This window comes from Manis javanica, chromosome X (genome assembly GCF_040802235.1).
Source record: "Manis javanica isolate MJ-LG chromosome X, MJ_LKY, whole genome shotgun sequence".
Classification (NCBI taxonomy): domain Eukaryota; kingdom Metazoa; phylum Chordata; class Mammalia; order Pholidota; family Manidae; genus Manis; species Manis javanica.
The window spans coordinates 107,235,257-107,379,435 of record NC_133174.1 but is presented as its reverse complement, the minus strand read 5'-3'; the positions used below and the strand labels follow the sequence as shown (position 1 = coordinate 107,379,435).

Genomic DNA, 144,179 nt, shown 5'->3' with positions numbered 1-144,179 from the left:
ACTGTATTACCTGGTAAATTCAGTTCTAGATAATTTACGTTAAAAGAATTATCACAGATGGACAAGAAGATATATGTGCAAGGATGTCCCTTGCAGCAGTTTTATAATAGTTAAACCTTGGAGACAACATGAATGTTTAGCACTAGAGAAATAGTACCAGCACCAGGTGAAATATTGTGCAGCCACCAATATAGATGGTTTTGAATATAGACACATAGAATAGGGGTAATGACGATGATGGCCAACATTTATTGATCACTTACTATTTGCCAGGGACTGTTAAACCTCTTTACATGAATTCTCTCATCTGCAACAACACTTTAAGTTGAATACTGTGATTATTCTCATTCTGCAGATTAGAAAATTGAGTTTCAGAGAGGTTATATAGCTTGCCTAAGATCACAGTGTAAGTCAGCAATAGATCCAGGGCTTAGGCCTGAATACTCTAAATTTACATAAAGGATGTATAGTGTAATTTTTAGGTGACAGGATTCCAGTGATTTTTAATTTCTACTTTATATTTTCCCTTATGCTCTTAAGTTTATATAATAACCACTTACTAATTTTATAATCAGAAAAATATAGTAGCTCCTCCCAGATATTCCTGCAACTCAGAGATACACTGAGTTCTGGTGGAGGTGTCCAGGATGAGGATAAGGCCAAGGGTCTTGAGGTGGGAACTAAATAAATAGTTTCCCTGGGCTTGGCTTCCCCTGCTCCATAACTAGTCCAGGTTTTTCCTAAGAACACTGCCACCTAACTATTGACTGGAAAAGCAGGTGCCTTGGTTTGGGTCCCTTGCTTTTTTTGTAAAAGTAGAATCTTGCTGAGGGAGGGAATGGCATCTGGGCAGTGACAAAGGGCAGGGATGGCCTGCTTTCTGAATTCCCTATGAAAATTGACTCCTTAAATTCCCGTGTCTCACATGCACTGTGCAGCAAGAGTTCGGATTTGGCACCTCTTGTATGCTTCTCTGCTGCATCTGCCTTCATACCAGGGGTCAGGTAGCCGCCTTCTGCCTCTGACTGGGCAGCAACCTTGGCTAGTCCAGGAGGACTTGTGGCTCCCAGTGGGTCATCATCATAGCTTTGCACTGTTTCCATAAGTATGTCAGCTACTCCACCTTCCACCTGATTACAAGCACTCTTTTCCCCAAATTTGGATCTTTTGAGAGAAGATAAAGCAAGACAATGCAGCAGACTCAGTGTGAACCCTTCTCTAGGTTTGGGAAACTTAATACTCCTGCCTTACTAAGAACAAATCAATATATGAAAGAAGACACTCAGGGAGTTTGCTTCAAGGTTAACTGAGAGACCTGGAAGTGAAACCTAGCTCTCCTGCTTCCTAGGTCCCCCTGTGCTGTCTATATTTAGCCAAGCTGCCCCAAGCCTTGTCCACCCTGTCTGAAAGCCAAAGTAGGCACACAGTTTGCTCATAAACATTCCTGTGCTTGCCAGCTCTTGCCTGCCAACCATTTAGATGCTGGTTTTAAACTGCGAGCCTCTCCTTGCACCCAACTCCTCAGGGCCTGCAGGGAATTCGCAGTAAAGGATCAACAGCCTGAGTTTTTTCCAAAGCCGAGTGCCCTCAGCCAAATGCCCTAAAATGAAAGGCGTGTCTCTTTCTTCTTCATCTTGGCAGGGTTCAGCGAGTGACTCCCTCTCAGACCCACTGTTCCTGGTCACAGTTCTTTGAGTGTGTTGACCTACTTTCTCCCCTTCATAGGCAAGACAGAAACGAATAAATGTGTCCAGCGAGTACTCTTGCTTTCAGGAATGTTGATTCTGTCTTCTGGCCCCTGGTCCTTTTCATGCTCCATTATCACTCTGATATAATCACGTCAAGCATGACTGAATCAGAAACCGGGAGTGTTGCTTACTGTCCCCATTTTACAGCTGTGTTTTCAGAGGTAGTATGGCCCACACATCCCAGGCCTGGGGGCAGAACCTTCCCAGCCTTCCTTTCCCTAGTGCAGTTCACTGCTAAGTGTCATGAGCTAGACTGCAGTTGCTTCTGCATGAGAATCTTTGGGGAATCAGCAGGGTGTCTCTGATTTGGGCCATCCTATACTATGTGGTCAGCAGCATTATAGACTGAGAGACATCAGCTTCAGTCCCTGGTCTTGACTATTTAATACACCTTTGAAGTAGTACTCCCAGAAGAGTCTTAGGCGGCTCAGCTCGCTAGTAGCCTTGACAGTTAGAATCCCACTTTGGACAGTGTGCACAGGTGACTCTGAAATACATGCATTAAGGTTTTCTGTAGCAAATCAATCATTTTAAGGTCACCAGTCTGTACCCTTCCCAGTGTGAATGCTGTTGCCCACGTCTTCTAGTCATTAGCTAGAATCAGCTTGGAAAATATATACTCATTTTGATGTCAGTTTGAAAAAAGTTAATTAGGGGGATGAATCTTCTGGGGCTCAGAGGTCAGGTGTGGATGGGTCATATAGTGGATTCCAGAGTGCCTTTTGGATTGTTGGCTGGCTTTAACAACCTGCCATGTCTGTTCGCCATGAGCATGGGTAATTGAGTCTATCTTATTTAGCTCTCTTCTTGCTGGGTGCTTTGTCTCCCTTCTACCCCACTCATCTCTCTGTGCCAACCAGTCTGCTTTCTAGCATCTTACCAAATTTCATTTACATTGTATAATGTGGGATTTAAAAAGGTTCCAGCTCCAAAATCATACTGGAGTTATAGTGGCCACAAGAGGCTGCACCGCAGCAGCCAGCTGCTCTCAGGTCAGCTGGGCCAGGGTTAGGGCGAGCCTACTGGAGAGCTGGGTGGGTAGCACGTGGCGAGACAGGACAGGGCTGCGGACCATAGTCAGGGTGCTCTGCTTCTGGGGGACCTTTCATACTGTGGACCTAAAGTGTCTGTCCCCCACCCAGTCATCTGGTTTGGAGGCAGAATGAGAATGAATAACAACAGGGCCTCTGCATTCCCAGAACTGGAGAGGGGAGGGGGCAACTGGCATGGGCATGAGGATGAATTGCTGGAGCAGACAGAAAGGATGATATTGCTGAGGAAGTGAATGACGGAGGGGACAGGAAGGAAAGTTATTACCTTAATGTATGCCTCAAAGTTTCCCCAAGATTCTGAGTGGAGTGGAGGACACAGCACTTGGAAGATGTTTGTGGAGCCTGCTCTGTCAGAGAGAGTGTACCCGGGGGCAGCAATGTCCTACAAAACTTTCTGTGATGAGGGAAATATTTTTTTAATTGAAATACAGTTGATATATGATATTATGTGGTGTCCAGGTGTGCAGCATAGTGATTTGACAATTAAATACATTGCTAACTGCTCACCACGGTAAGTGTAGTTACCATCTGTCACCATACAAAGATACTAAAATATTATTGACTATACTCCCTGTGCTGTACTTACATCCCCGAGACTAACTTATTTTATAATAGGAAGTTTGTACCTCTTCATCCCCTTCACCTACTTCACTGATACCCTGCCCCTCCCCCACCCATGGCAGTCACCAGTTTGTTCTCTATATTTATAAATCTATTTTCAGTACTGTGCTGCTTGTTTATTTGTTTTGTTTTTTAGATTCCACATATAAGTAAAATCAAATGGTACTTGTCTTTCTCAGTCTAGCTTATTTCACTTAACATAATACCCTCTAGGTCCATCCCTGTTGTCGCAAATGGCAAGATGTCATTCTTTTTCATGGCTGAGTTATATTGAGGGGGATGTTCTTTGCGCTCTCTGATGTGGTAATCATTAGTCACATGTGGCTTTTGAGCACTTGAAATGAGACTAGTGTTACTGAGGACCTGAATTTTAAATTTTATTTGATTTAAATGTACCTAGCCACATGTGGGTGGTGGTTACCCAATGGGGGCAGTACAGCTCTAGAGCCTAGTTGACACAGATGGGTGGAGGCGACCCTGCATAGTGGTTTAAAGCACAGACTGCGGTCAGGCAGTCGTGGCATAAAACCTGCCTTGCCATTTACTAATGCTGCAAACTTGGACAAGTTACCTAACCTCTTTGAGCCTATTTTCGCACCTATAAGGTGGAGACCATAACACTACTGATATCACAGAGGGTTGTTGGAAAGATTAAATGAAATAAGCCATGTAAAACTCCTACCAAAGTACATGGCATCTGTGGAGCTCTCAGTAAATGGCTGCTGTGACAATGTTTTGATGTTAAGGTATTATGATGTTTAGTCCTATCTTATCTTCCTGTGCTTTGGCCTTCCTCACTGAACACCAGTAGATCAACCTACCTTGCTAGTGCCTCGAGGTATAAGGATAAAGACATTTGACTGTATTGACTCCCTTGAGCTTTATAGCAAAGGATCTGTTATTTATTTATTTATTTTGGTATTATTAATGTACAATTACATGAGCAATATTATGGTTACTAGACTCTCCCTATTATCGAGTCCCCACCACATACCCCATTACAGTCACTATCCATCAATGTAGTAAGATGCTACAGAATCATTACTTGTCTTCTCCGTGTTACTCTGCCTTCCCTGTGTCCCCCTCCCTGCTAGATGATGTGCGCTAATCATAATATCCCTTTTTCTCCCTTATCCCTTCCATCCCACTCATCTTCCCCAGTCACTTTCCCCTTGGTAACTGCTAGTCTATTCTTGGGTTCCATGAGTCTGCTGCTGTTTTGTTCCTTCAAGTTTTTACTTTGTGCCTCTACTCCACATATGAGTGAAATCATTTGGAACTTGTCTTTCTCCTCCTGGCTTATTTCACTGAGCATAATACCCTCTAGCTCCATCCATGTTGTTGCAAATGGTAGGGTTTGTTTTCTTCTTACGGCTGAATACTATTCCATTGTGTATATGTACCACATCTTCTTTATCCATTCATCTACTGATAGACACTTAGGTTGCTTCCATTTCTTGGCTATTGTAAGTAGTGCTGCGATAAACATAGGGGTGCATCTTGTCTTTCTCAGACTCAGCTGCTGCATTCTTAGGGTAACTTCCTAGAAGTGGAATTCCTGTGTCAAATGGTATTTCTATTTTGAGTTTTTTGAGGAACCTCCATACTGCCTTCCACAATGGTTAAACTAGTTTACATTCCCACCAGCAGTGTAGGAGGGTTCCCCTTTCTCCGCATCCTCACCAGCGTTTGTTGTTCCTAGTCTTTTCTATGTTGTCCATCCTCACGGTGTGAGGTGATATCTCACTGTGGATTTAATTTGCGTTTCTCTGATGATTAGCGATGTGGAGCATCTTTTCATGTGCCTGTTGGCCATCTGAATTTCTTCTTTGGAGAAGTGTCTGTTCAGATCCTCTGCCCATTTTTTAATTGGCTTATTTTCTTTTTGTTTGTTGACGTGTGTGAGCTCTTTATATAATTTAGATGTCAGCCCTTTATCGGATATATCATTTATGAATATATTCTCCCATAATGTAGGTTGTCTTTTTGTTCTACTGATGGTGTCCTTTGCTGTACAGAAGTTTTTAGTTTGATACAGTCCCACTTGTTCATTTTTGCTTTTGTTTCTCTTGCCCAGGGAGATATGTTCATGAAGAAGTTGCTCATGTTTATGTCCAAGAGATTTTTGCATATGTTTTTTTCTAAGAGTTTTATGGTTTCATGATTTATATTCAGGTCTTTCATCCATTTTGAGTTTACTTTTGTGTATGGGGTTAGACAATGATCCAGTTTCATTCTCTTACATGTAGCTGTTTAGTTTTGCCAACACCAGCTGTTGAAGAGGCTGTCATTTCCCCATTGTATATCCATGGCTCCTTTATTGTATATTAATTGACTGTATATTCTTGGGTTTATATCTGGACTCTCTGTTCTGTTCCATTGGTCTATGGGTCTGTTCTTGTGCCAGTACCAAATTGTCTTGATTACTGTGGCTTTGTAGTAGAGCTTGAAGTCAGGGAGCGTAATTCCCCCCACTTTATTCTTCCTTCTCAGGATTGCTTTGTCTATTTGGGGTCTTTTGTAGTTCCATATGAATTTTAGAGCTATATGCTCTACTTCATTGAAGAATGCTGTTGGTATTTTGATAGGGATTGCGTTGAATCTGTAGTTTGCTTTAGGCAGGATGGCCATTTTGACAATATTAATTCTTCCTATCCATGAGCATTGGATGTGTTTCCATTTATTGGTTTCTTTAATTTCTCTCTTGAGTGTCTTGTAGTTTTCAGAGTATGAGTCTTTCACTTCCTTGGTTAGGTTTATTCCTAGATATTTTATTCTTTTTGATGCAATTGTGAATGGAATTGTTTTCCTGATTTCTCTTTCTGCTAGTTCGTTGTTAGTATATAGGAAAACAACAGATCTCTGTGTATGAATTTTGTATCCTGCCACTTTACTGAATTCAGATATTAGATCTAGTAGTTTTGGAGTAGATTCTTTAGGGTTTTTTATGTACAGTATCATGTCATCTGCAAACAGGGACAGTTTGACTTCCTTGCCAATCTGAATGCCTTTTATTTCTTTGTGTTGTCTGATTGCTGTGGCTAGGACCTCTAGAACTATGTTGAATAAAAGTGGGGAGAGTGGGCATCCTTGTCTTGTTCCCGATCTTAAAGGAAAGCTTTCAACTTCTCACTGTTAAGTATAGGATATTGGCTGTGGGTTTGTGATATATGGCCTTTATTATGTTGAGGTACTTGCCCTGTATACCCATTTTGTTGGGAGTTTTTATCATGAATGGATGTTGAATTTTGTCAAATGCTTTTTCAGCATCTATGGAGATGATCATGTGGTTTTTGTCCTTTTTGTTGATGTAGTGGCTCATGTTGATGGATTTTGGAATATTGTACCATCCTTGTATCCCTGGGATGAATTCCACTTGATTATGATGAATGATCTTTTTCATGTATTTTTGAATTTGGTTTGCTAATATTTTGTTGAGTATTTTTGCATCTGTGTTACTCAGGGATATTGGTCTGTAATTTTCTTTTTTTTGTGGTGTGTTTGCCTGGTTTTGGTATTAGAGTGATGCTGGCCTCGTAGAATGAGTTTGGGAGTATTCTCTCCTCTTCTACTTTTTGGAAAACTTTATGGAGGATGGGTATTAGGTCTTCACTAAATGTTTGATGAAATTCAGCAGTGAACCATCTTGTCCAGGAGTTTTGTTCTCAGGTAGTTTTTTGATTACCAATTCAATTTCTTTGCTGGTAATTGGTCTATTCAGATTCTCTGTTTCTTCCTGGGTCAGCCTTGGAAGGTTGTATTTTTCTAGAAAGTTGTTCATTTCTTCTAGGTTATCCAGTTTGTTACCATATAATTTTTCATAGTATTACCTCATAATTCTTTGTATTTCTGTGGTGTCTGTAGTGATTTTTCCTTTCTCATTTCTAATTCTGTTTATGTGTGTAGACTCACTTTTTTTCTTGATAAGCCTGGCTAGGGGTTTATCTATTTTGTTATTCTCTCAAAGAACCAGCTCCTGCTTTCATTGATTCTTTCTGTTGTTCTATTCTTCTCAATTTTATTTATTTCTGGTTTAATCTTTATTATGTCCCTCCTTCTACTGAGTTTGGGCCTCATTTGTTCTTCTTTTTCTAGTTTCATTAATTTTGAGTTTGGAGTGTTCATTTGGGATTGTTCTTCTTTCCTGAGGTAGGCCTGTATTGCAATATATTTCCCTCTTAGCACGGCATTCGCTGCGTCCCACAGATTTTGCAGTGTTGAGTTATTGTTGTCATTTGTCTCCATATATTGCTTGATCTCTGTTTTTATTTGGTCATTGATCCATTGATTATTTAGGAGCATGTTTTAAGCCTCCATGCGTTTGTGGGCTTTTTCATTTTCTTTGTGTAATTTACTTCTAGTTTAGTACGTTTGTGATCTGAGAAGCTGGTTGGTAGAATTTCAATCTTCTTGAATTTACTGAGGTTTTTTTGTGGCCTAGTATATGATCTATTCTTGAAAATGTTCCCTGTTCACTTGAGAAGAATGTGTATCCTGTTGCTTTTGTATGGAGTGCTCTGTAGATGTCCATTAGGTCCATCTGTTCTAATACGTTGTTCAGTGCCTCTGTCTCTTTACTTATTTTCTGTCTGGTTGATCTGTCCTTTGGAGTGAGTGGTGTGTTGAAGTCTCCTCAGATGAATGCATTGCATACTATTTCCCCCTTTAATTCTGTTAGTATTTGTTTCATATATGTAGGTGATCCTGTGTTGGATTATATCCTCTTGTTGGACTGAACCCTTCGTCATTATGTAATGTCCTTCTTTGTCTCTTATTACTTTCTTTGTTTTGAAGACTATTTTGTCTGATACAAGTATTGCAACTCCTGTTTTTTTATCCCTATTAGTTGCATGAAATATCATTTTCTATCCTTTTACTTTCAGTCTGTGTATATCTTTGGGTTTGAGGTGAGTCCCTTGTAGGCAACATATAGATGGGTCTTGTTTTTTTATCCATTCAGTGACTCTACGTCTTTTGATTGGTGCATTCAGACCATTTACGTTTAGGGTGATTATCGAAAGGTATGTACTTACTGCCATTGCAAGCTTTATATTCGTGGTTATCAAATGTTCATGTGTAATTCCCTTACTATCTAACAGTCTAATTTAACTCACTTTGTAAGCTATTACAAACACAACCTAAAGGTTCTTTTTTTTTTTTCCTCTTTTTTTTTCCTCCTCCGTTCTTTATATATTAGGTGTCATATTCTGTACTCTGTCTATCCCATGATTGACTTTGGGGATAGTTAATTTAATTTTGCATTTGCTTAGTGATTAGCTGTCCTTTCTTTACTGTGGTTTTATTACCTCTGGTGACAGCTGTTAAACCTTAGGAACACTTCCATCTATAGCAGTCCCTCCAAAGTAGACTGTAGAGGTGGTTTGTGGGAGGTAAATTCTCTCAGCTTTTGCTTATCTGGAAATTGTTTAATCCTTCCTTCAAATTTAAATGATAACCTCGCCGGATAGAGTATTCTTGGTTCAAGGCCCTTCTGCTTCATTGTATTAAATATATCATGCCACTCCCTTCTGGCGTGTAAGGTTTCTGTTGAGAAATCTGATGATAGCCTGATGGGTTTTCCTTTGTATGTGATCTTTTTTCTCTCTCTAGCTGCTTTTAAAAGTCTGTCTTTATCCTTGATCTTTGCCATTTTAATTATTATATATCTTGATGCTGTCTTCCTTGGGTCCCTTGTTTTGGGAGATCTGTGCACCTCCATGGCCTGAGAGACTATCTCCTTCCCCAGGTTGGGGAAGTTTTCAGTAATTACTTCCTCAATGACACTTTCTATCCCTTTTTCTCTCTCTTCTTCTGGTACCCCTATAATGCAAATATTGTTTCGTTTGGATTGGTCACACAGTTCTCTTAATATTCTTTTATTCTTAGAGATTCTTTTTTCTCTCTGTGCCTCAGCTTCTTTGTATTCCTCTTCTCTAATTTCTATTCCATTTACCGTCTCTTCTACTACAGCTAATCTGCTTTTAAATCCCTCCATTGTATGTTCCATTTCAGATATGGAATTTCTTAGTGATTGAATCTCCATCTTAAATTCGTTCCTGAGTTCTTGAATATATTTCTGTACCTCCATAAGCATGTTTATGACTTTTATTTTGAACTCTCAAGAAGATTGGTGATTTCAGATTCATTTGGCCCTTTTTCTGGGGTTTGTGAGATTTTGGTCTGAACCAGGTTCTTTTGACATTTCAGCTTCTGTGTGGTATCCTCTGGTGCCCAGAATCTCCAGTCTCTGGAACTGCTCAGCCCCTAGAGTGAGGTTGGGGGTCATAGGGGAGCAGAGCTGGTGCCTAGGAGGAGTAAAGATCTGTTTCCTGATTCCCGTCTGCCGTGCCTGTCTCCAGTATCAGAGCCAGTGGACTGGGCACAACAGGTGTAAGCCTCTGTGCTTTGTGTCTCTAGCTGTTGTAGGCATGGCCTCCCTCTGGGTGGTCTGCTGCCAGTCAGTGCTGCCAGTTTGTGAGCCAGTGCCGTCAGGCCAGGAGGAAGACTTGGCAAGCTGTGTATCACAGTGGGGAGCCTCAGAGCTGAGTAGGCAGCCAGGGGGATGGAGCGCCTGAAGCTCCTCAATGTTCCCAAACAGCTGGGCAGAGCACACCCAGACAACCTTTTCCAGCTCTCCCCTCCACCGTGCAGCAAGCTCCGTGCAAACCCCGCCCCTTCAGCAGCCCTCTCACTGCTGGGAAGCCTCTCAGACCGCCTGCCTTTCCTCTGATACATAGTGGCCGGATGTGGATCCCTTCCTCCACAAACAGCTGGAAACTCAGTTTCTCAAGCCCTCTGCCTGTCCAACCTCCCCAACGTCTAGAGCACCACACAGTGTAGGTTTCTGCTCGTAAGGCGGACCTCCAGGGCTGAGTGTTCAGCAGTCCCAGGCTTCCACCCCCTCCCTGCTCCGTTTCTTTTCCTCCCCGCTGTGAGCTGGGGTAGGGGTAGGGCTTGGATCCCGCCGGATCAAGGCTTTAGTTCGTTACCCTGTTTCATGAGATCTTTTCTGTTGGTAAGGTCTGTCTGCAGTCTGGTTCAGACTTCTTTCCTGTTGCTGTTTTACAGTTAGTTGTATTAACTATATTTTTGCACTATCTGTGGTATTGGGAGGAGTTCTCTGTGTCACTTCTCATGCCACCATCTTGAGACTCAAGGATCTGTTATTTGATTTTGCAACTCTATTGTGTCTGAGCTCTGAACAAAATGAGATTTTTAAATGAAAGAAAAGATGAAATAGTCAAGATCAGAGTAATAATATGAAAAAAAATCACATGCTTCATATTCCTAGTTCCCCAATCATTGAACAGGCTGTTACCAAATCTTTACTGAGAGACTAGTGATTACAAGTATACGCTCTGGAGCTGGATTCCCTGGGCTTATATCCACTACTTACTAGCTGTGTGACCTTACACAACTTACTTAACCTCTCTGCTTCTATTTCCTTATTTGTCAACTGGGCATAATAATACTATGTACTTTTAGGGTTGTAAAGATTGAATGAATCAGTATATGTAAAGCACTTTCAGAATAACCTGGCTCTGATAAGCCCTTGGTAAATATTGGCTGATGTGATAACTATATTTTAGGTATTCTTTTAGGTGCTGTTGAATGAATGAGTCAGGATATGGATGGAGGTTGTTGAAGCCATGAGAAATGTATGGTCTTAGGATAATTTCAGGGAGAGCCTGGAGAGTAAAGTGAGAGATGGGCAGAGAAAGGAATGCCTGCAGAAGCATTTGAAGGAACTAGAGTGGTAGGAGGAGAAATAGCAAAGTGTGATGTTACAGAAGGCAATCCCACTTCCCTCTCCAGAAGTAACCAGTACTGACAGATGGGTGGGTATCCTTCCAAATAGTCTTCTATATATTTACATACATTCACAAATGTTTATATTACATGCATATGTAGTTTTGGTTTTTATATAAATGAGCTCCTAGTACATGCAGTATTCTATCACTTGCTTTTTAAAAGACAGCTTTGTTGAGCTATAATTCACATACTGTACAATCCATACAGTGTAGAATTGAACAGTTTTTTAGTATTCACAGACATGCGCAACCATCCCCATAGTCAAAGTTTAGAATATTTTCATCTCCTCAAAAAGAAACCCTGTACCCTTTAACCATCACTCCATTTCCCCAACACCTCTACCCCCAGCCCTAAGCCACCACTCATCTCCTTTCTGTCTCTGTCAGTTTCCTGAAGAGACATTCATATAAATGGAAGCATATAATATGTTGTGTTCTGTGACTGGCTTAATTTTACTGAGCACAATGTTTTCCTTCTTCTTTTAAAAAAATTTTTAGTAAGGTATTATTGATATATACGCTCTTATTAAGGTTTCACATGAAAAAACAATGTAGTTACTACATTTACCCATATTATCAAGTCCCCACCCATACCCCAATGTAGTCACTGTCCATCAGTGTAGTAAGATGCCACAGATTCACTATTTGCCTTCTCTGTGCTACACTGTTTTCCCCATGATCCCCCACACCATGTGTACTAAACATAATACCCCTTAATCCCCTTCTCCCTCCCTCCCTACTCACCCTCCCACACCCCTCCCCTTTGGTAACCACTAGTTCCTTCTTGGGAGTCTCTAAGTCTGCTGCTATTTTGTTCCTTCAGTTTTGCCTTGTTTTTATCCTCCACAAACGAGGGAAATCATTTGGCACTTGTCTTTCTCCGCCTGGCTTATTTCACTGAGCATAATGTCCTTCAGCTTCATCCATGTTGTTACAAATGGTAGGATTTGTTTCTTTCTTATGGGTGAATAGTATTCCATTGTGTATATGTACCACATCTTCTTTACCCCTTCATCTACTGATGGACACTTAGGTTGCTTCCATTTCTTGGCTGTTGTAAGTAGTGCTGCGATAAACATAGGGGTGCATATGTCTTTGAATCTGAGAAGTTGTATTCTTTGGGTAAATTCCAAGGAGTGGGATTCCCAGGTCAAATGGTATTTCTATTTTGAGTTTTTTGAGGAACCTCCATATTGCTTTCCACAATGGTTGAACTAGCTTACATTCCCACCAGCAGTGTAGGAGGGTTCCCTTTTCTCCGCATCCTCACCAGCATTTGTTGTTCTTAGTCTTTTGGATGGTGGCTATCCTCACTGCAGTAAGGTGATATTTCATTGTGGTTTTAATTTGCATTTCCCTGATGATTAGTGATGTGGAGCATCTTTTCATGTGTCTGTTGGCCATCTGAATTTCTTCTTTGGAGAACTGTATCTTCATATCCTCTGCCCATTTGTTAATCAGGTTATTTGCTTTTTGGGTGTTGAGACGTGTGAGTTCTTTATATATTTTGGATGTTAACCCCTTGTCGGATATGTCATTTACAAATATATTCTCCCATACTGTAGGATGCCTTTTTGTTCTGTTTACGGTGTCCTTTGCTGTACAGAAACTTTTCAGTTTGATGTAGTCCCATGAGTTCCTTTTTGCTTTTGCTTCCCTTGCTCAAGGAGATGCCCTCAGGAAGAAGGTGCTGAGCACAATGTTTTCAAGGTTCATCCATGTTGTAGCATGGCTTGGAGCTTCGTTCTTTTTTTTTTTCCTGTATGTTGGTGATCACACTTATTGAAAGGGTTGGAGAAAAATAAAAATGCCATTTAGCTTAAGGATTTGTGAGTTATCTGCAAATCAACTCATTTCAGGAGTAGAGGAATGCTTGGTCATTTCTTAGTATTAAAATTTATGCAGCTTTCTCTTTTTGAGTATCTTCTACATTTAAAGAGGCAGTCCTATAAAGTCTCCTTATTCCACACAGGATAAATTCTTTGCTTCAGCCAATTCTCAGTGGAGGGGCAACTAGTCCAACACTGTCTCCCTGGAAAAGAGCATCAAAATATTCTGTTTTGTTGGTTTATGTATCTTTTCATCGGTTTCTGTAATAGTCACTGTGTCTTCCACATCTCCCAATATCATATTTAAGTATTGATCATAAGCATGTAATCTTCCTCAAAGCTCTCTGTCCTTTCTCATTTTCCCAAAACTTTGCTCATCCTGCTGAGCCTCATGAGATCCAGGGGCTCTTCTATGGTGCTGCAAGTTAGCTGCTGGTCTTATGTTCTCCACCATGTTTCAAACCGTCCACTCTTTCAGAGCTTCATTCTTTTTACTGCTGAATAATATCCCATTGTGTGTATGGACCACATTTTGTTCATTCATCAGTGGATGGACATTGGGTTGTTTCTGCTTTTTGGCTATTATTAATAATATTGTTATGAACTTCTAATTTCAAGTTATGTGTGGACATATAGTTCAGTGTTTCTTGAGTATATACCCAGAAGTGGAATTCTGAGTCATATGGTAACTCTGTATTTGACATTTTGAGCAACTGCCAGAAGGTTTTCTAAAGTGGTAGCACCATTATAGGTTTTCACCAGAAGCCTGTGAGGGTTCCAATTTCTGCACATTTCTCCCACACTTGTTAATATCTATCTTTCTTATTATAGTCACTTGATTTTTTATTTAATGTGCCTTGAATATTTTTCCATATTGACACATACGGATTTCTTGCACATTTAACTGCTATGTAATATTCCACAGAGACCATGCTTTTCAAGATGATCCTGTCTATACCATTGTGTTATTTCTTCTGCCAGGGCTCAGCAGCCTAGAAATAGAAACAGCAGTGGTAGATGACTTTACTGATTCAGATTTGGAAGTTGTGTGGCAGGTAATATAAATACAGTGGAGAACTGTGTTGTTGGTGATGGTGAGAGAGTACTTGAAGTGAGTTATCAACTCTGGTGCATATCAGTCCTGCCTACATGACAGTGACAAGCAGCTGGAGGGATGGTATAGCACAGTGACAGGAACCCTAAAAGGAGGGGTTTTGCATGACATTGGGAAGATAGTTACTGCTTTGTTTTGCATTTACCCATTTCCACTGTTGAGTTTTTCTTTCTTTTTTTATTGATTGCATCATTCACTGCTTTTGCCTTCTTAAACAGATGATTCAGAATGTAATATATCCTTGCTTTGTGAGTCAGAGTAGCCATTATGGCCATCTGCTATTGCCCTGGACCTCTGAGGCATGTAGGAATATGTCTTTATTAAATGGGTCCCAGATTTCTATGCTTTTGAAATTCTATCTCCTTCATCTGTCAGCTGTATGCCTTTTGGTGTCAGGGGCTGAGATCAGTGTATTCTAAATTCTTCTGGTGTACAGTTGTTTAAGCAAGGACTGACTTTATGCATCTCCTCTGAAGTTCATGGGTTTTATAATAGCAATTTTATATTCTGTTTAGATTTTTTTTCTGTTCTAGGTTTATGGTTATATTATTATATCACTTTCAGAGAAGTGTTGTTGCTACTTTAATTTTATATAACCTATTTTTGGCAAGCTAGTTTTCTAGCACTGAAGAATTTAATGAGTAAGTTTGTATTCACCTTATCCACATTGTTTATAATGGTAGAGACTTGTGTCCAATACAGCAGCCACTAGCTACATGTGGCTTTTAAACTTTGAATATAAATTGAGTAAATCAAATAAAAAGTGAAGTTCCTGAGTAGTACTAGCCGCATTTCAAGTTGTCAGTAGTCACATGACCAATGGCTACCATATTGGAGAGCACAGATATAGAACAGTTCCATCATCGCAGAAAGTTCTATTGGACAGCAGCAGTCCAGACTTTGAGCCAATCTCCCCTTGGGTTTTACCTTTCCAGACTAGAGTCTCATGTTCTTAGCATGTGCTTGTGCAGCAGCCCTACTCCTACTACTCTACAATACCGTCTGACCTCCCACCCTGACCATGTCACTTGTACTCTGTTAGTGTATTAGTTTCCTATTGCTGCTGTAACAAATTACCGTAAACTTCATGGCTTAAAATAGCACAAATTTATTGTTACTGTTCTGGAGATTAGAAGTCGATTTTCAGGCTTCTAGAGGCTGCCTGTAGTCCTTGACTCATGGACTCTTGCTCCATCTTCAAAGCCAGCAGATGGCACCTTCAAATCTCTCTCTTAGTCTCTGAGCTCAGCTTCCATAGTCACATTGCCTTCTCTGACTCTGACCCTCCTGGCCTCTCTCTTTCAGGGACTCTGTAATTAGATTAGACCCATCTGGGTAATCTAGGATAATTCCTCTATCTCAAATCCTTAATTTAATCACACCTGTAAAGTCCCTTTTACTATATAAGGTAATATTTTTGCAAATGCCAGGGATTAGGACATGGATACCTTTGGGGGATCATGATGCAGCCTACCATGGCAAACGTGTCTTCTCAGTGGCATTTTATTTCTGCTTGAGAAACAGTGCTGCTCAGAGTATGCCATGTACTGATGTCCCAAGGTTTTATACACAGGAAGGAAAATGTTTTACAATCTTATTTTTTGTCTCTCTCCTATATGGAAATAGCATATTTTGGTTGTTCTAAGTCCTCAAATACGATCCTGTGAGTATAGTGGCATAGGAGTATCCTTTTTAAAATTATTATTAAACAATGGATTATGTTTTTGCCTAAAGATGTAGTCTCCTTTGATACATTAATGGATGAGCTTAACTTATGTATGTGTATTTATTTTTTTATTGAGATAAAATTCATGTAATATAAAATTCACTACTTTAGCCATTTAAAAATCTATAATTCAGAGGCATTTAGTACTTTCACATTGTTGTGCACACATCATATATATCTAGTTATTTTTAACACACCAAAAGGAAAAGTGGCGTAGGAGTATCTTACAGGCAAGACAAATCCACAGCTAACTCAGGGTCCTGTCAGAATATTTGCCCCACTGTAACATAGTTTGTATTTCAAGGCTGATCTCTGCCAGCCTTTCTTATCAAAGACAAACAAAAGATACACAAATACAAATATACACCAAAAAACCAGGGGCATGATATGTTAGTGAAAACAAAGCCTCCTGAGCTTCTTTTCACCCAGGAAAGGTTGGCGGAGGAAATCCCGAGTCATTCCTCACAGAAGCAGCAGCAGAAACCAATGCAAAATTGGTCTCCTACTTCCAGTCTGGACAAGATGGCAACCTCACTTCTCCCTGCTCCTTCCAGCCAAGTATAACTATAAATCCTAGAAATAATTCAAGAGGCAATCAAAGGAGAACTCTGTAAGGTATGAAGAGGAAGGCAGTAGTTAGGAACATAGGACTGGAGGGCCACCTTAGTAGCAGGGTGGCTTAGACTCCCTACCTAGTAGAAGACAAGCCAAGCCCAGCCTAGCAACAGAAGGTGCCTCAGGTAGGCTCCTTCTTCCTCTGGACTGGTTGGGAATCCTGCTAACACTGGGTGGGCCTTGCAGCTAGCAGGGAGTCCTACTGGAAATAAGCAGCCAGAGGAAGGGCTCTCCTTTTCCACCAAGCCAGAGACTCCCTTACCCCACCACAAGATACTGTGTAACCAGGGCACCATCACGGACAAATCCCAGCACAACAAGTATTCTAGTGCAGGAAGCCTCTTTATCCCCATGGTCTTGAGGGTCACTTCCCCTATGAGAGATACCAGGAGGGCATACAGCACTGGCATGGGGTTCCACCAGAACAAACAAAGCCAGATTCTTTGTTTCCCCAGACTAGAGACTCACTTCCACCTAGAGGCATTAAGCAACCCAGCCTGGTAAAGTACCTTCTTCTCCCCCATACAGCACCAGCAGGGACCAGTGAGGGCCCCAGCGGCACCACATTAAGCAAGCAGACCAAAATAGCACCACAGAGGCTCTGAAAATTAAATTGTCATTGGAACTGCAGCCCACAAAAGTAGGACAGGACCTATGTGCTAAACTTAAACAGAGAGACTGCCTGCTAAAATACAAGATTTAAACAGTCTCCTGATATAATAGCCAAAATGTCCAGAATACAGTGAAAAATCACTCATCATACCAAGAACTAGAAAATCACAACTCAAATGAGAAAAGACAATCAACTGACATCAATACTGAGATGAATTATATCTTAGAATTATCTGACAACTGCAGCCATCACAAAAATCCTTCAATTGGCAGATTCTCCTGAAACAAACAAACAAAATAAAAAATCTCAGCAAAGAAGTACAAGTTATAAAAGAGAACCAGATGGAAATTGTATAGAACTTGAAAATACAATAACAGAAATTTAAAAATAAAACTTGCTGGGTAGGCTCAGTAGTATAGTGGAGATGATAGAGGATAGAATCAGTGAACTTGAGGATACAGCAATAGAATTTACTCGTCTGAACAACAGAGAGAAAATAGACTGGAAAAAAATAGAGCCTCAAAGGCTTATGGGAAATAACAAAAGATCCAACACTCAAAAGAGTCCAAGAAGGATACCAAAACCAGACAAAGACAGAACCAAAAAAAGAAAACTACAGCAGGCTACTACTTCTCCTGGACTTAGACACAAAAATCCTCAACAAAACATTAGCAAAATTAATCCAAAAATGGATAAAAGAACTATACACCATGGTCAAATGGAATTTATTCCATGTATATGCAAAGCTGGTTCAATATTTTAAAATCAATCAGTGTAGTGCACCATATCAACAGACTAAAGAAAAACCTTATGACCTTATTAGTGGACACAGAAAAACATTTAACAAAATTCAACATTTATTCATAACAGAAACTCTCAGTATACTAGGAATAGAGGGGAACTCTATTCCTTAACCTCATAAAGAACATCTACAAAAAACTACAAATAACTAACGTTGTATTTAATAGTGAAAGACTGAATGTTTTCCTTCTTAAGATTGGAACAAGGTAAGTACATCCTTCTTACCATTTCTATATAACATTATACTAGAAGTTCTAGTGAGCACAACAAGGCAGGAAAAAGAGATAAAAGACAAGCAGGTTGGAAAGAATCAAGTAGCACTGTTTCTATTTGCAGAAGACTCAGGATCTCCATTAAAAAATAACGGAAAATCAAAAACAAACCTTCTAGAACTAATAATTGAATTCAGTAAGGTCATAGGATACAAGATCAACACACAAAAATCAATCACATTTCTATGTACTAACAATGTGGAAATCTAACTAAGGAACACAAAGCATTTATAATTGCTCCAAAGAAAATTAAATTTTTAGGTATTAACTTTACAAACCTGTATAGGATCTGTATGGTAAAAATTACAAAACACTGAAGAAAGAACTCAAAGAAGACATTAATAATTTGAGAGGCTTGCTGTGTTCATGGATTGGAAGACTCAACTTAGTAAAGATGTCAGTTTTCCCCAAATTGATCTATAGGTCAATGAAATCTCAATCAAGAACCCAGCAAGGATTTTTGTACATGTTGATAGGCTTATTATAAAGTATTTATGGAAGGACAAAGGACCTGGAGTAGCTCAAATTATTTTTTGTAAAGAATAAACTGCAAAACAAAGAAAGTAACAAGAGACAAGGACATTATATAATGATAAAGGAGTCAGTCCAACATGAGGATATAACCATTATAAATATCTATGCACCCAACATAGGAGCACCCAAATATGTACAACAAATACTAACAGAAGTAAGGGGGTAAATAGTGCAGTGCATTCATTTTAGGAGATTTGAACACATCACTCAGTCCAAAGGACAGATCAACCAGACAGAAAATAAGTAAGGACACAGAGGCATTGAATAACACATAAGAACACATGAACCTAACAGATGTCTATAGAACACTCTACCCAAAAGCAACAAGATACATTCTTCTCAAGTGCACATGGAACATTTTCAGAATAGATCACATATTAGGCCACAAAAAGAACCTCAGCAAATTCAAAAAGATTGAAACTGTACCAACCAACTTCTCAGATCATGTAGGTATGAAAGTAGAAATAAACTGTACAAAAAAAACCAAAAAGGCTCACAAACACATGGAGCCTTAACAATATGCTTCTAAATAATCAATATATCAATGACCAAATTAAAACAGAGATCAAGCAAATATATTGGGACACATGAAAACAACAGCTCCCTAACTTCTCTGGGATGCAGCGAAGGCAGTTCTAAGAGGAAAGTATATAGCAATCCAGGCCTATTTAAAGAAGGAAGAACAACCCCAAATGAATTAGTCTAAATTCACAATTCTTGAAACTGGAGAAAGACAAACAAATGAGGCCCAGAGTCAGTAGATGGAGGGTCATAAAGATCACAGAAGAAAGAAATAAAATGGAGAATAATAAAGCAGTAGAAAGAATTGATGAAACCAAGAGCGGATTCTTTGAGAAAATAAGCAAAATAGATAAACCCCTAGCCAGACTTACCAAGGAAAAAAAAGAATCTACACACATAAACAGAATCAGAAGTGAGAAAGGAAAAATCAATACGGACACCACCAAAATACAAAGAATTATTAGAGAATACTATGAAAAATTATATGCTAACAAATTGGGTAACCTAGAAGAAATGGGAAACTTTCTAGAAAAATACAACCTTCCAAGACTGACACAGGAAGAAGCAGAAAATCTGAATAGACCAATTACCAGCAAAGAAATTGAATCGGTAATCAAAAAACTACCCAAGAACAAAACCTCCAGACCAGATGGATTCACCGCTGAATTTTGTCAGACGTTTAGAGAAGACATAACACCCATTCTTCTTAAAGTTTTCCAAAAAATAGAAGAGGAGGGAATACTTCTAAACTGATTCTATGAAGCCAGCATCACTCTTAATACCAAAAACAGGCAAAGACCCCACGAAAAAAGAAAATTACAGACCAGTATCCCTGATGAACATGAATGCAAAAATACTCAACAGAGTATTAGCAAACCTAATTCAAAAATACATCAAGAGGATGATACATCATGATGAGGTGGGATTTATTCCAGAGATGCAAGGATGGTACAACATTCGAAAATCCATCAACATAGTCCACTACATCAATAAAAAGAAGGACAAAAATCACATGATCATTTCCATAGATGCTGAAAAAGCATTTGACAAAATGCAACACCCATTCATGATAAAAACTCTCAACAAAATGGATATAGAGATAAAGTACCTCAACGTAATGAAGGCCATATATGACAAACCCATAGCCAACATCATATGTAGCAGCAAGAAGCTGAAAGCTTTTCCTCTAAGGTCAGGAACAAGACAAGGATGCCCACTTCCCCAACTTTTATTCAACATAGTACTGGAGGTCTTAGCCATGGCAATCAGAGAACACGAAGAAATAAAAGGCATCCAGATTGAAAAAGAAGAAGTCAAACTGTCACTGAGTGCAGATGACATGATATTGTACATAAAAAACCCTTAATAACTCCAAAACTACTAGATCTAATATCTGAATTCAGCAAAGTTGCAGAATATAAAATTAATATACAGAAATCTGTTGCATTCCTATACACTAATGATGAACTAGCAGAAAGAGAAATCAGGAAAACAATTCCATTCACAATTGCATCAAAAACAACAAAATACCTAGGAATAAACCTAACCAAGGAAGTGAAAGACCTATACCCTGAAAACTACAAGACACTCATGAGAGAAATTAAAGAGGACACTAGTAAATGGAAATTCATCCCATGCTCTTGGGTTGGAAGAATTAATATTGTCAAAATGGCCATTCTGCCTAAAGCAATCTACAGATTCAATGCAATCCCTATCAAAACACTGACAGCATTCTTCAACGATCTGGAACAAATAGTTCTAAAATTCATATGGAACCACAAAAGACCCTGAATAGCCAAAGCATTCCTGAGAAGGAAGAATAAAGTGAGGAGTGGGGATAAAAATTCCCAACTACAAGCTCTACTACAAAGCCACAGTACTCAAGAAAATTTGGTACTGGCACAAGAACAGACCCATAGATCAATGGAACAAAATAGAGAGCCCAGATATAAACCCAGATGTATATGGCCAATTAGTATATGTTACAGGAGCCATGGATATACAGTGGGGAAAGGACAGCCTCTTCATCAGCTGGTGTTGGCAAAACTGGACAGCTACATGTAAGAGAATGAAGCCGGATTACTGTCTAACTCCATACACAAAAGTAAAACTCGAAATGAATCAAAGACCTGAATGTAAGTCATGAAACCATAAAACTCTTAGAAGAAAACATAGGCAAAAATCTTTTCAATATGGAGATGAGGAACTTCTTCATGAACATATCTCCTCGGGCAAGGGGAACAAAAGCAAAGATGAACAAATGAGACTACATCAAACTAAAAAGCTTCTGCACAGCAAAGGACACCATCAGTAGAACAGAAAGGCATTTTACAGTATGGGAGAATATATTTATAAATGATATATCCGATAAGGGGTTGATATCCAAAATATATAAAGAACTCACATGCCTCAACACCCAAAAAGCAAATAGCCCTATTAAAAAATGGGTAGAGAATATGAACAGACATTTCTCCAAAGAAGAAATTCAGATGGTCAACAGGCACATGAAAAGATGTTCCGTATTGCTAATCATCAGAGAAATGCAAGTAAAACCACAGTGAGATATCACCTCACACCAGTTAGGATGGCCAACATCCAAAAGACAAGCAACAACAAATGCTGGCAGGGATGCGGAGAAAGGGGGAGAAAGGGGAACCTTCCTACACTGCCGGTGGGAATGTAAACTAGTTCAACCATTGTGGAAAGCACTATGGAGGTTCCTCAAAAAACTAAAAATAGAAATCCTATTTGACCTAGGAATTCCACTCCTAGGAAGTTGCCCTAAGAAAACAGGATCCTAGATTCAAAAAGACATATGCACCCCTATGTTTATCGCAGCACTATTTGCAATAGCCAAGAAATGGAAGCAACCTAAGTGTCCATCAGTAGATGAATGGATAAAGAAGAGGTGGTCCATATACACAGTGGAATATTATTCAGCCATAAGAGGAAAGCAGATCCTACCATTTGCAACAACATGGATGGAGCTAGAGGGTATTATGCACAGTGAAATAAGCCAGGTGGAGAAAGACGAGTATCAAATGATTTCACTCATTTGTGGAGTGTAACAACAAAGCAAAGACTGACGGAACAAAACAGCAGCAGACTAAGAACTCAAGAATGGACTAATGGTTAACAAAGGGAAAGAGGCTGCGGAGGGTGGGTGTGAAGGGAGGGAGAAGGACATTAAGGGGTATTATTATTAGTGCACATAATATGGGGAATCATGAGGAAGACAGGGTAGCACAGAGAAGACAAGTAGTGACTCTGTAGCATCTTACTATGCTGATGGATAGTGACTATAATGGGGTATGTGGTGGAGACTTCATAATAGGGGGAAATCTAGTAACCACAATGTTGCTCATGTGAAACCTGAGCATAAGATTGTATATCAGTAGTACCTTATTTTAAAAAAATATAAATAAATAAATATATATATATATATATATAATAATAATAAAGAATAAACTCAGAGTAATCACTCTACCCAATGTAAAGCCTTATTATATAGCTACAGTAAGCAAGACAGTGTGGTGACCGTGGAGGGTAGACATATAGATCAATGGAACAGAACAAAGAACCCAGAGACAGAACCCCACAAAATTTGTTTAACTGATTTTTGACAAAGGTGTGAAAGTAGTTCAGTGGAAGAAACACTGCTTTTCCAACAAATAGTGCAGGAACAGTTGACATCCACAGGTAAAAAAGAAAAAAAGCAAATTTTGACCTACACATCACACTTTATACAAAAATTAACTCTAAATGGATCAGAGACTTAAAGTATAAAACTATAAAACTTGTAGGAAAAAAACAGAAAGGCTGCATGATCTAGGGCTTAGCAAAGAGTTCTTAGGCTTAAAACCATAAGCATGATCCATAAAGGGAAAATCTATTAATTGATCTTCATCAAAATTAAAAAAGTTTTACTCTATGAGAGATCCAATTAAGTCAAGCTATATATAGACTGTAAAAAATATTTGCAAACCACATATCTGATAAAGAATTTGTATCTTTCAGAATACATAAAGAACTCCCAAACTCAAACAATCCAATTAGAAAATGGGCAAAAGATATGAAGACATTTCATTAAAGATGTATGATGGCAAGTAACACATGACAAGATGTTCAGCATCATTAGCCATTAGGAAAATGCAAATTAAAACCACAATGAGATATCACTACACACCTATCAGAATAGTACCAAATGCTGCTAGTGAGGATGTGGAGAAACTGGATGTCTCATACATGTGTTCTTCAACAGATTAGTGGTTCAGTTAATGGTAGTACATTCATGCCATGGAATACTATTCAGCAATAAAAAGAAATGGGGTATCGATCGATTCACACAATTACTTGAGTGAATCCCCTGGGAATTTCACTGAGAAAAATCCAATCTTAAACAGTTACATACTGTATGATTATATAATACCCTTGAAATGACAAAAAAAAATAGGGATGGGGAACAGGATAGTGAGTGTCAGGGGTTAGGGAATAAGGCAGTTTAGAAAGTGGGTGTGGCTGCAAAGGGTAGCAGGAAGTATCCTTGTGGTGATAGTACAATTCTGTATTGTGCTGGTGGATACGTAAATCGATATGTGATAAAATTGCATAGAACTAAATACATGGACGACACACAAACAATTGATTATAAGTAAAATGGGAAATCTGCACAAGATCAGTAGGTTATAGCAATGTCAGTATCTTGATTTAAAAACTAGTTTTACAAGATGTTACCACTAAGGGAAACACAGTATCTGACTATATTGTTTCTTACAATTGCACATGAATCTACAGTTAACTCAAAATAAGTTTAATTAACTCACAGAACCCAAGAATGGACTAGCGGTTACCAAGGGAAAGGGGTTGGGGAGGGTGGCTGGGAAGGGAGGGAGAAGGGGATTAAGGAGTATTATGATTGACACACATAATATAGGGGGAGCACGGGGAAGGCAGTATAGCACAGAGAAGACAAGTAGTGACTCTGAGGCATCTTACTATGCTTATGGACAGTGACTGTAATGGGGTATGTGGTAGGGACTTGATAATGGGGGAATGTAGTGACCACAATGTTGCTCATGTGAAACCTTCATAAGGTTGTATATCAATGATACCTTAATAAAAAAAAAGATAGGAAAACCAGATGAATAAGCTGTCAGGTAAGGATAGCCTTTTAAAATAGTATCTAAGTAGAAATTTCAAGGTCAAGCAGAAGTGAGCCCCATATGTTCTCCAGACCCCATGACTGTGACCTCATGCCATCCTGTATGACGTCATCTGTGTAAGTATCTTCTCCAGGAGGACAAGGTTTGTGTTGGAGTCAGTTTTACAGCCCCAGAGCACCAACTACAATGTGTTGCTCTTAGACAGCTTTTGTTGCAATGAATTGGTAACTTTTATGTTAAGTTTTATTTCTTATCCAAGCATGTATGCAGGTACTTTATACAAAAAGCAGAAATATATTTTGATATGTAAAATATAAGATTTTCCAAAAGGTTCATAAAAAAATTGTTTTTACATTTGTCAGTCTTTTAAAATTTGTATTTTTGTGTAATTTCTCCTATTACTCTAAATAAGTACTTTTGTATTAAAAAAAATAAGTTTAGTTAAAAAAAAAGATAAAGACAAAAAATTGCGGGTCTTGAGCATTTTGCCAGAAGCTGCACTAAGGAATCTGACTCATTGTGCAGCCATGAAACTAATTGTCTATCTGGCTACCAGACTGGATAGCCTCGAGAACAATGACTCCCCAAATGTGGGTATGTAGCACCTTAGGGGGCCTCTAATAACTCAAAGAGGTATTGTCCACCTTCTGAAAATTCTCACTAACCAAATTTAATTGAAAATAACTTTCATGAAAAAGCAGGCATTTGCTATATAAATCTTCATATTAGAGGGCAGCACTAGGAGATCAAAAGAGGGCTTCTCAACCTGTCCCCACTCAAGCCCTTCTGAAACAGGAATCACTGGCCTGATCACTACTCATGGAGCCAACATATGAGGCCTAAAAGGGCCTTTTAACTCTGTACAGTCAAAAATTCACCGCTAACCGTAGTCAACCAGTCAGCTGACTCTGATCACAAGAGAAACTGTGAGGGGGAGTGAAGAGCTGTGGATGATTGGCTACAAACCCCATTCCATTGCTAGGCCAGGTCCTCCGGACATTTGTTCCAACTGCTTAGATTCAGTACCTTCCTTAGGAGGAGCTCAGAGGGTTTTCATAATCTTTTCCCAAAAGGCCTTTTCATGCCTATTCTTCAGACCTTGAGCAGCTTGAAGTTACCATGTGAATTTTTAGAGGGTAAACTTGATTTTGCACTTTTAAGGGAAAAGTACATTTCTTCTCAACTTTAGTGTTAAAATTAATATGTCGGAAAGTTGACTTCTTCGTATATGGTTCTATGGATTTTAAAAACATGTATAGAGTTTTGTAATCACCACGACAATCAGGATATAGAACAGTTTCAGTTCTTTCACCCCCAAGAGCTCCCTCATGCTATCACTTTGAAGTTACATATCCTCTATCCCCAAACCCTGGCAACCACTGATGCATTCTCTATTGCTATTGTTTTGTCTTTTTGAGAATGTCATATAAATGGAATCATACAGTAGGTAACTTTGAAACTGGACTCTTTCACTCAGCAGAGTATGTTTGAGATTCATCACACTGCATCTTTATTAAGCAAATTTTTTTACTTAATAATTGCTGCCCAATGTTACTCAGATTAGGTGTCTAAACATACTATTAGTACAGCAACAGTGTAATTTTTTTTTTGCTTTTTAAGTTTTTTATTATGAAAATCTTTCTTTGTATTAAAAAACAGATGTTCATTTTAGAAATTCTAGGAAAATCAAGATTAGCAGTAAGAAAAATACAAGATCTAGTGTTTGGACAGGTGGACAGATAGAAGGACACAAGTGAAGTTTTTTGCTTTTTAACAGAAGTAGAATCAAACCCCATATATATTGTTTTGTAATCTATTGTGCACACTTAGTAATAAATATATTCTGACATGTTCACCTATAACATGAATTTTTTATTATTTTTTATTTTCATTAAGAGAAACTTTCACTCTTATGAAGGTTTCACAAGAAAAACAATGTGGTTACTACATTCACCCTTATTGTCGTGTACCCCCATACCTCATTGCAGTCACTGTCCATCAGTGTAGTAAGATGCCACAGAGTCCCTACTTGTCTTTGTGCTACACTCTCTTCCCCATGACCCCCCCCACACCATGTGCACTAATCATGATACCCCACAATCCCCTTCTCCCTCCCTCCCCACCTGCCCTCCCACACCCCTCCCCTTTGGTAACCGCTAGTCCCTTCTTGGAGTCTGTGAGTCTGCTGCTGTTTTGTTCCTTCAGTTTTGCTCTGTTGTTATACTCCACAAATGAGTGAAATTATTTTCTCTTATCCAGCTTTTAATCTTTTTCTTCTGGTAAAAAAAAAAAGTAGAAAGGCAAGAAGTAGATTTCTAAATAAGCATTTTAATACGAGTTCTAAAACCAGAAAGCATCTCTTGACTGCCTGAACTATTCTCAAATCACTTTTCTAGTCACTTAGGGACTCTACCAGGACAGCAGTGTCCAATGGCTTTCTAGACATACATACAGTTCTTGGCCAGGAGCCTGTGTGTGATTCTAGAGCCAATCCCACACATAGGAATGAGTATAACTGTCTCAGGAGCTTGTAAACTGTCCTCCCGAGTACTCCAAAATGTTTTTTACTAAGGTCTAATCATGCCTGAAATTTGCACTATTAGACTCACTCTTGGCCTAAGGAATTCCAGAAGACCTCTCTAAAAAAATGCAGATGTATAAAGTTGGGCCCTGAGTAATTACACAAAACCTTTTTTAAAAAATTATTGTATCATTGATATACAATCTTATCTTGGTTTCAATGTACAACATAGTTGTTCAACAGTTACCCATATTATTAAATCCTTACCCTCTCTTGTGTGGTTACTATCAATCAATGCAGAAAGCTATTACACAAAACCTTTTGACTTGAGGTGTGGGAAAGATCTGGAGTAGTGCTCAGTGCTAACAAATGGGAACCCCAGCTAAAATTAGAGGTGGGACAGGGAACAATCTTGCTTGGCCAAGTGGCAACAGGAGCTATTAGAACTCAGTGAGGTGGGCTGGCAAGGGGGTAATGTGCCAAAGGAGAAGTTGGAGCATGCTGAGAACAAACGTTGCCTATTTCATACATATACCTTGATCATGCCCTGGTGGGTCCTGCTATTGATTTGGATAGCTAAATACCTGGTTTGTTTCTGTCTTATCTACCAAGTAAACACTAAGTAAAAGCTTTGAAAGCCAAGTCAATAAAAAAAGGTATTTATGAATCCAGTGTACTTAGCCAAAGCTAAGGAGAAGGGCACCTTTGATCTCAGGAGAGCTTTATTCATTATTTAGTTTTCCCTTCTCCCTGAAGGCAGACCACTTTTTAAGTCCTACTCATAAAAGGAACTCAACTGCCAAGTATTGAAGACTTCAGGTGGAGGGTGCATTGAGCCAGTCTGTAAGAGAAGGGATTCAGACTCAGGTGGCCAGATTTATCCTGGAATTGAGGGCAGTAGGACAGTCCTTGCCCTCCATATCCAGGCAGTGAGCTCCCCTTCTGTCACAGGTTAACCAGAGCCTTGGGCTTTTTCGCCAACGTAATGTAACAATCTTCCCCCAATACAGACACATACAACTAATGAAGTAAGAGCTGTATGTTCAGTAATGCAGCTAATTTTTGCCAATTAGCCAATGCCCAACAATTAGTAAAGTGGTAGATTGTGCTTGAGTTACCACAGTTTCAGTCTAATGATTCATAAAACAACTGGTGGCTTTATTTTATTCATATGTAATTGGCTCTTGCATCAAAAGGATGTTTAAAACAAAAGAGTCACCAAAAGCACAATTTATCACCATGGTTCTTAACAGATTCAAACCATATAATGACAGCAGCCCTTAGTTAAATAAGTGATCCAACAGATAAACAGAAGAAGTGCTGAGGCAGGCACAGTTGTTATTGCTGAGGGGTTCTGGCTGTGGCACCTGTACTCCAAGCAGGTGTGCTGAGGTGTGGCCAGGAAGTGGGAGAACTGAGCATTAAGATATTCTGAACCTTTGCAAATAGTCTCAAAGGAGGTGCTTTTTGAGAAAGAGCAGAAACAAAATACACCTAGGAAGCCAGTAAGGCATTTGAGGTCTAAATGGGAATGGGAAAGAAATGCATCTTTAGAACCAGTGCAGTTTGGGGGCCTGTCATGTTGAGGCATGAACACTTTCAACTGGGGCAGCAGCCTCCCTTACACTTTTGTTCATCTAATTTTCCATTTCAGTTGCTCATTCTCTGTTCCCAGCCCCCCTGTGGGACTGAACGCTAATTATCTCATGGTGGTGATACCATCTGCTGAAAAAGCTGGCAGCTGAGCAATCCCTGTCTTCTAAACTTGGGGCCTGTCTCTACCTGCCCAGGCATAAGAAACAGAAAGGCAGTGTGTTGTCCTCCCTGCCCTTCTCAGGGGGCTGACTTCACAGATTGAAGCAGAAACCGAGAACTTGACCAATTCTATGAGCTGGAGCTTTTGCCTGTGGTGTTCAGTACTGAAGTTTTGGGACTGAGCCTATGTCTACACATGGCTTGGTGGTAGACCAGATGACACAGTAAATTTAGTGAAAGTTGACTAAACCACTTTTTTGTTAGGTTCCAGGCATGTGAGTTTTATGGTCCCAGGTCCAATATAAATGGACAAGTTAATTACTTGGCCACTGGTTTTACCTCTGTCCTGGCCTCCTGGGCACAAATGAAAGATGTTGGGTCTCAAGAGGATGAGTGGGTATAGAAGGTACAGAATAATTCCATCTTCGACCCTGTAAAATAACTGAAAAAATGGGGTTTACTCATAGATCAGATGTACCATCTTTTTGCAGAAAGGACAGCATGATTTTTATTCACAATCCCACTCTTAAAGTATTTTTAAACTTCAGAATAGGAGTGAGGAACCTAGGTGTTAACACTGGTAAATTGTTCCTAGCTTGCAGTATGGGAGAAAGTGGGCAAGGCATGCTGTCCTTAAAATTTCCCCTCAATGAAACTCTGAAGGTTTGGTAAGAATAGTTGATGAGTTGAGAACAATTGTTAAACACCCTTTCTTTTACGTATATTAAAATATTCTGAATACTTATGACAACTGTGAGGGATGTTGTGAAGGGAGGAAAATGGTCACTGTCTCCTCAAAAGTTAGCAGGGTTGGGGAAGGAAATCCTGACTTGACCAGAAAAAAATGGCAGTTTGAGTTTTCCACTTTTGAGCCATAGACTTGGTCTCGAAGGAATACAGCCTTACTGTTGTCCAACTGAGCACTGACAGTAGTATTGAGATAATCACTTTTCCCCCTTTGACTCTCACTTTCTTTCACGTACTGTTCTGTTATTTGGTGATTGTCCTAGTTCTTTGGATTTTTTTCCACTTATCATGAGCTTGAAAAAGTTAGCTTCCAGCCATATGTATTCATGTAGGGGATCACTGATACAGCTAGAGAAAAGCATAGATAAATCAGAAGTCAGAGATTTGGAGTGTTCTAACCTGGGGAGCCAAGAAACAACTGAGACCAGCCCCTTCACGTTTACATGTGGGGAAATGGAGCCCAGAGAAGGAAGGTGGCAGAGCTCATGATTCCCATCTCTGTCCTCTGTCCAGGGTATGATATATGACTTTATTGCTACATATTTTCCTTTCGTATTATGATTTATAAAGGTTATTAGTTGGCATTCATGGGGCATGTAGCCAATTAAGTCTTAAGGGGAATAGATCCAGAGCCATTCAATGGTCGGGAAAGCTAGACCCAAAGTAAACATTCACCTCACATGATCAGATCTGGAGTCTACATTCACTTGCATTGGTAGGTGTTGGCATCCTCCTAGGTTCTGTCCTCCCTCTTTTCTTCTATTAAGAGTAGCTCTATGGTCAGGGTTGGTCTCTATCACAAATATAAGACTAACTCTGAATTGAAAAGCTACAATTGCAGTTCTTAGAATTTTCTGCCTTTCTCAGGATAATGTGTCCCTCTCCAGTTCAGTACCAACCTTTTCACCTGCCAAGCTCTTAACAATTCTTTGCCCTGACCAACAATTCTTTGCTCTGCGCCTTTTGTAACCACAACAGAACCTCTTTTCTGTTTTAATGAAAACAAAAGCCTTTTTACCCAGTGTCCTCCTCAGCTATTCCCTCATCAGCCAAGCCTCTTGGAATAATGGTCTATACTTGATGTGCCACTTCCTTTTTTTTCACTCGCTCAACTGCCAAATGCAATGGACACCTTCTAGTCTTTAAGTAATCTTGCTCTACAGCATTTAACACTATTCAGCCTGCCTGAATCTTTGTCTTCCCTAGCTTTTCTTCTCCTGATTCTCCTACTCCTCAAGGATCTTATTTGATAGCAATTATATTTTGGGATAATGCCCAGCTTAAGTCTCCTTTATTGTAATACTGCCCAACCTGTAGTCTCTCAGGAAGGGATGGTAAAGCTTTGGCACACAGCTGATAGGACTAGGGATGGATATCTAGGATATCTAGCCAGGGACTGACACCTGCCTAGGGGCGCAGTTCTCTCTCCCAGGAATGTAGCGATATGGAGGAAGTTGACTGTAGGGTATCATGCTGAGAGGCCAAATAGCCACAGAGGCTGAAGCTGCAGTTTGGGCTACTTGAGAGTGGAGAGGTGACTGGAAGACACTGCCTGGCAGGGAGGGGGTGGGCAGAATAAAGCCAGCACTCCCAGAGGAGCAAGGAAGAGATCTTGAGCCAGAGAGGATGTGGAATAGCAGCAGGAGGAGGGAGAGGAAGTATTGTGAGAAGACCAAGGGGAGAGGGGCGTGGTGGGAGAGGTCACAGCATCAGGCCCAGCAGAGGGCACCCAGACAGTTTTCTAGTTCCTGTGAGATGCTGCAGTGCTCACTGCAGAACACATTTTTTTTTCAAAAGAAAAAGTAGATATTTTATTAAGCACTTCCCACATGTATTTGTTTTATTTTTATTTTTTTATTGAAGGATGGTTGATATACAATATTATATTGGCCTCAAGTACACAACATAGTGATTCGACAGTAATCTCCATGATTAAATGCTCATCCCAACTAGTGTAGTTACTATCTGTCTATGGCGAATGATGTTCCAGAATTATTGACTGTATTGTCTATGCTCTTTTTTCTGTGTGAGTTCCCTGGATCCTTGCAATAACCCTCTCTTTATTACCTTATTTTAGTGGGTTATTGTTTCTTGCAACCTTTACCTTAAGGGAGCTCTTCTTCCACCAACTCCTCAAGCTCCCTAAGTGATCTCATCCACTTTTTTTCCCAGTTTGAGATGTTTTTATTTCTGTCAATGTAATACATGCGTATAGTGAAAAAAATAAGAGTATCAAAGGCTCATAATGATAAGCAGAAGTCCCTATCCTACTCATTTTTCCTTTCCAGAAGCAATTACTCTTTGAAGTGATTTGTTCCTTATGGTGTTTGCCTCAGTCATTTAAAAAAATATGATTATCCTACTATTTCTTTTTATTATTATTATGGTAAAATATACATAGCATAACATTTACCATTTTAACCATTTTTAAGTATACAGTTCAGTGGCATTAAATACATTCACATTGTACAGTCGTCACCACTACCATCTCCAGAATTTTTTCATCATTTCAAACTGAAATTCTGTACCTATTAAGCAATAACTTCCCATTCCCTTCCCCTGCAGCCCCTGGTAAACACTCTTCTAGTTCCTGTTGCTATGAATTTGATTATTCTAGGTAAGTCATAGAAATAGAATCATACAATATTTGTCCTTTGATATCTGGCATATTTCACTTAGCAGTGTCTTCAAGGGTCATCCGTGTCATAACATATCAGACTTTCATTCCTTTTTAAGACTGAGTAATATTCTGTTCTATACACACACACACACACACACACACACACACCATATTTGTTTATCCATTCATTTGTTGATGGACATTTGAGTTGTTTCTACATTTTGGCTATTATGAACGTGCTGCTGTGAATACAAGTATATAAATATCTGTTTGAATCCCTTCTTTCACTTCTTTTGGATATATACCCAGAAATGGAATTGCTGGATCATATGGTAATTCTACCACCAGGCTGTTTTCCACATTCTACTATTTCTTGACAAACACTTTTTAAACATCGTCTATTGACTTTGTTTTATGGTAGCTGAGAATTCATCCCTTCTTAAAGTATTCTCTAGCCCCTGTGTGCTGATGACCTCCCGTCTTTATTTCCAGCCCTGACTTTCCCCTGAGCTTCAAGTGTGTATTATCCAAATTACTGCAGTAAATGCTATAGATATCCATGTAGATGTTAAGCTCAGCATATCAAAAATGCTTGCATCTCCTCCAACCCCCAAGCTTTCTCTTCTTTTGGTTATTATACTGTCCCCTACCTCAGTGAGTGTCACCAGTATCTGCCCAGTCACTCAAACAAAAAGCCCATAAGTAATCACAAACTGCCTCTGGACCTTACCATCTAATGGATCACCCAAGACTTCCTGATTTGGCTACATTCTCTTCTTACTCACTGTCACTGCCCTAGTTTAGGTCTTCATCATCTGTTGACTGAACCACTTGCAGCAGCCTCCTCCTAAATTGTCTCCCTACCTCCATATTTTCCCTCTTTTAATCCTATTGCAAATTGATCAAGTCAGTTTAGCTTCTCACATCATTAGGTACTTTTCAGTGATTATCAGTAGCTCCCAATGACTGGAGATAGCTGTGTCTAACAATCATCCCTCACAATCTCCCTACCAGGTGTTATGTTCCATGAAAATAGAACTTCAACCCAGTTCTGCCAAGCATACATTTATTAGCAGTTAGACATTTTCCTGCAACCTGCCCTCATAAGAGCCATTAAGCACTATGCAGGAAAGGTTCACTGAAGCACATTTAGCATTTCTCCAGTAGTAGCATTTTAGCTAAACTTGTGGTCGAATCAGGCAACGTAATCATCTGTGAAGTGTCAGGGTGCATGACGCAATGGGTTCCTAGACCTAGAGTGCCACTCTGGAATCACTGGCTTCTTAGGTCCCATTCATGCAAAGGCAGAGAAAATTGTTGCACCCTAAATCAAGAATACCAGTTATTTCACCAATATTTCTAACATCTGTTATACTAATGAGCTAAACCCTCTGGTGTAGATTTGGGTAGATTGGTTGAAGCTTTCCAGTGGCTGTCTCTGGAGTGTGGACTCATAAATAGTTTTTCAGATGCTAGCTAAGCACCACTGGAGTGTGTTCCTCACTGGGGTACTTCAGATAGTTACTGTCCCTGTTAATATCTGTATATACATGTATATGTGTACATGTGTGTATATTTCACACTGTCCAGGCTGAGTGTTTTTAAAGTACATTTCAGATCATATAACAAATCTACCCTCCCATGTACATCTGTCCATATTGTTCCCCTGCATAAAATCCTTCTCTTCCATGGTTCACTGTCCCATATAAAATAAAGTCCAGACTGCTTTAAATGACTTATAAGGCCTTTTTAGACCTGCCCCTACCTCTTCCTTTTTTGCACTTTACATTCTAGCCTAGAATGACTAAGCTGCTAATAGTTAGCCACCACCAACAATGGTGGCGTTGGTTCATGTTCTCTCCCTGCCTGGCCCACCTTTCCCACCTTCCTTCACCTGGCTAACTCTTACTCATTCTCTATGACTCAGCTCTGGCATCAGCACTTTCAAGAAGCCTTTCCTGTAACCCCATTTAGAGTTCAGGTTACTTATTTTATTTAACATGTGTATAGCACTTATTATGTGCCAGGAACTATTCTAAGCACTTTTAATCTTCGTAACAACTCTATGAATTAGGTTCTTTTATTATCCTTTTTTTCAGATGAGGAAACTGAGGCACATAGAGGTTTAACTTGTCCAAGTTCACATAATTGGTAAGTGGCAAAGCCAGACTTACTCGGCCTGGCTGGCTGGCTCCAGAGTCTGTGCTCTTACAAATCCATGTGCTGTGCTGCTACTCAGGGGCCCTTTCTATATATTCTCCTGGCATCCTAGGCCTCCCTCTCTGTCTTAGCATTTAGCAGTAGTTTGAAACTATCACTTTGTGTATGTGTCTACTGCTTCACCATGAGGGTCTTAAAGTTTAGCTGTCAGTAAGGCAATATGTATAGTGGTTAGATCGTGAAGTTTGGAATTACATATATCTGGGGTTAAGTCCTACCTCTGCTGTGTACTACCTGTATAACCTTAGGCAAATTAGTTAACCTTTCTACACATCCTTTTTCTCATTTGTAAAGTGGGGAAGAATACGCCATAGGGTAATGGAAGAAATGAAGTGAGATAATATGTCTAAAGCACCTACAGAGGGTCTCACATTAAAACAATTCTTGATAATGCTTGACTATTACAGCTAGTTACTATCTCTGCATCTGGCAGCTAGCAGAGTGCCTGGAAAAGAGACCTTTGAGAACTGTTTGTTGAACTGAACTATTATGGAAATCTTTAGACTGACGTAGGTCATCTGTATATATGACTTCATCTCTGGTCCCCTGTAGTTACCCAGGATGAGCTACCTCACTTTGTTAGGGCTCCCATAAGAGTTCTACCTCCAAAGGGTAGATATCCCTGTAACTGTTTAGACATATAACTGATAAGCATATCATTCTGATCCTTGCAACCATCCATTTTAATGTAGCTGAAACTCAAATGGGATAGCTCATCACTTCGAAGTGAGCGTTGTTATCCTAAGCCATCTCATCATCCTTCAAATGAAAGAGAACCCCATGTCATTTCCTTTTCTTAGAACAAGGGCTTCAGAACTCCCCAGGGCTATCCATTCTCATTGGATCACTAACCTTTTCAGCTCTGAAATTTCTATGCAAATTTCCTTTCCAGCATCCCACTGCTTTGATCCCTTCTGCTATAAATTTCACTTGTCAAATAGATGAAAAATACAGTTCTCAGACATGCCCAGGTCACCTTTGGATTGTGTTGTTGTGATAGAAAATGTTCTAGGTATCAAATAAGTGCCCACCTTCTTGCACCCCAGAGCAGCAAAAAATGCTACTTCAAAAGCTGAAATAGACATATTATATATATATATATATATATATATATATATATATATATATATATATATATATATATATTATATATGTGATTATATATATATATATATCACATCCAGAGAGTAATACAACCTGCTAAGAAAGCAGGGGGATGGAAACTCCAAAGACAGAATTTGTCCGGTTAACTTGGGGCTGAGGAGAAACTTAATTTGAGTTAAGCTGGCCAGTCTTTTTACAATATCTGAACCCACTTTACTTCATAAATAAAGGAGGACAGCCTCGTGACTACTGATTCTTCCATGAGGATCTTGCAGAGCCTGTAGGCCAACCTGGTTACCATCAGTGATCACTTTTCAGAATTTTAGGTGGAGAGACCAAGCAGAAGAAACTGAAGTGAATTTGTATTAATCCTGATAACAGCCTAAAATCTGCAGTTTGATTAAATCTCTGATTGTCATTTTTCTCTTTTTCTCCTACCACCACTGCGCATGCACGCACACACACACCCCAACTAGTTGAGGGTTCTGGGTTCTCAGGTGCTGAGGGAATTTGATGTAAGGAAATAATGACTGTAGCATGGACTTGGTCAGGAGAGGCTGCCTGGAGAAGGACCTTAGCCAGACCATGAAGGGCTGGTAGACTCAGTGGGAAGGGCATTCAGAGTTGTGGAAGAGGGTTGGACATGAGTCAGAGCACACAGAGTGAATAATAAAACGAGAGGTGAGACTTAAGGTTTTATGCTCAGGGCAAAGCCTGGGGTTCTCCTCCCTTTTATTGTCTAGATGGTCAGAAACAAACCACGGAGGGTCCAGAAACACAGAGGTTGGAAATGTTCATCTCTAGGCAATTGCACTGGGCCTGAAGTGATGAGATATGATTTCTGACCTTGGTTTTACCACCAATTTTTTCCATAATGTTGGGCAGATCATGCAAACCTTTGTCAGACCATTTCCTTGTCAAGTAAGATATAGATAGATACATGATCAGACTACCACACAGAACTGGTGGGAAGATTAGATGAAAGCTTACAAATATCCATCAGAGATACGTTATTGAGCTAAAGTTAATAAAATGTGGATACCATGGGAAGAGAGACCATCTTCAGCCTTGTCAGCTTGCATCTTACTGTATAATAAATACTAGCTGCTCAGGGGCTCTCAAGAAATGGGTGTTGGGTACAGAGAAGAGAAAGGATTTTTTGTTTTAACAAATGAAGAAACTAAAGCTCAGAGAGCTTCAGTCACCTTCCAGTTATTGAGCAGGGAGTGTGCCAAAACTAAATGTGAACTACTACTCTGCTTTGCTACAAGAACCTGGAAACCTATTTGTGTCTCTTTGGAAAGCTCTTTAAGAGTGAATTCTATTAGTGAGAATTTCAGGGGATAGTTGAAAGCTGCTGAGGGCAATATTTTTGGAAGTTGGCAACTGATCTCAGAAACAAGTAGTTTAATCTCCTTATGTGCCTTAATCCACTGATCTCTTAGTGGCTTCACAGCCCCTTAAGCTACCAGTAGGTAGACTTGTAATCCTTTTTACTTCTACTGATATACAATTCTAATAAAAACAAATTTATTTTATGTACTTTTGCACAACTTTATAAGTTTTGATTCTAGTATATGTGACCTATATGTCATTCCTTTTGAGCCTAACTTGGAAGAGGGAGCTGGGGGTTGATGATACTGAAAAGGGAGGTAATGACCCTTTAAAATAGTAAATATTTTTGTACAGAGTCTCAGGAGAAAGAAAGCAAGTGACAGGAAAGTGAGCATAGCAAAGATCTGCACTCTGGCAGGACCAGTGAGGAGAGAGGAAATTGGGGTATATTTGAGAGGACATGCCAGCAGATGCGGAGAGAGAGAGAGAGAGAGAGACACTGAGAGAGAGAGCGGGAACTCAGGAGCCCAGTAACTGTATCAGAGCCGTCCCAGTGCTTGGACTTGGTCATCAAAGCTGTTCCAACTCTCTTCCTAGTCCCTTTGTCAGTCACCACCTCTTTCAGCTACCAGAGACACTTGAACAAGAGGAGAAAGACAAAGAGCCATCCAAATTGCTGTTCAAGACATCTTCATTCCTCTCCCAGAGCTTGTCCCCCTTGGAAGCAGAAGTGTGATGAAGCCCCAGAAAACCATCCTGCTACTCCCACTAAGACACTAGCACAGCTAGCTCTTCCTTTCATTCTCTGGCAGACTCTTGCCAACACTCCACATGATCTTCATGAGAGGTTGCTGGATACCTTTCTAAAGACATATTTGACCAGTTTCTTTGTAAGACCGGAGGGAGCGGAGGAAGGGATGCGTCTCATTGGAGGAACCCGACTCGAGCCAAATAAGGAAGAGAATGGCGAATGTCACTCAAATGATTCAACAGAAGGTCCCTAGCCACAGGTCCCCCCTAGAACACGTGTCGCAGTACTCTCTCCCCAGCAACCCAGCATGACCAATCATCAGTGATCACAACACCCATACCGGCCAATTAGTTCTGTCCATGATACCCTCAGAGCTCTCCCAGCCCCCTTGATGAGCCTGTTGCCCCCTCCTGCTGGGCGCGACTTCCCTGGCCCGTGGATACGCGGTGGTGAACCTTGCTCTGGGATTGCACTGATAAATTTTTTTTGGCTCCTTTGTTGCCGCTTGCCTGGTCTGGTTTCGTTTACCTTACATTCTTCATATTTCAAAATTTAAAGGTAGAAATGTAAAACTTTTTAACAGTCTAAAAGGAATTTAAGTAAATCTTACGACTTTGTTGGCAAGCTTCCAGACTTCCTCATGTAATGGGTGGAAAGTTCTAAAGCAACTGTTTTCTTTGACCCAGGAAAAATCTTCCTTCATCTCCTCAAATCTAGCCCCCATATCTGAGAATTCTGAGTATAGTTTGTGTGACATTGGTGCCTAAGGACCATTCCCTTTTATACCTTTGTTGAATGAAGGAGTTGGTGGAAGTTCAAATTTGTGTGTTAACATGTGACTTTAATCAAAGTCTGAAGACCCCTTGTTAATAATTTTGCATGTGAAAAAACAAAGCACTTTGTTCTGGTGAAGAGGGAGGTACTAGAATTCAACCTCATTCTCTGTCCCCTACCCCTGCCCAGTGAATGTATATTTTGCATAAAATCACCAGATTTTCTTAACAACTTTATTAGTATGCTATTATACCAAAAGCATTATCAATACTAAGTACTATCCAATTTAGAATGTGTGAATAAATTCTCAAAAACTTGTAAGACTATCCATTTTTTCTCAGCTAAACAATCTATAAGTTCAAAGGTAAAAGGGATAGTTCTTATACAAAATGTGTTATGTAAGTGGGAGCAGAGTTTTGGTAAGCATTTGTGAGCTCCCCGCTGGTGGATTTGAAAACCTTTGGCAATCTCATGGCAGTTACGGAATCTATACCCCCTTCCATTGAGGGGCCAAGGCACAGTGTCTGCAGCATTATGTGTCCATTAAAGTAACACTAGCACTGTCATTTTTAGCATATGGCATCCAAGGTCACCCTGGGTACTGACAACCAGCCAACAGATGGGGAAAAAGACAGTGGAAAAGGCATGTGAGCTTCTTAGAGTGGCCTGAATGTCGCACACACCCCTTCCACCAGCATTCCATTGGTGAGGACTTGTCATAAAGCCCCACCTAGATGCAAAGGGAACTGAAATTGGTAGTTCCTGTCCATAGAGCCACTTCCCAGCCACAACTTAGCATAATGAAAGGGCTGTAGAGATAGTTGGGAATTAACCGAGTATCTTTCTCACAAGCAGGTGTGTATTGTGCCAGTTATTAAGTTCTTGTCTGAGGCCCAGTCACCCTCTTGTACACCCTGCTTTGTGGTACTGGCGATAGGACACTACAAACCACATTTCTGCTTTGTGGGCTGACTCTACGTTAGGTTCTGCCAATGGGGGACAGTAGAGGAAGACCACAAAGCTGGAGGAGGAAGAGATTTGCTCCCACCTGTTGGCTTACTGTGGGTTTCCTGTCTGGTTGTGGTTCCTGTGAATATCACTCTAGCCTTGCTTCTTCACCCTAAAACACACAGCCTTCCTAAAACAGCCCCTGAATTCAGTTTTTTAGATTTCCATCACTTGGAAGAACTGCTCAGGGACAGCACCGACGTTCTGTTGCCCCTTCCTCAAGAGTCTGGGTCCCAGCACCACAGGGACCCTCTGCCAAGTGCAGAGATTCCAGGCTCAGCTGGTAACTGCTCCCTTTTTGGAAGTCTGAGTTTTAGCTCCACAGAGGCCCTCTCCAAGTTTTAATAATTACCACCTCTTCTCTCCCTGCCCAACCCCCAGCCTGGGGGTGATAGCTGCTTCCTGCAGCTTTTGCCTTTGTGATACCATTACAGCAGCACCGTCCAATGGAAATATAATGTGAATCACACACTAATTTCTAATTTTCTAGTGGCCACATTAAAAAAGTAAAAGTAACACAATTAATTTTAATAATATATTGTGTTTAACCCGATATATCTGATCTGCTTCATTTCAACATATAGTCACTATGAAAACTATCAATGAGATATTTTTATATGAAGTCTTTGAAGTCAGGTGTGTATTTTATGCTTATAGCATATTTCAGTTTGGATGATAAATTTTCACCAGAAATTCTTGATCTTCATTTAGATTTCATAAAATTTACAGTTGAAATGTAGATCCACATACTCAAGTTGTTCCAAACATACATAAAATTTTCCAGTAATGGAATTGAGTATCAATTTATAAATTTTTATTTTGAAGAAAATTATGCACGCATAAGAAGTTGCAAAAAATACTACAAAGGTTTTCCACATACCCACCACCCAGCTTCCTACATTATCAAAGCAGGAAATTAATTGATATGTTATAATTAACTAGACTACAGATCTTAATGAGATTCCACCAGTTTACATGCACTTATTTTTTGTATTGTGTGGCATTTTATCACTTGGATAGATTTGTATAATTACTACTACCACAATCAAGAGACAGAATTGTCCCATCACTACAAAGGAAGTTCCCCATGATGCCCCATTGTTGTTACTTCCTCCCTCCCCTACACCTAAACCCTGGCAACCACTTATATGTTCTTCATCTCTGTAATTTTATCATTTTGAGAATGTTATATAAACACAAACATACAGTATGTAACATTTTGAAATTAGCTTTTTTCATTTAGCATAATGCCTTTAAGATCCATCCAGGTTGTTGGGCGTATCGATGGTTTATTCTTTTTTATTGCTGAATGGTGGTCCATGGTATGGATGTACTACAATGTGTTTAATTATTCACCTGTTGAAGGACATTTGGTGTGTTTTCAGTTTTTGGCTATACAGATAAAAGCTACTGTGAACATTTGAGTACAGGTTTTTCTGTGGGCATGTTTTGTTTTCTCTGGGATAAGTGCCCAGAGGTGTGATTGCTGGGTCATATGATAACTCCATGTTTACTTTCCAAAATGATTTCCAGAGTGGCTGTACCATTTTACATTCCATCCAACAATGAATTAGAGATCCAGTTTGTTAGCATTTAGCTTTTATATTTAATTTTGTGATCCCTTTTGAATTAATTTTGTATATAGTGCAAGGTATAAATTTGTTTTTTTTTTCTACAGGTGAATATCCAATAGTTCCAGCACCATTTGTTGGAAAAGTTATTCATTTTCAAATGAATTGTCTTTGTTCCTTTGTAAAAAAAATCAGTTGCCTGTATTTGTTAGGGTATATTTCTGAGCTTTCATTTGTTCCATTAATGCATTTGTCTATTTTGATATCAAAACCACACTGTCTTGATTGTTCTATAGCTTTATAATAAGTCTTCAGATCAGGTAGTGTTAGCCTTCCAAATGTGTTCTTTTTCAAAGTTGCTTTGGCAATTCTAGGTCATTTCCATTTCCATATGAATTTCAGAATCAGCATGTCAATTTCTACAAAAAATTTTGCTGGGAATTTGAAAGTGATTATGTTAAATCTGTAAATCAATTTGGGAAGAGTTTTTATCTTAGCAATATGGAGTCTTCTGACCCATGAATAAGGTCTAAATCTCTATTTAGATTTTCTTTAATTTCTCCCAGTAGTGCTTCATAGTTTTCAGCATACAGATTTTGCACTGATTTGATCTTTTGTCTGATTTATCCCAAATTATTTAATATTTTTGATGCTATTGAAAATTATATTTTAAAATTTCAGTTCTTTCTTTCAATAGTTTATTACAGTTGTTTTGATTGTATAAAAAATTCATATATTAATGATGTAGCCTACAACTCTACTAAACTCATGCATTAGTTCCAGAAACCTTTTTTAGATTTCAGCTGATTTTCAAATAGGTTATTGGCAAGTAAAGAAAATTGTACTTCTTTCTTCACAGTTTGGGTGCCTTTTATTACACTTTCTTGCCTAATTGCTCTAGCCAGAACCTCTAGTACAGTGTTGAGTATAAGAGGTGAGAACAGATATCCTTGACTTGTTCCTGATCTTACAGGGAAAACACTCACTCTTTCACCATTAAGTATGATGTTAGGTGTAGGTTTTTTATAGATGCTGTTTATCAGGTTGATGAAGTTCCCTTCTATTCCTACTTTGCTCAAAAGTATTATCAGTAATGGATGTAGGATTTTGTAAAATGACTTTTCTGCATCTATTGAGATGATCCTGTGGGTCTTTCTTTCTTACTTTGCTAATATGGTGAATTGTTTCAATATATTTTCAAATGGAAGTCAATCTTTCATTCCTGACATAAGCCACACTTGCACATGATGTATTATTCTTTTTATGTATCACTGGATTCCGTTTGTTAAAATTTTATTTCAGGCTTTTGCATGTATGTTCATGAGGAGAGATATTAGTCTGTAGTTTTAGTTGTTTTACTTCGATATCAGGGTAATGCTGTCCTCATGGAATGAGTTAGGAAGTATTCCCTCCTTTCAATTTTTGGGAAGATTTGGGTAAAATTGGTACTATTTCTACTTTAAGTATTTGGTAGATATCATTGAAACATCTGGGCCTAGAGTTTACTTTGTGAGAAGTTTTCTAACTACAAACTCAATTTCTATAGTAGGTTTAGGGCTGTTCATGTTATATATATGTATATGTATAGCTTTTTGAATGTTCTTTGGTAGTTTGTGTCTCTCAAGTATTTAGTCCATTTCATCTAAGTCCTCCCATTTATTGACATAAATTCCTTTTAATATTTATAGAATCTATAGTGTTGTCTTCTTTCTCATTCTAGACATTGGTAGTTTGTGTCTTCTCTTTTCCCTGATCCCTACAGCCAGAGTTTTATTAGCTTTGCTGACTATATGAAAGAACCAGCTTTTGGGATCATTGAATCTGTCTGTTAATTTTCTGTTTTCTATTTCATTGATTTCTGCTTCCTCTTACTTTGGGTTTAAGTTAATCTACTTTTTCTAGTTTCTTAAGCTAGAAGCTGATATCACTGATCTAAAATCTTCTTTTCTTACATATGCATTTAGTGCTATAGTTTCCTCTAATACCACTTTAATGGCATCTCACACATTTTGATATGTTGTATTTTCATTTTGTATAGTCAAAAAATTTTTTTAATTTCCCTTTTGATTTTTCTTTGACATGTGTTATTTATAAATGTGTTACTTAGTTTCCAAATATCTGAGGATTTCCAGATCTTTCTGTAACTAGAGTCTAATTTAATTCCATTGATGTGAGAATATATATACTTTGTATAAATTTTTCATCATGTATTTTAAAACTTTATTATTAGGTGCATAAACATTTAAGATTGTAGTATCCTCTTGATTAATTGACCCCTTTATAATTGTCATCCCAGGTAATATTACTTGCTGTGAAATCTAGCTGTTATTTTTTTTCCTAGCTGTCTGTTATTAATATAACCATCCATCTCTCCTTTTATTTGGTGTTAGCATAGTTAACTAGGTTTATTAGTTCCTGCAGCTGCCAAAAAAAATGACCAAAATCTTGGTGGCTTAAAACAAAAGATACTTATTGTCACACAGTTCTGCAGGTGAGAAGTCCAAAACCAAGGTATAGACATTACTGCATTCCATCCTCAGGATCTAGGGGAGAAACCTTTTCTTGCCTCTTCCAGTTTCTGGTGGCTGTTAGCATTCTTTGGCTTGTGGTTGCATCTCTTTCTCTATTCTGTCTTCATAATGCTTTCTCATATGTCTGTGTCTAATCCCTCTTTGTATCTCCCTTATAAGGATATGTATGGTTGATGCCGGGGTTCTTGTTTGTGGTGCCGAAGAATGAACTTAACAAGCACTCAAGGTAGGAGAACCAGGCAGAGGCTTTTATTTAGAGATAAAGTGAGAGGACAGAACTCCTGGCTCACGCCAGGAGGGGACAAGAGAGTCCGTGATTGGCTCATTGTCTAGGGGTTTTATGCATGGTTGAGGATTTTCAGGAATGGGAGTAAAGGGTTAGGGGTGCAGACTTGTTGAGTGGTCCCAGAATGCTCATTTTTGATGAGTAACAGAAGAAATTTGCTGCTCTGATTCTTTCTTTCTCAGGATAGCAGTTTCCCTCTGGGAGCATGTCAATTAAGATGGCCTGCCCTGCCCCCAAGGTGGGCTGGGCTATTGCTTGTTTGCTAGAGTGTGTTAGGAATCTTCTTAACTTTTTGGGATGTTTATAGCTGGGCTTATTTATTAAATTAATCTTTTGCTCAGGTTGCAGATTACTTGATTAGGATCAGAGAAGGAAACACAGCATATAGGTACAGTTAAAAATAAGCTGGGCCTTTTTGCAAGCTACGGTAAATTTTACAGTGTCATGATAATTGATACAGTGAAGTCATGGGTTATGCTGAGACATTTCTCTTTATCTACAGAACACTCAAACATTCCAGGCCAAGTTGCTCCTGGCCTTTTGAGCTTTAACTGATCTCACTGAAGATGTCCATATTCCTAGTCTTGGTATCTTTACCCTAGAGAATTAGTGTGACCCTGACTTTGTATAATGCTTAACACAGAGTTTCAGTCGGGACTTCTTTGCACATTGTTACATTGTTCTGACTGTAATTATCTTGCTCTGCTTTTTCTCTGGAGGCCCTCACCCTACTCTGCCTAATCCTACTGTCCCTGTTTCATGATTGCATTTAGAGCTGCTGGATAAGCTCTTCCTCTCAAAATCCTTAGGTTAGTCACATCTTTTGCCATATAAGGTAATATTTACAGGTTCTGGGAATTAGGACATTCACATATATTTGGGGCCACCACTCAGCCTACACAGTATATGTTTTCCCATATTTGTACTTTTAACTTATTTGTGCATTTATATGTAAAGAGTGCTTATTGTAGACAGCATATACTTGGGTCTTTCTTTTTTATCTAGTGTAATAGTCTTTTCCTTTCAACTGAAATGTATAGTAGATAATAATGGACCCCCAAAGATGTCTACATCCTTATCCTGTGAACCTGTAAATATGTTACCTTACATGGCAGAAGAGACGTTGTAGGTGTGATAAGTTAAGGATTTTGATGTGGGAAGATTATCCTGGATTATTGGGGTGGGCCCGATAATCACAAAAGTCCATAATTGGAAGGTGAGAGGGTCAGAGTAGAAGGAGGGGTAATGACAGAGCAGAGGTTTGAGTGATCTGTTTTGAATATGGAGGAAGGGGCCATGAGCTAAGGAATGCAAGTGGCCCCTAGAAGCTGGAAAAGATAAGGAAACATTCTCCTCTGGAACTTCTGGGAGAAATGTAGCCCTGCTAACACCTTGGTTTTAGCTCAATGAGACCCATGTCAGATTTCTGACCTACAGAGCTGTAAGGCAATAAATTTGTGTTGTTTTAAGCCACTAAATTTGTAGTAATTTGTTACAGTAGCAAAGGAAACTAATACAAGGTGTTTAGACCATTTATATCTAATGTGATGATATAATTAGTTTTAAATCTTTTGCCTTGCTCTTTATTTTCTCTCTGTACCATCTGTAGTTATAATTCTTTGTTTTGTTATTTTAGTGATTTTTTTAGAGTGTATAGTATAGATCTTTAGCTTATCATAGTCTGTTTTCAAGTGATATTCTATCACTTCACAGATAATACAAAAACCCTACATTAGTACACCTCCATTTCCCTTCTGGCCTTTATACTGTCATTTTCATACAGTTGGCTTCTACATAAGTTATGAAGCCCACAGTACATTTTTATTATTTTTGTTTATAGTCAGTTATCTTTAAAAGAGATATAAGAAATAAGGAAAATATCTTACATATTTATTTATGAAGCTTCTGTTTCTAATATTCTTCATTACTTTGTATAGATCTATATTTCCATCTGGTGTCATTTTCCTTCTGCTTAAAGGATATCCTTCAATGTTTATTATAATTCAGGTCTGCTGGTGATGACTTCTTTAGGCTTTTGTATGTCTAAAATGTCTTTATTTCATCTTCTTTAGTTTTTAAAAATTATAAAATATGCATAAACAAATTTGCCATTTAAACCATTTTAACTGTACAGTTCAGTGGCATTAAGTACACTCACATTGTTATGCAACCATCACCACCATCTATCTTGAGAACTCTTCGTTTTGCAAAATCAAAATTCTATGCCTGTCAAACAACTCTCCATCCCCTCTCGCTCCAGCCTCTGGTAATGCTTTCTACTTTATATCTCTCTAAGTTTGTTCTCTCTCTCTAAGTCTGTTACCTGATATAAGTAGAATCATATAGTACTTGTATTTATATTAAATTCTCTCTGATCAAATAACTCATGCAATTTCTTTCTCTTGATCAGACCCTGCTTGATATATTTATTCAGGCAGTTTCATTATCAAGGCAGCGTGGTGATAGTACTTACAGTCCTAATGACCTGGGTTCAGCTGTCACTTATCCAGCTGTACAAGCAAACTACTTAATCTCACTAATCCTCAGAATATTACCAGGTAAAAATGTTCAGAGTAATACCTACTTCCCAGAGTTTTCTGTAAGGATATATAAGAACACTTGACACATAATAGGTGTTCAATAGATACCGTTTCCCTTTGTTCATTGCTTCATTGTCATTCTCTAAGCACTTAGCTCTATGCATGTCCACAATAGCCTCCCAGGGTGTTTCTTCCTCTGTATCCCTGTCAGTACCACACTGTGCTGTGGCCCTTTTTCTTGGGGTTCTTTTTCAGCAAATGTTTATCTTAAAAAGTAATCAAAGCTCATTGTTAATGAATCATGGAGGCTTAATGTGTTCCTGAACAGAAAAAGTAGTTGATAATTTTAGGTACCATGGTAGGGTCAACAGAGGAGCTGTTAGTGGGGGAAGACAATTTTTGGTTGCCCTAATTTAGTCCACAGAGTGACCTCTGCATGGAACCAAGTTCAAAGATATCTAAATTGACTCTCCTGGTAACAAGAAAACTGTTATCAGACCTAATAATATGGTCAACTTTTTAATTATCTGAGTATAAGTTATCCTCATCACCATTTAAATATCACCTGCATTGTTTATGCTAGTTATATTATTAGAAACTTTGGTGTACTAAGTCAGGTATATAGGTTTTTTTTTTTTTTTATCAGTGGTTCTCAAATAGGAGCAGTTACCTCCCAGAGGACATTTGGCAATGTCTGGAGATATTTTTGGTTGTCTCTTAGTATATTGTTTTGTTTGGTAGCATCCCTATAATCAGAGGCCAATACCCCCCACCCCACCCCTCCCTCTGCCTCCCAGCAAAGAAGTATCTGGCTTAAAATGTCAGTAGTGCTGAGATTAAGAAGACCTGGCTTCATCTGAGCTCAAAGAGAAATATAACTCTGTTGTGCTTCCCCAGAACATAATACCATGCTCTCCAGGACTCAATACTATTGATCTTTGGATTTCATGTGCTATTGTTACCTCTTTTTTGGGGTGGAAAATTAAAGGTTGACTATGTCATGTGAATATTCTTAAATGCTGCTCAGAGCATCAGGGTTTTTTTAGGTTCTTTGTTTTCTGCTAATCTGCTAAATCAATGATTTTATACAAAATATTTTTACATTGGTGGTTTTTAAACTGCATTCTGCATAATGAGGTATTTCATGGGTCTCCTTAGAGAATGGGTAAAAGAGAGCTGAGAAGTCAAAACTGGCCCTCACTGTACCTTAGTCAGAATTGCTCTTTTATATTTTATGTGTGGATATTGTTTGTGGAATTTGCTTAAAAAGAGAATTCAACTCCTAAAAAAAGTTTGAATATATAATAGTTAAGGTATATTAGGGTTCTCCAGAGAAACAGAACCAATAGCAGATAGATATACATACATCTCATATATATACGTGAAGAGGGATTGAGATTTATTATGAAGAATTGGCTTACATGATTATGGAGGCTGAGAAGCCCCAAGCTCTGCTGTCTGCACGCTGGAGACCCACGAAAATCCGTGCTGTAATTCCTGTCCAAGTCCAAAGGCCTGAGAACCAATGTAAATCGCAGACCAGTGTCCCAACTCAGCAGGGAGACCCAAAGCAAAAGGGGTGAATTTCTCTTTCCTCTGTCTTTGTGTTCTGTTCAGACCCTCAATGGATTGGGTGATGCCCGCACACTGGGGAGGGCAGCCTAACTCTATTCAAATGCTAATCTCATCTGGAAACACCCTCAGGGACATACTCAGAAATAACATTTCATCTGAGCACCCCTTGGCCCAGTTGAGTTGACACATAAAATTAACTATCACAGTAAATTATTGAAAATTTGAATATTAATTGAATTTTTTATTTTCCTATGTATTCAACACACATAGGAAAATCATTTGAAAGAATATTCTGCATTCTTTTGAAACTCCACATCTAGATTTTCATGAGTCTGGAATAGTTAAGGGTGGATGGGATAAATAGACAGCCTAATGACATCAGTATTTGGGGAAATGTTCATCAAATGTCCCCTTGGAGTTGACTCTAGAATCAGAGGATTCACAGACTTTGTGCTTGAAAACTATGATTGTGCATTCTCTCAAAAGACATAGTTATATGATTGAAAGGGAACTTTCCAGAGAAGAGTAATCTCACTGTTGGCCCCAAAGGATGGTAGTGGTGGGGAGGAGATGTGGTAGGTCTGTGGAAAGATGTTCTGCCATTTCTCTCACTATTGTATGTCTTAGCAGCAAGGCGTAACTTCTGTACAGCCTCAGAGTTAGTTGGGATTACACATTGCTTGAAGGCAGGAACTATATTACTTTTTTTCTGTAGCTCCTTCAGCAACCTATCAGTTCTTTAAACATTTCATGTGCTAAATAAGTAAATAAATGGGAGGCAGGGAGATACTTTTCTTTCCTACTGTTTCTTGCCCGTTCCCTTTTGAGCTCAGTGGATCTGGCTCTGGATACTTGTGAAGCAGATCAAATTTGTCTTTGGTGCCCTTTGCCTACCAGATATTTCTTTCTCTCACGTGCCCAGTGTGTCCTCCTACCCAGGATAATTTCACTCTCAAATCCCAGAAAGACCTCTTCTTCCCAGATAGCATCACATGCCTGAGACCTCTCCTAAGCCTCGTCTGGGCTACCTCATATGTGTTCTATTTCTTGCTCTTGATAACAATCCTAAGAGTTGGGATCAGGGGATGAGGGTTACAAAGGAGAGCCTTCAGACTCTTGCCTCAGCATGCAACTAGGGTATAGCACTTCCCACTGTCTTTCATTATATCTAAGCACTGAGCCTACCCGTGTTACTCACCTTTCAAGCCCTTCTCCCCACTCTAAGGACAGTTTTATGTGATCCTCAGGTTGTTTACTTTTTAAGGGCAAGTAAACCACAAAAAAAGAACAGCCTCTTCTAGGACCTCTTTATTTCCCACCACTTGTGGTCCAAAGTCTCTGTCCTCCAAACTGATATATTGAGAAAAGTGTAAGCATGTACCAGAGCAGCCATTCCTCTCCATATGTGGGTTATTCTGTCCTACCTTGGTTCATAGGAAGTGAAGGAAACACACTATTTTGTTTAAATTAAGGAGAATCAGTATTAAGAATTTACTCCTTCCTTTGTTTATTAAACAAGTGTCATCATGTGCCCACGACATACAAGTAGATTCTGGTAACAATGGCCTCCTTAGTATATTGGTTTGTTTTCTATTTACTCCATCAACAAAATCTTCAGGGAAACTTTGAAGATTTGTAAATGGTTCAGTAATCAAAGCAAACAACACTCAAACATACTTAAACTCAGGCAGCTTTTAGACTGCCATCAACAATTGTTTCCAGGTTTCTTCAAAGGCAAAAACACCTTGAGTACCAGACGTGAACATGAAATAACATGATAATTATCTTCTAAAAATAAACCTGAGAGGGTGTACTCATCCGAAGACCATCTCCCAATTAGTGTAGCCACCTTGAGAGTCTGTGTTCTTGTTCTGTTGGAAAATAAGATCTCACCTCCTCCTTCAGGAAGCTGGCCCTCATCTCCAAGTCTGGGTTTGGTGTCCTTGTCTGGGGTCCACGAGCATGCTGTGCTTGCATCTGTCAAGAACTTGTTACTTTGGATCGTCTATCTCACTTACCTGGCTGAGTGCTTCTTGAAGGTAGGGAAGTTGTCTTGTTTGATATTGTAGCCCTGGGGCCAAGCTATACAAGCCAAGTTGCTCGGTAAATGTGTGTCAGTTGACTGAAAAATATCTCTGTATCATATTTTTGGACTGTCTTTAATGATAGCCAGTCTTTCTTCTTTTTAATGGAGCATGTGATTTTGGAAAACATGTTGTTCAGAAGCCTGTCAGGCAAATAATTTCTCAAACAGTGTTATTCATCAAACTGAATAACACTGTCTTTATTTTAAAATGAGCTGTGTTCACAATGTATTGACTACTTTTCTTCTGAAAACAATTCCAAAGAATGGAATTATCAAAGGTTTTGAGCAACAGAAGCTTCCCAGGGCAATATCTTTGAAAGACTACATTCATTTATATGTTCAAGGTCCAATATGTGTTTGGAGAAAAATCAAACAAATGAGTATTTGTCTTGAAAATTACTGAACACCTACTCTAGGGAGCAAAGCATACCGTTTAGAGGTTAAGAGCATTACTTTGGAGCTGGACTGCTTGGGTTCAGATCCTGACTCTGCAACCAACTTAGCTGTATAGTCTTGGACAAGCTACTTAACCTGTTGGTACCTCAGTTTCCTGATTTGTAAAATGGAAAGAAATAGTACCTCCCACATAGGGTCATTTTGAGGTTTAACTAAGCTAAGCACATAAAGAGCTTTGAATATAGGGTCTAGTACAAAGTAAGTGCTCTCTAAGTGTCATTATTATCATCATTGTCTTTATCATCATATGATGTTTGAGGCACTGCTTTGGATCATACTGAAGATACAAAAAAGGCATGTCCCTAACCCTCAGTAAGTTCACAATCTAATGGGAAATGTCGACATGTAATTTATATAATACAACTTGATGGGTGTTCTCAGAAATGCCAACTTTCACTGTGGGAGGAAAACATGCTATGAGAAGTCTAGTTAGTGGTAGCATCGCAGTACAATTCTATAAGCACCCAGTGCCCTCCACTCAATTCAGAACATCATGTCCTGAGAATATGAGTGTCAATACAACAGATGCTTGATATTCATGGTGGTGGTGATGAGAACAGAAGGACCTGAGACTAGAGATAACATTCTTTTACTAAAATACTTCCTTTTTTTTCTAAACAAAGGAATCGTATGTGGTATTAATGCCTGTGAAAGAATTCAGTGTTCCTCCCTTCACTTTGAATAGAAACCAGTCTGTACAGAGAATTCATACATTCTATCATCTCTCTTAAAAAAAAAGTATGTCTAAAAAAAAAGTATGTCTCTCTCTTAAAAAAAATTGGTTCCATTTTGAAAAACTAAAATACAATATTGCTCTGATCCTGAGAGAGTTGAATAATCTAGAAGAATTTGCCATTTTACCAAGGTAATTTAGAGCTTTACTATGGATAAAAGTTGCATCAAAATTTAAAAATAGTTATATTAAATAATGATACAGTTTACCTTTGGGAGTATATTGTTTTATTACTGTATCATTTCTTATACTGTGCAGAAAATAGTTCTTTCAATTAAAATATTGGTTTCCTCTTTTAAACTAGAGTTTCCCTCTCTCAGAAATAGTCATGAAGATGGCAGTTTATGTTGCCATCAGTTATTTTATATGATTCATGAAGAAACACTTAAAAATAACTTTGTAATAAAGACAGAAAACTGTTTCTTCACGATTGTGATTCATCATAATTATTTTTGAACATTTGGCAAGTCCAATTTCTGTGAACTTTAAGGAGTACTTTAAAACCCTTTCAGAGCCTGTTTAAGGCCGTCCTTTATAAATTCTGCAAAAGCTTCACTTTGTGAAGGAAATGGGCTTGAGGTAATAAACGTAGTGTGAGACAGTGTTGTTAGATGCATGTTCCTGCCCCCCTCCTCATCTTTTCAGTTTCTCTTGTGAGAAGTTCAGAGAAGTCAAGGGGTTATTTTTGAGAATTAAAGTAATTGCAAAGAGAAACAGCATGGGCCTGCAACCCATCCAGCATTGCATTTTCTGTGTTTCTGTGTCTCGGGGGCAAGTAGTGGGGGTTTGAGGGCTGTGTATTGAAAGGCTTCACTTTGACAAGAGGAGAAGGTGAGGTTACCATGCCAATTCTTAAGACACCTGTGATAGGGCCACAGATGTGTCTTCTTAAGAAAGGGAGGGAGAATATGGCAGTAGTAACGAGCCACCTGCCATATTGGCATTTGCTCCAAGTTTGCTTAAAGTTGAACTGAATTTTCTGCTTGAAGTTTGTAATTGCTGCTTTGGGAATGGGCAAGATACCATTCTGAGTTGTACAGAGTAAGCACGTAACTGTCATCTTTCTCCAAGGGGAAGAATTTTGTTCTGCTACATGGATTATGAGTAGAGCCATCATAAAGCATATCAAAATTGAGAAGGAAATCTGCATTCTGAGCATGTGTATGATTAACACCCTTCTGGACACTATCAATAATGCCTAGAGTTTCGAACCTCACCTGGAACTTCCAAAGGGTTCTGAAAATGAAATTTTCATCAACTGCAGTTACTATTATCCCTGTTGCACTTTTAACATCAAGATTTTTTTAAACATCCAAGGTAGACTTCAGTGGCAGTTTTAATTATGTTCCCTCTCATAATTCGCAAGGCATCCTGACCCTCTACCCATGTGAGCCTCTTTCCTCTCTCCCTCCGTTCCCATGGGTCCCGTGGACCCAGGCACTTTCAGGCATGAGGCTACCTCAGGACTGCCCAGGTCCTTTCTGTGTTGAGATGCTCCACCTAATTCTCCCTTTTCCAGGCAGTGCTCCCAGTTCCCAATCACTATCCTTTATGGTCCCTCAACCTCAAAATATCCACAAGTGGTGATTTTTTCCCTCAGTAACCTAATTTGATCTTTGAAGGGTGTGGGGGAAGTTGGGGTTCCTATGGCCAGGATCCACACTGAACTTAAACCACCTGATGATGTAACTGGCCTGTTGCTGGGCTGCCGCTTCAACACCTGTAGGCAGTAAGCAATTATTGCGCTATATAGAGAGCTCCGCCCAGTGCTCTGGGTGGAGGTAGAGACGCTAGTGCTCTAGAAGAAGCTGGGTAATAAACCCTTTCACCTCAAGAACGTTTTGCCGTTGTCGATTTCATTGGTCACACTGAATGCATAAGCGAACTTGCCCGGGGCTGAAACCCATTAGCAAGACAATTGGCAAAAGTCAGCATGGGTCACTGTTGACCAAGGAAAAAGAAAGGCTGCCCTTATGGGCAGGGTACTTCAGCGGGCTGCCCCTGTGAATGGGGAGACAGTGGATTGTCCCCCAATGGGTATGTGGTCTGAGGTGGCTTGCTTCCCAGAGGCTTGGGCCCCACCCCAGGACTGGAGGCAAGTGGAGGTGACACCTGAGACAGTAGGGGTGGCCCTTGGTATAATAAGTAGATCCTTTGAGAAGCAGAGTGCCCGGGAGGCAGCGGGGACTGTGGGTTGGCTGCTTCTCACAGTCTTAAAAAGGTCTACAGAGGAGACCCAAGAAATGGCGGCGTGAGAACGAGAGCTGCAAACTTCAATAGATTCCCTGAGGAGGGAAATGGCATTGTTGGCAAGAGGCGGCACAAGAACGCGAGCTGCAGACTTACTTCTGTGGATGCCATGAGGAGGGAAATGGTATTGATGCTGGAGGAGGCTGCACGAGAACGCGGCTGTAAACTTTTGTGGATTCCCTGAGAAGGGGATGGCCTGGATGTGGGAGGAGGCAGCCCAAGAACGCCGGCAGCAAGGTGCGATAGGAGATGAGAAGGCAGTGCTGCCAGGTGTTCTGAAGGAGGAAGAGGCCATCAAGGAAAAGGACGAACTGCGAAGCACTGAGCTGAAGGTAAGAGACCTTCTGAAGACAGAGTTAGCATTGCTGCAAGGCACAGTAGAAAAGGTAAAGATTGTAGCAGAGGAGGCACTCAGGGGAGGGGAGAGAAAGGTGCCATCAGCCCCAGAAATGGAGGAGCTGGGGAAGGAGGAAGGAGTGGTGCCGGAGGCACTGGTGCCTCCTGTATTGAAAGCACACCCAGTGCTTGTAAAGAAAATAAAGACCCAGCAGCTGAAAGTTCCCCAAGGAGAGGAGCAGCCCCCTCCCCAGGTCGTGGAGCACTCTGGTTGTCTTGCCAATGGGTTTCAGCCCCGGGCAAGTTTGCTATAGATTCACTGTGACCAAAGAAATCGACAGCAAAACGTTCTTGGAGTGAAAGGGTTTATTACCCGGCTTGTTCTCCAGTGGTAGGTCAAGCACTAGTCTCTCTGCCTCCGCCCAGAGCAATGGGCCGAGCTCTCTATATAGCACAATAATAGCTTATTGCCTACAGGTGTTGAAGCGGCAGCCCAGCAACAGGCCAAGTACATCATCAGGTGGTTTAAGCTCAGTGTGGATCCTGGCCATGGGAACCCCAACTTCCCCACACACCACCCCTCCAGGATTCTCACATTACAATCTACACGCTTTCCATCTTCTGCAATGGTCCTTGTGTGAGAAAGCTGGAGCACTGTAACCAGATTCCACAATAGCAACCGAGGATAACAACAACTTAGAGATAATAAAAATTAAGATACAGCAAGATTTTGATACAAAAATGATAATAATCCTCAAGCCAGAGGAAGTTCCCAATCCACAAAGACTTCAGGGATGATAAGACACATGTTTTAATGCCACCAACATAGGCAAATCTTGTCCATCAGGTAGGATGCATGCAAGAGAGTGGTCCTGTGATAGGACTAGCAGGAAGGGGCTCCTCTCCAGGTCTAGTATACCATACTTTTACTCCTTTCCCCATGGGGGTTACTGAAGGGTCTATATATAGTGCTATTGGAGGTGTACGCACTGGCCATAATGATCAAACAAAACTCCCCAGTAAGATGCTCCTACCTTCTGGCTGTTCAGGATATACTACTGTGACCTTTGGTGGCCACTCTGCTGTTATGGGATGCATATGAGACTTGTCCCCAAGGTGCCAGGAGAGCCAGCCATCGTTGGTCCATGTGTCAAAAGGTCCAAGGCCATGTCCACTCAATGGAGTCTCTGGAGTTCAGTGCAGTTGGTGCTGGCAGCAAGATGTTATTCTGGTGGCCAAACTTTGACTTCAGTGATTCTTCCTTGGTTTGTACTTGAAGTTGTATGGGGGAGGCAGCCATATGTGTTAACATGACTACGGGGCTCAAAGCTCCCTTTCGGGGTCTCTCATTCAAACACTGTAGTATGGTTCATAAGCAGACTGACCATCCCCGCAGACTATTGGTATCTGACTTTAGTCTGGATTTTAACAAGCCATTGTGCCTCTCTTATCATGCCTGCTGCAGTAAGATTGTATGGCATATGAAACTTCTACTTGATTCCCAGCTGTCGTACCCATTCTTGCAGTGTATGCCCAGTAAAATGGGTTCCCTGATCACTCAATCACCTGTGGTCAGCCATAGGCAGCAAAAAGATGCTCTAGGCCTCTTTTGGTTGCCTGCTGGTCTGTACAATGGGTAGGAAAAGCAACCAGAAGTCCAGTAGCTGTGTCCACATAAGCCATCACATACCGATATCCTTCTGACACAGGTAGAGGCCCAATATAGTCTATCTGCCACCTGATGAGGGGTATAGGCCCCTTAGCTACTGTTCCATGTTGCTGTGGAACTCGGTGTAAGTCCCTTTTGGAGCACACGAGACACTTCTGCTGGGCTCTACTAACTTCTTCGAAGGTCAAAGGCAAGCCCCACCGACGGGCTACAGCCCACATTGTCTTTTGCCCTGCATGCAACAAATGCTGATGTAGCCATTGGGCTACATCAGAGGCAGGCTTTCCTTTTAACCAATGTATCTGCGTCAATTTATCTGCCTCATCATTTCCTGGGGATGCCAGTGGCAAGTGACCTGTCACATGGTATACTGTAATTATTTTGGTCTGACCACAGGCCCATAAGTCTTGCCATAATTCTTGCCCCGAAAAGGGGTCGGTGACCAACCAGCCAGTTAACATGGTATCAGGTTGGTAGCCACAGGGTCAAGCCCTGATAGACAGCACAGCTGTCAGTGCAGACAACTATAAGAGAGGGCTCCTGGCTGATCACAAGCCACACAGCCTGCAACTCTTGGCCATCTGAATTTCTTCTTTGGAGAACTGTCTGTTCAGATCCGCTGCCCATTTTTTAATTGGCCTATTTTCTTTTATGTTTGAGCTGTCTGAGCTCTTTATATACTTCGGATGTTAACCCTTTATTGGATATATCATTTATGAATATATTCTCCCATACTCCCATACTGTAGGATGTCTTTTTGTTCTGTTGATGGTGTCCTTTGCTGTACAGAAGCTTTTCAGCTTCATATAGTCCCACTTGTTCATTTTTGCTTTTGTTTCCCTTGCCTGGGGAAATATGTTCATGGAGAAGTTGCTCATGTTCATGTCTAAGAGATTTTTGCCTATGTTTTTTTCTAAGAGTTTTATGGATTCATGACTTACATTCAGGTCTTTGATCCATTTTGAATTTACTTTTGTGTATGGGGTTAGACAATAATCCAGTTTCATTCTCTTACATGTAGCTGTCCAGTTTTGCCAACACCAACTGTTGAAGAAGCTGTCATTTCCCCATTGTATATCCGTGGCTCCTTTATCATATATTTATTGACCATATATGTTTGGATTAATATCTGGACTCTCTGTTCTGTTCCACTGGTCTGTGGGTCTGTTCTTGTGCCAGTACCAAATTGTCTTAATTACTATGGCTTTGTAGTAGAGCTTAAAGTTGGGAAGCGAGATCCCCCCTGCTTTATTCTTCCTTCTCAGGATTGCTTTGGCTATTCGGGGTCTTTTGTGGTTCCATATGAATTTTAGAACTATTCCAGTTCATTGAAGAATGCTGTTGGTACGTTGATAGGGATTGCATTGAATCTGTAGATTGCTTTAGGCAGAATGGCCATTTTGACAATATTAATTCTTCCTAGCCAAGAGCATGGGATGAGTTTCCGTTTGTTAGTGTCCTCTTTAATTTCTCTTAAGAGTGTCTTGTAGTTTTCAGGGTATAGGTCTTTCAGTTCCTTGGTTAGGTTTATTCCTAGGTATTTTATTCTTTTTTTTTTTTTTTTTCATTTTTTTTTTTATCTTTAAATTTTTTTTATATTATATAATACATACATTTAATGCAGAAAATATAAGTATTTATTTACATGTGTAAGTATATATTTTACATGTGTATACTTGTAAACATTTTTTGGGGAAGTGAGGACAAGAGGAATTCTAAATGAGGATGCTGGTACTCACTCCTAATAGTACACATTGTTTTTTTCCCTCTAGCATTTTCTGTTGTGTGGACAGGAAATGTGTGTATTGTTTTTTTTTTTTTTTTTTTTTTTGAGAGGGCATCTCTCATATTTATTGATCAAATGGTTGTTAACAACAATAAAATTCAGTATAGGGGGGTCAATGCTCAATGTACAATCATTAATCCATCTCAAGCCTAATTCTCGTCAGTCTCCAATCTTCTGAAGCATAACGAACAAGTTCTTACATGGTGAACGAATTCTTACATAGTGAATAAATTCTTACATGGTGAACAGTACAAGGGCAGTCATCACAGAAACTTTCGGTTTTGATCATGCAATATGACCTATAAACAATCAGGTCAAATATGAATATTCGTTTGATTTTTGTACTTGATCTATATGTTGATCCCACATTTCTCCTATTATTATTATTATTTTTAATTTAATAAAATGCTGAAGTGGTAGGTAGATGCAAGATAAAGGTAGAAAACATAGTTTAGTGCTGTAAGAAGGCAAATGTAGATGATCAGATGATCAGGTGTGTGCCTATGGACTAAGTATTAATCCAGGCTAGACAAGGGCATCAAGACATCCACGGATGCAGAAGATTTCTCTCAAAGCAGGGGGGGTGAGGTTCTGAGCCTCACCTCTGTTGATCCCCAAATTCTCACCTGATGGCCCCCCTGCGACTGTGCCTGTCTTAGGTTGTTCCTCCCTTGAGGAATCTTACCCGTCTCTGGCTAACCAGTCATCTTCCGGGGCCATACAGGGAAATGTAAAGTTGGTAAGTGAGAGAGAAGCCATATTGTTTGCAAAGGTTAGCTTTTTACTTCTTTGCAGATTTATGCCCTGTGGTTTCTATGCCCAGCACTTGTCTCGAGGTATCTTTACCACCTGGAGGAATTATGATACTCGGTAAATTCGATATGAGGCACGAATTCTATTTAAGGGTTGTAATTAGGAAGGAAGAAGAAAAGCTATAGATGTAGCATATGAAGGAAACTTGGGAGGATTGATTATTTCTTTGACATATCTTCTTGTATAGTACCTTAAGTATGTATAGGTTTTAAACTACTAACTAATTTGCACACATATATTAACATAATAGGAATACGGTGACATAAACAAAGCAAATCTATAATTACCATCCATCTCCAGTGAAGCCAAGAAAACCATTTAGGCACTCTAGGCATTTGTGAAAATTTATCTATGATATGATGGATATTGTCCAACTGTACTTGAACCATCAGACAAATTAAAGCAGCCCATTTCTGGGATCTGTTCACATCCCATATGTTCTTTTAACCATAGATAGTCTATAGTCATGAGATTTTGGAGTGCTACAACTTGCACCCCTCCCAACTCCTGGTTGAGTTCCAACAGTACAGATCCGGTCAAATTAGTTGTCTCACTGTATGCACCTGCCAGCCTAGACATCTCCCTCCTCATTCTTATGGCAAGTCCAGGAGATGGTGGGCTGGATGCAGCCACAACCGCAGCATCGTCCGGATCCCTGTGGAGGCTTTTTGATGATCATCCCCCGGCACAAGTCCTCCAGAGAGTGCTGATGCCGGAAGCTCCTCCTCATATCGTATCTTAGTTCATTTTCTGGGTATCCAAGCTAGGCCTTGATCTTCTGCATAGAAACAAACAGACCCTTTGCCCACACTTTGACATGCCCTCTATACCACTGTGCAGAACTCATTGGAGGTCAGCACACAGTAACTGCTTTTTTTTTTTTTTTTTTTTAATTAAGAGAAAGGAATATTATCAAAAAAGAGTACCTCCATAGCTGATCATCTGACACCCTTTAAGTGATCAACATTAAGGATATTTAAAGCATGCGTTGATCTTTGATTTACCAATAGTTTTATCCTGTTAAGGAGTAATCCCCCTTTTCCTTCTTTCTTTCTTTCTTTTTTTTTTTTTTTTTTTTAATTTTTAATCTACACTTACATGAAGAATACTATGTTTACTATGCTCTCCCCTATATCAGGGTCCCCCCTAACAACCACATTACGGTTACTGTCCATCAGCTTAGCAAAATGTTGTAGAGTCACTACTTGTCCTCTCTGTGTTGTGCAGCCCACCCTCCTCTTGCTCCCTCCCCCCCATGCATGCTAATCTTAATACCCCCCTTCTTCTTCCCCCCACTTATCCCTCCCTGCCCACCCATCCTCCCCAGTTCCTTTCCCTTTGGTACCTGTTAGTCCATTTTTGGGTTCTGTAATTCCACTGCTGTTTTGTTCCTTCAGTTTTTCCTTTGTTCCTATACTCCTCAGATGAGTGACATCATTTGGTATTTCTCTTTCTCCGCTTGGCTTATTTCACTGAGCATAATACTCTCCAGCTCCATCCATGTTGCTGCAAATGGTTGGATTTTTCCACTTCTTATGGCTGAGTAGTATTCCATTGTGTATCTGTACCACATCTTCTTTATCCATTCATCTACCGATGGACATTTAGGTTGCTTCCAATTCTTGGCTATTGTAAATAGTGCTGCGATAAACATAGGAGTGCATCTGTCTTTCTCAAACTTGATTGCTGCGTTCTTAGGGTAAATTCCTAGGAGTGGAATTCCTGGGTCAAATGGTAGGTCTGTTTTGAGCATTTTGATGCACCTCCATACTGCTTTCCACAATGGTTGAACTAATTTACATTCCCACCAGCAGTGTAGGAGGGTTCCCCTTTCTCCACAGCCTCGCCAACATTTGTTGTTGTTTGTCTTTTGGATGGCAGCTATCCTTACTGGTGTGAGGTGATACCTCATTGTAGTTTTAATTTGCATTTCTCTGATAATTAGCGATGTGGAGCATCTTTTCATGTGTCTCTTGGCCATCTGTATTTCTTTTTTGGAGAACTGTCTGTTCAGTTCCTCTGCCCATTTTTTAATTGGGTTATTTGTTTTTTGTTTGTTGAGGCGTGTGAGCTCTTTATATATTCTGGACGTCAAGCCTTTATCGGATCTGTCATTTTCAAATATATTCTCCCATACTGTAGGGTTCCTTTTTGTTCTATTGATGGTGTCTTTCGCTGTACAGAAGCTTTTCAGCTTAATGTAGTCCCACTTGCTCATTTTTGCTGTTGTTTTCCTTGCCCGGGGAGATATGTTCAAGAAGAGATCACTCATGTTTATGTCTAAGAGGTTTTTGCCTATGTTTTTTTCCAAGAGTTTAATGGTTTCATGCCTTACATTCAGGTCTTTGATCCATTTTGAGTTTACCTTTGTATATGGGGTTAGACAATGGTCCAGTTTCATTCTCCTACATGTAGCTGTCCAGTTTTGCCAGCACCATCTGTTGAAGAGACTGTCATTTTGCCATTGTATGTCCATGGCTCCTTTATCAAATATTAATTGACCATATACGTTTGGGTTAATTTCTGGGGTCTCTAATCTGTTCCACTGGTCTGTGGCTCTGTTCTTGTGCCAGTACCAAATTGTCTTGATTACTATGGCTTTGTAGTAGAGCTTGAAGTTGGGGAGTGAGATCCCCCTTACTTTATTCTTCTTTTTCAGGATTGCTTTGGCTATTCGGGGTCTTTGGTGTTTCCATATGAATTTTTGAATTATTTGTTCCAATTCCTTGAAGAATGTTGCTGGTAATTTGAGAGGGATTGCATCAAATCTGTATATTGCTTTGGGCAGGATGGCCATTTTGACGATATTAATTCTTCCTAGCCATGAGCATGGGATGAGTTTCCATTTATTAGTGTCCCCTTTAATTTCTCTTAAGAGTGACTTGTAGTTTTCAGAGTATAAATCTTTCACTTCCTTGGTTAGGTTTATTCCTAGGTATTTTATTCTTTTTGATGCAATGGTGAATGGAATTGTTTTCCTGATTTCTCTTTCTATTGATTCATTGTTAGTGTATAGGAAAGCTACAGATTTCTGTGTGTTAATTTTGTATCCTGCAACTTTGCTGTATTCCGATATCAGTTCTAGTAGTTTTGGAGTGGAGTCTTTAGGGTTTTTTATGTACAGTATCATATCATCTGCAAATAGTGACAGTTTAACTTCTTCTTTACCAATCTGGATTCCTTGTATTTCTTTGTTTTGTCTGATTGCCGTGGCTAGGACCTCCAGTACTATGTGAAATAACAGTGGGGAGAGTGGGCATCCCTGTCTGGTTCCCGATCTCAGTGGAAATGCTTTCAGCTTCTCGCTGTTCAGTATAATGCTGGCTGTGGGTTTATGATATATGGCCTTTATTATGTTGAGGTACTTGCCCTCTATTCCCATTTTGCTGAGAGTTTTTATCATGAATGGATGTTGAATTTTGTCAAATGCTTTTTCAGCATCTATGGAGATGATCATGTGGTTTTTGTCTTTCTTTTGGTTGATGTGGTGGATGATGTTGATGGATTTTCGAATGCTGTACCATCCTTTCATCCCTGGGATGAACCCCACTTGGTCATGGTGTATGATCCTTTTGATATACTGTTGAATTCTGTTTGCTAATATTTCATTGAGTATTTTTGCATCTACATTCATCAGGGGTATTGGTCTGTAATTTTCTTTTTTGGTGGGGTCTTTTCCTGGTTTTGGTATTAGGGTGATGTTGGCCTCATAGAATGAGTTTGGGAGTATTCCCTCTTCTTCTATTTTGTGGAACACTTTAAGGAGAATGGGTATTATGTCTTCTCTGTGTGTCTGATAAAATTCCGAGGTAAATCCGTCCGGCCCCGGGGTTTTGTTCATGGGTAGTTTTTTGATTACTGTTTCAATTTCTTTGCTTGTAATTGGTTTGTTTAACTTTTGTGTTTCTTCCTTGGTCAGTCTTGGGAGGTTGTATTTTTCTAGGAAGTTGTCCATTTCTTCTAGGTTTTCCAGCTTGTTGGCATATAGGTTTTCATAGTAGTCTTTAATAATTCTTTGTATTTCTGTGGAGTCTGTCGTGATTTTTCCATTCTCATTTCTGATTATGTTGATTTGTGTTGACTCTCTTTTTCTCTTAATAAGTTGGGCTAGAGGCTTATCTATTTTGTTTATTTTCTCAAAGAACCAGCTCTTGGTTTCGTTGATTTTTGCTATTGTTTTATTCTTCTCAATTTTGTTTATTTCTTCTCTGATCTTTATTATGTCCCTCCTTCTGCTGACTTTAGGCCTCATTTGTTCTTCTTTTTCCAGTTTTTATAATTGTGATGTTAGACTATTCATTTGGGATTGTTCTTCCTTCTTCAAGTGTGCCTGGATTGCTATATACTTTCCTCTTAAGACTGCTTTCGCTGCATCCCACAGAAGTTGGGGCTTAGTGTTGTTGTTGTCATTTGTTTCTATATATTCCTTGATCTCTATTTTGATTTGTTCATTGATCCATTGATTATTTAGTAGCATGTTGTTAAGCCTCCATGTGTTTGTGAGCCTTTTTGTTTTCTTTGTAGAATTTATTTCTACTTTCATACCTTTGTGGTCTGAAAAATTGGTTGGTAGAATTTCAATATTGTGGAATTTACTGAGGCTCTTTTTGTGAGCTAGTATGTGGTCTATTCTGGAGAATGTTCCATGTGCACTTGAGAAGAATGTATATCATGTTGCTTTTGGATGTAGAGTTCTATAGATGTCTATTAGGTCCATCTGTTCTAGTGTGTTGTTCAGTGCCTGTGTGTCTTTACTTATTTTCTGCCCGGTGGATCTATCCTTTGGGGTGAGTGGTGTGTTGAAGTCTCCTACAATGAATGCATTGCAGTCTATTTCCCTCTTTAGTTCTGTTAGTATTTGCTTCACATATGCTGGTGCTCCTGTGTTGGGTGCATATATATTTAGAATGGTTATATCCTCTTGTTGGACTGAGCCCTTTATCATTATGTAGTAGCCTTCTTTATCTCTTGTTACTTTCTTTGGTTTGAAGTCTATTTTGTCTGATATTAGTACTGCAACCCCTGCTTTCTTCTCACTGTTGTTTGCCTGAAATATGTTTTTCCATCCCTTGACTTTTAGTCTATGCTTATCTTTGGGTTTAAGGTGAGTTTCTTGTAAGCAGCATATAGATGGGTCTTGCTTTTTCATCCATTCTATTACTCTATGTCTTTTGATTGGTGCATTAAGTCCATTTACATTTAGGGTGACTATTGAAAGATATGTACTTATTGCCATTGCAGGCTTCAGATTCGTGGTTACCAAAGGTTCAAGGTTAGCTTCTTTAGTATCTTACTGCCTAACTTAGCTCGCTTATTGAGCTGTTATATACACTGTCTGGAGATTCTTTTCTTCTCTCCCTTCTTATTCCTCCTCCTCCATTCTTCATATGTTGTGTATTTTGTTCTGTGCTCTTTTTAGGGGTGCTCCCATCTAGAGCAGTCCCTGTAGGATGCCCTGTAGAGGTGGTTTGTGGGAAGCAAATTCCCTCAGCTTTTGCTTGTCTGGGAATTGTTTGATCCCACCATCATATTTAAATGATAGTCGTCCTGGATACAGTATCCTTGGTTCAAGGCCCTTCTGTTTCATTGCATTAAGTATATCATGCCATTCTCTTCTGGCCTGTAGGGTTTCTGTTGAGAAGTCTGATGTTAGCCTAATTGGTTTTCCTTTATAGGTGACCTTTTTCTCTCTAGCTGCCTTTAAAACTCTTTCCTTGTCCTTGATCCTTGCCATTTTAATTATTATGTGTCTTGGTAATGTCCTCCTTGGATCCTTTTTATTGGAGGTTCTGTGTAATTCCATGGTCTGTTCGATTATTTCCTCCCCCAGTTTGGGGAAGTTTTCAGCAATTATTTCTTCAAAGACACTTTCTATCCCTTTTCCTCTTTCTTCCTCTTCTGGTATCCCTATAATACGAATGTTTTTCCTTTTGTATTGGTCACATATTTCTCTTAGTGTTGTTTCATTCCTGAAGATCCTTTTATCTCTCTCTATGTCAGCTTCTATACGTTCCTGTTCTCTGGCTTCTATTCCTTCAATGGCCTCTTGCATCTTATCCATTCTGCTTATAAATCCTTCCAGGGATTGTTTCACTTCTGTGATCTCTTTCCTGACATCTGTGATGTCCTTCCGGACTTCATCCCACTGCTCTTGCATTTTTCTCTGCATCTCATCCCACTGCTCTTGCATTTTTCTCTGCATCTCATCCCATTGCTCTTGCATTTTTTTCTGCATCTCTGTCAGCATGTTCATGATTTTTATTTTGAATTCTTTTTCAGGAGGACTAGTTAGGTCTGTCTCCTTCTCAGGTGTTGTCTCTGTGATCTTTGTCTGCCTGTAGTTTTGCCTTTTCATGGTGATAGAGATAGTTTGCAGAGCTGGTACAAGTGACCGCTGGAAGAGCTTCCCTTCTTGTTGGTTTGTAGCCTTTTCCTGGGAGAATAGCGACCTCTAGTTGCTTGTGCTGGGCAGCTGTGCGCAGACAGGGCTTCTGCTTCCTGCCCAGTTGCTTTGGGGTTTATCTCCGCTGTTGCTGTGGGCTTGGCCTGGCTGGGGCTGTTCCTCCATAATGGTGGAGCCCCGTTGGAGGGGGAGCGGCCAGGAGGCTATTTATCTCCGTAAGGGGCCTCTGTGCTCCCTGCTGCCCAGGGGGTTAGAGTGCCCAGAGATCCCCAGATTCCCTGCCTCTGGTCTAAGTGACCTGTCCTGTCCCTTTAAGACTTCCAAAAAGCACTCTCCAAACCAAAACAACAACAGCAACAATGAGAGGGGGAACAGAAAGAAAGAAAAAAAAAAAAAGGAAAAAACAAGCGATTTTTTTTTTTTTTTTTTTTTTTTTTTTGTCCTCAGGTGCCGGTCCCAGGCACCCGCTCACTGGTCCTGCTGCCCTGTCTCCCTAGCACCAGGGTCCCTGTCCTTTCATTGCTTCCAAAAAGCACCCACCCACCGGTCCCGCAGGGAAGGAACGCTCGATATTCTTTGTCCTCAGGCACTGGTCCCAGGCACCCGCTCACCAGTCCCGCCGCCCTGCCTCCCTAGCACCGGGGTCCCTGTCCCTTCAAGGCTTCCAAAAAGCACTCGACAAAAAGAGAGAAAAAAAGGGGAAAAACGCGCGATTTCTTCCGTCCTCAGGTGCCGGTCTCAGGCACCCACCCACCGGTCCCACAGGGAACAACGCGGGATATTCTTTGTCCTCAGGTGCCGGTCCCAGGCACCCGCTCACCCTTCCTGCCGCCCTGCCTCCCTAGCACCGGGGTCCCTGTCCCTTTTAGGCTTCCAAAAAGCACTCGCAGAAAAGAGAAAAAAAAAAGGGGAAAAACGCGTGATTTCCTCTGTCCTCAAGTGCCGGTCTCAGGCACCCGCCCACCGGTCCCGCAGGGAAAAATGTGGGATATTCTTTGTCCTCAGGCGCCGGTCCCAGGCACCCGCTCACCAGTCCCGCCACCCTGCCTCCCTAGCACTGGGGTCCCCGTCCCTTCAAGGCTTCCAAAAAGCGCTCGCCAAACAGAGAAAAAAAAAAAAAAAAAAGGGGAAAAACACGCGACCTCCTCCGTCCTCACGCACCGGTCTCAGGCACCCGCCCGCCGGTCCCGCAGGGAGAAACGCGGGATATTCTTTGTCCTCTGGCGCCGTTCCCAGGCACCTGCTCACCGGTCCCGCCACCCTGCGTCCCCAGCAACGGGGGCCCGTCCCTCTAAGGCTTCCAAAAAGTGCTCGCCAAAAAAAAAAAAACCGCTCCGGTTTCTCTCCACCCACCGGGAGCCGGGGGGAGGGGCGCTCGGGTCCCCCCGGGCCGGGGCTTGTATCTTACCCCCTTCGCGAGGCGCTGGTTCCTTGCAGGTGTGGATGTGGTCTGGATGTTGTCCTGTGTCCTGTGGTCTCTATTTTAGGAAGATTTTTCTTTGTTATATTTTCATAGCTCTATGTGTTTTTGGGAGGAGATTTCCACTGCTCTACTCACACCGCCATCCTGGCTCCGCCTATTTTATTCTTTTTGATGTAATTGTGAATGGAATTGTTTTCCTGATTTGTCTGTTAGTTCATTGTTAGTGTATAGGAAAGCAACAGATTCCTGTATGTTAATTCTGTATCCTGTAACTTTGCTGAATTCAGATACTAGTTCTAGTAGTTTTGGAGTGGACTCTTTAGGGTTTTTTATGTACAATATCATGTCATCTGCAAACAGGGACAGTTTGACTTCTTCCTTGCCAATCTGGATGCCTTGTATTTCTTTGTTTTGTCTGATTGCCATGGCTAGAACCTCCAGTACTATGTTGAATAACAGTGGGGAGAATGGGCATCCCTGTCTTGTTCCCAATCTTAGAGGAAAAGCTTTCAGCTTCTCACTGTTAAGTATGATGTTGGCTGTGGGTGTGTCATATATGGCCTTTATTATATTGAAATAGTTTTGCTCTTACCCATTTTGTTGAGAGTTTTTATCATGAATGGATGTTGAATTTTGTTGAATGCTTTCAGCATCTATGGAGATGATCATGTGGTTTATGTCCTTTTTGTTGATGTGGTGGATGATGTTGATGGATTTTCAAATGTACCATTCTTGAATACCTGAGATGAATCCCACTTGATCATGATATATGATCCTCTTGATGTGTTTTTGAATTTGGTTTGCTTATATTTTGACGAGTATTTTTGCATCTACATTCATCAGGGATATTGGTCTGTAATTTTCTTTTTTTGTGCTGTCTTTGCCTGGTTATGATATTAGAGTGATGCTGGCTTCATAGAATGAGTTTGGGAGTATTTACTGTTCTTGTATTTTTTAGAAAACTTTAAGTAGAATGGATATTATGTCTTCTTTATATGTCTGATAAAATTCAGCAGTGAGGAGGGGCGGAGCCAGAATGGCAGCGTGACTAGAGCAGTGGAAATCTCCTCCCAAAACCACATAGATCTATGAAAATATAACAAAGAAAACTCTTCCTAAAATAGAGACCAGAAGACACAGGACAACATGCAGACCACATCCACACCTGCAAGAACCCAGCGCCTCGCGAAGGGGGTAAGATACAAGCCCCGGCCTGGCGGGACCCGAGCGCCCCTCCCCCCGGCTCCCGGCGGGTGGAAATAAACTGGAGCGGTTTTTTCTTTTGTTTTTTTTTTTTTGTTGAGTGCTTTTTGGAAGCCTTAAAGGGACAGGGACCCCAATACCAGTGAAACAGGGCAGCAAGACTGGTGAGTGGGTGCCTGAGACCGGCACCTGAGGACAAAGAAAATCGTGTGTTTTTCCCAGTACTGGGGAGGCAGGGTGGCAGGACTGGTGGGTGGGTGTCTGGAGCCGGCGCCTGAGGACAAAGAATATCGCGCGTTTTTCCCTTTTTTTTCTTTTTATTGCCGAGTGCTTTTTGGAAGCCTTAAAAGAACAGGGAACCCAATGCCAGGGAGGCGGGGCGGCAGGGCTGGTGGGCAGGTGCCTGGGACCGGCGCCTGGGAACAGAGAGGGTCACGTGTTTTTCCCTTTTTTTTTGACGAATGCTTTTTGGAGGCCTTGGAGGGACGGGGACCCCAGTGCTAGGGAGGCAGGGAAGCAGGACCGGTGGGCGGGTGCCTGGGACTGGTGCCTGAGGACAAACAATATCGCACGTTTTCCCCCCCTTTTTTTTTTTTGGCGGGTGCTTTTTGGAAGCCTTGAAGGGACAGGGACCCCGGTGCTAGGGAGGCAGGGCAGCAGGACCAGTGAGCGGGTGCCTGAAACCGGGGCCTGAGGACAAAGAAAATCGCGCGTTTTTTCCTTTTTTTTTTTTTTTTTTTTCTGTTCCCTCTCTCGTTGCTGTTGTTGTTTTGGTTTGGAGAGTGCTTTTTGGAAGTCTTAAAGGTGCAGGACAGGACACTTAGACCAGAGGCAGGGAATCTGGGGATCTCTGGGCACTCTAACCCCCTCGGCAACAGGGAGCACAGAGGCCCCTTACGGAGATAAATAGCCTCCCGGCCGCTTCCCCTCCAACAGGGCTCCACCATTTTGGAGGAGCAGCCCCAGCCAGGCCACGCCCACAGCAACAGCGGAGATCAACTCCATAGCAAACGGGCAGGTAGCAGAAGCCCTGTGTGCACACAGCTACCAAGCATAGGCCACTAGAGTTCGCTATTCTCCCAGGAGAGGAAGGCCACAAACCAAGAAGAAGAAAAGCTCTTCCAGTGGTCACTCATACCAGCTCTGCAAACGATCTCTATCACCATGAAAAAGCAAAACTACAGGCAGACAAAAATCACAGAGACAATACCTGAGATGGAGAAAGACCTAACCAGTCCTCCTGAAAAAGAATTCAAAATAAAAATCATGAACATGCTGACAGAGATGCAGAGAAAAATGCAACAGCAATGGGATGAGATGTAGAGAAAACTGCAAGAGCAATGTGATGAAGTCCGGAGGGAGATCACAGATGTCAGGAAGGAGATCACAGAAGTGAAACAATCCCTGGAAGGATTTATAAGCAGAATGGATAAGATGCAAGAGGCCATTGAAGGAATAGAAACCAGAGAACAGGAACGTATAAAAGCTGACATAGAGATAAAAGGATCTCCAGGAATGAAACAACACTAAGAGAACTATGTGACCAATCAAAAGGAATAATATTCGTATTATAGGGGTACCAGAAGAAGAAGAAAGAGGAAAAGGGATAGAAAGTCTCTTTGAAGAAATAATTGCTGAAAACTTCTCCAAACTAGAGGAGGAAATAATCGAACAGACCACGGAAATACACAGAACCCCCAACAGAAAGGATCCAAGGAGAACAACACCAAGACACATAATAATTAAAATGGCAAGGATCAAGGACAAGGAAAGAGTTTTAAAGGCAGCTAGAGAGAAAAAGGTCACCTATAAAGGAAAACCCATCAGGATAACATCAGACTTCTCGACAGAAACCCTACAGGCCAGAAGAGAATGGCATGATATATTTAATGCAATTAAACAGAAGGGCCTTGAACCAAGGATATTGTATCCAGCACGACTATCATTTAAATATGATGGCGGGATTAAACAATTCCCAGACAAGCAAAAGCTGAGGGAATTTGCTTCCCACAAACCACCTCTACAGGGCATCCTACAGGGACTGCTGCTCTAGATGGGAGCACTCCTAAAAAGAGTAAAGAACAAAACACACAACATATGAAGAATGGAGGAGGAGGAATAAGAAGGGAGAGAAGAAAAGAATCTCCAGACAGTGAATATATAAGCTCAATAAGCGAGCTCAGTTAGGCAGTAAGATACTAAAGAAGCTAACCTTGAACCGTTGGTAACCACGAATCTAAAGGCTGCAATGGCAATAAGTACATATCTCTCAATAGTCACCCTAAATGTAAATGGCCTTAATGCACCAATCAAAAGACACAGAGTAATAGAATGGATAAAAAAGCAAGACCCATCTATATGCTGCTTACAAGAAACTCACCTCAAACCCAAAGACAAGCACAGACTAAAAGTCAAAGGATGGAAAAACATATTTCAGGCAAACAACAGTGAGAAGAAAGCAGGGGTTGCAGTACTAATATCAGACAAAATAGACTTCAAAAGAAAGAAAGTGACAAGAGATAAAGAAGGACACTACATAATGATAAAGGGCTCAGTCCAACAAGAGGATATAACCATTCTAAATATATATGCACCCAACACAGGAGCACCAGCATTTGTGAAACAAATACTAACAGAACTAAAGAGGGAAATACACTGGAATGCATTCATCTTAGGAGACTTCAACACACCACTCACCCCAAAGGATAGATCCACCTGGCAGAAAATAAGTAAGGACACACAGGCATTGAACAACACACTAGAACAGATGGACCTAACAGACATCTATAGAACTCTACATCCAAAAGCAACAGGATATACATTCTTCTCAAGTGCACATGGAACATTCTCCAGAATAGACCACATACTAGCTCACAAAAAGAGCCTCAGTAAATTCCACAATATTGAAATTCTACCAACCAATTTTTCAGACCACAAAGGTATAAAAGTAGAAATAAATTCTACAAAGAAAACAAAAAGGCTCACAAACACATGGAGGCTTAACAACATGCTTCTAAATAATCAATGGATCAATGAACAAATCAAAATAGAGATCAAGGAATATATAGAAAAAAATGACAACAACAACACAAAGCCCCAACTTCTGTGGGACGCAGCAAAAGCAGTCTTAAGAGGAAAGTATATAGCAATCCAGGCACACTTGAAGAAGGAAGAACAATCCCAAATGAATAGTCTAACATCACAATTATCGAAACTGGAAAAAGAAGAACAAATGAGGCCTAAAGTCAGCAGAAGGAGGGACATAATAAAGATCAGAGAAGAAATAAACAAAATTGAGAAGAATAAAACAATAGCAAAAATCAACAAAACCAAGAGCTGGTTCTTTGAGAAAATAATCAAAATAGATAAGCCTGTGGCCAAACTTATTAAGAGAAAAAGAGAATCAATACAAATCAACAGAATCAGAAATGAGAATGGAAATATCACGACAGAATCCACAGAAATACAAAGAATTATTAAAGACTACTATTAAAACCTATATGCCAACAAGCTGGAACACCTGGAAGAAATGGACAACTTCCTAGAAAAATACAACCTCCCAAGACTGACAAAGGAAGAACCACAAAAGTTAAACCAATTATGAGCAAAAAATTGAAATGGTAATCAAAAAACTACCCACGAACAAGACCCCGGGGCTGGACAGATTTACCTCGGAATGTTATCAGACACACAGAGAAGACATAATACCCATTCTCCTTAAAGTGTTCCACAAAATAGAAGAAGAGGGAATACTCCCAAACTCATTCTATGAGGCCAACATCACCCTAATACCAATACCAGGCAAAGACCCCACCAAAAACGAAAATTACAGACCAATATCCCTGATGAATGTAGATGCGAAAATACTCAATAAAATATTAGTAAACAGAATTCAACAGTATATCAAAAGGATCATACACCATGACTAAGTGGGATTCCTCCCAGGGATGCAAGGATGGTACAACATTCGAAAATCCATCAACATCATCCACCACATCAACCAAAAGAAAGACAAAAACCACATGATCATCTCCATAGATGCTGAAAAAGCATTTGACAAAATTCAACATCCATTCATGATAAAAACTCTCAGTAAAATGGGAATAGAGGGCAAGCACCTCAACATAATAAAGGCCATATAAGATCAACCCACAGCCAGCATTATAGTGAACAGTGAGAAGCTGAAAGCATTTCCTCTGAGATCGGGAACCAGACAGGGATGCCCACTCTCCCCACTGTTATTTAACATAGTACTGGAGGTCCTAGCCACGGCAATCAGACAAAACAAAGAAATACAAGGAATCCAGATTGGTGAAGAAGTTAAACTGTCACTATTTGCAGATGATATGATACTGTACATAAAAAAACCCTAAAGACTCCACTCCAATACTACTAGAACTAGTATCTGAATTCAGCAAAGTTACAGGATGCAGAATTAACATACAGGCATCTGTTGCTTTCCTATACACTAACAATGAATCAATAGAAAGAGAAATCAGGAAAACAATTCCATTCACCATTGCATCAAAAAGAATAAAATACCTAGGAATAAACCTAACCAAAGAAGTGAAAGACTTATACTCTGAAAACTACAAGTCACTCTTAAGAGAAATTAAAGGAGACACTAACAAATGGAAACTCATCCCCTGCTCATGGCTAGGAAGAATTAATATCGTCAAAATGGCCATCCTGCCCAAAGCAATATGCAGATTTGATGCAATCCCTATCAAATTACCAGCAACATTCTTCAACGAATTGGGACAAATAATTCAAAAATTCATATGGAAACACCATAGACCCCAAATAGCCAAAGCAATCCTGAGAAAGAAGAATAAAGTAGGGGGGATCTCACTCCCCAACTTCAAGCTCTACTACAAAGCCATAGTAATCAAGACAATTTGGTACTGGCACAAGAACTGAGCCACAGACCAGTGGAACAGATTAGAGACTCCAGAAATTATCCCAAACATATGTGGTCAATTAATATTTGATAAAGGAGCCATGGACATACAATGGCAAAATGACAGTCTCTTCAACAGATGGTGCTGGCAAAACTGGACAGCTACATGTAGGAGAATGAAACTGGACCATTGTCTAACCCCATATACAAAGGTAAACTCAAAATGGATAAAAGAACTGAATGTAAGTCATGAAACCATTAAACTCTTGGAAGAAAACATAGGCAAAAACCTCCTAGACATAAACACGAGTGACCTCTTCTTGAACATATATCCCCGGGCAAGGAAAACAACAGCAAAAATGAGCAAGTGGGACTACATTAAGCTGAAACGCTTCTGTACAGCGAAGGACACCATCAATAGAACAAAAAGGAACCCTACAGTATGGGAGAATATATTTGAAAATGACAGATCGGATAAAGGCTTGACATCCAGAATATATAAAGAGCTCACACGCCTCCACAAACAAAAAACAAATAACCCAATTAAAAAATGGGCAGAGGAACTGAACAGACAGTTCTCCAAAAAAGAAATACAGATGGCCAAGAGACACATGAAAAGATGCTCCACATTGCTAATTATCAGAGAAATGCAAATTAAAACTACAATGAGGTATCACCTCACACCAGTAAGGATAGCTGCCATTCAAAAGACAAACAAAAACAAATGTTGGCGAGGCTGTGGAGAAAGGGGAACCCTCCTACACTGCTGGTGGGAATGTAAATTAGTTCAACCATTGTGGAAAGCAGTATGGAGGTTCATCAAAATGCTCAAAACACACCTACCATTTGACCCAGGAATTCCAGTCCTAGGAATTTACTCTAAGAATGCAGCAATAAAGTTTGAGAAAGACAGATGCACCCCTATGTTTATCGCAGCACTATTTACAATAGCCAAGAATTGGAAGCAACCTGAATGTCTATCGGTAGATGAATGGATAAAGAAGAAGTGGTACATATACACAATGGAATACTACTCAGCCATAAGAAGAGGAAAAATCCTACCATTTGTAGCAACATGGATGGAGCTGGAGAGTATTATGCTCAGTGAAATAGGCCAAGCGGAGAAAGAGAAATACCAAATGATTTTACTCATCTGAGGAGCATAAGAACAAAGGAAAAACTGAAGGAACAAAACAGCAGTGGAATTGCAGAACCCTGAAATGGACTAACAGGTAGTAAAGGGAAAGGAACTGGTGAGGAAGGGTGGGTAGGGATGGATAAGGGGGGGGGAAAGAAGGGGGGTATTAAGATTAGAATGCATGGGAGGGACGGAGAAATGGGAGGGAGGGCTATTCAACACAGAGAGGACAAATAGTGATTCTACAACATTTTGCTATGCTGATGGACAGTAACCGTAAACCGTAATGTGGTTTTTAGGGGGGACCTGATATAGGGGAGAGCATAGTAAACATAGTATTCTTCATGTAAGTGTAGATTAAAGATTAAAAATAAAAAAAGAGAAAGAATGAAAGAGGGATTACTCCTTGATAGGATAAAACTATTGGTAAATCAAAGATTAACACATGCTTTAAATATCCTTAATGTTGATCACTTAAAGGTTGTCAGATGATCAGGTATGGAGGTACTCTTTCCTGATAATATGCGTTTCTCTTAATAAAAAAAAAAAAAAAAGCAGCTCCTGTGTGCTGACCTCCACTGCCCTCCAATGACTTCTACACAGTGGTACAGAGGGCATGTCAAAGTGTGGGCAAAGGCTCTGTTTGTTTCTATGCAGAAGTTCAAGGCCTAGTTTGGCTACCCAGAAAATGAACTAAGATACGATATGAGGAGGAGCTCCCGGCATCAGCACTCTCTGGAGGACTCGTGCCGGGGGATGATCATCAAAAAGCGTCCACAGGGTTCCAGGCGATGCTGCGGTTGTGGCTGCGTCCACCCCACTGTTTCCTGGACTTGACATTGGAATTTGAAGGGAGATGTCTAGGCTGGCATGTGCATACAGTGAGACAACGAATTTGAGCAGATCTGTACTGTTGGAACTCAACCAGGAGTTGGGAGGGGTGCAAGTTGTAGCACTCCAAAATCTCATGACTATAGACTATCTACGGTTAAAAGGACATATGGGATGTGAACAGATCCCAGAAATGGGCTGCTTTAATTTGTCTGATTTCTCTCAGACTGTTCAAGTACGATTGGACAATATCCATCATATCATAGATAAATTTTCACAAATGCCTAGGGTGCCTAAATGGTTTTCTTGGCTTCACTGGAGATGGCTGGTAATTATAGATTTGCTTTGCTTATGTCACCGTATTCCTATTATGTTAATATGTGTGTGCAAATTCGTTAGTAGTTTAAAACCTATACATACTTAAAGTACTCTACAGAAAGATATGTCAAAGAAATAATCAATCCTCCCATCTTTTGTTCCGTATGCTACCTCTATAGCTTTTCTTCTTCCTTCCTAATGACAACCCTTAAATAGAATTCGTGCCTCATATCGAATTTACTGAGTATCATAATTCCTCCAGGTGGTAAAGATACCTCGAGACAAGTGCTGCGCATGGAAGCCACAGGGCATATATCTACAAAGAAGTAAAAAGCTAACCTTTTCAAACAATATGGCTTCTCTCTCACTTACCAACTTTACATTTCCCTGTATGGCCCCAGAAGATGACTGGTTAGCCAGAGACGGGTAAGATTCCTCAAGGGAGGAACAACCTAAGACAGGCACAGTCGCAGGGGGGCCATCAGGTGAGAAATCGGGGAACAACAGTGGTGAAGCTTAGAACCTCACCCCCCCCTCCGTTTTGAGAGAAAGCTTCTGCATCCGTGGATGTTTTATTGTCGTTGTCTAGCTCAGATTAGCACATTGTCTACAAGCAAACACCTGATCATCTGCAGTTGCTCTCTTACAACACTAAAGTATGTTTTCTACCTTTATCTTGCATCTACCTACCACTTCAGCATTTTATTAAAAATAAAAATAATGATAATAATAAAAGGAGAAATGTGGGATCCACATATAAATCAAGTATAAAAATCAAACGAATGTTCATATTTGACCTGCTTGTTTATAGTTCATAATGCGTGATCAAAACTGAAAGTTTCTGTGATGAATGCCCTTGTACTGTTCGCCATGTTAGAACTTATTCACTATGTAAGAATTCTTTCACCATGTAAGAACTTGTTCATTATGCTTCAGAAGATTGGAGACTGACGAGAATTAGGCTTGAGATGGATTAATGATTGTGCATTGAGCATTGACCCCCCTATACAGAATTTTATTGTTGTTAACAACCATTTGATCAATAAATATGAGAGATGCTCTCTCAAAAAAAAAAAATTCAGCAGGAATCCATCTGGCTTGGCGGTTTTGTTCTTGGGTAGTTTTTTGATTCCTGATTCAATTTCGTTGCTGGTAATTCGTCTGCTTAGATTTTCTGTTTCTTCCTTGGTCGGTCTTGGAAGGTTGCATTTTTCTAGGACCTTGTCCATTTCTTCTAGTTTATCCAGCTTCTTAGCATATAGATTTTCATAGTATTCTTTCATAATTCATTGTATTTCTGTGGGGTCTGTCATGATTTTTCCTTTCTCATTTCTCATTCTGTTTATGTATGTAGATTCTCTTTTTCTCTTAGTAAGTTTGGCTAGGGGTTTATGTATTTTGTTCATTTTCTCAAAGAACCAGCTCTTCGTTTCATTAATTTTTTTTTCTGTTGGTTTTTTCCTCTCAATTTTATTTATTTCTTGTCTGATCTTTATTATCTCCCTCTTTCTACTGACTTTGCGCCTTATTTGTTCTTCTTTTTCCTGTTTCAAAAATTGTGACTATGGACTATTCATTTGGGATTGTTCTTCCTTCTTTAAATAGGCCTGTATTGCTATATACTTTGCTTTTAATACTTGCCGTCGCTGCATCCCACAGAAATTGGGGCCTTGTGCTGTTGTTGTCATTTGTCCCCATATATTCCTTGATCTCTGTTTTAATGTGGTCATTGATACATTGATTTTTTAGGAGCATGTTCTTAAGCCTCCATGTGTTTGAGAGCCTTTTTGTGTTTTTTTGTACAATTTATGTCTAGTTTTATACCTTTGTGATCTGTGAAGATGGCTGGTAGAATTTCAGTCTTTTTGACTTCACTGAGGCTCTTTTTGTGGCCTAGCATGTGGTCTATTCTGGAATATGTTCCATGTGCACTTGAGAAGAATGTGTGTGTATCCTGCTGATTTTGGGTGGAGTGTTCTATAGATGTCTGTTAGGTCCATCTTTTCTAAAGTGTTCTTCAGTGCCTCTCTCTTCTTACTTATTTTCTGCCTGTTTTATCTGTCTTTTGTGGTTTATCTGTCTTTTGTAGTGAGTGGTGTGTTGATGTCTCCTAAAATGAATGCATTGCATTCTATTTCTTCCTTTAATTCTGTTAGTATTTGTTTCAGATATGTCGGTGCTCCTGAGTTGGGTGCATGGTTATTTATAATAGTTATATCCTCTTGTTGGACTGCCCCCTTTATCATTATGTAATGTCCTTCTTTATCTCTTATTACTTTCTTTGTTTTGAAGTGTATTTTGTCTGCTCCAAGTACTGCAACACCTGCTTTTTTCTCCCTATTGTTTGCATGAAGTATCTTTTTCCATCCCTTGACTTTTAGTCTGTGTATGTCTTTGGGTTTGAGGTGAGTCTCTTGTAAGCAACATATACATGGGACTTGTTTTTTTATCCATACTATTACTCTGTGTCTTTTGATTGGTGCATTCCGTCTATTTACATTTAAGCTGATTATCAAAAGATATGTACTTATTACCATTGCAGGGTTTGGATTCGTGGTTACGAAAGGTTCAAGGGTAGCTTCTTTACTATCTAGCCATCTAACTTAACTCTCTTATTAAGCTATTATAAACACAGTCTGATGATCTTTATTTCTCTCCCTTCTTTTTCTTCCTCCTCCATTCTTTATATGTTAGGTGTTTTATTCTATATTCGTTTTTCTTTCCTTTGACTATCTTTTTGGATAGTTTATTTTTTTTTTTTTTTGCCTTTAGTTAGTATTTCATTGGTCTGCTTTCTTTGCTGTGATTTTCTTTTCTCTGGTGACATCTATTTAGCCTTAGTGCTTCCATCTAGAGCAGTCCCATTAAAATAGCCTATAAAGTTGTTTTGCGGGAGGCAAATTCCCTCAACTTTTGCTTGTCTGGAAATTGTTTAATCCCTCCTGCAAATTTAAATGGTAATCATGCTGGATACACTATGGTTGGTTCAAGGCCCTTCTGTTTCATTGCATTAAATATATCATGCATTCTCTTCTGGCCTGTAAAGTTTCTGTTGAGAAGTCTGATGATAGCCTGATGGATTTTCTTTTGTAGGTGATCTTTTTTCTCTCTTTGGCTGCCTTTAATACTCTGTCGTAGTCTTTGATCTTTGCCATTTTAATTATTATATGTCTTGATGTTGTCCTCCTTGGGTCCCTTTTGTTTGGAGATCTGTGTGCTTCCATGGTCTGAGAGACTAGTTTGGGGAAGTTTTCAGAATTATTTCTTCCAATACACTTTTGATATCTTTTTCTCTCTCTTCTTCTTCTGGTACCCTTATAATACAAATATTGTTCCATTTAGATTGGTCACACAGTTCTCTTAATATTCATTCATTTCTAGAGTTCCTTTTATCTCTCATTGCCTCAGCTTCTCTGTATTCCTGTTCTCTGATTTCTATTCCATTAACAGTCTCTTGTACCTCGTCCATTCTGCTCTTAAGACCTTGTATAGATTGGTTCATTTCTGTAATCTCCCTCCAGATTTCATCCTTTAGCTCTTGCATATTTCTCTGCAGCTTCATCAGCATGGTTATGAGTTTTATTTGTGTTCTTTTTCAGGAAAATTGGTTATATCTATCTCACTATGACCTCTCTCTGGGGTTGTTTCAATGATTTTTGACTGGACCAGATTCTTCTGCCTTTTCATTGCGATAGAACTGGTCCCAGGCATGTGGTGCATTTTTCAGTTGGGAAAACAAAGTCCCTTCCTGCTTGCTGGTCACCTTGACCTTCTCCACTGCTTATGTCGGTTACCCGCACACTAGGAGCAGTCTTTGGGATAATCTCTTGAGCTGCTGTGGGTGGGGTGGCCCTCAGGATAGTCTAGGGCCCTGCGGGGTTCAGACACACTGGGTGTGTTCTCCTGCGAGAACGGCACCACTTCTTGCCTTCTGGACCTTTCTCCAGCTTCCGCTGCCTGTGCCGGTTACCCGCACACCGGGAGCAGTCTCTGGGTTAATTTCCTGAGCTGCCGTGGGCGAGGCGCCCCTTGGGATAGCCTAGGGCACTGCAGGGGGTGGTAGACACGTCAGGTGTGTTCTCCTGCGAGAACCGCGCCCCTTTGTGCCTTCCGGACCCTGCTCTGGCTACCACTGCTTGTGCCAGTTACCTGCACACTGGAAGCAGTCTCTGGGTTAATCCCCTAAGCTGCTGTGGGCGGAGAAGCCCTCAGGATAGCCTAGCACACTGCAGGGGCTGGCAGATGTGCTCAGTGTGTTCTCCTGTGAGAACGGTGCCCCTTTGTGCCTTCCAGACCTTGCTCCAGCTTTCTCTGTTTGTGCTGGGCAGCTACGTGCCAGCGGCAGCCTCTGGGTCTGTTCCGGTTAACTGCGTGCTGGGAGAAGACTCTGTGTGGTTGTTGTGGGTGGGGCTCTTCTCCAGCTGCTCTGCAGCTGTGGTGGGTCATCCAGTTTGCTTGCAGCACCAGCCAGGGGGAATGAATGTCAGGCTGCTTATCACCGTGAGGGGCTTCGGGGCTATGTTACCCCCAGAGGGTTAGGGCACCTGAAGTTCCTCGAGATTCCCAGTGTGGTGGGCTGAGTGTGCTGGGAAAATTTTGTCCAGCTGTTAAGCCCTTGTCCCTTTAAGACTTTTCTTTTGTCCCAGGGAAGCCAGCTGTGAGGACTTGCTTGCAGTCTTCATCTCGGATTTTACTTTCCATTTCTCTAATATCCAGTATGCCATGCAATGTATGTCTGTGCTCCCAGTGCAGATTACTAGGGTGATTATTTAGGAGTCCTGTGCTTCTACTCCCTCCCCACTCTGATTCTTTTCCTCCCACCAGTGAGCTGGGGTCAGGGAGTGCTTGGGTGCCGCTAGGTAATGGCTTTGTATCTTACCCTTTTCATGAGATGCTGAGTTCTCGCAGATGTAGATGTAGCCTAGCTATTGTACTGTATCTTCTGGTCTCTCTTTTAGGAACAGTTGTGTTGTATTTTCAAAAATATATAATTTACCAAGCACATTTATGAGAGAGTGGTTATTCATGGTTTGAAGGTGTACTTATTTAGGAGATTCATAAAGCAATTGAATTTGAGTGAGTATAGTATGCATTCATTTGTTCTATTCCCCTGCATTTTCAGATGGGAGTTTATAGAAAGAAAGTGACTTGTTCTATCTCACAACCAATTAATGGCCAAGCCTAGAACTTGGCCTCACTATTTCTGAGCCCCAGACTCTTCATTTGAGCCTCCCTGGGATAGAAGGGTTCACTTCCAGGCTACTCAATAAACACTAAGTTGTATGGAAGGAAAAAAATGTCTTAAAGTCCCAGGGTGTGAAGCCATAGTGCATTGACAACCAATCAAAAACCAGATAAAGTACTTCTGAAATGGTTATATGCTGCATAGCAGTGGATGGGAAAATAGGACTTGAATCTCTTAAAGGTGATTTACACGTAAAGATCTAGAAACTCATCTAACAGCATATTCTGGAGGAGGGAATAAGAGATGTCAGGGTAGAAAGCCAGAGTCCTGATCAGTTTCTTTCTGGCTCTGGGAACTTACACAAATCATTTAACATTCCTCAGCTTCTGTTGCTCATCTCAAAGAATGATGCTAATAGTTGAATTATTCCCAAAGAGTCAACTAAGGCCACCCAGTCAGTCCCCAGATCCACTGTTTTATCCTAAATATCTCTTAAAGCCTCTGCTTCTATCCTCACTATTTTTCCTTCAGTTCACCTTTCTACCTGGTGTCCCCCAGGCTATGTCCTTTTCACTGTGTCCACTCTCCACATTGCAGCCACAGAGAGCTTTCCAAAGGGTGAAGGTGTTCACATCATGAATCTGCTTAAAACCTTCGGTAGCTTCTGATTACTCTCACGATAAAATCGTAAGACCTTACCGGAGTCTATAAGGCCCTTCTTGATCTGGCTCCTGCCTGCCTTTCCAGGCTCATCTCACACTGCTTCTCTCAGATTCTAGGCTCCAGCCATAATAAAGTAATAGCTGTTCCCAAATGAGCCAGCATTTCTCACCTCCAGCCTTTGAAGTAGCTTTTTCCTCTACCTAGAACACGAGGCCCACTTTTGTCCCCTTAACCCTGTAATCCTGCAGAATTATGTGTCCCTATTCCCCACCTGAGAAGCCTCCCCCTAGTCTGAACTGCTTTTCCTCTGAGCCCCTGCTCCAGCACCCAATGCTTCTGTCTCCTTACCACTTATCACCCTGATGGAAACTGCTTTTCCCTTGTTATTTCTCCCACTCAGTTCTGCAGGACTGCCTGTGTCTTACTCATCGTTATGTTTCCAGAAGATCCTGTTGAATGAATGATGAATGTTTAAATGCTTTGTAAACTGGAACTTGCTATACAAGTGTTAAGTATTATGTAATATTACTGTGTTCAGGTTGGTTGGCCTTCTTACCCAATTTGATAATAACTAATATCACATTCCAATTACATCATTCTGGTTCCTTCTTAGGCCCAATACTAATAAAGGCTACCACTTACTGAGCATTTAACCTGGGTTAGGTTCTGTGGCAAGGTTTTAGACATATGATCTCATTTACTCATCATCATAGCAACCTTATGAGCTAGTCCTATAATGAGCAACATACCCATTTTTCAGGTGAATAAACTAAGGCAGGCTCAAAGAGGTTAAGTAGCTTGCCCAACATCAAATGGTCAGATTTTGAATCCAGATACTTTAAGTTCAAGATTCAAACGCTGCTTCTAACCACATTTCAATTCTGCCAAAGTCCTCAGATGAGGAAACTATCAACAGAGTGAAAAACAACCCACAGAATGGGAGAGAATATTTGCAAATCACATACCTGATAAGAGATTAATATCCAGAACATTTGGAGAGCTCTTAAAACTGAGGAACAAAACAACAAACAACCCAATTTAAAAATGAGCAAAGGACCGGAATAGACATTTCTCCAAAGAATATAATACAAATGCCCAAGAAGCCCAGGCAAAGGTGCTTGATATCACTAATCTAGGAAAATGCAAATCAAAACCACAATGAGATGCCACCTCATACCCATTAGGATAGCTGCTATAAAAAGAAAAGAATAGAAAATAAGAAGTGTTGACTAAGATATGGAGAAAGTGGAACCTTTGTACATTGCTGGTAGGAATGTAAAATGGTGCGGCCAGTGTGGAAAACAGTATGGTGGGTTCTCAAAAAAAACAAAATTGAACTAGTTTATAATCCAGGAATGCCACTTCTGGGTGTATACCCAAAAGAAGTGAAAGAATGGTCTGGAAGAGATATTTGTATACTCATGTTTATAACAGTATTATTTTAAATTAAATTTAAAAATGGTAAATTTTATGTTTTGTATATTTTGGTGCAGAAGATCCAAGCCCTGATTTTATTTTATTTTACTGCAAAAGATCTAAGCCCTACTTTTAACCATTTCCCAGTCCTGCCAAAGTCTGTAGATAATTTCCTTCTGGTGAATGCTGCTTTCCCTCTTGGTAACCTCCTTTTCTTTTTTCCTCCTAAGACCAGACTGCTCTCTGCTGGGATTGCTAGGGCCTCCACACTGGTCAGTGCCTTTAAGACGGCAGGGCCCAGCCTCAGGCCTCCAGCTCACCCGCTTCCTGGGAAGAAAATGCTTCTACTCTGAAGAATGTCAGCACATAGTTCACTTACAACAGTTGGCAGATGGCTCTGGATCCCTTCTGTTCCCAGGAAACACATTGGGACTAACTGCACTGTGCGTTTTCCATGACTTATCACTAATCCCAACAGTGACGTTCGGCATTGTTATTAATAGGTGAAGGGCACATAGAGCGAGGGGAAGTGGCTTGGGCTGAGTCACACAGCAAAGTCAGAACTCCGAGCTCCCAAAGACTAACCTCGCCCTGAGCTCTGTCCCACACACCCGGAAGCTCCAGAGACTTGCTTCTTTTTGCACTCTGGGCAAGAAAGTCTCTGGCTAACCAAGCAGGTCTGACTTGTCCTGCAGAGAAAGGAAGCAAAATCCTCCTTGGGATGGTATCTTGCGATCTTTCCGTTTCTATTGATTGGTAGGAAACCAGAGTCCCCACTGCTTGCTAAATGACCTTGAAAGACATCATTGAAAATGTCTTGGACCCTCAGTTTTCCCTTCAGTAAAATGTAGGCAAGAATTATTGATGCCCACCCCCAAACTGAATGAGCGCGAGAGAGGAGGATTGGGATACACTTCACCAATTTATTCTGCATTTTACTTTACATGAGTGAACCCCAAACTGGGCTGAGCATCATAATCACATGGGTAACTTTTTTTTTTTCAAGAAAAAAACTTACTTGAGGACAAAAAAAGCTTTTGCACATCTGACAGGGTAGACTTGTTTTTGATAAGACCCCATCCACATATAATTGTATCAATATTATAACAAATGGAACATATTTTTCCTAACAAAGATATAGGCATAAGTAAAGGATTATGACTAAATAGAGTCAAAGGAAAGGTAAGGCCCCAAATCCTACCCTTTAGATTGGTTCACAACATAGGATTTAAATCAAACCATCCAGTCCCTGATGTAGTGGTTCTCATCTTGGCTTCTTACCTGAATCCCAGGGACTCTGACAGGAAATCCTAATAATTAGACTGTGCCTCCAGTCAGTGTCTCTGTGGGTGAACCAGGCATTGTTATTTCTTGAATAAGCTTCCCAGGTAATTCCAATGTACAGCCAAAGTAGATCACCACTGTTCTAGAGGCAGGTAACAACTCGAGCAATTAGCAAGATCCTCAGCCCATCAAACCCTGGAAGGAAGGGGGATCTGCTGGGTATCTGTCTTGCCAATGCATTTCAGCCCCAGGCAAGTTTGCTATGGATTCAGTGTGACCAAAGAAAATGACAGCAGATGTTTTTTAGGGTGAAAGGGTTTATTACCTGGCTTGTTCTTCTCATGGTAGGTTGAGCACTAGTGTCTCTGCCTCTGCCCAGAGCACTGGGCCGAGCTCTCTATATAGTGCAATAATAGATTATTGCCTAAAGGTCTGGATGCAGTAGCCTAGCAACAGGCCAGTTACATCATCAGGTGGTTTAAGTTCAGTGAGGATCCTGGCCCTAGGAACCTCAACTTCCCCACAGCATCGCTGGCTCTTATTGATCCTATTTTTCATTCTGTCCAAGAATTCAATATGTTATCAGCTTTGGGTGCTATTTTGAGCCTTTTTGTACATCTTAGTGATTTTTTGAGCAGTATTTAATCAAGCAAATAACAGCAAAGAGAGAAAAGATGGAGAAAAAAGGAAATTTCCATAAGGCATGATACGAATACATGTCTTGCCAATGGGTTTCAGCCCTGGGCAAGTTTGCTATGGATTCAATGTGATGAAAGAAATTGACAGCAAAAAATTCTTGGGGTCACCTATTTCCAGGTGGCATGTCAGTCACTAAAATCCCATTCACTCAGAGTGAGTCTGCACGCAGTAAGCTGGTCTCTGCCTCTGGGCCCCTCTGTCCACACAGCTATCCTCTGGGCCTCTCTGCCAGCACAGCCGTCCCCTGGGCCTCTGTCCTCGGTGCTGCCACCACTCCAGCCTCTGCTCTGCTCTCCTGCAGCCATGCCACCATGTCGTGCCTACGCACTGGGCAGAGCTCTTTATATAGAATCAAATTGCCCAGATGTGCAGTGAGCTAGTCAACCAGGGCCAGGTGAGAATCCTGGCCACAGGAACTCTCATTTATCCACACTCCACCCCTCCAGGATCCTCTCCGCTCAATATATGTGCCCTCAGTCCTCTGCAGTGGTCCCTGTGCAAGGAAGCTCGAACACTGTTCTCCAGCCTCTCCAGCAAAAAGTCTTGCAAACACACAGGCCGGACTCGTGGCTCTGTCTCTGACCTCTGCCTCTTTGGTCTTAATGGCTTGAACTGCTGCACTGGTTTCAGTTGTTGCCATAGCTCCAGTAAGATCTTATTTGGCTTCCCGTCTAATTTCCTTCCATCTACTCCTGCCCATATTAAATCAACCCACATCTGGGTCCTCATAACCTTCATGGGGTCCCTTAAATCTTCTTGTGAGTCACGTCGCATTTTGTAATTCCTGCCTTAAGGCAGGCTGCACTGTCATGGAAGCCAGCTTTCCCATCTCTGATCCCTAAAGAACAATTCCATCCACCCCTAAGTTGCACAGCCGCCAGCTCAGCCTGAGTATAGGGGCAGATCATAGAGTGCTCCACATCCTGGGGAGAGGGCTGCTCCTCTCCTTGGGGAACTTGCAGCTGCTGGGTGTTTATTTTCTTTACAACCACTGGGCATGCTTTCAATACAGGAGGCGCCAGTGCCTCCGGCACCACCCCTTCATCCTTCCCCAGCTCCTCCATTTCTGGGGCTGATAGCACCTTTCTCTCCAGTTCCCCAAGTGCCGCCTCTGCTACAGCGCCTCGCAGCTATGCCAGCTCAGTCTTCAGAAGGTCTCTTACCTTCAGCTCAATGCTTCGCAGCTGACATTCTCGTGCCACCTCCTTCTGTGCTTCCCTCAGGGGTTCATCTTTTTCCTTGATGGCCTCTTCCTCCTTCAGAACACCTGGCAGTGCTGCCGTCTCGTTCTGTAAAGAGCTGTTTACCTCTCCAATGGCACCTTGCTGCCAGCGTTCTAGTGCTGCCTCCTCTCGCATCAATGCCATTTCCTTGAGGGAATCCACGGAAGTTTGCATTTTGCAATCTCGTGCTTCCTCTTCCTGCATCAATGCAATTTCCTTCTTCAGGGAATCCACAGAAGTTTGCAGCTTGCATTCTCATGCTGCCATTTCTTGGATCTCTTCTGTAGACCTTTGTAATAGTGTGAGAAGCAGCCAACCCACAGTCCCCACTGCCTCACAGGCACTCTGCTTCTCAAAGGATCTGCTTACTATATCAAGGGCCACCCCTACCACCTCAGGTGTCACCTCCACTTGCCTCCAGTCCTGGGGTGGGGCCCAGGCCTCTAGGAGGCAAGCCACCTCAGACCACATACCCATTGGGGGATGATCCACTGTCTCCCCATTCACAGGGGCAGCCCGCTGAAGCACCCCTCCCATAAGGGCAGCATGTCTTTTTCCTTGGTCAACAATGAACCCTGCCGACTTTCACCAATTGGCTTGCCAATGGGTTTCATCCCCGGGCAAGTTCACTATGGAGTCAATGTGACCAAAGAAATTGACAGCAAAACGTTCTTGGGGTGAAAGGGTTATACCCAACTTTATTTCCAGGTGGCAGGTCAGTCACTAAAATCCCGTTCACTCAGAGCGAGTCTGCATGCAGCAAACTGGTCTCTGCCTATGGTTTCAATTGTTGCCATAGCTCCAGTGAGATCCTCTGGGCTTCTCTGCCTGCACAGTCGTCCCGCACAGCCGTCCTCTGGGCTTCTGTCCTTGGTGCTGCCACCACTCCAGCCTCTGCTCTGCTCTCCTGCAGCCTTGCAGCCCTGCCACTGTGTCATGCCCAGAACACTGGGTGGAGCTCTTTATATAGAGTCAACAGACATGTATTTCCCACAGGTGTGCAGTGAGCTAGTCAACCAGGGCCAGGTGAGAATCCTGGCCACAGAAACTTTCATTTTATCCACATAAATAAGTGGAAAAACAATCTTAGGTTCAAAAGTAAAGCATGAGAAGTTTTATTCACACAGAAGAATAAAAGGACTGATTTAACTTAGGTTTTTATTCATACAAAAGAATAAAAGGACAGATTTAAACTTAGGTTTTTCAGCTTTTCCTGCTTCTTGAACTCAAAACTATTTCCAACTCAGAAAGATTAAGATAGGTATAATTATTAAATAAATGCTCTTTACCTTCTCCGTGCAAAAAAGCAAAGAGCCAAGTTCTGCATTTTATTTATGGTAAACCATTATTTTCAGTTAAGAATATTGACAACTGGCTGAAACTATCAGATTTCCGCAGGAAGGTATGAGCTGTACAATGGCATTATAAAATGTCCCAAAAGAAAACAAGATGGTGAAAACAACAGAAAAATAAAACAAACAAAAGAGAATGCCAGATATTGACAGCCTTTCTCTGAAATGTGACTTGTGTTCTACTTTCAGTGTAAAAGAAACCCAGAGAACATTTCTCGAGCATCACAGAGGAAGCTGGTGCTTGGGGATGGGGTAGACATTCATTCCAAGAACGGAGAAATGCCCTGTTACCAGCTTGCTGGGATTACAACCATGTCTTGGTCTTCCTGCTGTTCAGTCACTAAAAATGACACAAAGTAAATGATCCAGTGTGGTCTTACATAAATGACTTGCTTGTCACCACATTTTGGAACAGACTACTCATAGTCACAGGCACTGGGTCTGGGGAAGCAGAGGTGGATGGCCAAATACTCTGGGGAGGAATGCTCGTCTTTGTGAGGTTGGAGGAGGGAAGCAGGGCTCTGTAGCCTGGAGGCTTCTGCACTAATGAGTCCTCTGTAATAGTCAGCTCGTGGTTTTTTGTTTAACTTCAGATCAATCCTGTGCTGGTTTTTATTCTTTCATTTTTTTATGGCTGCTGTGGCAACTCCCTGAGGAAGTAGAAGCAGCAGCCTTCTGAGGTTTCACTCCCTGCACAGAGCCATCCAGATCTTTAGGGTCCTCCTGGCTGGGCTCATTTTCCTGATTGTGGAAGTCTGGATAAGTATCACTTTCCGTCCCACTTCCTGGCTCCCTTTTTTCAATGAGCTGGTCCTGAACTCCTGCCAATGCACTTACTGCAGCTGCTGAAGTAACTGAGGATTTACTGAAGAGCTGCTCAGCTTCCTTAAACTTCGGGTTCCTTCAATCATTTTTGCTATTGGAGTTTTTTTGGTTGGTCAGATAGCGATCCCAGCCATGAATAATAATGCCATACATCTGAGTGTCTTCTAGGTAGCTTCCTTCAAAAGCATAGATCTGTTTCTCCAAGTTTGGCGGTGTTTCCTTCCGAGGGCTCCCACACAGATGCCCTGCATCCCCAGGCACCATCCTTCCTGCGCACCCCTTGACGCCGTAGTCTCCTTCCTCGTCTCTGGCTTTGCGCCCACATGGGTAACTTTTAAAAATAGAAATTCCTGGGCCTTGACTATCCTGGTTTACTTGGATTTCTCCTTTCTCCTGGCCACATGGCCACCAATGTGAAGGGAACCCCTCGAGTTGAGTGGGGCAGTCTTTAACCTCTCTATTTAAATCCTCCCGGCATAGCTTAAAGGCACCTTCTCTATGGGATGGGAAGCAGTCTGTTTCCTTGGAGCTCTTCCTTGGACTTGCTGTTCCCCTAATTTTGGCACTTCTCACATACTACTGGCTGTTATTTTTACTTAACTGTTTCGAATCTGTCTCTTGTTTTCTCAGCTACTGGAGGATAAGAACTGTATAACCTTCTATTATTGCCCCAGAAATGCCAGCTCCATTAGCATATAATATATTTCAGTAAATACTTGTTGAATTGCAAATCTTGTAATTAGGAAATCTGAAGTGATTTCCTACTTATTTGGAGAAATTTTCTGTGTCCTTTGGAAGCTTTCTGCTCACATGGAAAGAACTTTAAACAAAGAGGCAGGAGCCCTAGACAACCCAATCCTGGCTGTATCAGAAACTCCCATTGTGACCTGCAGTAGCAAGTCACTTGTTTTCTGTAGCCCTCATTTCCCTCACTTGTAAAACCAGGGCTGATCTGCAAAGTTTCTTTTATCTCTGGGGTTTGACGGTGCCTGCCGTCGAAGTCAAACAGTCTGAAGGGGAGGCGTGGAGCTGAATGTATGTACAACTCTCTCTGAGAGGACGCCCCACGTTTGTGCGCCTGATGAGAGAACAAAAAACAGACAACACAGATAGACAGACAATGGCTGCAGCCCCGATGTGGCGCAGCACCTTTATTTTTATTCTGCCTTTCTCGGACTTCAGCTAACTGCTGTACTCATCTTTCCCTTCTCAGGGGGGGCAGGCCAGAGGCAGGGGTGGTGTTTTCACACATCCTCAAGGTCTCCCTATTTTCAGAGAGAGGAGTCTTGGCTCGTCTTCGAGGACAAGATATGTTTTTGTGGGCAGATAACTTCCAAGGACGGCACCAGTTGTTCTCAAGCTGGTGCTTTCCCGTGCTGCGTTCAGACATGGGGGAAGGTGCTTTCTCATTCTGCCTACAGACATGTGAGAAGACAAAGGCCGTCCCCAACATCTTCCCCTTTTTTCTTTAATAAAAACAACCAGCCTAACTCAGACTGGGTCAAGATATGTGCTTGTCTTAGGTTGTATGGTTGAAGTAAATCCTTACCCGTCATGGGGCTATAGTCTGTCGACCACTCCCTGTCTTAGGTTGGTATTTACAATTCAACCATATCTTACCCGTCATTGGCTACCATACTTGACTTTAGATCTTATGATTTACAAGTGGGGCTGCTGTCTGCAATTTCAAATAATGCAGGTCTCTTAAGGCTTGTTGGATGAATTTCCACATGCTGAGAAGGACACAGGCCCTAGTAACAGCAATAGAAGACATAAAATGCTTAGGGTTAAGAGAGGTGTGACAGCGTGCCAGAGACTATTCAGTGGTCATGTCTTTTATCTGATTTAATATATCAGATGCAGTTTTGGCTACAAATAAGATATGATTTAAATGGTTCTGTGGTGACCGGGGACATAACTCTCCCGTTTTTGTTTTTTCCAATTGAGCTTTAACGGTGCCATGGGCACGTTCTACAATGTCTTGGCTTTGTGGATTATATGGTATCTCAGTTTTGTGTGAAATATGCATCACATGGCTGAGATCGAACATGTCGAAAGACAGACATAACTTGAATATATATATATAGGTTTTAACAAACCACTAATTAAATTGCATACACACATAAACAATAGGAATATAGATACATAACAAAGGCAGACTTATAATTACTAGTTATATCTAATGAAATTAAGAAAACTAGTTTGATAGCTTAGGCATTTGTAGAAACTTATTGACAATATGATGGATATCATCTAATTGATTTTGGGTAGTTTGAGAAAAATCAGACAAATTGAAACAGCACATTCTTGGAAATTGTTCACATCTTACATGTTCTTTTAACAGCAGACAATCTACAGCAGAGCGATTCTGAAGCACTGCAGCTCGCACTTCTCTCAGTTCTTGGTTGAGTTCAGATAATACAGAAGCAGTCAAATTTGTTGTTTTGCTATATGTACAGGTCAGCTTGGATATCTCTTTCTGCATTCCTACGACAAGTTCAGGAACTGGCAGGAGGAATGCAGCTGCAGCTGCAACAGCGGCAGGATCTCAGAGTTTCAAGTTTTCATGACCATCAGATGGCAGAGCTCGGAGAAGCTTCTTACACTTATATCTAGATGGTCTATTAGAGCAGGAAGAATGCGTCTCACTCTACAAACACTTTGATAGTGTGAAGAAAGGGCTTAATATGTTTCATTATCAAACAAAAATACTCAACTATTTGGAAGTCTGTATCTAGAAGACCATTTTACATTGATTGCAGAATTATAATAAGAGGGTACATGAGTACAATTAATACATACACAGTAATTACCTGTTAGTACTAACAGGTAAATTTAATTGGGCATCAGGAGTAAGCATCTTAGGGGGAAGAGTGATATTTCTGTAACATAAAACATTCAGTAATAAAGTTTAGCATTATTCTCTTTGACAGTGCTTTCTAGGTAAATATATATCAGCTAAATAAGCTAAATTAGTCAAATATTTTCTTTGATGAGGAGAAGAAATTCTTCTGATATGTTCCAGGGGCCCTCTGGAAAACATCAGAGTTATCAGAGTTATTTGAGAAGTAAAAATACTTTTTTTAAATTTGGTCTTGGGAAGTTGTCAAAAGTTTTTAAGGCACTTGCTTAAATAGAATTATAGTTATTAAATAACACTTATTATTTAACTAGAATGATAAAGTTTAAAAGCAAATGCAGAAGGTTACATAGTTAACAACACTTAGCTTAGTCTTTTTAATAATAAGATCTCATTTTCTTAAATACTCAAACAATTCATTGAGACTTTAAGCATAAGAAACTTTTGATAAAACAATTAGAGAACCCTTTGCAATCTTTCAATATTAAGAGCAGACTAACTGTTAAAGAAAACTGTCTTTTTAACTGAAAACAAAATTCTAATTTTGCTCTGTACTTGATATCAAGACTCACTTGCTTTAATTTCACATAGCATGATTATATCATTCTTTTATAAACTTTTTACAACTTTCTTCTTCAGTGTTTTCTTTGAACAGACAGCTGTACTTTTGAATAGTTATCTTTTACTTACAACACAATACATTTTTATTCTTTATACCTCCTCTTATTAAAACATATTCATTAGCATACAGAGATGTTTTCTTTATTATATTAAGTAGTTTTCATTAGAACTTAAAACCATTTGATACTTTAACTTTCAGAGAACACTGAAAACTAGGCCACTGTAAACTGTTACACTAGCATTCTTCAGATTGATACATTTATGAACATTTTATCATTTTTGGCAACTGCCTTACAGCACAATTTCTCATTAAGCACAAAATATGTCTCTATAACTTAGCAAACTTTAAGAATTTTGGTCACCACAAAAATTCTCAGGCTGTTTGCAGAAATATACACTGTTATACATTAATACAGTATTATTATTTAAAAGTTTATTTGCTACACTTGTTTACTTATTTTTAGCAACTATGCTAAATTAGTTACAAAACTTTCACTACACATCAAAGTCAAGCTTTTCTTTAAGCATTTTCTCGAAATATTTAATAGGTAACATCAACTTAAATGACTAAGAAAACTTTGGCAGCTGATAACTATAAGGACATGTCCATATCAGTTAAGCTTAAATTAGCATTAATGCATAATATTTTTTATTAGATTTTCTGGAAGTTTTAGAATGCCCAATTTTCACAAGCGCTTGTTTTTAAATCAATTTTTATTAATACCCTCTGGAGGTAGAAAATATTTTTTATTTACACACTTAGACACACAAACATACAGACTGAGACATAATGACTACAGTTAGCAATACTTTTCATATAAAAACACACAAACTGACAAAGATTTGAATTACTAATATTTAATTGTCTTCTTTCTTCTTAGTTTATTTGATTAAAAGTACTTCAGTTTTCAAGAATACGGTCTAAGGGCAAGCAGTTTACATTACTGGGTCAAGTCTTATACAGCCCCAGTCCAGGGGGCTGGAAATAAAATGCAAGTACAATTTTAGCATGAGTTATTTAAAGCCAGGCTGTATAGTAAAATATAAATTTCTTCTATCTCAGGGACTCTAGTTTAAAACTTCTCAATTTTCAAAGATAATGATGAACCTAGTAAGTAGAATAGATTTTCACTGAAAGAATTTAGAAAACTAGTTCTATATTGTAGACTTTTGACTATTTTCTTTGTGGCAAATACATTTAGCTGAATAACATTATATTGCATATCTCAGGGGCCAAGCCTCTTTAATCAGAGAGTTTGTACTGAGGCCAGGTTTGTGTGCAGAAGACAAGACACTTCTTTTTTAGAGTTTAGGGATTGAATTACTCTCAGTTTTCCTAGTTTTTTCTGCTTGAGCTTTAGTCATTTCTTGAGAGCCCCTTGCCTGTCTGATAAGTGTAGGGACTGTGTGACTTCTCACTGCTAGAGCCTTGATTTGGGTTACAAGCTTGTTTCGCTTCTTTGGGTCTGCAGACAAGGGGGTGAGGTTCTAAGCTTCACCACTGTTGTTCCCCAATTTCTCACCTGATGGCCCCCCTGCAACTGTGCCTGTCTTAGGTTGTTCCTCCCTTGAGGAATCTTACCCGTCTCTGGCTAACCAGTCATCTTCTGGGGCCATACAGGGAAATGTAAAGTTGGTAAGTGAGAGAGAAGCCATATTGTTTGAAAAGGTTAGCTTTTTACTTCTTTGTAGATATATGCCCTGTGGCTTCCATGCGCAGCACTTGTCTCGAGGTATCTTTACCACCTGGAGGAATTATGATACTCGGTAAATTCGATATGAGGCACGAATTCTACTTAAGGGTTGTAATTAGGAAGGAAGAAGAAAAGCTATAGAGGTAGCATATGGAAGAAAACATGGGAGGATTGATTATTTCTTTGACATATCTTCCTGTAGAGTACTTTAAGTATGTATAGGTTTTAAACTACTAACTAACTTGTGCACACATATTAACATAATAGGAATACGGTGACATAAACAAAGCAAATCTATAATTACCAGCCATCTCCAGTGAAGCCAAGAAACCATTTAGGCACCCTAGGCATTTGTGAAAATTAGTCTATGATATGATGGATATTGTCCAACTGTACTTGAACAGTCTGAGAGAAATCAGACAAATTAAAGCAACCCATTTCTGGGATCTGTTCACATCCCATATGTTCTTTTAACCGCAGACAGTCTATAGTCGTAAGATTTTGGAGTGCTACAACTTGCACCCCTCCCAACTCCTGGTTGAATTCCAACAGTACAGATCCGGTCAGATTCGTTGTCTCACTGTATGCACATGCCAGCCTAGACATCTCCCTCCTCATTCCAATGGCAAGTCCAGGAAATGGTGGGGTGGACGCAACCACAACCGCAGCATCGCCTGGATCCCTGTGGAGGCTTTTTGATGCTCATCCCCCGGCACGAGTCCTCCAGAGAGTGCTGATGCCGGAAGCTCCTCCTCATATCGTATCTTAGTTCATTTTCTGGGTAGCCAAGCTAGGCCTTGATCTTCTGCATAGAAACAAACAGACCCTTTGCCCACACTTTAACATGCCCTCTATACCACTGTGTAGAACTCATTGGAGGTCAGCACACAGGAACTGCTTTTTTTCTTTTTTTTTTCTTTTTTTCTTTTTCTTTTTCTTTTTATTAAGAGAAAGGAATATTATCAGAAAAGAGTACCTCCATAGCTGATCATCTGATACCCTTTAAGTGATCAACATTAAGGATATTTAAAGCATGCGTTAATCTTTGATTTACCAATTGTTTTATCCTATCAAGGAGTAATCCCCCTTTTCTTTCTTTCTTTTTTTTTCTTTTAATCTTTAATCTACACTTACATGAAGAATACTATGTTTACTATGCTCTCCCCTATATCAGGTCCCCCCTAAAAACCACATTACAGTCACTGTCCATCAGCATAGCAAAATGTAGAATCACTACTTGTCCTCTCTGTGTTGTACAGCCCTCCCTCCCCTTTCTCCCTCCCCCCCATGCATGCTAATCTTAATACCCCCCTTCTTCTTCCCCCCTTATGCCCCCCTGCCCACCCATCCTCCCCAGTTCCTTTCCCTTTGGTACCTGTTAGTCCATTTTTGGGTTCTGTAATTCCGCTGCTGTTTTGTTCCTTCAGTTTCTCCTTTGTTCTTATACTCCTCAGATGAGTGAAATCATTTGGTATTTCTCTTTCTCCGCTTGGCTTATTTCACTGAGCATAATACTCTCCAGCTCCATCCATGTTGCTGCAAATGGTAGGATTTTTCCTCTTATGGCTGAGTAGTATTCCATTGTGTATATGTACCACATCTTTATCCATTCATCTACCGATGGACATTTAGGTTGCTTCCAATTCTTGGCTATTGTAAATAGTGCTGCGATAAACATAGGGGTGCATCTGTCTTTCTCAAACTTGATTGCTGCGTTCTTAGGGTAAATTCCTAGGAGTGGAATTCCTGGGTCAAATGGTAGGTCTAAAACAGCATCTTTTAAACGAGATACCTTCTTCGGGGAACTAAGGACATACTTGTTCTATAAATTCTAAAAATTTTGTTAGTTGTTGTTGCCCTACCTTTGTGCTGCGCGTCTGCAGCATATGCTTAAGTATCTGTACAAATAGGACTCAGCTGTTTATGGCCCTCATGATTCTCTCAGAGGTTAAATGATTCACCGCCCCTTACCTGCTTCGTGCGCACTATTATCTCGCAGTGGCTCTCACATTCTCCTCCGTACTTCAGGTCCCTGTTCGGGCACCACTTGACGGTGCCTGCCGTCGATGTCAAACAGTCTGAAGGGGAGGCGTGGAGCTGAATGTATGTACAACTCTCTCTGAGAGGACGCCCCACGTTTGGGCGCCTGATGAGAGAACAAAAAACACAGACAACACACATAGACAGACAATGGCTGCAGCCCCGATGTGGCGCAGCACCTTTATTTTTATACTGCCTTTCTTGGACTTCAGCTAACTGCTGTACTCATCTTTCCCTTCTCAGGGGGGGCAGGCCAGAGGCAGGGGTGGTGTTTTCACACATCTTCAAGGTCTCCCTATTTTCAGAGAGAGGAGTCTTGGCTCGTCTTCGAGGACAAGATATGTTTTTGTGGGCAGATAACTTCCGAGAACTGCACCGGTTGTTCTCAAGCTGGTGCTTTCCCGTGCTGCGTTCAGACATGGGGGAAGGTGCTTTCCCATTCTGCCTTCAGACATGTGAGAAGACAAAGGCCATCCCCAACAGGGGTTTGACTGCTCTAGATAGCAAGGAGCAGCCTTTTTCATGTCAGTGTCATTAATGCCCATAGCACCTTTTTTTTCCGTTTAAGGACTGCGTGGTTGATGGGTCACCCCCAGTTTATAAAATGAGCAAGTCAAGTTTATAAAATGAGCAAGTTTGTAAAATGACTCCAGTCAAGAGCAAGTGAATGCTTTCGCTGAGCCTCCGTGCATAGCATGTGTGCATGTGTGTGTGAGCTGGATTGTATAGGGCTGTCAACCTTTAATTATCTGCATGCCCACTCTCTCCTCTGTGAATGACCCAGAGCAAAGGTATGACATTCCAGTGGGATTTCCTCTTGTTCCTCTGCACTCTGCTATCCAGGCCAGAAAGTCCACTGCCATATTCAGTAAGATCTGTTCAAATACTGCCCTCTGAGAAGGAGATGAAAGACATAAAAAAAAGTCCTTGCCTTCATGGAACTTCTAAGTCTGCCTGGGAAGCCGGGCTAAGAACATGTGGGGAAAAGATGGGCTACTACTCTATGTAAGGGAGGATCTGGGAGCCAGGTGCTGCTTTGATATATCTCTGGTACCTAGAACAATGCCTTGTACCTAGAAGATGCTCAACAAATATGTAAAAATAGGTGATAATTGCCATGGTTTTCAAACTTTTTATTTTAAAGAAAGGAAAGCCTTTCTTCAATAAAACTGTACCCCAGATCTCACTATGTGAAACACTACTGCCTTAGTTGAGGGGAGCTAGGATTAAGCCCTGCCCTCTGTCTCCTCTGGGCCCTAGAGTTCCCTCAGAGACCAGTTGGAAAACTTGCTATAGTCAGTTGGAAAGGAGGGGCAGATCGACTCTCACTCTTCTTCCTGGTTAACCTTAGCCACATGGGGATCCTAGGAAAATAAGTGGAGCTTTGAAGAACCTGGTCTTCCAAAGGGAGTATCTGTAACTGAAAAAAGTGTTGTCAGTCTCTCCTCTCCCTTCCTCCCAGAGACCTCTGATAAATGAGAGCAGAGGGGAAGGAGTTTTGAGTAGGAGACTTATGAGTTGGTCCACAAATGTTTATCAATGTAATAGTTGTTTACTTTAAATAAAGAATGGAAGAAAACCACAGTGGTAATGTTTTCCAGTATTCAATAGAAACCCATTTACTGTTATCCTACAGGCAGTCCTGATTTGAAAATACAATATGAAACTCTCATGAAGTCTGCTCAGTGAGTAGGTGTGGGGAAGTTGGGGTTCCTATGGCCAGGATCCTCACTGAACTTAAACCACCTGATGAGGTAACTGGCCTGTTGTTAGGCTACCGCTTCCACACCTTTAGGCAATAAGCTGTTACTGTGCTATATAGAGAACTCGGCCCAGCGCTATGCTCAGAGGCAGAGACATCAGTGTTTGACCTATGTACCGCTGGGAGAACAAGCCACATAATAAACCGTTTCACCCCAAGGTATGTTTGCTGTCATTTTCTTTGGTCACATTGAGTCCATAGTGAACTTGCCCGGGGCTGAAATCCATTGGCAAGACAGTAGTAAAGGAGACCCACAGGAGGGAAACACAGGAGATGAAGACAGGTTTTCCTTACACAACTTAAGTGTCCATCAGCAGATGAATTCAAAAGGAAAATATGGTGTATTCATACACTTGAGTATTATTTAGCCATAAAAAGGAATGAAGTTCTGACACATGCTCCAACAGGGATGAACCGTGACATTACGCTAAGTGAAAGAAGTCAAACACAAAAAGACAAATGTGTGAGCCTACTTATAATGAAATACCTAAATTAGGCAAATTGCTGTTGTTGCAATTTGAATAGTACTGCTGTGATCCCTCTTGTGCATGTCTTGGGGTGCATATATGTTTGTATATCTGGGCTAGAGTTGCTGCTGGGTGGAAGGGTAAGCACATGGTTAGCTTTATTTGATACTGGCAGTTTGCCTAAGTGGATTTACCAATTTTTACTCCCACCATCAGAATATATGAGAATCCTGATTGCTCCACTTTCTCACTAACACTTGCTGTTGACAGCTATTTTTGCAAAACAAACCATCGCAAAACTCAGCAGCTTAAAACAGCAATTATTTGTTTTTGTTTATACAGGTGTTGGTGGGCCTGGGATCAACTGATAGAGATTAGGTTCTCCTGGGTGGCTCTCCTCTAAACAGTGATTCAGCCTGGGGTTGACTCTTTACTGTGCTCTATTCTGCATGCATTTATTCAGGGGCATAGACCAGACTGGATAAGCAGCACTTACACAAGGGAAGTTCTGTTTATGCCAGTGGTGTCAAAAAATACATGAGGGCTAGCAGCAACACCCAAGGCTTAGGCTTGAAAATGACACATACTTACTTCTGATTTGTTTTATTGGCCAGAACAAGTCATATATAAGGGCAAACCCAAAGTTCAGATATGGAGAAATATACTCCACAAATTTCTTGGGAGGAATTACAGAGTCCCATGGCAAAGAGCAAGGATCCATTGAGAGATGAAGAATTGAAGCAATTAATGCAATCTATCACAACAGGGTTTTTTTTCCACTTTTGGTCATTGTGGTTGGGTGCAGTGATAACAGAGTGTATTTTTAATTTGTGTTTCTGTGATGACAAATGAAGTTGAATGCGAATTTTTTTATAAGATTTTTGTCCAGTTGTGTATCTTCTTTTGTAAAGGGCTTTTCCACATCCTTTGTCAATTTAAAAACTTGAGCTGTCTGCCTTTTTCTTACTGATATGTAGCACTTTTTAATAAAAATATATTCTGGATAAGAGTCCTTCATTAGATACATGTACTGCCAGTATTTCTTCTCACCTGATTGCTTGTTTAAGTGCTGGTTTATCTTCTCAGCCATTGGATTGTTTCAGCTCTGTCTTAAAGTCATCTTTGGATAAACAGAAGTAATTAAATTTTATTAAAGTGCAGTTTACTCTTTTGTTTTATGTTTATGTGGGGAAGTTGGGGTTCCTATGGCCAGGATCCTCACTGAACTTAAACCACCTGATGATGTAACTGGCCTGTTGCTAGGCTACCAATTCCACACCTTTGGGCATTAAGCTATTATTGCACTATATAGAGAGCTCGGCCCAGTGCTCCGGGTGGAGGCAGAGATGCTAGTGCTTGACCTACTGCCGGGAGAACAAGCCAGGTAATAAACCCTTTCACCCCAAAGAACGTTTCCTACCATTTTCTTTGGTCACATTGCATCCATAGCGAACTTGTCTGGGGCTGAAACCCATTGGCAAGACAGTAGTTGGTGCTGCCTCTTGGCACCAGTCACCCTGCGTCACTCCAGCAGCATTAACATTCCTAACCAAGTTCGTGGTCAGCCTTGGTCATGCACAAGGGGCTACGTGATGAGAGCATGTCTGTGTCATGCCTGCTGCCTGACTTGGCCTTCCCCTTGCCTCTCCACCCCTGGTGGGAAAGATGGAAACCAACCTCGGGAATGCTTTCAAGGTGGTCCAGGGAGCAAAGCACATCCCAGATCTGCATCTGGAAGACAATTTCAGGTAACCAACATCTATTTTTACAACTTGTTGCAGGGATAATGCTCTTGAATTAAGAGGTTTTTTTCATCATCCCTCTCATGGCCCTTTCATGTAAGTCTACCTGCCCCACAGACTCTCCTCATAGCTGTCGGAAGGGGCAGGCAGATAATTAATGATGGGGACTCTGCTATAGATTGAATGTGCCCCCCCACCCCTGCTCCCCATTTGTATGTTGAACCCTAATCCTGAATGTGATGGTATTTGGAGATAGGGCTGTTGGGAAGTGATTAAGTCATGCAGGCTCCACCCTCATGAATGGAATTAGTACCCTTACAAAAGAGACCCCAGGGAAATCCCTGATGCCTTCTGGTATGAGGACACAGCGAGAAGATGGCTGTCTATGAACCAGGAAGTGGGCCCTCACCAGACACCAAATCTGCCAGAGTCTTGATCTTGTACTACCTGCTTCTAGAACTCTGAGAAATTTCTGTTTATAAGCCATCCAGTCTATGGTATTGTGTTATGGCAGCCTGAACAGAGTAAGACAGGTGCCATTCAACAGCAGTGGAAATTGAAGGGTGAAAGGAGCTTCCTTTAGACAGCAAGTCACCAAGAACTCCAGCTTCTCCCTGACTGCCTGGCAGGGCCATCTCCACCGCATCTTGGCCAGTCTGTTGACTTCCCATCTTCCAAATCTAGCTCAGGCCAGACCCTGAGGAATAGGACAGCCGTCTAGCCACCCCTACCCTTCCATTGCTACTGCTGACTTGACCTCCTTATCCCAAGTCACCACCCACAGGATCTGGACTAGTCTTTTGTACTTAAGTAGTTAAGTTGGTATCATGAAATCTAGTCTAAGGCTAGAAATCAGTCAAGGTTAGTGCTGGAGAGAACCTTGGAGTTGAGAAACTAAGGCTTCACTGGAGGACTTGCCAAAGGTCTCACAGCAAGTCATGACAAAGCCAAGGCTGCAAGCCAAGTTTTCCTATGTGTGCCTTATACCTTCCTGGTTACTTCCTGAGTTCGTGTTTCTTTTCTTGGTCTCTTTCTCCTATGTGCCCTCTGACCCTCTCTCCAATCCTTTCTCACCAGAGGGAGGCCCAAAGGGTCTTCACAGGACCTGTTCTCTGGGACCTTGGTTTGAGTTAAGGGAGGATTAGCGACCTACAGAGACACAGAGCCCAGATGGAGCCTGTGGTCCGCAGCACTGAAACATGACTTGATCCCAACTAAGATCATTCCTGACATTTGCTGGAAAGCCAAAACAGCGGCCCTCAGGGTTTGGGTCATTTGCTGAAAGTCACTCAGCTAAGAAATGGCCGCAGCAGGAGCCAACTGTAAAGTCTTCAGGCCCCTGGGGCAGGGCTCTACCCCACCATGGCTCCAGGTACTGCCCTGAGCCTGCAAAGCTCTAGAGGCTTACTGGAGCCACAGGCAAGCCCAGTCCTCCCTTCCTGCTTGGAGCTGTGTGACCGTGGGGGAAATGCGTTATTCCTTTAGGTCTCTGAGCCTGTCTGCTTATTTGTGCGTGTGGCTCCCGTCCGAAGCGTGGCGGTGGTAGGGAGACTGTGGGCAGCTTACACCGGCTTTCTGGAAGTAAGTGGGGCACCGTCGAGGCCCACCAGCCACTGTGAGGCAAGCTCCTTGGCTTGTGCGCAGCCCTACCCCTCCCGCGCAGCCCCCACTGTGTTGTGCGGATGTCAGAACCCAGCTCTCCGGAGCTGCGGACCTGGCGGCAGCTTTGCCGGCTGCTGGAGTGTGCCAGGGTTCGCGGACTTTCTTCGGAGAAGCGCTCCCGGTTCCCGTCTTCCGCCTGCCGTTCTCCCACGCCCCCAGATACCCAAGGACCGCATCGGGCCGAGTTCTCGCGGTTGCGCTCATCCAGCTAGTGGGGCCTCCAGGGCCGGGTGCATCTCCAGTGGGGCGCCCGCCGCCGGTCCCAGCGCGGGTTCCGGCGACTGGGGGTGGGGGAAGAGGTGAGGAGCGGGGCACACGGGACGCCTCCCCCGGACCCCAGCCAGCGAGCGCATCTTCTCCGTGAGTCCCTTACAGCTCAGCGAGTGCCGCTCAACTTCTGCGCCCTCCCGGCCCGCGTCTCCGAGTCGCTCCCAACACGGGAGACAGAGCCTCTGCTAGCCGCACTTACTACATCTGGGGGACTCCCGCGAGGTGGTCAGGAACCCTGGGTGTGAGGATCCGGGGCGGGGCTCCCAGGGCTCGTGGGCCGAGGCTGGAACCGGGGTGGGGGCTTCCCGGGACCCTCCCAACCCCCTTCTCCGCAGCCAGCACAGGTCGCCCCTAGGAGGACGAGCCTTTGGCGTCCCAAAAGACCTGACTGACTGAGGGCCTTGGGGTACTGACCTCTCCAGGGAGGGATGGGGGAGGGGGCGCTAGCGAGCGCCTGGCAGTAGGGACCTGTTTGCTGGCCAGTGTGGAGGTGGGATGGGGTAGGGTTTGGAGACGAAGAAGCCCAAAAGACGACTTTGGGTTATTTGCCCTCCCCTTCCGAAAAAGAACCACTTTGCGAGGGGGAAATAAAGCAGAGTGTAAACACAAACAACCTCAAAAAGAAGCCAAGAAAAGCGAAGCCAAAAGAAGCAAGCGCAACACTGTTACAAAACTGTCTGGTTTTGTAACAATTTCCCCGCCGCCGGCCAATGAACGGCGTGGCGGCGCGTCACGTGGTACCGCTTTATATAACACTTTGCTGAGACAAGACAGTTATTAGGCGGCGCGGGGCGGCCGGCATGGAGCTCGGAGAGGCGCGGCAGGTACCGGCGCGCAGTAGCGCGGCGGCCATGGCAGCCCCGATTCCCTCTAGCCACCGCACCCTGCTCCTGGTCCCCGGCCCCTAAGACGCCTCTTTCCCGCGCTTGTCCCTCTCCCCATGGATTCATTTCAGACTGGACAGACGCTGAGCTTGCTCGCCGAGCTCGGCAGCAACAACTTAGAGCTGGAGGAGCCGGTGGCATCAGCAGCCCGCGTAGACACGGGTCTCCACCCGGAGGCGGCTACAGAAGGCGCCGCACCGCTTTCGACTCAGGAGCCAGAGCAGAAGCAGACTCCGAGGGCCTCGACGCCTGAGTGCAAAGTCCTGCTCACACAGGCCGACGCCCTGGCGTCTGGGGGGCGCCTCCGGGAAGCCCTCGAGGTGTACAGACAGCTCTCAGAGCGGCAGCAGCTGGTGGCGGAGCAGCTGGAGCAGCTAGTGCGCTGCCTGGCGGAGAACGTCCCGCAAGGCGAGGCGTCGGCGCCCCCGGACGGGAACAGCGCGGCGAGCCGCGCGGTGGCAGCGGAAGAGGCAGGGGCGGCAACGGCCACCGAAGTGTGGGACGGCTTCAAGTGCCGGAAGTGCCATGGCTTTCTATCAGACCCTGTGTCCTTGTCGTGCGGCCACACCTTTTGTAAACTCTGCCTGGAACGCGGGCGGGCAGCCGACCGGCGCTGTGCGCTGTGCGGGGTCAAGCTCTCCGCGTTAATGGTGTCTACCGGGCGGGCGCGCGGGGCCCGGCGGACTGGGCAGCAGGCGCTACCGCCGCTGCGGGTCAACGTGGTGCTCAGCGGGCTCCTCGGCAAGTTGTTCCCAGGCCCGGTACGGGCGTCACAACTCCGGCACGAGGGCAACCGGCTGTACCGCGAGCGCCAGGTGGAGGCGGCGCTGCTCAAGTACAACGAGGCAGTTAGGCTAGGTGAGCTCACCGTGCCACCGGGGCCAGGGAGGGCGCCGGGAACCGTGGGACTGACCATGACTGGGGCGGGGGAGGAGAACACTGGAGTTCTGTTTCTGACTTTTTGTCCCCAATTTATCAGTTGACTCTGTGTCCTTCGATCTCGGTTTTTTTTTCCCCGTGTTTTCTGTTGGCTTCTGTGTTTCTGTGTCTTCCAGTCATTGTTTCTGTTTGTGTCACTGTAAATCTTTTGCTCTTTGCATCTTTGTCACTCTTGTTTCTTGCTCGGTGTTACCGTCTCTGTTTCTCTGTCTCTTCTACCTCTCCCCCTGCACGCAGTCTGGGCCCCCTCTTACACCTGCCCGCACTTTCCCTGCCAGGAGAGGAACTTCGCACCCTTCTCACACTCGCGCGGTGTCCTCGGGGCTCTTCACCCCGAGATGTTTGGTTGGCCCCTGCGTCTGCTGCTCTAGCCTGGCACGGGGCTGTGGTTGCGGTCGGGAGCCGTCCTTTCCGGGGCCGCGGCTCCCGGTGGGGTGGGTCCGGGCGTGGAATTAGGTCAGGAGAGCACTGGTTGCATAAGGGCCGCGAGCGGCCCGGGCCGGGCGGCCCCTCCTCCGCGCGGGCGGGCGGGATTGTGTAACGGCTGAGGTAACCGAAGTGGGCCACGCTCGCCTCGGAAACCATCCCGCGAGCGTGTGCGGGGGGGAGGGAGGAGCGCTCGCGCCCCGCTGCCCTGTGACTCATTGTCACCGCTTCCTATCACACGATCCTCGGCTGAAATAGATGCCCCCCCCCTCCACCCCGCAGCCTGAGCACTTGCCTCCAACTCCTACCTTGCAAGCCCAGCGGGCGCCTGAGCAGGGCAACTACCTGCCCAGGGATCCCCGGAGACTGTGGGCTGGCTACGAAGGGGACATGCCTCTGTCCTGTTTCCCCGCACTGCCAGAGGAGGGATGGGTGGGCTTTGCGGCCTCAAGGGCAACGTGGACAGCCCCACGGCTCCGGCTAGACTAGGGCGTTCCAGTTCCCTCAGGCAGCGGCTTCCCCGGCCCCCCGTCTGGACCCAGGAAGCAGCCACCAAGCCGCGGGCGGGTATTGCCCAGTTACAGCGGCTGCTAGGAGCTCGGGCGGCAAGGGAGCGTGTCCCGCGATGCGTTCCGGGGAGAGGGTAGCAGGGCTGGGCAGACAGGGCTCTGGGATCCCAGGGTGTCCAGATCCCAATTCTGATGGGTGGAGGAGGGAGTGGGCTGGAGTCCCACGTGTTGAATCTCCACCGGAGCTTGCAACAGGCTGATGAGGGGAGGGAAAGGGATGAGGACCAATGGGGCAAGACTGGCACCTGAGGGAGAGGGGGAGCCACCTCACCCCACCCCCAACACATTCCCCCTGCCCAGGCTAGGCGTGTTGTGAGCTGCAAGTGGGCTGGCGTGTGCTGCAGAAGGAAAGGAACAGAGTAGAATGTAAACTCTTTGCCTGTAGCTTTAGAGCAAGTAATGGGCACCCAGGCAAACCCTTCACGCACCCCTAGGAGAAAACAAACAAAGCCTTTTCCTGCAGCAGAAGCTGGAGCCCAGTCCCTAGGAAAGAGGAGGGCACTATGAAGGAGATAATGGAGCTACTTAAGCCCAGATTTCCAAGGGAAGTTCATTGCTTTCAGCCATCCCCCAAGGGCCAGGAAAGCCCCCTCATGCCCTCCTCCTCCCACTTTGTTGCTGCCACCACTTTCTGTGAGGGTTCTTTATGCACCTTTGCTAATCTGGTCAGAGCAGTCAGGGTGAAAATGTCCACTTTACCCTTTTCAGAGGAAAGGGGCTTCCCCAACAGAAAGTATTTTTGTGCTGGAAGATGACCAGCATCTCCTCATTATTCTAAGTACTGTGCACCTTTCAGAAAAGGGAACATGTTCCCCCACCCGTTTCAAAGCTTCAAAGTCTAGCAGTGAGTCTGACTAGCTAGCCGTGTGACTTTGAGCAGATGCCTTCTCCTCTCTGGACTTGATTTTCCTCCTCTGAAGATTGGGTTGGTTGAGCCAGATATTCTCTATAAAGGCCTGTCCAGCCCCATCTAATGACGCAAAGTGTTGGTGAGAGCCAACCTCACTTTACTCCTAGAAGCCTTTCTCAGGTTCACTCATGTCTGGCTATCTGTAATGAGAGGATGGAGCATTACAAAGACATTTTCATTTTCTTCAGAGAAACTTCTTATGTGCTGGGCTTTGTAGGCAGAGATGTTGCTAGTGTCCCTGGAAGACTAACTTGGATTTGTCTCCCTGGTGGCCAGGATGGGGGTCACCTTCCTCTCCCTGCTCCCTGGCCCATTTGCTTGTGGGTGATACCTCCCTCAGAAGCCAAGCTGCCAGATGCTAGTTGCACATAGCCATGAAGCAGGGTGCCAGGGTTTCCTCTATGTCATAGTCACTAATGCACTGGTGACACTACAGGCCCACTAAGGAACTGTTTGTGAGAAGGGCAGAAGTTAGTTCTTCACAGTTGGGAAGCTCAGACCCTAAGTGTCGGGCAGGAGTAGGGAGTAGGCAGGGCCCTATTAGGTCAGAAATTGAGCTTAACCTTTTGAATCCCCAGTAGAAAAGTCTTAGATAACGTGCCATTTGCTTAAGAGCCGTCCTCATACAGGATTCATCATGTGTTTGTGCTGTTATTGATGGTTTTTTTCTTCTCATTTTGGCAGCTCCAAACGATCATTTGCTTTATAGCAACCGGTCTCAAATTTATTTCACCTTGGAGTCTCATGAGGACGCCCTGCATGATGCAGAAATAGCATGTAAGCTCCGCCCAATGGGTTTTAAGGTAAGTATGGGATGGCCTGGATGGGAAGGGGTTGTATGTAGACAACAATTGTCAGGAAGGGCTGCCTCCCTGGGGGTTAGGGGCCCTAGAGCTCAAGCAGAGCAGGGGTAAGGCTTTGCAAAGGAGCTGGGGGGTGGGGGGGTCCCTTGGCAAAAGGTGTCTCAGGTCTGCAAGGTAAGTGGATTCTTCAGCTGATGACCTGCATAGCAGCCTGGGCTTTGTGACTGTCCGGAACACAGACTTAGGAGCCAAACTGCCTGAGTTTATACCCCAGTTCTGCTAACTTTTAACAGCTGTATGGCCTTGGGCAAATTATTTAACGTCTCTGTATCTCATCTCCTCATCTATAAAATGGGGATATTCAAAGCACCTCCCTAACAGTGTTTGTTGTGAGGATTACATGAGCTAATTCACATAAGATGCTTAGAACAATACCTGGCACATAGCATTATGTGTACTTGCCATCATCATCATTTTCCAGGGGCAGTGGAAGAGGAGGGTGAGAGAAGTACTCTTGGCTGGCTGTGCCATTTTGAGTCCTTGATATGGTCAGTCAGTCTGCTGGTATCCTCAAACATCTAGTCACGTGGAGGGGTGGAAGAAAGGCAGGCTAGGCATCTCTCAGAATGTCAGGATGCAAAGTGTCACTTTCTACATCTCTGTCTGCCTTGGGACTGGCCCATAGCCACATGTGAATATTTTGTGTCAAAGATGAGATTTGAGCCTGGCTCTACTACTTGCAAGCTAAGTGGCCATGGGGAAGTCACTTCACTCTCTGGACCCTAAGTGTCCTTGTTTGCAAAAATGAAGCTATTGCTCTCTGCCCTGATTGCCTCACAGGGACAGGATGAGGGTCACAGTGAGCATGGCCAAGAGGCCATTCTGTGAGCTCTGATGCCTGCTTGGTGTTGGTGTAGTGCCCCAGGGTGCCTTCCTCAGAAACCCAACTTATCCAGGCCCATGATCCCTTATCCGAATCCCATGGGGCCAGATATGTTCAAAATCCAGAATGTTCCTGATTGCAGAAAGACCATATATCGGGTAACACCTTCAGTGGGCTCTGGGAGTGCCCCAGAAGCAAATATACTAATAGTTCTGCATCGCATTACCTGAACATTCACACGAAGCAGGATAAAGCATGTAACATACTTTATCATTTTAGGTCAGGCTTTGACACCTTAATGACTTTGGATGTCAAGCTTATGAAAACATTGGATTATCAGACTGTTTTTGGATCTGGGCAGTTCAGATAAAGCACTGTGGACTGTATACTGCACCATTACTGTCAGAGTAAATCTCCTGTGTTCTTTCATGAGGAGGTTTTTGTGGGTGATGAGGGACTGGTATGTTCTTTCTTCCAAGAAACACATTTACATTTTACTAAAAGTCAACAATGTCTTAACTGAAAAGGAGCTTCAGTGGGATCATTTCAGGCCTCGTGGCAGTGCGGGTAAGGGAGATGCCTGGGGGTAAGAGGACATCTTCTGCAACTTTTTCTACTCCCACCCTAAACCTAGGGCGTAAGGGTGGGGCCTCTATCGTGCAGGGGGAAGTAGGGCTAAGAAGCAGTGGACCACTGTGGGTGAAATGGGAAGAGGGCCTTCCCTAGGGAAGGAGAAATTGGTGGATATTAAACAGAGGTTTCATTTCCTCAAAGTGCTGGGGTAAGTGGAGGGGCAATGACAGAGATCTCTGTTATCTTGGGGGTTGAGAGAAGACTTGAACTGATGTGTATGATTCAAAACCATCTCACACCCCATTTGCATATTTCCCACCGCTTCTGTATGAAATGCCCCCAAGGGAGGGGTTCACCTCATGCAGCCCTATTCAGCCATCCAGCCAGTGGTACTCAAAATATCCTGCAGGCAGTGCAGCTCTCAGTGGGGGGAGCTGGCTGCCCTGAGTAGGTGGAGTATATGGGTTGCTGCTCAGTATGATTTGGGAGATCCCAGAGGCCTCTCCAGTCTCCCTCACTTCTGCCCTCTAGCTGCCCTGAAATCTCATGCAAGCCTTTCTCCAGACGGCCCCTGGTCATCAGTGCTGGGAGGAGCAATGAGGGAAGCTATCAGCACCCAAGTACCAGCTGAGATCAGGCTCCAGAAGGAAGGTGGGGGGCACGAGGGGAGGTCCCTAAGAGCTTCAGAGCAGGGACCTCTGCTCAAGAAGGGAGATTTGGCCAGCCCCTGTAGCCAGGCTGGAGCCAGAGGGTGCAGGGGCCTGTAGAGGCATGTTTGGAAGGGAGGCAGGAAAGTGCCCCGTGCTGCAACCTGGGTCGTTTCCTTCACCAAGTTAGACTCGGGGCCAGCTGCGTGGGCAAGAGAATGGGAGCATTCCCCAGACTCAAGAGGAAGGCCCTCCCTGCCAAGTTGCAAAGGCCACCTCTCCCAAGGCACAGAGAGGAGGCAGCCCTCTTCCCACCTCTTTTCTCCTTCCTCCCTCTTTCTCGGGATGCTCCTCTGCCACCCCTAGAGTCTCCCAGGCCACTTGAGCTTGGCCCCTGAAGGGTCCTAAAACTTCTTTATACTTTTTAACAATGTGGTGAGGGAGCAGAGGTGAGCTGAGCCCACAGGAGTGAAAGCATTTGCTCAGCCCCTGCCTAGCCCTCTGAAGGGCAGTAGGCTTTGTGCGGAAGAGCATTCTGGGGGTCCCAGACCACAGCTCTAGTTCTAGCTTTGCCACCAGCTACCTTTGCGATCTTGGAGATGTCATGTCCTTTCCTTTGGGCCTCTTCTGAAAATGACCAGTAAGTATAGGTGGCCACTCTGATCAAGAATGTGGATTAGATCTCTACTTGACAGGCTAATAATAGGAAGGCCTGTCTAGTTAGTATGCACTGAAACAGGGATTCATGCTGCATTTGGTGACACCTCCAATACCATGGTGGCATGCCGGGGAGGCAGCATGGCACACTTGTTGAGAATTTAGGTTTTGGTATCAGTCAGTCCCAGGCTCAAACCCTGATTCCACAACTTTCTAACCATGTCACTTCAGGCAAGTCACTTTCCTGGTTTCAGTTTTGTCTTTACAGTGGGCTTTAGAACAGCAGTCTACTTAAAGGGCTGTAGATAAGATAGCCCTTTTAAAACACTTTACACAATAGTGAATACCCACTGAGTATTTAGCCAGTGTTAATAATAGCAGCAACGATAAGGTGAGTAAGAGTGGGACTGCATGTGAATGTTCTCTTCCAGGCACACTTCAGAAAAGCACAAGCCTTAGCCACCTTAGGCAAAGTGGAGGAAGCACTAAGGGAGTTTCTATATTGTGTGTCCCTCGATGGAAAGAACAAAAGAGCAAGATCTGAAGCCCAAAGGGTGAGTTGAGATAACATCAAGTCCAGCTGCCTAACAGGCTCCCACCTCTCTGTCTTCTCCAGGGAAGGGAATGAAGGAACTGTCCTCCCTGAAATTCGGGGTCCTGAGTGGGTGGCTCCCTGGGTTGAGAAGACTGGAGGGAGACACAACTGCCAATGGATTGCTCAGAACACTGTATTCCTGGAGAGTACAATCTGACTGAGCAATTCCTGCATTTTGTAGGAACCTATGAGGAATGTTCTTGCTTTGACTCAGAGTCTGGATGGTCAGTGTGAAAAATCCAAAACCAAGTAAAATCAAAAAAGTTAACTTGGGGATGGAGGCTCCCTGAGGAGATTCTGGCTGTTGGTGAGGGCTCAGGGGTGTGGGGCTGTCTGCAGTTGTAGAATTTTCTTTGGCTAAGTCACAGCTTCATGGCCACACAGGGCAGCCAGCTCTCAGAAGGGATGTTGTTCCCCATCTACCTTGCTACACATAGAACTCCAACCTTCGGCTCCTTTGCTAGAAATAAAATACACGCAGTATCTCTCAAATGTAAGACAGGGACCATTACGGTATAATCCAAACCATCACTCCAGCGCTTGGGTCCCAGGAGAATGTGGTGGTTCTTTTAGGCGAATGCTCCCTCTGTGTGGGCCTTGTTCCTTGCTGTTCTGCAGCGTGCTCTCATGGTGTCTGGCTAAGTGGCCTGCAGCTTGGATGCCGGCAGTCAGGGGTAGCCTCGGCTCTCCTTGTGCCCCATCCCCGATTCATCACCATGCCCCATGTGGTTCTGTCCCAGGGCCGTTTGACAGAGAAGTGGCTGAAGAAAGGGAGCAAGAGACAGGCCTGGTTTCCAAAGGCTCCAGAAAGGAATCTTTAGTAAAATCAGTGCGCTAGAGGAAGCTGAGCTCTGGAGGTTCTACCTCTCACAGATTTCTCCTTTGGGAAGTTGCTTTGACCTGGTTTGGGAGTGTGGACAAAGGTGTTCTCGAGAGGAGTACTGGTGGTGGAGGATATCCCAGGCTGTGGACTGTTCCCCAAATTGAAGAAGAAGAATAGCTGACATCTATTAAGCATTTCCTATGCAGCAGGCACTATGCTAGGGCTTTCTGTGGAAGATGTAATTTAATCCCCACAGCATCCCTATGAGGGTCAGTACTGTTATTTGTCCCCATGTTACAGATGAGAAAGCTGGGGCCTGGTGATGTTTCCAGAGGTCATGCAGCTAGTGATTGGTGGGTGAGCCTGTGAACACAAATCCGTCTGCTTCCAGAGTCTGCCTTCTTGCCACTCTACCATCCTGCTGTCCCAGGAGGTCATGCCAGGAGTCTTAGTGCTCACAGTTGGGGCCGGGTAAAGAGTAATCCAGTTCTGGGGTGGATGGACAAAGGCAGTTAGAAGAAACTTGGTTTTGAGGACAGAATGTGCAGAGGCCCACAGAGGCAGCTCTTGCGTCCAGGGGTGAGTAGTTTCTTTACTCCTATTTGTCCATTTCCCAGTTGGCCTGAGAGGCTCTGGTATCATCAGTTGGGTTGACCTTTGTTTTTAGCCGCTTTTATAAATCAGCTAGTGTTCCACAACTGCCTAGCAGGATGGGACAAGCATTGTGGTAAACTCTGGAGACCCAAAGAGGCATAAGCCACTGTCTCAATCCTCAAGGACCTTGCAGTATTGCATGCGTCATCCAAGGCAGTATAAATGCCAGACAGTGCAAGTGAGCATATGCCCATGTGAGTGTTCCGGAGTTCCGAAGCTGAGGCAAGAATTTAGAGGCAGATTTCCACTAAGTGTGATGAGGGCATGGCAGCCACTGAAGAACATTGGGGGCCTTCAGCAGTGCTTATTCACTGGATTTACACTACAGATTGACAGAGATGTTTCAGGTTCAGTTGGCATTCATTAGCCACCTTAGAGAGTCAGAGGCCTTGGTTTCTTTTCAATGTTCTTTTATCTCAGATTCCTTTTTCCCCTTCTTGCCCCATTTGGGCCTTTCTAAGGCTGACACTGAAGTGGAACGGACTTTCATGCATATGGAATGATGATTCTCATTGAGAGTTGCCCCCGACTTTTGTTTTCCAAAGCCACTGGGAAGGCTTATAGTAAAGGGATGAAGTGGAATGCTGCTGCTGTTTCTGCCTTGTCTCCTTTGATTTCTCCGCTCTGCCTCCCTTTCCCTCCTACTGGAGAGCATCACATTCTTTTTGGGCCTCTCAGGAGGGCTTCTGAGGGCCGACTCTGGCTTCTGTGGAGGACGGGCCTCTGAAAGCTGGCATTTATGGCCCTAGACCTGTGAGTACCTCCTCACCTCACTCCTTTACCAACTTAGGCCTGGGAAGAGCTGGAAAGAAATGGACCTGAGGACTAGGCCTTTCCCTAAGCCCTGGGGTGGATAAATGTCTTAATTCAATTCCATCTAGTGTGATGTGTATTTATTGGACATCTATCATGTGCCCTCTAGAAGCTGACCATCTGGTTAGAGAGAAAGATGTACGTCTGTGACACAGTTTGAGGCTAACACAAGACCAAGAGTGAGATACTATATTACAGTGCCGGAAACAATGCGAAAGGACAGGCAAGATCAGGAGCCTGGGGAAGTAGGAAGGCAGCCCTAGAGCTAGCTTTGAAGGCTGAGCAGGTTTTGGCTATGTGGAAGGTGCTGGCATCTGAGGAAACATCATGAAGGAACTGCTGTGCGCCAGCAAGGGAACAAAACAAACTGGAGGGAGTTTGGTCAGAGTCTGTCAGATGCCTTGATCATTGAATTCCCTGACTATGACCCTGAGCAAGGGGTGGAGCATCCTTTAGTGAGTCTGCATACACTGCTGGGGCTGCTTAGTGGTAAACACTTGACTGTGTTTTAGAAGCCAAGTGACCTGCTTTCCTGTGTTACCTGTTACATGCAATGTGTACCTATGTATGTTCACAATCCTGGCTGGCATAGGGGAGAACTGAAGCCAGAATGTGGGCAGCTAGTAGTACAGCCTGCAGTAGAACACACATCTTTGACTCCCAGTCCCTTCTGCGTCCATCCTCCCACCCCAAACTCCCCTACCCCAGCTTATCCAAATGCAAGAGAAACCAGCCATAGACTGGAACCTGCTTGCCCCCAGTAGGTGAAGTTACCAGACATTCTCTGGAAAGTGAAGGACAGAATGGGGGAGGAGAGGTTGGGAGAGAGGGATGAAGGTTGCAGTCTCCTTTTCCTCACACCTCACTGCTGGAGGGACTAAAGGTCCAGGGATGATGGCTGGGGGAGGAGGGAGCAAAATGGGCAGGCAGAGGGAAGACATACTGAGGAACTGAGAAGCCATTTGTAGTCTCCTACCCTCTGGAGTGTTATGGGCATGACTCCAGGTGCCCTAGCCAATGTTTCTCACCAGCCTTCTCTTCTCTGTCTCTTTCTTCCTACATAGGTTTTTAAATCCCACTGCAGATATTTCTGTGAAGTGGTACTACCAGAGTGGTGGCTCTTAACTTTGGCTAGGGTGACAGGCATCTGTGGTGCCTTTTCAAAGTCCAGATTCCTAGACCACACTTCAGACCTGGGGGAGCCAGGCATAGGACCTCGGAACCTGGAGTTTTTGTAAGCTCCCCAGGCTTCTGATGCACGCTGACGTGCGGACCCCTGCCCTGGTGTGCTGGGGTCTCTGGTCCCAGGCTTCCTTCCTGGAGTTTTGCCCTGCAGGATGTTCCCCTGCTCCCTCCCACCCCTCACCATTCACCTGAGCACCTGTAGAAACTTAAGTAGTGAAGTCTTCTGTTTTATGTCACAGCTTCTCCTTAGTTTCTTTCTACCATCAGTCCCGGGGCGTTCTCAGGAACATTCTCCCGATATCCTGAAGCTGTTGGCACCTCACCCTAGATTAAAGGAACACGTAGAGTCAATGGCTACTGAAGGCACCAGCCGTAATCTACCAAAGTTGTCACAGGTAAAACTCAACTCACCCGACTCGCTTGTGACGCTTTGTTCGGCTGTTTTGTGGGCAAACGTAGGGAGTGAACCATACCTCTCCTTCTTCAGTTCCCAAGAAAGAGGAAATGGAGTCGCTAGTGGTTATGTTCTTTGCTAGAAGGTTATTCCTTGAAGATAAAACTGGATTTCAGACAGGACCCAGACATGGGTTTTTTGACTTACTGCCTTCATTTTTCAGTTCTTGGTCAGACCCAGGTGAGAGATTTGACAGAACTAGAAAGAAGTTGGCCTGCTTCCCTGGAGCCCGTCAATCAGGGTGGCTTATCAGCCTAGGGGCGGAGCCTGGGAAGAGATTCTGCCAGCCCCTCCTTTCCTGCCTTTTGTTTGTCCAAGCTGAGTTCTTATGCAAAGACAACTCCATTTGATCCCCAAGTGGAAGTGATTTCATCATATTCCTGCACCATGTCTTAAACGTGAAAGTAGACTGCAAGTCCATATTTGTAGCCAAGAAGAGAGAAGTGATTTGGGAAGTGTGAAGCTCTGGAGGAAGACAGGTATCTAAATCTTCCTTTCTTTTTGAAAATGAGGGAACAGAACCACAGAGAAATGGGCTCCAGACCCTGGCTTTCCCAGCAGAGGCCAAGGGGGCAGAAGCTGAGGCTCAGAAGGCCAGGCCTGAGGGCAGAGATTGGCTGTGAATGAATACCTAGGCTCCCTGAGGACGGCGGTTTCACCGCCACTTGCCCTGTGTTATCTCTGCAGAAGCCCTGGGATCTCCGTGGCTTCTTGGATTCTCCGAAAGGTGGAACATTTCCTTACATTTCCTAGCTTCTCTTCCTGCTCTGGAAAAGGAATAAAATGCAGGGGTGCCCAACCTAAAAAAAAAAAAAGGGTGGGGGTTCAAACTTGGAGTATCTCGTGAAACCAGAGAACCCCCAGTGCATTTCAGTAATTGTTTGAGATCATCATTACATGAGTGAGAACACTAATACTGAACTGAGTGCCTGAAGTGACTTCTCATTGCAGCTCAATCTGAAATGAAGAAAATCAGCACCCCTGGCTTTCCAGTGTGAGCCAGTTTGGGAATAGGGATTGGGTTTCCTCCCCAAGTTTGCTTTGCAAAGCTGTGCACTCCTGCATAGGCAACGCCAGGGGCTCGTTGAAGATGCAGCACTGGTGTTGTGCTGAGAAAACCCCAGATTAGACTGAGAAAACCCACTCCTCACTTCACTGTTTTCTCACAACTGTACACTCCCCATTTTTCATCTACCAATATTTTTTTGGTGGGGGTCAGAGGGGAAAAAACAGCATGAGCATTTTGACTTGTGGACTATAGGTTTAGAGTAGAGCGGACTTCTCAAGGTAAATCTGCATAAACACCGTGTCACTGGATTTATTTCAAGATGCATTTTCAAATATCCCTCTCCTGGGTGAAAATTCTTTAAAAGGCTGGAGACATTATTGATCACTTTGCCAAATGATTTTTGTTGTCTCTCTTTCAGACTTTTCACCCAAAGTCTAGTAAAAGGAAGAGTTCATCCCTAGTTCATTTGAGCAGGGCAACATATAACTCTGGAGCAAGTGGTAACTGCAGGCCTGTGAACACATGTGTGCCAAAGTCCTACAAAAGTCCTTCTGGGGCTGGGACTTGTGGATGGCCGGGAATGGCAATGAGGGCCAGAGGAAGTACTGAGTGACAGGATGTACACTCATTGTATGCCCTGGTCTCCTTAAGGTGCTAGCTGGGCAGAGGCTAGGAGAGGGGACTGGTGCTATGCTTTCCATTTCTCCCCTTTACCACAGGCCAAGGAGTCTGTCCCATACACACCTTTCTGTCCCTGCCTACACTGTTGCCTCAGCTTCACCCAAGCTGCACATGCCTTTGCCACAGATGTTGTGTGGACAGAGGTGGGAAATATACCTCACGAGTGCCCCTCAGTGAAGCTCTGTGTCCACTAAATGATGAGGACTGTGCAGTTTTCTGTTTTTCCCCTGTGCGTAGGGATATCAGAGGACAATATGGGTCCTAATTCTGATGCTTGGCTCCTTCTTCCTCTAGGAAAATCCAGAGCTTCCACATTGTTCTAGACAGGAGGAAGCAGCAGCCGGTGGGGACTGCAGCAGCCTGATGAGCCCAGCTAAAGTCCAGGGGCATGGGCAGCGAGACAACATGAAAGACCAGGAAGGAGAGGAGGAGAAGGGGGACGCTGCCTCCATCAAGACTGGCAAATGCCAGGAAAAGAAAAGGAAACATTATCAAATTGAACCCCAAGACCCAGAGATGCCTAATAAAGCCTCTAAGCCAGGTACTGACTCTACCTGGGGAGAAGGGCTGGGAGGAGATGACTGGGGTGGCCAGTATATGCAAGTTCCTCACCCTGGAAAGTAGGGCTGGCCAGACACCAGGCGTGTGGCCCAGCTGGGGCACTCGCTGTGCCACCTCGGGTTGCTGCGAAGCTTCTGGGAGAGCATGCACAGTTCCCCGCAGGCTGCTAGGTGGTAATTTTAATGGGAAACCAAGGCAGAAGATCAAGCACAGTCTCAAGTAATGAGCTCTCCTGCCCTTGTCCAGGTCATCCTTTCCGTACCCCCACCCCCATTATAGAACTGTAGGCCCGGGAAGTGTGATCAGGCCTCACTACTCATTCCCAGTGGTGTTCCCATAGATAGCATCTGAGAAGCAGCAGCTGTGGCTTGAGTTGATTCCAAGGGAGGTTGGCAGTGCCAGGATTCGGTATCAGCTTTGAAGGCCTGGCCTGGCTGAGTCCATGGAGCTGCTACTGCTGCTGTTGAGTGAGCTGCCTGTTACCCTTGGGTGAAGTGCCCAGCATTCCTGGACATTCCCTGACTTGCACTTCTCTTTGTAGATGGGGCTGCTGGAAACCTATGAATATCCCTTTCTCAGTGGCTCAGGTGGCCAGCAGATTACCATTCTGGGAGATGGTGAGAGTGGCCAACTGAAAAGATAATGGGGTTATTTTATCTCAGAAGCACTGTCTGTGAAAGCCCAGGTGGTCCAGCTCTGACTTACTGCTTTCCACATCACAGATCCTCCCACTGACCTGGGGGCTGAGCCTGCTGTCAGTGTTCCACTCACATCTTTTGATGCGTCTGACCTTGAATGCTCCCTGTGTATGAGGTATGTGACACGTACTACCACTTACTGCCTGAGGCTTCTTCCTCTCTGGTGTCTGGTCTTTTCTGCCAATGATTGCTCAGTTGGTCAGCATGTAAAAGTGTGGTTCTAACGAAATGGAAATCATCATGACACTGATTGTCACATGGGCTAGCTTGTGTCCCTTGCTTACAGATTGCATTCCCTGCACTCCTGACTTGGAAATACCTAGAGTGGAAAGGAAACAGTCTACTCAGAGGTCACAAAGTAATGACCCATAAGGCCAAATGTGTTTTGGTTGTTAAATGTGAATGTTTTAAGATGAGACACACACTTTCCAGTTGTTTATGGTCCCCCCACCCTTCCCCTGCCACTGTCCTCCACAAGCCTGCATTTCACATTTGCATTACTTTCCCAGCCCCTTAAGGTATTTAAGTTTGTGACCCTGGAACTAACTTCCCAGATGAAGATCTCAAAGGTCAAGGGCTAATGTCAGTGCCACAGTAGAGGGCTTAACTAGTTTTTGTTTTCTTCCACGAACAGTGTTAATAGTGGGCTGGTACTACCTGGCCAAGTATGTCTCCTCCACCCAGTGCCACATCACGTCTACTTTCCCAGCTCTCTGGACAGGCTAATTATCCATACACTTGCCCACTCCCCCTGCATCCCCTAAAAGGAAACTACTACAATCATGGCCTGTGTAAAAAAAAACAAACTTTCATTTGTTGCATTTCACAGCTGTAACACTGTGGCCAAGAGGAGATGGCCTGGGTTTGAACCCAGGCTCTTCCACTTACTGGCTGTTTGACCCAGAGCAAGTGACTTGCTCTGCCACTGTTTTCTTGTCAGTAAAAAAGAGAACAGTAGTACTTACATTGCGGGGTTGTTAGGATTAATTAAGAACATCTATTTAAAGCACTTAGAATAGTGCCTGACATATAATAAATAATAAATGTTAAATTATTTTCTATAACAGAGGTTTTTTTAACTTTAGCCACAGACCCCTGAGGAAGTTCTGTGTATGGATTCCAGTAGATCTATGGATTCTTTGAAGTTGTGTGTAAAGTGTGTGTGTGCATGTGTGTGTCTGTTTCCAGGACTCTGCAGTTTCCATTCAGTAGAGTTTCAAATGTGTTGTTTTTTCAAAAGAGCATTAAGAGGAGGCGGAGATATTTGCACAAAAGCTGTTTAGATGGTTGACCTAAGAGAAGAAATGTCAAGAATAGCTTTTCAGTCCACTGCACAGGGGGATCCAGGCAAAAAACAGCCCTCGGATGCTTTCTTGCCCTTTACAAACACATATGCCTTTCATGTCAATCACAAGTGTTTGTGTTCAGAATGACATTTCTTGTCATCTGAATAAAAATAAGTAAGGCAGGCATTACCTGAAGTTGTACTATTTCTTTCTCTAAAAATATTAGAGTTGTCACATTTGCCAATGAGCTCAGGCAGACCTGATAATAACAGTTGAATAGGTGGAATGTAGCAGCATGCAAACCTTCCATATACTGCTGGGCGTTGTAGGTGGGATGGGCTGTATAACCAGTTCCCTTTTACCATCTCCCTCTCCCCCTCTTAACAAAGTGGCAGATGGGTCATGCCAGAGTCAATTTACGAGACAGAGAAAAATTATCTGCTTCCAAGCAGAGAAATGGGCCTCCGCAAGTAACACCACTATGGCTCTAAGCCTGTGATGGGGTTATGGTCTTTCAGATAACAGACTTTGACAGACTTCAATCCATGTGCTCAGAAGGCCCAGGTCTGTGGTGTACTTACCCTCCTAACACTCCTCCCGACATCTAGGGCATGAAAAATCAAACACACAGACTCATCCTGTTTGTGGTTTCCCCGAGTACTAAGGATCCTGAGGTTGAAGTTCTTTTGTTCCCTTTCCTCTGCTTTCTCCCTTTCATCTTGTTTGTCCCTGATCTCAACAGGGGTCTTCAGAGTAGGGTTAGAAATAGTGCCAAGAAATAAACACCAAGAGGATAAGACCCCCTTCTAGTTTGTTCACTCTGAATTTAAAAGCCAGTATTCTGTTCTAAGTGAGACTTCAAACCAAAAACCCATCTTTTCCTGGAGTGGCTATTGTATAGGCAGTAAGTTACAGAGCTGGTAAATTATGCTTTCTGGTGAGAAGAAACCTGCCAGGTCCAGGAAGCATTTCTGATCTGGAGGCTCTTAAAACTGTAGCCCTTGGTCAGAAGCATATAATTCCACTTCCAGCAGCACTTGTCAGTAAGTCAGAAATCAGATGCTGACAGGGGCTATTTCATATTCATGCTTTAGCTTGCATTATTGCAGTCTTTAAAAAGTTCCTGCTTCTGCCTCTCTAGTGTTTTGCTTTGTTTTATTGTTGTTAGGATTATTTCTCTCATGACTCTCATGTGTCTTTACAGCAGAGGGTCTAAGGGATGAGATTTTGAAACAATCCTTCAGTCATGAAACTAGAGAATTTGTACCTCCTGTGCAAGTTTCTAGAATGAAATCCAGTCACATGGTACTGCACCGGTACAGAACAAGTTAGAATGTGAATTTGTCTGTTCTGATTCTGGAGAGAAAATCAGGAGTACCTTACGCATTCCACAGGGGAAAAGGTAGAGAGCTGGAATGAAACACTTAATTGGAAGGTGCATTTGAAAAGAAGCTTTCCAATCTCCAGATCTCTCATGCTGGATTGGGACAGCTCTGCTGAGGCAAGGTGCTTCATAATTGTAACACTTCAGAACTCTGCTACTCGATCTTTAGTGACTGAAAGTCCTCTCTTGAGATTTCCCTGATATGGATACCCTAGCCATTAGGGGCCACCGCTGGGGCTGCTGTGAAGCAGCACCTTGGTGGCAAGGATATTTTAAGATCTGGAGCAAGAAAGTCTGATATTTGAACCAGTTACCTAATGGCCCAGTGACCTCTTTGTTAATTGAAATGAAAACCTTTATATTTAACCTAATTTTAGCTACTCAAGTAGCCAGGTGTGAAGGAGTCTGTTCATTGTAGTCTCCTCTCTCTGTCTCTCTCTCCCCGCCTTTCTCCTCCCTCCTCCCTCTCTGCTTCTAAATCCCTCTTTGAAATCAGCAAAGGAACACAATACAAGGATGTAACTGGTGGGAAGAGATAGCTGCTTCCAGACAAGCCAAACATTTTATCCGGGACATCTAACTGAAAGTATTTATTATTACTATTGTTTACTCCATCACTGTAACACTGTAAAATCTGGCCCAACTCTGATTTATAAATGGCTCCCTGAAGTGTTTTCTGAAATCATTACCTAAAGTGTTAAATAAAAGGAGAAGAATTTGAGTATATACTATTTCTAGCTCTGTCTGTCTATGTATAATTTCTCTATCTCTCTCTCTGAGGTGGGGGAGGGAGGGAAAGAGAGAGGGAGGGAGGTGTGTGTGTGCCTGTGCGCATCTACAAGTGGATGGATGATGTCTGTTCTAGATACAGATGTACACATGGTCATGGCCATGTCATATAGTGGAGAAGGAAGATGAGCTTGAGAATCAGGTGTGACTTCACATCCCATGCCCTTGCTACTTACTAGCTTGCTGTGTGACCTTGGGCAAGGTATTTAACCTGAGTCTTAATTTCCTCAATAGTAAAATGGAACTAATCATAATTACCACCTATTAATATATGAAGTTAATTTCTATGGAAAACTGTGTTGACAAGCACCCAGAAGAACAAGAGACCTGTTCCTAGTCACTTTACTCCACCTTTATGGAGTAGCAGAGCAGCCCTGAATTTAGAAGTCAATTGATTAGGGAAAGGTGATACATTCTAAGCATCTGAACCTTGAATTCTTTCAAAGAGGTAATTATGCATTATGCAGCAACTGTAGCAGCATTCTTGTTTGTGACCACTCAGTTGAGGCACATTTTAATCATAGCTCTTGCTAAGGGTTGCTATTATCCATTTGTGTCTGCTAGTATCCATACTGCTCATCAAGTGTCAGTATTTGTTACAATTAATTAGCCAGCTATATCATTGTTATTTTATTTGATTGCATTCTTAAGTGCACCAAAGGCCCAATTTTGAAATTCTCAGGAAAAAGAGTTTTGCAGATAGAGATCCATCAGTCATCATCGTTAGCATCATCAAATAATGTATAGGGAGCATCCAAATTCACAGGGCTCAAATTACTGAGGAAATGAGATATGCTGGTTTGGCAGCTCTAGGCGTTGGATCACAGCAGAGGTTCTCAAATCAGCCTATAACTCACACTTTTGGAAAAAATTTTCAGTTGTGAAATATATGCAGTGATAAACATATAGATGTATTCTTTTAAGAAAATATTGTAAAGAGGATATTCATGCAACCCCTTTTAGTTCAAGAAATAAAACATTGCCAGGACCCCAGAAGCTGCCCATATGCCACTTTCAAGTCACAACTCCCCCAACAGCAAACCTCAGTCTTGACTTTTATTTCTTTTTTTAAAATTGTTTTACCACCCATGTATACATCTCTAGGTGGTATAATTTAGTTTTGCCTATTTAAAAAATACTTTATATATATTGAATTATCCAGAACATTCATTGGTTCTGGCTTCTTTTCCTCAGTATTAAGATTTATCCATGTTATTGCTTGTAGGTGAAGTTTGTTCATTTTCATTAGTGTATAGTATCCCATTGTACAGTTCTACCACCAATTAGTGTATAGTATCCCATTGTCAGTTCTATTATAGTAGATATTTGGGGTGTTTCTAGTTTGGGGCTATTATGCACAAGGTTCCTATGAACAGTTTTATGTATGCTGGTTCATATAAGTCTTTGCCCATTTTCGATTGGGTTATCTCTTACTGACTTGTAGGAGCTCTCTGTATGTTCTAGATACAAGTTCTTTCTTAATCATATGAACTGCAAATACGTTCTCCTGTGTGGCTTGAATTTTTGCTCCCTTAATGGCATCTTTTGATAACTTACAAGTGCTTAATTTTTTTTAAATTTATTTATTTTAATTTTTTTGTAGAACATTATGTTTACTAGGCTCTCCCCTACCCCAAGTCCCCCCCACAAACCCCATTACAGTCACTGTCCATCAGCATAGTAAGATGTTGTAGAATCACTACTGGTCTCTGTGTTGCAAAGCCCTCCCCTTTCTCCCACCCCCCACATTATACATGCTAATCATAATACCTCCTTTCTTCTTCCCGGCCCTTATCCCTCCCTTCCCTCCCATCCTCCCCAGTCTCTTTCCCTTTGGTAACTGTTAGTCCATTACAAGTACTTAATTTTAATGCAGTAAAAATTATTAATCTTTTCATTTATAGTGTTTTTCTGGGTCTTGTTTAACATATCTTTTCTTCGTCTTTGAAGACATAAAGATAATTTTGTCTTCTAAAAGTTTTACTGTTTGCCTTTCACATTTATTTTCACAGTCCACTTGAGGTTGATTTTTGTGTATACATCATTACCCCCTATGGATAGCCAGCTCTCTCAAATAGTATTTACTGAGAATGTTATTTCTGTACCGAAAATCCCCCCTCTGCTTTGAAATGCCACATTTGTCATAAATCAAGAATATGGGTATGGGTTATCTCGAGGCTTTCTGTTTCTGTTCCGTAGATCTATTTGTCCTTGTGCTAGTCTTATGCTGTTTTAATCATCACAGCTTTATAACAAGTTCTGACGTCTGGTAGAACAAGTCCTCCCACATTGCTGCCCTTTGGAAGTGTCTCATCTCTTCTTGGCCCTTTGCCTTGCCTTATAAAGTTTAGAAATCAACTTGTCAAGTTCCACAAAAACAAACAAACAAATGAAATAACCTACTGGAATTTTTATTGGGACTTAGGTCTTCATGACTTTCTTCAATGAGGTGTTTATAATCTTCCCCAATAGAGGTCTTATACAACTTTTGTGAGATTTATTCCTGGGTACTTGATTTTAAAAAGCAACTGTAAAAGTCATCTTTTAAAACTTCTAACAGAAACTTTTAAAATGTCTATTTTCTTATGTTCTTTGCTGGTATATAGAATATAATCCTGTGTGTGTTAATCTAGCATCCTTGCTAATTCTATCAATTCTTATTAATTCTAATAATCATCCTGTAGATTTTTTTAGATTTTCTAAGTTTACCCTCACACCATTTGTGAATAATGACATATTTGGTTTTTGCTCCTCCTGTCCTCATACTTTTATTTTTTCTTCTTGCCTCAGTATACTGGTTAGGATCTCCATCATAAAGAGTTTTTAAAAAATTAATTTTACTTTTTGGCCAGTTTAATAACTGAAATTTATTAATTCTGCCAAAAAAATGAGTACTTTTAAAATAGGATTATAACATTCAAAAAGTAGAAAAAAGTAAATATATGAAAAGTGTTTTCTCTACTCCAGACCTTCATTGGCTTGTTAAAAATATCAAATCTGGGGTGTGGGGGGTGGGGACTTGGTGAAGGGGGAAGTCTAGTAAACATAATGTTCCCATGTAATTGTAGATTAAGGATACCAAAAGAAAAAAAAATGGGCCCAAAGAACACACACCAAAATGCCAACACGATTATCTCTGAGGAGTGTGATTTGGAAGAGAGTCAAGGCAGGGAAGGTGGGCACTTAGTTTCTCGTTTCATTCATTATACTTAGGTATTATTTTTGTGTTTTATAAATAGGGCATCTTAATATTGTGATCCGCCAAGTAAAAAAAGAAAAAAAACCCCACAAAGAATATACTTAATAAACGTGCCTAATATGTATCATCTTTCCTCAAAAAAAAATAAATCAAATCTTTGCCCCTTCTCTTGACCTGCTGAAATCGCACAGAGTTTATCTAGTGGGGCTTCACCATGTCTATAGTCTTAAAAGCTCCACAGGTGATTCTGATAATTAGTTTTGGAGACCAGTGCAGAGGATTTGCCTATGCAGAGGTTGGTAGGATTATGTTAATACAGCCATTCTCAACCCTGGCTACACAGTACAACGGCCTGAAGAGCTTTAAAACTCCAGATGGCCCTTAACATGGATCAACTGATCTGAATCTCCACAGCTGTGGTCCCAGTATCTGTTGTTTTTTGAAAAAAGTTCCCCAGGTGATGGGAGTGGTATGGGGAGGGACAGAGGGGAGGGTATGTTCATAATCTTGATTGTGGACAGGGTTTCATAGATGTGTACATATGTTAAAACTTATCAAACTGTACACTTTAAGTCTATGCCGTTTATTGCACATCAATTATGCCTTGATAAAACTGTTGAATAAATAAGCACAGCAGTGGGTGACAATCATTGTTCTAGTAGAAAGAGCATCTGACTGGAAGTGGGAACTGGACAGACTTTCACCTGCCAACGGTGGGCTGTGTACACGGAATATAAGCAACTTCATCCCCTCTGACTGCAGTTTCATTCCAGTTGGTGGGTTCAATTTTTTCTCAAGTACTTTTCAGCTCTGACGTTTTGATTCCTCTGCTCAGCCTGGCTGTGGGGGCCAGCCTGCTGATGCACCTCCTGGCCACACGAGGGGGCTGTGCAGTTGGCCGCTTCTTTCAACTGAACACTCCTGTGAGCTCAAAATAGGCTGGTCAGGCATTTTTTCCTTCTTTTTCTCCTCTTGGTGAGTGTGAGCCCATTTCTGAACCGTCGTCTTCAGCTGCCCCCACCCAGTGGTCCTGCTGCAGGTGAGCCTTTCTTTAAGTAAATTCGTGAATCTCTGTACAGAACAGCTTTTAAAAAGATCCCTAGATTGCTTTGAGAAATATCCAGCTCCTGAAAAGCAATTAAAATTGAGTTTAGTTGAAGTATATGTATGCATACATATTCATGTATATATGTGTGTCTTTCAGCACATTGACAATATTATTGTATTGACAGTAAAAAAATGATCCATCCGTATGAAAGGCAGTTACATGTTGATTACAGGTGCAATTTCGAGATCCTTCAGGCAGTAAACAGGGAGCTTAGGTGAAAGATGGAGTCAAGGTTAGCAAACAAGCCAAGTGTTTGTCCATTGTAATATGATATAAAGTACTTAAATGGGTAAATGCATATGTGTGTGTTTATCTCTCTGTATTTGTTTGCCTGTGTGTTTACATATACTCAAGATGAACAGGTTGGCTAAATATTTTAGAATGGAATCTGCATAGACACTCTGGGCATTAATCTCTCTTTTTCTGGGACCTGACATGGGAAAAAAATCTGAATGCCCCAGAATAAACTAATTAGAACTAATGTTATTAAATGATCTAGCTATGTCTTAAACTTTAATAAGTGTATTACTTTAAAATCTAGCTAATAAATAAAGCAAATGCTTTTCTGAAGTGCAACAATAGCAGGGATTTTTTTTAATAGAAAGAACTTCCTTCCCCACCCCCCCAACACACAGAATTTTCAGATAATACTATAAAATTTTTACATGAAGTAGCTCTTTTATTTTGGATCTTATTGTAGTTTTCTTCCATTTTGATTTCTAAATTTCAGATTATTCTATGAGCCAGTCACAACACCTTGTGGGCACACATTTTGCTTAAAATGCCTTGAAAGATGCCTAGATCACAATGCGAAGTGTCCACTGTGCAAAGATGGTCTTTCACAGGTAAAACATTATTCTTTCTCGATTGGGTTAGCTTGTTTGGAATTGGGTACTAAGACAGCATCCTATTGGATCTCAAGCCACTGCATTGTACCAAGGCAAAACACCCCCTCAGACCGTCTGTTTCTCCTGTCTCCTAGCAAAGATGGTCTTTCACAGGTAAAACATTATTTCTTTCTTGATTGGGTTAGCTGATTTGGAATTGGGTATTAAGACAGCATCCTATTGGATCTCAAGCCACTGCATTGTGCCAGGGCAAAACACCCCCTCAGACCACATATTTCTCCTGTCTTATAGCCACCCCTCCTCTCTCCACATAGTCCTTCAGGAAAATGAGGCAACATAGAGCTTTTTATGAACTGTCAGTCAGCAGTGAGATTAATTTATCTTGGAAACCAAAGTATTAAATTGATGGTAAACATGGATCCTAGTTCCAGTCCCATGATGGCACCTTATTCACTGTAATCCTGGGTGATTCTTTTGTCCTCCCTGGGCTTGGACTAGATGAACTCTGATGTCCCCTCATCATCCATGTTTATTCTGTGGTTTGAAGAGATCATTCCCAGGTCCCCAGAAAGACCTCATAGACTCTCATTGTGGTCCTTGTCCCACCCCTCAAGAACCACTGTACTTACTAGCAAATATTTGGCTACTTGAAAAGCTCTGGGGCTTCCAGGTCTTCTAAAATGCATCACACAAGCTGCCACCTTTGTTTTTCAAAGGGAGCTGATGGAATTGCCTATAACACAAGAAGACTTGGAAATCCATCTTGTTTTCCTTCCTTCAGGGACTTGTATCACATTTTACAGTCAGTATTAATGTTCTTTGACCCCTGTCATCCCTGAGAAGAGGTTGAAGACACAAGACTGTTCTAGCTGATTGTAGGTCTAGAGAAATCACATGCTGAGTTTTCCCCAAACCCGACACTTAAACTAAGGGAATGGAGTGAGTAATCACCCAGGATAACCCTGAGGAGTATATTAGGTTGTGGGGAGGGTCAGTGTCATACCTTACCTAGGTACAGGGGTGGGATTTGCTGGCCTGAGAGAATCCCATGGTCCTTATACTTAATAATATATTTGTGTTGTGGTTACACTACGAAATTCAGATAAGCAGAGAGAAGAAAAATCTACCCATATGCTCATCACCTGGAGAAAACCACTGTTATAGTATGTGCGTTTCCTGGGTTTTTGTTTTTGCATCAGCAGAGGAGTCACCTGCTGTTTGGACTGGCTATCTTCTGAGTCACTGGTTTTCCCCACAGACTTGGAGTGGGCAAAGCTGTTGATTCTACTGTAGGCAAGCCGTAGCAGTAGCTGAAAAGGCTTTATGGAAGCACATGCTGTGGGGGTCCTGGATGCAGGGGCTAGAAGATATTCTCATTTATCTCTGTGTATTCACACAGGGTCACACTGACACCATTTTCCAGAGAGATAATTATCTTATTCAAATCATGTTCACTGCAAAATAGGCAGACATAGCCCATCCTGGGAAAGGAAAAATTGTCTGAAGGCAGCAGTTTTAAACCAGGAGCTCCCCCTGCTGGGTCTGTGCGGGTAGTTTCCCTAGCGAGCGATTCTCTGCAGATGTTTTAACTCCCTTTGACTGGTTGACAACAGTTAAATAGCCACAACAATTAAATACTCACAGATCCCTAGTATGCATGGCATCGAGGTGTTTGAGGGGAGGGTAATGGTGACAGGCTGAGCCCAAGTTCAGTTCTGAAGTCATGGTTTAACATAATTTCAGTGATAACCTAGATGGCCTATTGAAAAACAAATAGACAAAATCAACAATATTTAGCTGTTTTCTTTTTTAAACCAAAGTTAGATGAGAAAAAAATACTTAGACTTGCAATATCCACAAACCAAGCATTGGGGCAGGGTGGGTGGAACAAGGCAGGAAAGGGTCAGTGATTGAATGGTTTCAACTAGTGATTGAAAGTGGCTTTTTAGTTCCCTGCACCATCTGACCATGGATTTTCAGCATATCCCAGATAGAGACAGAATAATCTGAAAAAAGAAAGGGAAAGATTTTCTCCCTTTTTTGACAAGAACATGATCTCAGTGTCAGTATTTTAGGAAAGATCTGAGATTATTAAAACTTCAGTGCAGGTCTTTTCCCTTTGTTAAAATATTTTTCTAGTTATGGAATTAATTGCATGTGTTTTTTAAAATTAAACCCTAACATCCAGAGAACACATACATTATGATAATAACAGCTGCTAATGGGAGGGTCCAAACCATTCCAATATGTGGGTCATTTAACTATTGATGATATCAGAGTGCTCTATGTTTTTCTGATGACTGCATAATATTTAATTGCTTTGTTCCCCGTATAGTGTTTAGCATCAAGAAAATACAGCAAAAATGTCATAATGGAAGAGCTAATAGCTAAATTCCTCCCAGAAGAACTCAAGGAGCGAAGGAGGCTTTATGAAGAGGAAATGGAAGAACTTTCTAAGTATGTATAAACATGTTTCTATTTTCATTTTCACTCATACTAGCCCATAGAGCTGACTGTGAACATTTCTTCCTAACTCCTCATTTAGTGATATCATGTTGGTAGCCTGAAATTGGCCACAGTGGGAGTATTTACACCATAGAAATTGGCAAATGCTGTAAACTAGGGCTTTACCCCCACCTGGCATGCCAGTTGTTCAACATTTACCAGCATAATACTGAAGAGGCATAAGCCAAAACCTCTGAGCAGGTTACATCTTGGCACTCACTAGTAACAACTGGGTGTCTCTGGCAGGAGTAAATTGGATAGCTTAATCAAGGCAAACTTACAAAGTATACAGAAGACTTTTTTTTCATTAAGGTATCATTGATAAACAGTCTCATTAATGTTTCATATGCACAACATTGTGGTTACAACATTCCCCCCTATTATCAAGTCCCTCCCACACCCCATTGCAGTCACTGTCCGTCAGCGTAGTAAGATGCTATAGAGTCACTACTTGCAGAAGACTGTTTTCAAATATATAAGGGGGTGCTAAGAGGTTAAGAACTTTGGTGTCAGCCACACTAATGCTTATGACCCAGTTTTGCCACAAAGTCAATATACTTCTTGACCCTAGGCAAGTCACTCAACCTCTCTGGGCCTCAGTTTCTTCATTCTGAGCTTGGGGATAATGGTAGTTTTTATCTCATAGGCTTGTTAGGAAGATCAAATAAGCTAGTTTATAGAAGTACTTAAAAAATGGCAGTAGTAAGAATGCTGTTTGTTTCATGCTTCCTCTGCCAAATTCAGGTATTGTGAGAGGTGGAGGGTAGGGATGGAGATGGAAGTAGGGCTCCAAGCTTTCTGCCTGGCTGGAAGAACACTTAGCAGAAAAAGCAGGAGGCAGTCACTTGTTTCTGCCTCTCATACTGCTGCCCCTCCCATCTCCCCATCCACAGGGGAATCCTTACAGCCTTTTAGGGGCGAGGTGCCCAATGGCAAAAGCTGTCCTGGGTTTAGACCCACCTCATAGAGAACATTTCTAAATTGCCACCAATTTGTTTAATGTGTCTCTCACTTTTAACAACATGTTTCCCTGGGAAGCTAGAAATGACATCCTTTTTTTTCTCACTGTCTTGTACTAGACCTACTTGGGACGTCTTTATTTCTGATTCTTATGTTTGCCTTGAGACTCTTGGAGCCCTCCTCTTAAATACTGTTTAATTTCTTATTAACAAACACTAGGATACACTAGAGGGATTTCTGTGTAGAGGAATCCTAAACTTAATCCTTTGGAGTTAATTTTGTGTTCAGATGTCCCTGTGTTGGTTTTACTAGACAAACAAGAGAACAGTGATCCAGGAGGAGCCGGTCTGGCGGGTGGTTCCCTGGCAGGCTATGTGTCTGAATCTTCATGGGTACTTTTTGGAGGGCAGACTCCTGGGTCCGAATCTGGAGTTAATGCACCAGTGTGTCTCGGGATGCCACAGCCCTCCTGTCTGGACGTAAGGGCCCCCAGTGGTTCATATGCACAGGAGCACTTGAACATCACTGGGCTAGATTACTCTTGCCTCTCTGTTGTTCCCTTTTCCTCCCACCTGGGCCCGCCATGCAGATCTTCTGGGGGCTTTGCAAATTTGAGATAATGGGCACCCACAGAGATTGTCCCACCATCCCTCTGGAGAACTCAGTCGGCTTTTATTGCCTTCCCATACTGCCAGCACGACACATGAAAAGATTGTTTTGAGAGGAGAGCATGCAAGAAAGAAAGGAAAAGCATGAAGTGTAACTATCACCCTCAAAGTGAAGGTACTAGAGAACTTCCTTAGCCAAATTAGAATGTGTAGAATGTCCATTTAATGTTGTTATCCCTGAGGCTAACCTCTGCACCACAGAATGGGACTTAGCCCCAGCATCAGTTGCATTTCAGTATTTTTTTTAGCCATCAAAACCTGCTATCTCCTAGTCTTCCTTCTGGGGAGCCATACGGTGATGTTCAACCAACCTTTCTGTGGTCTCCATTGCTTTGAGATCCATGTCATTTGCTCTTCCTGATAGCTTGAATAAGAATGTGCCTATCTTCGTGTGTACCATGGCCTACCCCACTGTTCCTTGTCCCCTGCACATCTTTGAGCCTTGTTACCGTCTGATGATTCGTAGATGCATTGAAACAGGCACAAGGCAGTTTGGCATGTGCCTTGGAGATCCTGTGAAAGGGTAAGTGAGGATCAAAGTGAGTAAAGAAGGCTGGCTGGAGGGGGTTTATGTTTTACTGCGGGATGCTCTCAGGAAATGGGGAGGCACCACTCATGAGAGTTAGCCAGCTCCCAACCATGAGCCTTTGCAAGGTTCAGGATCCCTCTGACTCTTAGTTAACCACCTAAGAGGCTGCCTAGTTAAAGAAATCCCAGGCATAACCTTTTGTTGAATTGGTTCTATAAAACTGGTTCTGCTAAGAGTGTGGGCCCCAAAGTCAAATTGCCTGGGTTCATATTCTTGCTCCAGACTTGGATCCAGTTTGACTTTGGGAAAGTTACTTAACCTTTCTGTGATTTCAGTTTTCATATCTGTAAAGTGGATACAATAGTAGTGCCTATTTCATTGGGTTTGTTGGAAGGATTTTGGTGAGTTAATGCACATAAAGCACTGAGCATAGTGTCTAGCACATACTCTATGCTCAATATATAGTAGCAGGTATACTAACATGTTAGGATGTTTCACACAGGCACTGCCTGTTGTGTAGCTGCATCTGTACACCCTGGACAGGTAAATAGGCAGAAATCCTTTAAGGCATAGCATGGGGTTACAGAAATGGCTGGGGGCCAGGCCAGGGAAAGAACTCATCGCTAATTTACCTTCTTGACTTTTTCTCAACAGGTTTGCGGAATATGGCTGCATCCTAGAGATCAGAAATGTACAGTTTTTTGCGGATGGCCGCTCAGTGGTTGACAGTATAGGCAAGAGGCGCTTCAAGGTCCTCCATCAGGGCCAGCGGGATGGTTACAACACAGCCGACATTGAGTACATTGAAGACCAAAAGGTGATGGTGGCCGGTGCCAGGAGTCCCAAAGCCAGGCTCTACTACTGCCTTGGCAGACAACAGTGGTTCCCAAAAGATCTCTCAGCTCTGGGGGGGCCTTGGGATTCCTCACCAAATTTCTGCCAGATGCCATTCGATTGTCAGATGGCACTGAGAATGCCCAGTGTCCTGGCTTTCTCCACTTAGTGGCTGCACTGTATTTGTGCATAAGAAATGCCACGCCAGACCAGCCATGAGGCCCATTCAGCTTAGGAGTTAAGGCTCTTGTCGGGTACTGAGGGATAGATCTGCAGAGGAGAATACACATGTCTGTTTATTATATTGATTTATTTATACTTGAAAACTTTTTCTTTTGAGACAATTGTAGATTCACATGCACATTTGTATTTTTAAATGTGCAACCTGGCTAAGAACCCTTCCCAATAATCCATTGTCCCAAAAGGCAGAAATAGGACATGTCCAGTTAATCCTTGTTTTTCTGGATTAAAGAGTAGAAGTGGGAAGTAATCCCATGTTCATATATTTCTGCTTTCACTATATAGTACAAAATTAATAAATATTTTATCAACAAATAAATGCATTTGACTTGGAAGATCAAGTTGCACACTGAGACATACAGATATTTTGCCCCATGAGCAATGGGAGAGCAGGTGTTAAAAACAAAAAGAAGAGAGAGGCATAAACCAGTGTCACCTAGTTTAAAAGTACGCCTCCACTCAGGCTAGTTTACATCTGTTGTTTTCTATATGTCTTGCTGTTTCAGCTAATTTATCCAGCTGCACCTTTCTCCTTCCTCAACCCTCACAGTATTTACACACAGTTCATCATCTGGCTCAGAAGCCTTTCACATACCACACAGGAGAAAGCTGGGCTGGGAAGCCTTCCCATAGGGAGACAGGCTGGATGCTCAAAGAGAGTCAGGTGTCAACAGTGGCTCTAGGAGTGATGGAGGAGGTACAGAATGCTTCACTTCCACTTTGGTGCTTTCAGGTTCAAGGAGAGGATTGTGCTGAGCTCATGGGATTACATAACTGTGTCTATGAGCAGGCATCATCATGGTTTCACTCGCTCAAACCGTCTCTGAAGAATCGGATTCTCAACCACTTTGGTCCAATGCCAGAGAAAGATGCTGATCCCCAGGTATATAGAAATGTCTTTTTGTAACAGTTTTGCCCCCCCACTCCCTGCAAGTAAGAGAGCTTAGGGTTAGTGATTGGATGGGTGCATCGTTGCCATCCAGCAAATAAAGTGCAGAGAGGAAGATGGATCCAATTTGGTATTGTTTGGCTGGGCAGTGGGCATCATGGGTAAGACCAAAAGGATCCCAAGGCAGAACTGGAGTAACTAAAGTAAAGCAGTGAGAACTGGGATCCAAGACAGGTTTTTCAAGAGAAGTCAGGTGAGAGTATGGGAACAGAGACACTGTCCACAGACGAACCTTCACTGGGAGTCCAGATTCATACCATGATAATGTGATAGGGTGACAAGATTCACACAAAGGTCAGGCCTAAGAGAAGAGTATCCTGGGAGGTGAGACCAAAGGTAGCCACTTGCAGGGAGCTTCATGACCCTTTGCCCCCACTGCTGCAGGAGCTAGGAGATAGGGCCAGCTACCTTATAGGATTCCAGCTGCAACACCATAGAAACTTCAAAGCTATGTTCCTCCATGTTTAGCCCTGCAGTTCTAGCCCCTTGTCATTGTCCTTAGCAGGGGCAAGCAGGTCCTGAGAAAACTGTCCCAATCTTTAAATTTACTGTTGGCTGAGCTATTCTTATTTATTTAAATTTTGTTATCATTAATCTACAATTACATGAAGAACATTATATTTACTAGGCTCCCCCCTTCACCAAGTCCCCCCCACATACCCCTTCACAGTCACTGTCCATCAGCGTAGTAAAATGTTGTAGAATCACTACTTGTCTTCTCTGTGTTGCACAGCCCTCCCCATGCCCCCCCCACACTATACATGCTAATCATAATGCCCCCTTTCTTTTTCCCCGCCCTTATCCCTCCCTTCCCACCCATCGTCCCCAGTCCCTTTCCCTTTGGTAACTGTTAGTCCATTCTTGGGTTCTGTGCTTCTGCTGCTGTTTTGTTCCTTCAGTTTTCCTTTGTTCTTATACTCCACATATGAGTGAAATCATTTGGTACTTGGCTGAGCTATTCTTGAAAGCAGCTCATTAGGTTCTAGTGGCTCAGTCTATTTCCCTGGGGAGACAGAAGCCCTCTGGGAGAGTGGAAATTAAGTTTTACCAAGCTTTGCTTGCCTGGTATAAGTAGGAGGATCCTTTCCTTCTAGGACAAGGCTGTAGATATCCTAGTCAAATATTTGCCCACCATCACCTTCCCCACATTCTGAGCTGGTTGTCTGACATTATCACTTCCCTATCTTCCTTAATTCTTTACACTCATCCCTGACTGTGTCAACACAGTAAAATAGAATGCATATATTCTGACTTCCCTGCCAAAGACTGGTCATGCTTAACCTCTCTAGCTGTGTGACCTTGGGTAAGTCCCTTCCGCCCTTTCAACTTTTCTCTCATCTCTGAAATGAGGGAGGTAGATGAGGAGGTCTCTAAAGTCTCATCTTTGCCTTGTATTCTGAGGCTGTAAAGCACCAGTCTGTTGCCTAATGGACTGAAGTATCTTGCTTTCTCCAGGCCACAAAGGTGCTCCTTTCCCCCATGCAAATGTGTCGTAAATATTGAAGGGAGAAGGGTCGCCTAGCACTTTCCTGTGACCCAGCTCCTGGCTCTGGGCCACTGTGACACAGGACTACAGCTCAGCTCTGCGCAAGCTCATGATCAAGCTTAATGTTCCCGTCCCCTTCTGGAAAGCATTCGCCTCCACTCAGGCAGAAGATAGTGACCAGCAATGGTAACAGCATCTTCCACAAGCAAAAACACAGATGCCATGGTGATTCATAAGGGCTCAATGACACAGAAAGCTGGAATCTTGGTTTTCTTTTCTTTTCTTTTTAGGACTGTTAGGTTGTTTTGATGGCAGCAGGAAAAAGAAATCCCATCCAGTTTCATTGAGTCAGTGCTGCAGCCCCAGTGGTGCCTTTAATAAGACTGCCCTAAGCCTCAGGAGTAGGTTTCTGAAAAACAGCCACAGTATTAACATCAGCTTAAATATCTTTGTTAATCCTGAGAAAGACAGTGCAGAATATGTCAATCTAATATTCAGGACTGGTAACAGGAGGGATAGTCTGTTACAGCCTGCAGCAAGGGCCAAAAAAGGATCCAAACAAAGCTAGAGGCACAGAGAAGCAGAGGATAGTGAGGTTGGGGAGAAATCAGTTGAACCAGTTTGGAGACACATAATCCCATGTGCAGGTGGTTTGACCAGAATGTGGTTCTCTGCAGTCCTAAAACCAACCTTCTGAAAGTGGTGGGCGGCAAGCTCATTTCTGGCTTAGTAGGAAGTAAGTCACCAATGTCTAAAATGTGTACCTGGGAAGCTGCTGACAAAGAGAATTGTGGTGAAGGATTTATGTGGGATGGGAACACTCTATTAAAAGGAAACCTGGGGACAGTACACATTTCTAATGTGAATGTGTTTTCTAATAGGAGTTTTGCAAAGCAGGGTTTCTGTGCTTTGGGGCTGTGAGTCATAGGCTTTGGTTTCAGGGGAGAAGCTAGCTGTGGCCTTATATGCTGACATGACATATGTGGACTACATTGCCTTCAGCTAGAAGCAGGGGAATGAAGAGAGTTAAGAGACATGCAAAGCCTAAAGGGTTCTTGGTAATTGAAGGCCCACATGTTGTATGCATCAGTCCAAACGATCTAAACAGAATCTCAGAAGTGGAAGAGACTGAGCAGTGGATATTCCAGCTCATGAAATCACACTGGCTAGGAAGTAGAGTATATCTGGTAGGATAGCAGTTTGTTTGCTTTAACAACTACCAAATATAACTGTAGGTTAAACAAGATAGAGGGCATAAGTCCTGTAGGGCTGGGGAATTCTATTCCGTGAGGTCATTCCTTCATCACAAAGCTCTATCATCCTTAGAATGTTGCCCTTGTCCTCCAGGAAGAGAAAGGCTGACCATCACCACGTCTTGCGTTCTAGTTAGGGGAAAGGGGCAGAAAGAGGAAAGCCAAGGGCACGTGTCCTTTTCCCAGGACATCACCCAGAAGTTACACATATCCCTCCCCTTTACATCTCACTAGCCAGAACTTTGTCTATGGCCTTATCTAGCTGAAGGGGAGACTGAGAAATATAGTCTTTTTTTTTTCCTGGGTGGTTATATGCCCAGCTAAGATCAGGGGGAAATAGCTGTGGGAGTAATTAGCAGTGTGCCATACAAAGCAGCAGTTCACCTGGAATGTTTACGGTGTAGCTTTGGACGCCGGCAGACTGGTATCCCCTCCGTGGGAATGGGATAAACCATTGTCTTTCTGTGTTACAGATGAACCCGAATGGTCCAGCCTGGTGCTGGTGGACATTAGCAGTTCTCCCATTGGAAAGCCGAGCTCAGCTCCCATTCCTAGCAATGAGGTCCTTAAAGGATAGACTGAACGGTATTCGACGAGTTCTGGCCTTTATATCCCGAAACCAAAACTAGTGAGAGTGGATTGCTGAAGAGGAGCTCCCACCCTCCCTGCTGCCCTCAGGGGAGGTGTCTTGTAAATATATCTAATTGCAATAACATCTTACAGCAGGAAGTAGCAAACAGAGGTATTACCTTACTGCTGATTGCAGAGAGAAAGGGAGTAGAAAGGCTAAAAGAATGGCATCTTGTTTGAAACTTTCTGCCTTAAGATGCTTCTGGACATGCTGCACAACTACATGCACAGCAGGTGTTTAAGAGCCCAGAAAAAACAAAAATTAGTTTGATTTTGACATAAAATTTTCTGACCATTTAAAGTGGTTTTGCTTTAATTTTCTTTTGTAGATAAATGATTGTGTGCTTGAAATGTGAAGCAAAGATACTAATAATGTTGCTGCATTATTACACTGACTTGAGATCTCATTCCAAGTGGTTCAGGTGTTTATATAGTGTTGTGTATAATAATGTTCATACTTCTTTGTGTTCTAATAATTTATTTTTTTGCACTACTGTATCCTTTTTTTCTATGAGTGTGTTTATAACTATTTAAGTGTATATTACTGAAAAGTCACTTGCTTTATTTATTGATGTGGTTTACCATGTGCCTAGGGGGAAGTAACAATACTAGAAATGTGCCATTTTTACTTTAACCATTTCTTTTTTTACTGCATTTGATCCCAGTTTTTGAACCATTTTTGTATCTATCTAGTTGGATGCTTAAAGAAGTTCAGAATCATGCTTGGATCATCTATCTCCACAGATTCCATTTTGTTTTCAGTTTGAATTCAACAATATTAAAGACTTAAGGGATTTGGCATACATTATGGAATAAGCCAGGGTAAAGTAAAGCAATCTATTTTCTCTCTGTTATACAGAGCAAAGCTGAAGGAATTATTTTTCTGGAATGAAGAGATGAATCGGGAGAGTGTCTTTTATTGTAATCTAGCATAGGCATTTATTTCAGCAATCGAATTATTAGTCTCTTTAATTTCTCACCCAGTGCACTGACGAATGGGACTTTTAGGCAGGATCATATTTAACGCTTCAGAGGGAATGGTGTTCAGTTTGGCATATCACAGCCATGCCCACCTAGCTTCCATACCCCACCGCTTCTCAGGTGCTGAGGATCATGACCCGGCTAGCATGTGCTGAAACACTTGGTGAAGAAATGCGCCTCATCATAAGTGTAAACAATCTAGTAGAAAAGACAGAATCCTTTTAAAAAACAATCATTTTGGTTTTTAAACCTTTTCAAAGGAAACAGACAATCCATGATTTCATCTAAACACTGCCTTTCCTCCTAGTTTTAGTGGGCCCAAGATTTCAGTATAGGGGAAGAATAGCAGGTCAGGAAGGAAGAGTGAGTCCCTGTTTAGCTTGTTTAGTGCTAGTGTGATTCCTTTAATGCCACTCCCCACCCCCCTCACCCCCGAGAAAAAGTATATTAGGAGTGTTATAGTAACAGAGTGAAAGTATTGGGGCAGGAGGGTATGAATGGTGCCATTGAACCTTCACGCAAATTATTCCCCCATGTAATTGTGGACAGCTGCAGTGCGTTTTCCACTTGCAGCCCAGCCACTCTGTTAGGGTGAGAGGTTAATGCCTCAATCAGTCTGATTCCTCCCATCACCACCTGTGGCCAGAAACAGAGAGAAAATGACTCAGGCAACATAAAAGAGATTCGTAAGCAGGAACAAAATGATCTTTTCTGCACTTTCTTAATGAATCCTATATTGTCATACAATTATGTGTTTCCAGGTTTGATGTTTGGAGCCAGACTGGGCCACTCAAGAATGGAATCGAAGTATAGGTGTGGTTACTGGTCAAGGAAGCTACAAGGCCAAGGGAGGAAAAAAATTCAAGGCTCCTCCTCCCACTTGGTGGCCCATCATGTGGTCATAACAGAGTTCCCATGTTAGGGTTGCAAAGGCGTAGGCTCCACAAGCTCCACAATGTTACATACTTTGTCCTCGTAACACAATCAGCCAGTAAATAGCCAAGCTTGATTTTGAACCCATTTCCTTCACAGATTTTTAACACTTTTAAAAGTATTTGTTACACAAATTTTACTAAATAAGCACGGCAGTCAAGTCACAAAAGCACCCCCAGAAGCTCACATTGGAAAGTTGCAAGTTAAGTGAAATGAACTTACCTAACGACATCTCTACTTAATCTAGGTAGAAAGGAAAGTTTAATTCTTTAAAATAAAATTCCACGTCAAAGAACACTTCACGTTGAAAACTGAGTAGCTAATTGATTCCAGCAAGTGTAGGTCTTGGCTAGGCAAAATTGCACTTTACTCTGAGTAGCCTACATACACGTTACGTTGTTCTACAGCAAGCTTTTGTTTCAGTAGTGGTAGGAGGCAAGATGCAAAGCCTTGCCTTTGAATGGGGCAACCAGTGGACTTGACCATTTTCACCACATATAAATTGATTTTGCTGCAAAACTTGGGAGTGAAGAGTTGTACAGAGAAAAGATGTAAAGCTAAATCTAGGCCAGAATTACAAGTCCTCCCCCTTGGTAGATAGTGCTATTCATTTGATTAGTTTTCTCGTCTATCATGACCTAGTCTTTACCTAGTAGATTATGTCTGTGTGTGTGTGTGTATATATGTATATATGTATATATATATGTCTGTGTATGTGTATGCATGCATGTATATGTGCATGTATGTGTGTGTATGTATATCTGGGTGCACACATGCACACACGTGTATGTATATGTTATGTGCATGTATGTATATGTGTGTGCATGGGTGTATATGCATGTGTGTATATGTGTATGTATGTACATAGTGTGTGTGCGTATGTATGTGTGTGTGTATATATTAGGTACCAAGCAGACATTATGCCTTTCTGCTTTGTACTGTACTGCTGCTGCTAGCTAATAACCAGAAAAATGTAGAAAATTAAAATCAATAAAACTAATTTTCTGTAGACATGTGGAGAAAAGAGTGCCTGCCCCTGATTTAGGGGTGCAGAGAGCTATTGCAACAATTTGCCTTTTCTGAAGGCCAACTGCTTCTAGCCATGGGGCTAGTTGAGTCACTGCGCATATGGCGCTTCCAGCTCTGCCTGTGGAGCTGGCCTGGGCTCAGATAATCCCCTGTGGCTGGCTTTTGGAGCAGTGGAGCTCCTGAGGCTGGTTCACAGCACCTGGAGGTTTCTTACTGTCAACAGACTGCATACTGTTGATGGACTGGAATCCACTGGGGACCCTGTTCCCCGATGTGAATTCCATTTCCAAGATAGGAATTTTATTCAGGGACTCATTCCTTGAGTTCCCAACATGTTGACTTTGCATCCATTTCCATTTACCAAGGCAGAATTATAGCAGAGGTGTGTAACAAAGATGCAAATGGAAGACAGCCCAAGTAATGGAAGAGGACAGATTGTTTTCAGCCCATTCTTGGGCTTGTGGAGTGAGGTTTTGATTTATGATTGAGACAGTTCTGAAAAGCAGCTGATTGCCTGGGCTGCAATTTGTGGCCCTTCCTGAGCACAGAGAGAAAGAACCATGTGAAATGTATACATTCGTTCCTCGTAGAGTGACAGCTCCTGCTGTTTCACTACTTTCCTAAGTGAAATGAAGACATTTTCACTTACAAATGGGTATTCAAATGCGCTAAATTAACCTTGAGAGAGAAGTGCCTGTAATCTCTATTCCTGGTGTCACTGTAAAACTTTTGCTTCATGACTCTGTAGCCCTTTAAAAATTTGTTGCAGCAAATGTGATTAACAGAAGTTTACAAAACAACACTGTAGCTTATGCATCATTTAAAAAGTGGCTCAACATTTACCTATTGTCACAGCAACAACAAAATAAAAGAGCAAATAGGTCAATGTGGCATCATAGGCTTATCTTAGATAAACTAGTTCCATCATTTTATGCAGTCCTCAGTAGAGCCAGGATTAAAATACCATGCAAACCATTTAAACAGTGGCAAATATGTCTGTGTGTTTGTTATCCTAGTTGTTTGTTAAGCAGCCATTTTACTCTTACGTCGTAATGAACTGAAAGGGGAATTAAGATAATGCTTTTTATTTTCCCATATTGCTATTCAACTACCTCTATATGCTTGATTTCTCTTTAGGGTTTTCTTTCCTCCAAATCTGTACAAAAAGTTTCAGCTCATCTATGTTGTAATAACAGTGTGATCATAATATCTGTGAGAGCTGTGTGTTCATTAAAAAATGTTTCCTATTGCCTCACTTTGTATCTAACAAAACTCTACTCAGAAGGCAAGAATTACCCAAATAACTTCAGTATCATTTTGTTGGAAGCTAAATAGAAAGGAAAGCTGTCAGAACATGTATTTTATTCTTGTTTCTTTTGGTTGTAATACATTTGACCGGAAGATCTTCCAAAGGCATAGACCTGCACTCAGACAGTAAGTTCTTCGATGTGAGGTGTGAACTGATCAATATGACTGATGTGTTCTGATAGCCATAAATTGTTTTTAAAAATGCACCAGGGAAGTTTGTTATTTAAAGAATTGTGTTGAAGCATTCTGCCAATAATCCACCCCTAGTTTATTTGTAAAATCCATTCATATATTGGGTTTGCTTACAGCAGCACACACTACCTACTTACTCTGTTTTCTTTGGTATTATAAAACATTCAGTAAAGCAAATTACATGTTTTCATTTCATTTAAATGAATAGTAGACTCAATAACAGGCTAAATCTAAGGCTGAAAGCATGAACCTTTTGACAGGAAAATTGGTAAAATTGGGGCAAAGAGTGATACTGACTGAGCTGACTGCAGCAGGAGAGCTTCAGCAGCGTCTCATCTCCTTTACTGATTTTAGTCTCTGCCACTGATGACTTCATGCAAGTTCTTGTTTCAACCACAGAAGACCAGACCAGACCTAAGGAGTGAGACAACTACTAAAATGCAATGGTAGAAAGTTACATTTGGGCTTGACCTTCTTCTTGGTAATAGGATCTTTTGGGCAATTGAGAAAATAGAATGCCTGACCCAACTAATTCCCAGAGGGAATGTTCGGCTCTGTTGGGCTTTGCCCTGCTGTGCCCAGTGTGCCACTCTCAGGGTTCCCATAGAGCACACCGAGGCCAAAGGCATGATACTCTCTCCAAGGTAGTCTTGCCCAGAATGCCTGCATAACTGTCCCTTGAGAACTGGATTGGATCATCTAGAAAGGTCTTGTTTGCAGTTGTCCACAGGCCTTAAGCAAAGCCAAAGCCAGCACTTTCTGCTTCCTTTCCTCTGGGATCCACCCTGGCTCCTTTGGGTCCTCCAGGGCCAACGATGAATTCCCACTCTGAAAGTGAGATAGGACCAAGAGAAGGGAAGGAAAAATGCCCTAGACCCACAAGCTCCCAGATGTTTAAACTTTCCCTTCCCTTATGCTCTATGATTTCTTCACTCCCAGGAGGGGCTGAGGTGGGATGGGAAGGGGCTGTGGCCAATACTCCCCATATTGGCTGCTTCCAGGTGATGTAGAACCTTTCCAGCCAGACTTGTCTTTCCTCAGCCTAATATACAGGCATGCCCTGGTCAAGGCAGAAAAGTGCAGGCCCCAAGGGGCCCTGCCCCTAGATCTCTTTCTCCCAAACTTTTCAATTTCTGTTACTGATTTTCCCATTTCAACCTATGCTCATGTGGACCAGCCATCGGTAAATACGTATTAACAAATGTCACTCTTGCATTAGAAAGCCCTGAAAAGCCCCTTTCTCCACTTACTGAAGTGCTGCTCCCTACACTTCCCCGCAGAACGCTGCCTACCTTGCAGTAAGTCAGTATCAACAATGTTTGGATGCTACAAGTGCAAGAAAATTAACTTCTGGAATAGCCCACTTAAGGTACCTTAAGTCCAGTTTTGCTATACAAATCTTGCTTCTCTTGAATTTTAGAGGTGTGTCACGGGAATATCCAACACAGCCTTGAGAACAGGGGAGGTCACCATCCTTTTGGTCCACCAGGATGCCTGTTGCCACTCCTAGCATGCACCCACATCCTCAGGACTGCATGCTCCTCCTGCAAGTCCTAATGAGCACTTCCATAAAAGGATGATGGCTTCGGTTGGGGGAGCATTATGTCCACAAATGGAGTTAAGCCTCTGTTTAAGCCATCTGCAGGAATGAGTTCCAGTTGGAGGGAAGGGTGGCAGGAGGTAGTGAAGGGTTGGGGGAATGGCTAATTATGACAACTGAAATGGCTACCTTTTCACATCCTTCTGGGCAGAACTTCATAAAGCCTCTTCTCAAAGTGACAGGATTTGGTCCTTCATCCCTATTAGGGATACCAGGTAAGCTCAAATCAAGACTGCAGTCATGTCTTCAGTAAATATGAGTCATGTTCTTAGGCCCTCACACATCCAAAGACAGCTAGTGCCCACTGAGTGTTCACTGCAGGCCAGCAATTTTCTAGGGTTTTTAACATTGAGCTTCTGATGAGATCCTTACTATAATCTGTGAAGCAGATCTCTACTCCCACATCAGAGGCCAGTTAACAGCAGCCCAGCCTGCTTATGTTACTTGCTTGTGGCCATATAGATGAAAACCTGGGCAGTCTGACTCCAGCCCACACTCGTAACTGCTGCTATGAGCTGCTCATCATGCAGTGTTGCAGAGCCAGGACAACTCAACTTCTGGATATCCAGTGGAGGAACTTCCAGTAATGACAGCAAAACAGCAGCAAGAGCAGCTCCCACTTGTTGAATGTGAACTATGTGCTGGGCGTTGCAGTAAGCGTTACCTTACTCAGTCTTGAGGTAGTTGCTATTAAGACCCATCTTTCAGAGAGGATGACACTGTGGCTCAGAAAAATAAAGCAACTGGTTGAAGGGCCCTGTAGCTGGGGAGCCACACCGCTATTCTAGTCCCCTGAAGACTTGCCATGCTCTGTCTTGGAGCCATCCTCCATGGGGCCCTCTCTCCACAGCCACTCCCAGCTCAGGGGCCCCACCACTGCCAACACAGCTTGCCCAGCTTACTCTTCCCCTACCCACTTTCCTGTGGCTGCTTTGAGTATTCTTGTGCCACCGAAAAAAAAATAAGTATAGATTTAGAGATTTCGAAAGGTAAAATGAGTAAGAAAACTCTCATTCTGCAGCCTCATAGTTCTAGAGTCCCATTCCAGAGCTGGAAGAGGCCTTCAAAAATCATCTAGGCCAGCTTCCTGCTTTTGGCTGGTATTGTTCTCCAGGAGGTAGTGACCAACATAGAGCCTGATATTTGATGCACACTCTACACTTTAGAGGGTGCTTCCAGTCGCCCCTCCTTACCCCATGAGCATTCAGATGGGGGCTGGGGTGTCTCGGTGGAGTGTTCATTGGGAAGAACAAAGAATTTTTTGAAAGCAGCTGCAGGCTATTTGGAAAGGCACCTACAGGGACTGTTCTCTCTCTGACTTCCCCTGCCTGCACCTTTCTTCATTAGACTGATTCTCCAGTCAAGGAGGTTTTCTCCCATACAACCTGCTGCCTGGAAGAAGCTTCTGCCTCACCCACACAAGTTTGGAGCAGATGGGTCTGAGGCAGGCTGCCTTTAGGTTGGGCAAGAGTAGTCCTTAGAAGTCCAAGAAGTCTTAGGAGTCCAAGAAGCATGTCTGCAGTTCATTCACCTTCCACTCCCAGCTGTTCAGGTGATCATGGAAAGAGTTGACATCCATATCCCAGCTGGAAATAAAATCAGATTTGGGGATTGTGGATAAAATGAAGGTTCCTGTGGCCAGGATTCTCACCTGGCCCTGGTTGGCTTGCTCACTGCACACGTGTGGGCAATACGTTGCTATTGACTCTATATAAAGAGCTCTGCCCAGTTGTCTGGGTGACACGGCATGGCTGCAAGGCTTCAGGAGAGCAAAGCAGAGGCTGGAGTGGTGGCAGCACCAAGGACAGAGGCCCAGAGGATGGCTGTGCAGGACGACTGTGCAGAGAGGCCCAGAGGACGGCTGTGTGGACAGAGGGGCCCAGAGGCAGAGACCGGCTTGCTGCATGCAGACTCGCTCTGAGTGGATGGGATTCTAGTGACTGACCTGCCACCATGGGAATAAAGTTTGGTATGACCCTTTCACCCCAAGAACGTTTTACTGTCAATTTCTTTGGTCACATTGAATCCATAGTGAACTTGCCCTGGGCTGAAACCCATTGGCAAGAACAGGGATCCTGATCCAGCACATAGCCCTGCAACTTGCAATGCTTTCCACTCCCTTAACTCATTTATCCAGCCTCAAATATTAGTAAAGTGTAGTGCTTGAGAACACAGACTCTAGTGTCAGACTATTTAGATTGGAATCTTGCCCTCTCCACTTACTACCTATGTGACCTTAAATCATTTCAGGTCTCTGTGTCTCAGTTTTCACAGATGTAAAGTGATAGTGGTAAGAGTGTCTACCTCACAGGGTGGATGCAAGGATTACATAAGCTGATGCTTATAAAGCTCTGGCTCCTAGTGAGCACTGAATAAGGGCTACCTTATTAACCATTAATCAGCTGCTAGAGCCCAGGCTTCCTCTCATCATTTTGATTTGTCCAAATATAACCCTCTGTGGCAGGTCATCAAAACACATTCAGCCTTGCTTTTAAAAGGACAGGTCATCAAAAGATTTGCTATACTCCCCCCCTGCCAAGAAGTAGACATTTATTAAAGGAAGACCAGATTTTGGGGTTGGTTCATTGGTCTGGTGATCCCATCAAGTACCTGGGCTATTTCCATTCCTTAAAGTTTTTAAAGCCCCTTAGTGAAACAGAGTCATGGAGGAAAGAAGGCTGTCGATCCAGTCCTTCCTGCTGGAAACCAGATGCCTGAGGGATGAGGTTTTGTTGGCCATCAGCAATACAGGGCTAGAAGTCCACAGAATGAAGCAATTTTTAAAGTGGAAAAAAGTGCTTTGAATTCTCCTTGGAACGGGTTGTAACATCTTACTGGTTCCCTCATTAATCAGTGAGTTCAATGAACTCTTCTACATGTGTTCAAAAAATAAAGTAGAAAAAAGGATCTTCTGGAACTCACATCTACCTTACAGGTCAGATGTGAGGGTGTTCACCAAATGCGTTCCCACCTGTAGGAACTGTCGGGAAAATAAAGGCTCAGCTAAGTGGTAATTCTTAGTCCAGGCCCTACAAGGGCATTAACACCTCCAACTCATTCACTTATTAATGGAACAAATATTTGCAGGACACATATTATAGGCCAGGCATTGGGTTACAGAGAGGAATATGAAACTTTCCATGCCTTCAAAAGGCTCACAGCTCAGGGAAGCAAACACAGAGCATGGTGGAGAGCATGGTGGTATTTCAGAGGAAAGGCACCTGATCTTGCTTAGGGAGGGGCTCAGGGAAGGCTTCCTGGAGGAGGTGATGCAGAAGCTGAAACCTGAAGGAAGAGAAGTGTTCCAGATGAAAAAGTATAAGGGGTCGAAGAACATTCCAGGCAAACAACACATGAAAAAATCTGGTGGACAGCAGAAAGGGCACTGTGATGGAGGATTATGAGCACTTCAGCCTGGCAGAGCGCCTGGCTCAAGGCATGACTAACTTCGGACAGGGAAGCAGGGCCCAGTGTCTCACAATTCTGTTTTGTCCTGATTAAAACTGGTTTCTGAGGAAGCCTGTCGGCAGATGCTTCAGGGAGACAGGGAGAGGACTAGCCTATGAGGGCCCAGCTTGCTGGCTAAGTCAAGGCTCATTGTGTGACTGCAATGGGAGTTCTCTCAGCACAGCCTGACTCCTGGTGCTGAGCCCAGGAGCACCCTTAGAGTTTGGGTCAGAGGAATAGACATGGGGAGTGGTGGGAGTGACAGCCAAGTGTTAAGATTCAGAAATTTTACAAGCTGGTTGTTAAACATAGCCATTGTTTAAAAGTAAATTTTATAAACTTACAATTAAATAAATTACTTAAAACAAAGTAATAAACACTCCAAGCTTATCACTTCATAGTTACTGTACTATTTTCTCCTCGTATCTATGCTCATGAAGGTATTTAGGCCTCCTACATGTGTATGGTGGCAATGCTATGTCACTGAGCAGCAGTTCCCTAGTCCACATTCAGTGACGTCCAGTTGGTAGCTGAAATCAGCCACGGTGGAAGTTTTTATACCACACTGGAAATTAGGGCTCCCAGAAAACTGGTGGCTACATTTTCCCCAGCATATTGATGACTCTGGGCCTTTTTCCTTTCTCCATCTCTTAGCTTACCTCCAATGCGAATAGCTGTTTTCAGGAGAAGGCAATCCTGAAAACTAATCCGTGTGGACATGCTAAGTAGTAGGAGTCCGGATTTTTGGTTTTGGCACTTCAGTAACTTATTTGCGCTCTAACAGAGACCCAGAGACACCAAGACAGTGTGATTACAAGATATTTTCAGCCAGCCTCGTCAGAAACTGCTGAAAGTACATAATAGACAGCAATCTCCTCTGCTTTTGTTGAAGGTTCTCCCTCGACACCCAGCCCCCTTTGTACACCAAGACTAAAACCATTCCCCCTGCTTAGAATTTCAGTATAATTAAACAGTTGAATCCTTATTATTCACCCCACTGAGGCCATGACAAAATGGATTTACGGGTCCGCAGCCCAGGAGCTAGGGAGGTTTCCTTCCTCCACCGCTACACAAGGACAAATAATGATAATAGTAGGTAGCAGTAGTCACTAATATATAAATACATTGAGTGCTTACTATGTACCAGGCAGAGTGCTCTTTAACACTTACAACAGTTCTTATAAGGCAGGTATTATTGCCTTCCCTATTTCATAGAAGGGGAAATTGAGGCTCAGAGAGGTTAAGGAACCTGCTCAGCAGCACAGAGCAATCAAGCAGCAGAGGAAGATATGAATCCAGGCATTTGTTTTTCACCATGGTGGGGAACTTTCTCTCATCCAAGCAGTCCTCCTGGCCCTTCCCACGGCTTGGCCTGGTCTCATCCCCTGG

General features: G+C 42.3%; 1 protein-coding gene, 1 long non-coding RNA gene and 2 pseudogenes across 6 annotated transcripts; 1 reads left to right on the top strand and 3 right to left on the bottom strand.

Annotated features, from left to right (window-relative positions):
* Positions 1-11,779: 11,779 nt before the first annotated feature.
* LOC108384603 (U6 snRNA-associated Sm-like protein LSm3) lies at positions 11,780-17,083 on the bottom strand (annotated as a pseudogene).
* Positions 17,084-85,190: 68,107 nt separating this feature from the next.
* On the bottom strand, positions 85,191-87,014 carry LOC108389340 (chromatin modification-related protein MEAF6 pseudogene; annotated as a pseudogene).
* Positions 87,015-92,739: 5,725 nt separating this feature from the next.
* On the bottom strand, positions 92,740-94,131 carry LOC140847436 (uncharacterized). Its single transcript, XR_012127429.1, has 3 exons — positions 93,897-94,131; positions 93,301-93,656; positions 92,740-92,861 (listed from the first exon to the last, which is right to left on the bottom strand). It is a non-coding gene; the product is annotated as an uncharacterized lncRNA (long non-coding RNA).
* A 3,792-nt stretch (positions 94,132-97,923) lies between these two features.
* On the top strand, positions 97,924-137,494 carry LONRF3 (LON peptidase N-terminal domain and ring finger 3). 5 transcript variants are annotated; one of them, XM_073227753.1, is made up of 12 exons: positions 100,630-101,610; positions 104,281-104,399; positions 107,591-107,713; positions 111,469-111,624; positions 113,668-113,914; positions 114,657-114,747; positions 123,129-123,243; positions 125,582-125,703; positions 127,744-127,902; positions 128,563-128,725; positions 129,716-129,865; positions 133,144-137,494. In XM_073227753.1, the coding sequence occupies exons 1-12, from the start codon at positions 100,809-100,811 to the stop codon at positions 133,297-133,299; spliced, it is 2,403 nt and encodes an 800-aa protein (XP_073083854.1). In that variant the 5' UTR covers positions 100,630-100,808; the 3' UTR covers positions 133,300-137,494. The 5 variants fall into 5 exon arrangements, 4 of the variants coding, with proteins under 4 accessions (XP_017513334.1, XP_073083854.1, XP_017513332.3 ...); XR_012127428.1 differs by lacking the exon at positions 111,469-111,624 and having other exon boundaries at positions 100,631-101,610; positions 133,144-134,122; positions 135,043-137,494; XM_017657845.2 differs by lacking the exons at positions 100,630-101,610; positions 111,469-111,624 and adding an exon at positions 97,924-97,942.
* Positions 137,495-144,179: the final 6,685 nt, after the last annotated feature.

Bases quoted from the DNA above. Each gene is read 5' to 3' on its own strand.
- LONRF3 (XM_073227753.1), top strand. From the start codon at position 100,809: ATGGATTCATTTCAGACTGGACAGACGCTGAGCTTGCTCGCCGAGCTC. The intron at 114,748-123,128 runs GTATGTGACACG...TCTAAATTTCAG, and splicing joins GAATGCTCCCTGTGTATGAG to ATTATTCTATGAGCCAGTCA. The intron at 128,726-129,715 runs GTGATGGTGGCC...TGGTGCTTTCAG, and splicing joins AGTACATTGAAGACCAAAAG to GTTCAAGGAGAGGATTGTGC.